The following is a 118,208-nucleotide window of genomic DNA, read 5'->3' on the forward strand; positions in this document are numbered from 1 at the left end:
ATGGCTCGGGACAGACGGATGGCTCAGACGGCACTGGGCAGACGGATGGCTCAGATGGCGCTGGGGAGACGGATGGCTCAGATGGCGCTGGGGAGACGGATGGCTCAGATGGCGCTGGGGAGACGGATGGCTCAGATGGCGCTGGGGAGACGGATGGCTCAGATGGCACTGGGGAGACGGATGGCTCAGATGGCACTGGGCAGACGGATGGCTCTGGCCGGATGAGGCGCACTGTAGGCCTGGTGCGTGGTGCCGGAACTGGAGGCACCGGGCTAAAGACACGCACCTTCAGGCTAGTGCGGGGAGCAGGGACAGGGCACACTGGACTCTCAAAACGCACTATGGACCTGGTGCGTGGTACCGGCACTGGTGGCACCGGGCTGAGGGCACGCACATCAGGACGAGTACGGGGAGAAGGAACAGTGTGTACAGGGCTCTGGAGACGCACAGGTGGCTTAGTGCGTGGTGCCGGAACTGGAGGCACTGGGCTGGAGACACGCACCCTAGGGAGATTGCGTGGAGGAGGAACAGGGCTCTGGAAACGCACTGGAAGCCTGGTGCGTGGTGCCAAAACTGGTGGTACTGGGCTGGGGCGGGGGGGTAGCGCCGGAAATACCGGACCGTGCAGGCGTACTGGCTCCCTTGAGCACCGAGCCTGCCCAACCTTACCTGGTTGAATGCTCCCCGTCGCCTGCCCAGTGCGGGGAGGTGGAATAACCCGCACCGGGCTATGAAGGCGAACCGGGGACACCATGCGTAAGGCTGGTGCCATGTAAGCCGGCCCAAGGAGACGTACTGGAGGCCATATATGAAGAGCCGGCTTCATGGCACTTGGCTCAATGCCCAATCTAGCCCTACCAGTGCGGGGAGGTGGAATAACCCGCACCGGGCTATGAACACGTACAGGAGACACCGTGCGCTCTACTGCGTAACACGGTGTCTGCCCGTACTCCCGCTCTCCACGGTTAGCCTGGGAAGTGGGCGCAGGTCTCCTACCTGCCCTCGGCCCACTACCTCTTAGCCCCCCCCCAAGAAATTGTTGGGGTTTCTTCACGGGCTTCCGTGCTAGCCGCGTACCTTCATATCTCCGCTCCTGGGCTGTGGCTGCCTCCTTCTCCTCCCCAGAGCGGCGATTCACTCCCACCTTAGCCCATGGTCCTTTTCCTTCTATGATTTCCTCCCAACTCCAGAAATCCTGCAATCCTTGTTTCGTGGACCACTGTTCGTGGTCCCGCTGCTTGGTCCGGGTTTGGTGGGTGGTTCTGTAACGGGCTTCCTCCTTCTCTTCATCCGAAGAGGAGTAGCAAGGATTCGACCAAAATGCAGCGTTGGAGTTATACATATTATTTATTACAAGGAACAGACGAAGACGGAAAAACTCTTGAACAACAATACAAAACAACAAACGAAGTAGACAGACCTGGACTACGAACTTACACGTAACGAAGAACGAACGAACCAGTACTGACTACAAACAAAACGAACGAACGATACAGTCCCGTATGGTGCAACAAACACAGATACAGGAAACAACCACCCACAACAATCAATGTGAAAACACCTACCTTAATATGGCTCTCAATCAGAGGAAATGAAAACCACCTGCCTCTAATTGAGAACCATATCAGGTCACCCTTTAACAAACATAGAAACACATAACATAGACTACCCACCCAAACTCACGCCCTGACCGTCAAACACATACAAAATAACAGAAAACCGGTCAGGAACGTGACAGTAGTGGCCATTAGGACTCAGTTCATTGTATATAAAACATGTAGTGGCCATTAGGACTCAGTTCATTGTATATAAAACATGTAGTGGCCATTAGGACTCGGTTCATTGTATATAAAGCATGTAGTGGCCATTGGGACACAGTTCATTGTATCTAAAACATGTAGTGGCCATTAGGACTCAGTTCATTGTATATAAAACATGTAGTGGCCATTAGGACTCAGTTCATTGTATAAAAAACATGTAGTGGCCAATAGGACTCAGTTCATTGTATATAAAACATGTAGTGGCCATTAGGACTCAGTTCATTGTATATAAAACATGTAGTGGCCATTAGGACTCGGATCATTGTATATAAAACATGTAGTGGCCATTAGGACTCAGTTCATTGTATATAAAACATGTAGTGGCCATTAGGACTCAGTTCATTGTATATAAAACATGTAGTGGCCATTAGGACTCAGTTCATGGTATATAAAACATGTAGCATTACAGTAAATGGGGACAGGAGGTAAAACAGTTAGTTCACCCCGATGTCCACAACAGAGGACATTTATTAACAAGCTGATGTCCACAACAGAGAACATTTATTAACAAGCTGATGTCCACAACAGAGGACATTTATTAACAAGCTGATGTCCACAACAGAGAACATTTATTAACAAGCTGATGTCCACAACAGAGGACATTTATTAACAAGCTGATGTCCACAACAGAGAACATTTATTAACAAGCTGATGTCCACAACAGAGGACATTTATTAACAAGCTGATGTCCACAACAGAGGACATTTATTAACAAGCTGATGTCCACAACAGAGGACATTTATTAACAAGCTGATGTCCACAACAGAGAACATTTATTAACAAGCTGATGTCCACAACAGAGGACATTTATTAACAAGCTGATGTCCACAACAGAGAACATTTATTAACAAGCTGATGTCCACAACAGAGGACATTTATTAACAAGCTGATGTCCACAACAGAGGACATTTATTAACAAGCTCTTATTTAGCTCTTATTTAATGTGAATATAGCATATTAGTGTAGGGGGACCTGTTGGAGTGATCTTGACCTGATAGACAAATCACCTGCAGAGATGGAGCACCTTATGTACTTGTCTATGGTTATAGCTGTTTATAACTAGATATGAGCGTGTGAAACATTTAAATTACCTTAGATATATGCATATGACAAAATTCATATTTTCTTCAAAATTATGAAAACTAAATGATATTATCATCAAATGATGGTAATTTAGATTGTTCTTTGGAAAAAATCTGAACTTTATATAAAGGAAAAATACATATTTTTGTTTGAAAGAAAATGCAAATTCACTGTAATTTTGCTAAAATAACAGTATATTTTGGTCATTTTTCATTTCAGATAACATTAGTTACAGAAATAAGTTCATATTTTGCTGTGATTGTTACTTTTTCCAAAAGTGACCCCAAATGGTAACGGCTGTGCACTACCGTTCAAAAGTTTGGGGACACTTAGAAATGTTCTTGTTTTTTAGAGAAAAGCTATTTTTTTTGTCCATTAAAATAACATAAAATTGATCAGAAATACAGTGTAGACATTGTTAATGTTGTAAATGATTAAAAAAAACATATATATATCTACATAGACGCCCTGAGGTCCAATATCAGCAACCATCACTCCTGTGTTCCAATGGCACGTTGTGTTAGCTAAAAAGGCCAGCATCCCGGAGACGCCTCTTCACTGTTGACGTTGAGACTGGTGTGACGTTGAGACTGGCCAGAAACAAATAACTTTCTTCTGAAACTCGTCAGTCTATTCTTGTTCTGAGAAATGATGGCTATTCCATGGCTATTCCAAGAAACTTAAGATCTCGTACAATGCTGTATACTACTCCCTTCACAGAACAGCCCGAAAACTGGCTCGAACCAGGATAGAATGAGGAGTGGGAGGCCCCGGTGCACAACTGAGCAAGAGGACATGTACATAAGAGTGTCTAGTTTGAGAATCAGACACCTCACAAGTCCTCAACTGGCAGCTTCATTAAATAGTACCTGCAAAACACCAGTCTCAACATCAACAGTGAAGAGGCGACTCCGGGATGCTGGCCTTCTATGCAGAGTTGCAAAGAAAAAGCCTTATCTCAGACCGGCCAATAAAAAGCAAAGATTAAGATGGGCAAAAGAACATAGACACTGGACAGAGGCACTCTGCCTGGTGTTTTGCGGGTACTATTTAATGAAGCTGCCAGTTGAAGACTTGTGAGGCGTCTGTTTCTCAAACTAGACACTCTTATGTACATGTCCTCTTGCTCAGTTGTGCACCGGGGCCTCCCACTCCTCTTTCTATTCTGATTAGAGCCTGTTTGCGCTGTTCTGTGAAGAGAGTAGTACACAGCGTTGTACGAGATCTTCAGTTTCTTGGCAATTTCTCACATGGAATAGCCTTTATTTCTCAGAACAAGAATAGACTGACGAGTTTCAGAAGAAAGTCTTTGTTTCTGGCCATTTTGAGCCTGTAATCAAACTCACAAATGCTGATGCTCCAGATACTCAACTAGTCTAAAGAAGACCAGTTTTATTGCTTCTTTAATCAGAACAACAGTGCAAACATAATTGCAAAAGGGTTTCTAATGATCAATTAGCCTTTTAAAATGATAAACTTGGATTAGCTAACACAACGTGCCATTGGAACACAGGAGTGATGGTTGCTGATAACGGGCCTCTGTACGCCTATGTAGATATTCCATAAAAAAATCTGCCGTTTCCAGCTACAATAGTTATTTACAACATTAACAATGTCTACATCATATTTCTGATCAATTTGATGTTATTTTAATGGACAAAAAAATGAGCTTTTCTTTGAAAAACAAGGACATTTCTAAGTGACCCCAAACTTTTGAACAGTAGTGTATGTAAAAATGTAAGTTGTGTATGAAACATGTTTATTTCCTTTATTACATGAAAGAAAATCCTAATTCTATAGCGACAATATTAACATTTAGATAAGTGCTGATTTAGTGGATATAGTTTGTTGTGTAAGTATATTTTTTTACATTTAACTAGGCAAGTCAGTTAAGAACAAATTCTTATTTCCAATGACAGCCTACCGGGGAACAGTGGGTTAACTGCCTTGTTCAGGGGCAGAACGACAGATTTTTACCTCGTCAGCTCGGGGATTCAATCCAGCAACCTTTCAGTTACTGACCCAACGCTCTAACCACTAGGCTACCCCAATTAAATCTGTAAATACAGAATTTACAACGAACGTTGAAATACAAAGAGCATTAACTAATTGGTATATAGTGAAGTACATTGTTATCCTGTAGAAGAGTTAGACAAGAATCAAAGAATAGAGTCATCTTTCTGTAGCACGTTTCCTCTATTTGCCGTGAAAATAAATATAGGATTCTCTTAATCCTATTCATCCTCCTTTCTTTTCTTCTCCTTATCAACACTTCTTCCATCCATCTCCGTCCGTGTCACTCTTTTCTTCCATCTCAGATTGACAGACTCTGATATCCCTCGCCCTCTCAGTTCATCTTGTAGCTAATTAAGAGAGGAAGACAACTAGAACAGTCACCTCATGATCTGATCTGGGCCCTAGTTGTAGCACGCACGCACAGGACTGTAGCTTTAGTGACTCTCACCTCCTTCAAGTGCAGCTCTCTGATGTCAGCTGTTTTGTTGAAGTGACTTTCACCCACACACACTTATCTGAATAGCACTGGATAGGTTATTTAACCACTGCAGCTGATTAGAACCGCCAGCAGTCCAAACTGTCAGGAATGATCATTTTAAATTGTGTAAATAATAATTTAAAAGGTGAACACACCTTTACCTGTAGCAGCTGTTTGTCACTGCAGTTGTCGTCTGTTCATTTCCCAGAATCCAACATGAACACTGTGGTATACCTCTGATGCCCTCCTGAGTTGTATGGCTCCCCTGAACGCCATAATCTGAGGGAGGAGGAGGAGGGGGGAAGGGGAGGAAGAGGAGGGGGCAGAGGAGTAGGAGGGGGGAGGAGGAAGAGGAGTCACTTTACATTATAGTGTCCTTGTTACAGTGTAGTTATTCCTGTTATACATGGTATAGGCCTCCCGGGTGGCGCAGTGGTCTAGGGCACTGCATCGCAGTGCTAGCTGCGCCACCAGAGTCTCTGGGTTCACGCCCAGGCTCTGTCGCAGCCGGCCGCAACCGGGAGGTCCGTGGGGCGACGCACAATTGGCATAGCGTCGTTAGGGAGGGTTTGGCTGGTAGGGATATCCTTGTCTCAGTATGTAAATGTAATAAAAATGTATGCACTCTACTGTAAGTCGCTCTGGATAAGAGCGTCTGCTAAATGACTAAAATGTAAATGTAAATGTATTTAGAGCAGCAACCCCCCTAACCACACGTGCTGGGTAAGTACAGTATAGCAAATGTAGCACTTGTTAAATGTACCTAAATAACTACACAGTAGCTACAGCACTGTAATGTAACGTGTTGGTGTTACCTGGAGGAGTCACTCTGATCTGACCACGCCCTGTTTCTGAACAGACCAATCCACACGCTGCTGTTGCTCCAGGCTAGGCTCTGTACCTCCATGGTTCTGAGCCTGGTTCCTCACACTGGCCATGTCTGTGTAGCACTCTGCAGTAGCTCTGAGCTTCAGACCAACTCGTCAGCTGTCTGATAAGAATGTCCGACTCCCTACTTTTCTTTCTGAGCGAACTTAAGGTGTGAATCCTAACTTCCACTTAAGTCACATTTTTCGCTTAGTCTCCCATTGACATCAACGTATGGCTAAGTGAAGAATTTACTTAGATGGAAGTTAGGATAAAAGTGGACAAACATTTATACCTGGATTTGCATTTTAACTATGATAATTCAATGTTATAGTTATGCACCGCTGTCCATGGGAAAACTAATATACACAAGTACAGAAGGGTACTCACCATCACAACACACAAAGAAGTTAATTCGGGAAAACAGTCAGTATCTTCCCATTTCCCTCCACTCAACAGTCCACAGTATTGACTTTCTCCAAAATTATCCAGCTGTCCGTCATCCCAGTTAGCAAACTCTGTCTCTCCTTCTCTGTAGAACCAAAGTTATCAACCCTGTGTTTGATGTATTCGATACCATTCCACTGATTCCGCTCCAGTCAGTCCTGCGAGGCGCAGCGATCTAATGCAATGCATCTCAGTGCTAGAGGCGTCACTACAGACCCTGGTTCGATTCCAGGCTGTATCACAACCGGAAGATCACCATGCGCAATGCCAAGTATCGGCTGGAGTGGTGTAAAGCTCGTCGCCATTGGACTCAGTGGAAACGCATTCTCTGGAGTGATGAATCACGTTTCACCATCTGGCAGTCCAACGGACAAATCTGGGTTTGGCGGATGCCAGGAGAACGCTACCTGCCCCTATGCATAGTACCAACTGTACAGTTTGATGGAAGAATACGTTTGGGGCTGTTTTTCATGGTTCGGGCTAGGCCCCTTAGTTCCAGTGAAGGGAAATCTTAACACTACAGCATACAATGACCTTCTAGACTATTCTGTGCTTTCAACTTTGTGGCAGGCCCTTTCCTGTTTCAGCATGACAATAACCCCTGTGCGCAAAGCGAGATCCATACAGAAATGGTTTGTCGAGATCAGTGTGAAAGAACTTGACTGTCCTGCAGAGCCCTGACCTCAACCCCATCGAACACCTTAGGGATGAATTGGAACGCCGATTGCGAGCCAGACCTAATTACCCCAATCTCTCTAATGCTCTTGTGGCTGAATGGAAGCAAGTCCCCTCAGGAATGGTCCAACATCTAGTAGAAATCCTTCCCAGAAGAGTAGAGGCTGTTACAGCAACAAAGGGGGAACCAAGTCCATATTAATGCCCATGATTTTGGAATGAGATGTTCGACTACCAGGTGTCCACATACTTTTGGTCATGTAGTGTACCTTCAGTTGCACCAAAAGTTATTTAACCCCCTCTGTGTCTGTGGAGCTCATTGTGGCCTAAAGACTTAAGGATGGGTATATTTTCCTTTAGTTTAGATTTGACTTTCTGGTCCCATTCTTAGTTTCCCCTCATACCACCTGTCAATTGTTGTTACTTAACTGGTTACTGGCAGAGATGATAGCCAGAAAACATTCTCCTTCCTCCGGTCATGTGTTTATTTGTTAGTACTTTCAGTTCATTATTTTATGAAGCACTTTGTTACTTGTATTCAAAGAGCTATATAAAAATTAAGTTATTCTCATACAAAATAACAGAAGACTAGATGCTAGACCAACTAGATGCTAGACCAACTAGACTACATGCTAGACCAACTCAGAAGTGAACACTGTAGCACAGAGAATGGTTAATCAATCTCAGTTATTAATAGGTAGCATTGACAGTGACACTTAAATGAATGAAAAAGACAAAATAACCACTATTTTTGAATTTTATTACAAAAAAAAAAAAAATCAGGATTTTTAATTAACAATTCAACAGTCTACCTATCCAGGATTAACAGAAAGATGGAGGAAAGCGGTGGGGAAATGAGAGACATTGTGAGGTTCTTGAGCGTCAGTCAGTCTGTACAAACCCCCATTAAAAAAACGGAATATTGATATCGGCTCTGCCCCCCCTCCCAACATATTAATCGCTCAACAAATAAACTATGTCCAAGAAGGATAGAACAGTAGAAAGGAGGAATGGAAGATTATTTGTTGTCACTAAATCTTATAAAAATGCTTAGAAGATACTGCATCATCACTGCTTACTATATTGGTTTAGAAACAATTTAACAGAAAAACAGTAGTTTGCAATTAAAACCCTTCCAACACACACACACACCTGGCCGTTGGAAACAGGGGAGTGAGTTGCCAAAGGAATGGAGGGAGGAATGAACCGTCTATCGTCAGGTACGATATGCCCATTTAATCACGACACTCACGGTCTAATACAAACGCACGGGGGTGCTACTACCTCTATATACAGATCGTATAGCGTGTGTGTGTGTTTGCGTATGAGAGAAAGACGAAGGGAAGTGACAGAGCAAAGATGAATTAGAGCGGGGGATTGAATCAACAATGTTTTTGGCAGTGTGTGCGTAGGTGAGACAGTCTGGTGGTGGGTGTCATTCAGTGACGCCGTTTCTTCTTGGCACTGGGAGGCGGGGCTGACGAGCGACCCTTCCTCTTAGCCGACGAGGTCTCCTCCGCGTCCTCATAGTGAGACTCTTTGTCGGCTAGGAGTGGAGGCACGAGACAGACACTCAATACCAAAACATTTGAAACTGATTTCACATTACACAAAGTGTCTCATTATCAAAACACACAGGGACAAAACTGTCATAGGTCAGTGAAGAAGTTCCAATTCACATTGGATAACAAAGTTGTATTATTTTCCAGTGTTTCTATACCATGGACCAGCAAGCGATGGTACCTCTTGCTTCAGGGATGGTAAGCTAGCCTTTTCCCTCCTTGGGGAGAATGTAGAGTAGACTCACCTTTCCTGGCCTCCTCTTCCAACTCATCCCAGTCTTTACCGCTCTCCTCTTCACTGCCCAGCGACGCACTGTAGTCTGAAATACACACGCACACACACTACTAAGTCTCTGTATATTTGTATGTGTGTGTGTGTGTGTCTCAACATGACTTGTTACCATTACCGGAGTCCTCGCTCTCTGAGTCATAATCTTCATCACTGTCTTCCTCCTCTACCTCACTCTCGTCTGCCGAGGGGTTAAATGTCCCGTCTTCCCCCGACTCAGAGTCATCCTCTGCTCCTTCCCCCTGAGACAGATGGAGAGAGAAAAATACATTTGTCCAACAACTTAGTATTAAAATGATGTTTTCTATCTTGCAATAATAGCACACACACGCAGCCCTCACCTCACTCTCCGGGTCTAAGAAAGACCAGCCCCCCTGTTCAAAGAAGCCCTCTGGATCATCCACTATAGTCTTCATGATCTTAGTCCAGTTCAGAGACTGGACCCCCTCTGTGTACTTGATATCACAGGAACTGGAGAGTGAGAGAGGTGGGGTGGAGAGCGAGTGAGGAGGACAGAGAGGAGAGCGAGACAGTTTTTTAAAGTATTTATTTCTTTTGAGGAGCAACACTTCGTAAAACTCTACTAAAACACAATTTAAAATCTAATTCCTTCCCCCCCCCCAAAAACAAATTCACAGTTAAAAAGGAGGAGACAAAATCCACAAAGTGATTGGTTGATGGCTATATGACATTTAGCAGACAGTTAATCCAGAGCGTTTTACAGATGTGCTTACATTTTCGTATATCGGTTGCACAATCTGAAATCAAACCCACGACTTCAGCGTTGAGAGTGCCACACTACCATCTGAGCCACACGGATCCAGTCGACTTGAGTCACTCCTTGATGGGGTCGAGTGAGTTGACTGACTGGCTAATAAGTTGATAGATTAATCCGTGTTTTCAGTAAAGCCAGGGGGTATGTCCCCTGAATTTTTGGGGGGCAGAACAAGGTCCATTTGTGGTGGCCTCTGGTACATTCTAATGCCTTGATTCCATCCGAAATGCACAGCTACATTATGAAATACTTTAACTTTACCTCCCAGATTGGTAATACGAGTTGTAGAAAGACTACAATTAAAATGAATGAAAATGTATGCATTCAGTGTGTTACTTGTTATGGATATCGTCTAGGCCAAGACCTACATGATCAGGACTATTTTCTAAGTAAGAGAACCTTTAACATTAAACCTGTTCTAATGAAATTAAAAGTAATTTAGTTTTACTGCAAAATATGAATTGCCACAATGCTTGTTCTTTAAATGATGTATATTATTGGATCTGCTGCTGTCGACACCTAGGATAAGGAAACCAATGTCATTTTGTAATTTGGGTGAACTAACACTTTAAGAGTTTGGCCTCCTCAATCACTGTGGGTGGAATTTTCAGAGGGGGCAGGATGTTTGTGAGTCAGAGTTGGTAGGGTTTCAGACCTGTCAATCACTGTGGGTGGGACTTTGAGGAAAGGCAGTAGATTAGTAATCTAGTCAGAAAAACCGGTCTAGGTTAATTTATGTACTTACTTGAGCCACTCCTTGATGGGGTCCAGTGAGTTGACGGGCACGGCGTTGATCATGGTGACCTTCTTGCTGTAGTCCTTGTAGACGATGACCACGTCAAAGTTCTTCAGGTGGAACTGAACACGCTCAAAATGCACCAGCTCCACCTCATCCAGAGTCACCACGAACGGAGGCTGGGGAAGGAGAGAGGAAGGAATGAAAACATAGTACACTGCTGAGAGCATGTCCCTTTTAACCTACTGAGGATTATATTATTAGATCTGTAGTAAAATATCTGCCTCAAGGCCTAGCTTGGTTTAAAACACATGGGAGTAAGCAAGCAGTGCTGCTGGCTATATCAGTGAAGGTGTAGTACTACTAGCAGTAACACTAGCAGTACTAGTAGTAGTAACACCAGTACTAGTAGTAGTAGTAACACCAGTAGTAGTAACACTAGTAGTAGTAGTAGTAGTAACGCCAGTAGTATTAGTAGTGACGCCAGTAGTAGTAGTAGTAGTAGTAGTAGTAGTAACGCCAGTAGTAGTAACGCCAGTAGTAGTACTAGTAACGCCAGTAGTAGTAGTAGCAGTAGTAGTAACACCAGTACTAGTACTAGTAGTAGTAGTAACACTAGTAGTAGTAACACTAGTAGTAGTAGTAACACTAGTAGTAACGCCAGTAGTAGTAGTAGTAGTAACACTAGAAGTAGTAGTAGTAGTAACGCCAGTAGTAGTAGTAGTAGTAACGCCAGTAGTAGTAGTAGTAGTAACGCCAGTAGTAGTAGTAGTAGTAACACTAGTAGTAGTAGTAGTAGTAACACTAGTAGTAGTAGTAGTAGTAACACTAGTAGTAGTAGTAGTAGTAACACTAGTAGTAGTAGTAGTAAACCTAGTAGTAGTAGTAGTAAACCTAGTAGTAGTAGTAGTAGTAAACCTAGTAGTAGTAGTAGTAGTAAACCTAGTAGTAGTAGTAACGCCAGTAGTAGTAGTAGTAGCAGTAGTAGTAACACCAGTACTAGTAGTAGTAGTAGTAGTAACGCCAGTAATAGTAGTAGTAACGCCAGTAGTAGTAGTAGTAGTAACACTAGAGGTAGTAGTAGTAGTAACGCCAGTAGTAGTAGTAGTAGTAACGCCAGTAGTAGTAGTAGTAGTAACGCCAGTAGTAGTAGTAGTAACGCCAGTAGTAGTAGTAGTAGTAACACTAGTAGTAGTAGTAGTAGTAACACTAGTAGTAGTAGTAGTAGTAGTAACACTAGTAGTAGTAGTAGTAAACCTAGTAGTAGTAGTAGTAGTAGTAAACCTAGTAGTAGTAGTAGTAGTAAACCTAGTAGTAGTAGTAACGCCAGTAGTAGTAGTAGTAGCAGTAGTAGTAACACCAGTACTAGTAGTAGTAACGCCAGTAATAGTAGTAGTAACGCCAGTAGTAGTAGTAGTAACACTAGTAGTAGTAGTAACACTAGTAGTAGTAACGCCAGTAGTAGTAGTAGTAGTAACACTAGTAGTAGTAGTACTAGTAGTAACGCCAGTAGTAGTAGTAGTAGTAACGCCAGTAGTAGTAACACTAGTAGTAGTAGTAACACTAGTAGTAGTAACGCCAGTAGTAGTAGTAGTAACGCCAGTAGTAGTAACGCCAGTAGTAGTAACGCCAGTAGTAGTAACACTAGTAGTAGTAACACTAGTAGTAGTAACACTAGTAGTAGTAACGCCAGTAGTAGTAACACTAGTAGTAGTAACACTAGTAGTAGTAACGCCAGTAGTAGTAACACTAGTAGTAGTAACACCAGTAGTAGTAGTAGTAGTAGTAGTAGTAACACCAGTACTAGTAGTAGTAGTAGTAGTAGTAGTAACACCAGTACTAGTAGTAGTAGTAGTACCAGTACTAGTAGTAGTAGTAACACCAGTACTAGTAGTAGTAGTAACACCAGTACTAGTAGTAGTAACACCAGTACTAGTAGTAGTAGTAGTAACACCAGTACTAGTAGTAACACCAGTACTACTAGTAACACCAGTAGTAGTAGTAACACCAGTAGTAGCAGTAACACCAGTACTACTAGTAGTAGTAGTAGTAGTAGTAGTAGTAACACCAGTACTACTAGTAACACCAGTACTACTAGTAACACCAGTACTACTAGTAACACTAGTACTACTAGTAACACTAGTACTACTAGTAACACCAGTACTACTAGTAGTAGTAGTAACACCAGTACTAGCAGTAACACCAGTACTAGCAGTAACACCAGTACTAGCAGTAGTAGTAACACCAGTACTAGCAGTAGCAACACCAGTACTAGCAGTAGCAACACCAGTAGTACTAGTAGTAACACCAGTACTAGTAGTAGTAACACCAGTACTAGTAGTAGTAACACCAGTACTAGTAGTAGTAACACCAGTACTAGTAGTAGTAACACCAGTACTAGTAGTAGTAACACCAGTAGTAGTAACACCAGTACTAGTAGTAGTAACACCAGTACTAGTAGTAGTACTAGTAGCAACACCAGTACTACTAGTAGTAGCAACACCAGTACTACTAGTAGTAGCAACACCAGTACTAGCAGTACTAGCAGTAGCAACACCAGTACTAGCAGTACTAGTAGTAACACCAGTACTAGTAGTAGTAACACCAGTACTAGTAGTAGTAACACCAGTACTAGTAGTAGTAACACCAGTAGTAGTAACACCAGTACTAGTAGTAGCAACACCAGTACTAGCAGTACTAGCAGTAGCAACACCAGTACTAGTAGTACTAGTAGTAGCAACACCAGTAGTACTAGTAGTAACACCAGTACTAGTAGTAGTAACACCAGTACTAGTAGTAGTAACACCAGTACTAGTAGTAGTAACACCAGTACTAGTAGTAGTAACACCAGTACTAGTAGTAGTAACACCAGTAGTAGTAACACCAGTACTAGTAGTAGTAACACCAGTACTAGTAGTAGTACTAGTAGCAACACCAGTACTACTAGTAGTAGCAACACCAGTACTACTAGTAGTAGCAACACCAGTACTAGCAGTACTAGCAGTAGCAACACCAGTACTAGCAGTACTAGTAGTAGCAACACCAGTACTAGTAGTAACACCAGTACTAGCAGTACTAGTAGTAACACCAGTACTAGTAGTAGTAACACCAGTAGTAGTAACACCAGTACTAGTAGTAGCAACACCAGTACTAGCAGTACTAGCAGTAGCAACACCAGTACTAGTAGTAGCAACACCAGTACTAGCAGTACTAGCAGTAGCAACACCAGTACTAGTAGTACTAGTAGTAGCAACACCAGTACTAGTAGTAACACCAGTACTAGCAGTACTAGTAGTAACACCAGTACTAGCAGTACTAGTAGTAACACCAGTACTAGCAGTACTAGTAGTAACACCAGTACTAGCAGTACTAGTAGTAACACCAGTACTAGCAGTACTAGTAGTAACACCAGTACTAGCAGTACTAGTAGTAACACCAGTACTAGCAGTACTAGTAGTAACACCAGTACTAGCAGTACTAGTAGTAACACCAGTACTAGCAGTACTAGTAGTAACACCAGTACTAGCAGTACTAGTAGTAACACCAGTACTAGCAGTACTAGTAGTAACACCAGTACTAGCAGTACTAGTAGTAACACCAGTACTAGCAGTACTAGTAGTAACACCAGTACTAGCAGTACTAGTAGTAACACCAGTACTAGCAGTACTAGTAGTAACACCAGTACTAGCAGTACTAGTAGTAACACCAGTACTAGCAGTACTAGTAGTAACACCAGTACTAGCAGTACTAGTAGTAACACCAGTACTAGCAGTACTAGTAGTAACACCAGTACTAGTAGTAACACCAGTACTAGCAGTACTAGCAGTAACACCAGTACTAGCAGTACTAGCAGTAACACCAGTACTAGCAGTACTAGCAGTACTAGCAGTAACACCAGTACTAGCAGTAACACCAGTACTAGCAGTAACACCAGTACTAGCAGTAACACCAGTACTAGCAGTAACACCAGTACTAGCAGTAACACCAGTACTAGCAGTAACACCAGTACTAGCAGTAACACCAGTACTAGCAGTAACACCAGTACTAGCAGTAACACCAGTACTAGCAGTAACACCAGTACTAGCAGTACTAGTAGTAACACCAGTACTAGCAGTACTAGTAGTAACACCAGTACTAGCAGTAACACCAGTACTAGCAGTACTAGTAGTAACACCAGTACTAGCAGTACTAGTAGTAACACCAGTACTAGCAGTAACACCAGTACTAGCAGTAGCAGTAGTAACACCAGTACTAGTAACACCAGTACTAGTAGTAACACCAATACTAGTAGTAACACCAGCACTACTACTAGTAGTAACACCAGCACTACTACTAGTAGTAGTAGTAACACCAGTACTACTAGTAGTAGTAGTAACACCAGTACTACTAGTAGTAGTAGTAACACCAGTACTACTACTAGTAGTAGTAGTAACACCAGTACTACTACTAGTAGTAGTAGTAACACCAGTACTACTACTAGTAGTAGTAGTAACACCAGTACTACTACTAGTAGTAGTAGTAACACCAGTACTACTAGTAGTAGTAGTAGTAACACCAGTACTACTAGTAGTAGTAGTAGTAACACCAGTACTACTAGTAGTAGTAGTAGTAACACCAGTACTACTAGTAGTAGTAGTAGTAACACCAGTACTACTAGTAGTAGTAGTAGTAACACCAGTACTACTAGTAGTAGTAGTAGTAACACCAGTACTACTAGTAGTAGTAACACCAGTACTACTAGTAGTAGTAGTAGTAGTAACACCAGTAGTAGTAGTAGTAGTAACACCAGTAGTAGTAGTAGTAGTAACACCAGTAGTAGTAGTAACGCCAGTAGTAGTAGTAGTAACACTAGTAGTAGTAACACCAGTGCCAGTAGTAGTAGTAATGCAAGTAGTAGTACTAGTAGTAGTAACGCCAGTACTAATAGTAGTAGTAACGCCAGTAGTAGTACTAGTAGTAGTAACGCCAGTAGTAGTAACACCAGTACTACTACTAGTAGTAGTAGTAGTAACACCAGTACTACTACTAGTAGTACTAGTAACACCAGTACTACTACTAGTAGTACTAGTAACACCAGTACTACTAGTAGTACTAGTAACACCAGTACTACTAGTAGTACTAGTAACACCAGTACTACTAGTAGTACTAGTAACACCAGTACTACTAGTAGTACTAGTAACACCAGTACTACTAGTAGTAGTAGTAGTAGTAACACCAGTACTAGTAACACCAGTACTACTACTAGTAGTAGTAGTTACTACTAGTAGTAGTAGTAGTAGTAACACCAGTACTACTAGTAGTAGTAGTAGTAGTAGTAGTAACACCAGTACTACTAGTAGTAGTAGTAGTAGTAGTAGTAACACCAGTACTACTAGTAGTAGTAGTAGTAGTAGTAACACCAGTACTACTAGTAGTAGTAGTAACACCAGTACTACTAGTAGTAGTAGTAACACCAGTACTACTAGTAGTAGTAGTAACACCAGTACTACTAGTAGTAGTAGTAACACCAGTACTACTAGTAGTAGTAACACCAGTACTAGTAGTAGTAACATCAGTACCAGTAGTATTAACACCAGTACTAGTAGTAGTAGTAGTAGTAGTAGTAGTAACACCAGTACTACTAGTAGTAGTAGTAGTAGTAGTAGTAACACCAGTACTACTAGTAGTAGTAGTAGTAGTAACACCAGTAGTAGTAGTAACGCCAGTAGTAGTAGTAGTAACACTAGTAGTAGTAACACCAGTACTAGTAGTAGTAACACCAGTAGTAGTAGTAGTAACACCAGTGCCAGTAGTAGTAGTAATGCAAGTAGTAGTACTAGTAGTAGTAACGCCAGTACTAATAGTAGTAGTAGTAGTAGTAGTAACGCCAGTAGTAGTACTAGTAGTAGTAACACCAGTAGTAGTAGTAGTAGTACTAGTAACACCAGTACTACTAGTAGTACTAGTAACACCAGTACTACTAGTAGTACTAGTAACACCAGTACTACTAGTAGTAGTAGTAGTAACACCAGTACTAGTAACACCAGTACTACTACTAGTAGTAGTAGTAACACCAGTACTACTACTAGTAGTAGTAGTAGTAGTAGTAGTAACACCAGTACTACTAGTAGTAGTAGTAGTAGTAGTAACACCAGTACTACTAGTAGTAGTAGTAGTAGTAGTAACACCAGTACTACTAGTAGTAGTAGTAGTAGTAGTAACACCAGTACTACTAGTAGTAGTAGTAGTAGTAGTAGTAACACCAGTACTACTAGTAGTAGTAGTAGTAGTAGTAACACCAGTACTACTAGTAGTAGTAGTAACACCAGTACTACTAGTAGTAGTAACACCAGTACTAGTAGTAGTAACATCAGTACCAGTAGTATTAACACCAGTACTAGTAGTAGTAGTAACACCAGTACTACTAGTAGTAGTAACACCAGTAGTAGTAACACCAGTACTACTAGTAGTAGTAACACCAGTACTAGTAGTAACACCAGTACTAGTAGTAGTAGTAACACCAGTACTAGTAGTAGTAGTAGTAACACCAGTACTAGTAGTAGTAGTAGTAACACCAGTACTAGTAGTAGCAGTAGTAGTAGTAGTAACACCAGTACTAGTAGTAGTAACACCAGTACTTACATATCCGTTCAATCTAACCCTGGAATGTAATGAAATTCCCGAAAATCAGCATTTATCCTACCACTTTTGAAAGGGGGAGATCCAACTCTTTTAAATAATTATAGGCCAATCTCAAAGCTGTCACCCCTGGTGAAAATACTTGAAACCCTTGTGAGTGAACAGCTAAAAGAGTTTATTTACTAACTCTATTTTATCAATGTACCAATCTGTCTTCAGGAAGAAGCATAGAACAATTACAGCAGCCATGAAGGTTTTAAATGATATCACTGAAGCCCTTGACAAAAAAACAGCACTGTGTCTCACTTTTTATTGATCTCTCTAAGGCTTTTGATACAGTTGATCATGCTATACTAAGGCAGAGATTGTCGAGTGTAGGTCTGTCAGGCATGCAGTTGCATGGTTTGCCAACTATCTGTCTGATTGCACTCAATTTGATGGGCTTATGTCTGTTAAATTGTCTGTCTTTAATGGTGTGCCCCAAGGCTCTGTACTTGGTCCTCTTATTCACTATTTATATAAATGATTTAGACAAAAATATCCAAAATGCGCAACTTCATTTTTATGCTGATGATACTGTTATTTACGGTTGTGCCTCGTCTTTTACAAAAGCTTTCCAGAACTTGCAAACTGCTTTTTATACTGTTCAACATACCTTGTGTCAATTGAAGCTTATCCTCAATACTGACAAAACTAAACTAATGGTGTTTTCTAAAGCAAGAAATAGACCTCTGAACCTTTCACCTATTACTACCTGTCAGGGCAAGGAGATTGAGGTTGTAACCTCAAATATCTTGTTATTTTAATTCATGATGGCCTCTAATTTATATTGCATATTCAACAACTTACAAAAAAATTGAAGCTGAAATTGGGATTTTATTTTAGGAATAAGGCCTGTTTTTCTTTTGAAGCCAGAAGGAGGCTAGTAATCAGCTACATTTATGCCTTTACTAGACTATGGGGATATTTTATATATGAATGCTTCCGCTCAGTGTTTGAGATCAATTGACACCCTTTACCATGGCACTTTGAGATTTATTTTAAACTGCAAAACCCTTACGCACCACTGCACTTTGTATACCAGGGTTGGCTGGCCTCTAGTCACTCGTAGGCTCAGTCACTGGTATACTTTTATTTATAAAGCCATTTGGGGTTTACTACCTTTTTATTTGGGCATTTTTATTGTTCAGAAATGTGGTGGGTACTCTCTTCGTTCGCTGGACTTTATCCTGCTAACTGTTCCAAATATCCGAACTGAATTCGGTAAAAGGGCTTTTATGTACTCTGCGCCATCGTCTTGGAACGCCTTACAAAATACTTTTAGACTGGAATAACTTGTCCCGATTGGTATTTTTAAATCACTGATGAATGATCTTGAGACTGATTCCCTGACCTGTCAATGTTTTTAATTTGCTGTTTTTGATTTTGTTATACTCTTGTGAATTCTATGGTTTTTACTAGATTACTTGTAGTTTTTCATGTTGTTTGTCTGTAATTTTTGTAATGACTTGGCGCTGCCTATCTTGGCCAGGACACTCTTGAAAAAGCGATTTTAAATCTCAATGAGCCCTTCCTGGTTAAATAAAATTAAAACTAGTAGTAGTAGTAGTAGTAACACTAGTATTAATGTGTAGCACTAATACTAGCAGCGGGAGCAGTAACAGCACTAGCGGCGGGAGCAGTAACAGCACTAGCGGCGGGAGCAGTAACAGCACTAGCGGCGGGAGCAGTAACAGCACTAGCGGCGGGAGCAGTAACAGCACTAGCGGCGGGAGCAGTAACAGCACTAGCGGCGGGAGCAGTAACAGCACTAGCGGCGGGAGCAGTAACAGCACTAGCAGCGGGAGCAGTAACAGCACTAGCAGCGGGAGCAGTAACAGCACTAGCAGCGGGAGCAGTAACAGCACTAGCAGCGGGAGCAGTAACAGAACTAGCAGCGGGAGCAGTAACAGCACTAGCAGCGGGAGCAGTAACAGCACTAGCAGCGGGAGCAGTAACAGCACTAGCAGCGGGAGCAGTAACAGCACTAGCAGTGGGAGCAGTAACAGTACTAGCAGCGGGAGCAGTAACAGCACTAGTAGGCACTCACCCATTCAGTGGTGTTACACAGGGAACTGGAGGTGGGCTGCAGCAGACAGGTACTCCTGTAGGGTGCGCCCTGGAACCTGAACACACAGTAATGTCCTCTAACATTAACTTCAACAGTTTCATACAGTTCATTATTGAACACCCAACTCCGTGCTTAAAAGGAAAGAGTCACCCATCATATGATGCAAAACTCGGCCATCGCTCAGATACACATTAAAACATGAAATGTCCACGGGAATCAATATAACAACGCTCAGAGGCACAAAAAGTATACAAAATGTTTCCTTTAAATACTCACACACTTTCTCAAAATGTCCTAACCCTTACCATGTCCATATCCCTCTCCATCACTCCTCCATCCATCCATCCACCCCTCCCTCCACCCCCCGCCTCTTCCTCCCATAATACACACGCCCAAAATGTCCTAACCCTTACCTTGTCCATATCCCTCTCCTCCTTCCCTCTGCATCACTCCATCCATCCATCCATCCCTCCACCCCCCGCCTCTTCCTCCCATAATACACACGCCCAAAATGCCCTAACCCTTACCCTGTCCATACCCCCCCCCCCCCCCCTCATACCCGAGGTCTCGGAAGGGCACTTCGAACTCCAGCGCCTCCTTGGTGAGGGTCTCCACCTTCTCGATGAAGTTCTTGAAGGCAGACTTGAGCTTGTGTCTCATCTCCCTCTCCATCTGCTCGGCGTACAGGTCGTCGCGGTCGTGCATGTGCTGGTGCTTGCCCAGGTCTGTGGTGATCTCGCCCACCTAAGAGGAGATAAGGTAGGATGAGACAATTTATTACGGTAAGATAAAACATAGGATAACAAATTCATTTAAATTCATATTTACCTCTGTGTAGAACTGCACGTCTGTGTGACGCTTCTTACCAAACATGATGGCGTTCTGATGGAGGACAAGAGGGGTGGGATAAGTCAAAATGGACGCACAAATACATCTAAACTAAATCAAGACCACGCCAAGTGCCACAGGGGAAAGCATAGACCCAAATACCCACAGCTTGATTACCAACGCATAGAAAGTCAGACATCTTGTACTTAGCCTAAGGTTACACACACCTTGAGGTGGAAGTGCAGTACGATGATCATTTCTCCGTCACAGGGCTGGAAGAGGGAGTGTTTAATGTTGTTGTAGAGAATGTCCACTTTGTCCCCACGGACGGACGTGAAACGGAAACCTGGACAGACAGACATGTTATTTACCAGGTTCTGTCCTGGATAGACATACATGTTTACCAGGTTCGTTGAGGCTGGAGGGACACTTTTTTTGTCCTACTACACCCCACTTTGCTTACTTTTTAGAGAAAAATTTGCTTACTACGACTGATATGCAGTTGTCTCACCTAGCCATCTTCAGATGAATGCACTAAGTCACTCTGGATAAAAGAGTCAGCTAATATGACAAATGTTGATTGAGAATACACAGCATTCTTATAGTCTTTACAGCAATCCTGTGATCTGGGATGAAACTCAACCATTTCTCTCTTTCCCCTCTGTTCGTTCCTCCACTCCTCTCTCAATTCCTTGTTAATGGAACCCTTTCCTCACCGTTGGTATGGGCCTCCAGCGACCCCTGCATCCTCTTCTGGGCGATGTTGGGTCTGATGTAGAGGTCTTTGAGTTTGGGGTTGGAGCGGTTCAGGTTGATGACCAGCGAGTCCTGCTTGACGATGCCCTCCTTCTCCTTCTCCTCAGCCTCCCGGGTCTTATAGCGCTTCTGCACTTCCTTGATGATGCGGAAGGCGTTCTGGAGGTTAGTGGACGGGACCGTTGGGTCGCCAGGCGCCTTGAGGTTCGACGCCCGGTACGTACTGAGGGTGGGGGGGTATGAGCAACGTCAGACACAGCAGCAGGTGGATAAAGATGGATACAGCACACACACGGACTATCAGTCCATCTGCTTGATATTTGACAACAGTGAAACATGCAGTACATGGGCACTCAGTCACAGACACATTTCCTCTCACATTTCTTTGACAAAGGTGGCATCAGGGTTGGGGAAGATGTTGCCCTCGTTGCGTCCCAGAGAGCTGCCGGGAACATAGAAGTTTATCCTCAGGTACGTCCAGTCTCCTTCCACCGACGAACTGATGTTCTAGACAGACAGAGGGACACAGCAATGTAACATTTTTTCCTAAGATAGGTATAGTCTTAAATTTGGTCAAATTGTGATTAGTGTCTGTGTGTGTGTGTGAGGTACCTTGATGGTAGCGATATGGAAAGGGGTGGCAATACCGAAGACAGGCATGACAACCGTCTCATATTTCTTGTCAATGAAAATCTTCATGTCTCGAACATCTTTCTCTCGAGGCATCTGAGAGCCGTTCTTGTAGGAGACATTGGACTTTCTTGACCTAGAAGAGAGAGAAGGAAATACTGCATTTAATTCATTGGTGACGTCAAACATTTTTGGAAAGACCATCTACATAAACATAGGGAGTGAGTGAAATCCGGAATTATTTAATCATGTAAATGTATCTGTTCTAGTTGTTTTCTACGAAACATCATTTAGACAAACATAATACTATAAATATCAACATAATTCTCTCTCGTTCTTCCACCTCTCCCCAATCATGTAGATTCTACCAACTCTCCTCCTCTGTTCCATTCCACTCCTTTAACTTCTCTAGGATAGGGGGCAGCATTTTCACATTTGGATGAAAAGCATACCCAAATTCAACTGCCAGCTACTCATCCCCAGAAGATAAGATATGCATATTATTAGTAGATTTGGATAGAAAACACTCTGAAGTTTCTAAAACGGTTTGAATCATGTCTGAGTATAACAACTTATTTAGCAGGCGAAACCCCGAGGACAAACCATTCAGATTTTTTTTTTTTTTTTGAGGTCACTCTTTTCAATGGATTTTCATTGGGAATCCAGATTTCTAATTGACCTTCTTGCAGTTCCTACCGCTTCCACTGGATGTCAACAGTCTTTGGAAATTGGTTGAGGTTTTTTCCTTTGTGTAATGAAGAAGTACGGCCATCCAGAACGAGGGTCACTTAACGTGTACTGTTTGTTAGAGGCGCATGACCAGAAAGCTAGCTACAGTTTGTTTTAATCCTATATTGAACACAGATCATCCCATCTTCAATTTTATCAATTATTTACGTTAGAAAATACCTAAAGTGGGCCTCCCGGGTGGCGCAGTGGTCTAGGGCACTGCATCGCAGTGCTAGCTGCGCCACCAGAGTCTCTGGGTTCGCGCCCAGGCTCTGTCGCAGCCGGCCGCGACCGGGGGGTCCGTGGGGCGACGCACAATTGGCCTAGCGTCGCCCGGGTTAGGGAGGGTTTGGCCGGTAGGGATATCCTTGTCTCATCGCGCTCCAGCGACTCCTGTGGCGGGCCGGGCGCAGTGCGCGCTAACCAAGGGGGCCAGGTGCACGGTGTTTCCTCCGACACATTGGTGCAGCTGGCTTCCGGGTTGGAGGCGCGCTGTGTTAAGAAGCAGTGCGGCTTGGTTGGGTTGTGCTTCGGAGGACGCACGGCTTTCGACCTTCGTCTCTCCCGAGCCCGTACGGGAGTTGTAGCGATGAGACAAGATTGTAATTACTAGCGATTGGATACCACGAAAATTGGGGAGAAAAAGGGAGAGAAAAAAAAATAAAAAATAAAAAAAATACCTAAAGTTGTTTTACAAAAGTAGTTTGAAATGTTTTGGCAAAGTTTACAGGTAACTTTTGAGATATTTTGTAGTCACGTTGCACAAGTTGAAACCGGTGTTTTTCTGGATCAAACGCGCCAAATAAATGGACATTTTGGATATATATCAACGGAATTAATCGAACAAAAGGACCATTTGTGATGTTTATGGGACATATTGGAGTGCCAACAACAGAAGCTCGTCAAATGTAAGGCATGATTTATATTTTTATTTCTGCATTTTGTGTCGCGCCTGCAGGGTTGAAATATGCTTCTCTCTCTTTGTTTACTCTGTTGCTATCCTCAGATAATAGCATCGTTTGCTTTCGCCGAGAAGCCTATTTGAATTCTGACATGTTGGCTGGATTCACAACCAGTGTAGCTTTAATTTGGTATCTTTCATGTGTGATTTAATGAAAGTTAGATTTTTATAGTAATTTATTTGAATTTGGCGCTCTGCATTTTCTCTGGCTTTTGGCCAAGTGAGACAGTAGCGTCCCGCCTAAACTAAGATTTTTGGATATAAATATGAACTTTACCGAACAAAACATACATGTATTGTGTAACATGAAGTCCTATGAGTGTCATCTGATGAAGATCATCAAAGGTTAGTGATTAATTTTATCTCTATTTCTGCTTTTTGTTACTCCTCTCTTTGACCGGAAAAATGGCTGTGTTCTTCTGTGACTTGGCTCTGACCTAACATAATCATTTCGTGTGCTTTCGTCGTAAAGCCTATTTGAATTCTGACATGTTGGCTGGATTCACAACAAGTGTAGCTTTAATTTGGTATCTTTCATTTATGATTTCATGAAAGTTAGATTTTTATAGTAATTTATTTGAATTTGGCGCTCTGCATTTTTACTGGCTTTTAGCCAAGTGGGACGTTAGCGTCCCACATATCCCAGAGAAGTTAACTATTACCAGCCTCCTCTCATTCTGGTCTCCCATCTCCCTCCAATTATTATACCATCATCCCATCTCCTCCTCTTCTTTCCCCCTCGTTCACTCACTTCTGGACCTGTTGCTCTCCTTTCTGTTCTGTCAGACGTCTCTTGGCCTCCTCGTTCACCTGATTGGCCAGCTCCTTCTGGTGAGCCCGCCTCTTCTCCTCCGCCGTCATCTCATTCTGACCAAACAAATAACAGTTTCTCACATTCTGACCAATCAAAAAGACAGCGTTTAATCTCATACACAGAAACTGAGATGGTGTAAGTATAGTGAATTTCTCTCAAGCACACACACGGACGACACACACACACCCTAGTCCTGTCCTGGAGTAAAGCTTGTCCACGCGCTCCCTTTCCCAGTAGTTCCTCTGCATCATCAGCATCTTCCTCATCATCCTCCTCCTCATCGTTCTGTCAAGAAGAAACAAATCGTATTTTTGGGGGGGAGGGGGCTAAACTGGATAGTTTTGGTCCTGGATGCTGATTGGCTGAAACAGCATTTCAGCTGTGTGTATATCAGACAATATATCACAGGCCTTGTTGCTTAAATATAAACAGTTACGAGGACATAGAGCCCTAAAACATTAAAATATTTTAAATAGATATGCATCTTTCAGGGTTTGTGAGGGACAGAGTGAATCAAGAAGCAGAGAGACGGCGGCCATCTTTCGTACCTTTAGGAAGATTCCGACGTTCTTTATCTTCTTCTTGACCGGAGTGAGAACTGTCGCTGGATCATCCTTCAAGATATACATTTTAAGTGTTTCTTTACTGCCATCACTGAGCTAATACAACAACCCAAATGTGATTGATAGAAAACTATGTTTGACAGTCACTTTGTTAAAAAAGTTTGAAATATATCCCCTGCCCTCCCTCATCCTTCCATCCCCTGCCCTTCCTATCTCCTACCTCGTTGATCTGTACGGAGTCTCCTATGAACAGGGCGTATTTCTTCTGCTCCTCCTTCTTCCCCTCCTTATTCACCAGGTCAGCGAAACCCAGGCTGATGCTCAGTACCATGCCTGTAAAACACACACACGCAACACACAGTTATGAAAGTGTCCGCTCTACACACCATTTAAAATGGCCTCTGTATGAGACACAAAATACCATGTCTACAAAGTATCCTACTTATATTCAGTAAAACACTATAGTGACTTGAGTGCTCACCTTTCTTCAGTTTGTACTGGTTCTTACTGTTCAGGACCAGGGAACCCTCTCTGAACTCTATTCCCATGGCAAACCTACAGCAGGGAGAGGGGACGCACAAAATCAACACATGATACATACTCTATTCTCAATAGGCTTGGGCAGTTTACCGTAATACTGTATTTACCAGCCAGATTGGCAGGTGGTCACACAGAACATTTGGGAGCAGTATTTTCTTTTTTTATTCCCTTAATACAAAACCCATGTTAAAAACTGTAATTTTTATTTTATTTTATGAGTGTCAGCTCTGGAAGAGAAAATATCAAACCTAGTGGTGAAAGCAGGTACTGTGTTCTGTGATTAATCTTCACTATAATTTCTTTCAGAATAAAATGTGGATGGTAAAATAAGGGCATTCACCAGCTACTGTGGCTGGTGGACCAAATGTACATTTCCCACCCTGTTTGAAAATAGCCACGGGATGGTATTTTCCAACACCGTTGAATTTATTTCTTTTAAGTTTAAAAAAAATAAGTTTGTATATCTTTAAGTAAATACCTGCAGTCAAATGTAAACAAATTGCTGCACAAAACTAGAGACAAATAAGATTTTTGTGCATATGGAACATTTCTAGGATCTTTTATTTCAGCTCATGAAAAACGAGACCAACACTTTACATCCTGCGTTTATATTTTTGTTTAGGTGTAGATATCTTATAACTATCTAAAATGTGCTAATTGCTCTACAGTTGTGCATTTGCTTTGACAATTTAGTAGCTAGTTAGCTATCTAGCTAAGTGGTTAGCTTCTTCCAAAATCAAGCTTGAGTTGGTATCAGCAGAGAATCACTTCCTGGATCAAGAGCCTTGCTGTCTAATATTTGTTGTGTGAGTGCAGCAAACTAAGTAGCATTTTTGAGTTACTTATACAAGCTCCCAGTAATTTATTGGGTAAACCACCAACGTGTCCGCATCACTGTGCCTTCTTTAAATTTGTATTATTGAACTAGGCAAGTCAGTTAAGAACAAATTCTTATTTACAATGACGGCCTATCCCAGACGATGCTGGGCCAATTGTACGCCGCCTTATGGGACTCCCAATCAGAGCCGGATTTGCTGCAGCCTGGATTCAAACCAGGTACTGCAGTGACGCCTCTTGCACTGAGATTCAGGGTGATCTTGAAGGCGGCACACCCTACAGCTGACCACATAGCCTACAGCTGACCACATAGCCTACAGCTGACCACATAGCCTACAGCTGACCACATAGCCTACAGCTGACCACATAGCCTACAGCTGACCACATAGCCTACAGCTGACCACATAGCCTACAGCTGACCACATAGCCTACAGCTGACCACATAGCCTACAGCTGACCACATAGCCTACAGCTGACCACATAGCCTACAGCTGACCACATAGCCTACAGCTGACCACATAGCCTACAGCTGACCACATAGCCTACAGCTGACCACATAGCCTACAGCTGACCACATAGCCTACAGCTGACCCGCCGTTAGTCAGCACATCTACCAACATTTTTGGGGTGTGCGCCAGCTCATGCTTTTTATTAGACTGCAAATACTCTAGGTCAGAGACTGTATAAAATGTACGCAATGCGCTCGTTAGCATTAAGTTATCATTCTCTATGGGATTTTACATGTACTTGTTAGCATAGCTAATCTTCGGATTGAAGAGGATCAGTGGGGTTTGAAAATAGTGTCCTTTGTGTTCATTGCCAGTATTACAGAATATCCCAGAATGGCACAAGGTCAGTACGAAGGTATGACAATCTGGATTACCGCCCAAGCCTAATAATCAATACGAGGCCATGTGTGTGAGAAGGTAAGTGTGTATGTCCTACCCTAGGTTCTTGGTGAATTTGGCCGCCAGGTCAGGCTTCTCCTTCTTGACGTAGTCCAACACAGCATTGTACACGTCGCAGATCTTTACACCTACAGAGAACAAGGTAAGAGAAAAAAATTGAAATAAAGTCAGGTTACATAAATCATGTGTACTCTACCCCGTAAACACAAACACCCTGCATCTCCCTTCCATCCCTCACCGTGTTTGAGCTCTTTGAGTAGTTCCTCTTCCACCTGCAGTAGGAAGCTGTAGTTGTCCTGCATCTCCTGTGGGGGGTCCACCATCAGGGTCCGGACCAGGTTGGAGCAGTACGATTTGTAGCGGATCCCCATGGCACACGTGATGGCCCCAAAGTGCATGTGGTTCTTATCGCTGAAGAGTTATAGCGGCGTTATAAAAAAGGTGTTATAACGTCTTATAAATGAGTCTGCTGTGACAGGTACTGTATGCGTGATACAGAAAGAAGTTGGTCTTTATCATCAAAATGGGTCACATTTTGGATTAACCTGTTAATTATTTTTATTGTTTTGCATGTAGGTTGAGCACTGAAACTAGGTTAAAAAAATATACATCAGTGGGGACGGTCGCTGAAGACGTAGCCATGGAAGTGTTAACTCAAAATGACAACGACTAGGTTCCAGTTGAACAACGTTTACTTCACCGTACTACCACAGTACATCGTCACCATCACACTCAGGACAGGTCCATCAACTGAGACTCCTGTGCAGGCGCACTAATAACAGAGTGATAGCACCATAATAACAGAAATATAGGGATACTTAAAACATGAACATAACAGGAAGCAGCTGTTTACCTGACGACACTGAACTTGAGGCTGTAGTTGCCCCCACTCTGAATAATGGGGGGGTAACACATCTCGACTGTGGAGGGGTCTGCTCCCCCCAGGTACTTCTTCTCCTCGATGGCCTTCTCCACAGACTCAGCAAGCTTACTGTGGCGCACCTTCTGTTAGGGAACAGAGGAGAGAACACATTCAGGAAACAATGCTTTGTCATCTTGGGGACAAAATTAGATGATTCAAAACTATTTGGACATACAGTCTAGATCTTAAATTGGTAGTGGGTCAGTCTGGCCCAATTTGACTGCACCTGTCTGAATGACAACAGTGGCTTTCCAAGATGGCTATATCATATGAATGTGATTGCTGGGATGTTGCACCTGTCTACAGGCATTGTAGGAGTGGATAATGAGCGTGACTACAAAGCCTACCTCGTCTGCGTCCACGATCTCCATGACCCGCTCCTTGAAGAACTTGGAGTAGACGTCGCTGGTGACGGCAGCAGCCTTCCTCATCAGAGCCAGTTCCCCATCCTCCTTCACGGCAATGGTGTAGGCTACCACCGCACTGATGTCCACCTGGGGGAAGGTAAGAGAGCAGGAGAGATGGAGACTGGGAGAGCCCATAAGGATTGTGACCTGTTGCAGACCAATAACTAGCTACATGCGGGTCTCTTTTTAATGCAAGACTGCCTCCCGCCACAGACAGACACCAGCTACCCACCATTCTGCAAATTGACACCACATGGAAACAATAATATTTTACTATCAACCCATCTCACCCCTCCCTCCTTCCTTCCTCCCCCAGTCCCTCTTTTCCCACATTCCTCCTGTCGCTCACCTTCTCCAGGCCCTCGGCAGTGATCATGTCGTTCCAGCTCTTCATGTACTCGCCGGGGAACTTGTCCTTGCTGAACACACCCACAGTCTTGCCCTCCCTACTGGCCCTGATCGCCTCCACCATCTTCTCAAAGTTAACCTTGTTGCTCTCGTTCTGAGGGGTGTTAAAGCATTATCCTTCAGCTCAAACACATTGACATGAGTGCATGCACTCACACACACTCTTTCAAACAACATTCACACCAACTTCTTGTGCCACACACATTAAAGTACTGTACTGAAATGTGAGAATACGCATTGAAAGTGAATCAGGGATAGAACATCCCGAGTCTACCAATCAACGCTTACCTTTTCCCTGACGAGCAGTGTGATTGGTGGAACCCCGTTGGCGTTCTCATTGCCCTTGGTTACAGCCACCTGTTTAAGGAACTCCACCTTCTTTTTGCTGGCCAGGAAGATGATCTTAGACTCACAGAACACCATGATGGTGTCTGTCAGCTCATAACCAAACAGCCATGTCTGGAGAGGAAGGATGAGAGGGTATATGAATTACTCCATGCAATATGCTTATGCTGGAGTGTAAACTACCGAGGTTTCTTCAGTACAGAAGCCATAACACATACAGTGCATTCTGACCACCTTCCCCCCTTTGTTACGTAACAACCTTATTCTAAAATGGATATTAAAAAATGTAACCCTCAATCAACACAAAGCAAAAACAGTAAAAAACTGAAATACCTTTTTACGTAAATATTCAGACCCTTTGCTATGACTCTAAATTGAACTTAGGTGCATCCTATTTCTATTGATCATCCTTGAGATGTTTCTACAACTTGATTGGATGTGATTTGGAAAGGCACACACCTGTCTATATAAAAAGGTCCCACAGTTGACAGTGCATGTCAGAGCAAAAAGAAAGCCATGAGGTCGAAGGAATTGTGTTGAAGCACAGATCTGGGGAAGGGTCCCAAAAATTGTCTGCAGCATTGAAGGTCCCCAAGAACATGCTGGCATCCGTTCTTAAATGGAAGAAGTTTGGAGCCACCAAGACTTCCTAGAGCTGGCCGCCCCAGCCAGACTGCGCAATCGGGGGAGAAGGGCCTTGGTGTGGGCGATGACCAAGAACCCGATGGTCACTCTGACAGAGCTCCAGAGTTCCTCTGTGGCGATGGGAGAACATTCCAGGAGGACAACCATTTCTGCAGCACTCCACCAATCAGGCCTTTATGGTGGTGGCCAGACGGAAGACACGCCTCAGTAAACGGCACGACAGCCCACTTGGAGTTTCCCAAAATGCACCTAAAGGACTCTCAGACCATGAGAAACAAGATTCACTGTTCTTATGAAATCAAGATTGAACTCTTTGGTCTGAATGCCAAGCATCATGTCTGGTGGAAACCTGGCACCATCCCTATGGTTAGGCATGGTGGTGGCAGCATCATGATGTGGGGATATTTTTCAGCGGCAGGGACGGGGAGACCAGTCAGGATCAAGGGAAAGATGAACGGAGAAAAGTACAGAGATATCCTTGATGAAGTCCTGAGCGCTCTGGAGCAGGTTCTCAGACTGGGGTGAAGGTTCACCTTCCAACAGGACAACAACTCTATGCACATAGCCAAGACAACACAGGAGAGGCTTCGGGACAAGTCTCTGAATGTCCTTAAGTGGCCCAGCCAGAGCTCGGACTTGAACCCGATCCAGAGAGACCGTAAAATAGCTGTGCAGCAATGCTCCCCATCCAACCTGATAGAGCTTGAAGATCTGCAAAGCAGAATGGGAGAAACTCCCCAAATACAGGTGTGCCAAGCCTGTAGCATCATACCCAAGAAGACTTGAGGCTGTAATCGCTGCCAAAGGTTCTCTAACAAAGTACTGAGAAAAGGGTCTGAATACTTATGTAAATGTGTTCAGTTTTTACATTTGCAAACATTCCTACACCTGTTTTGGCTTTGTCATTATGGGGTAGTGTGTAGATTGAGGGGAGAATTTAAAAAAAATCAATTTTAGAATAAGGGTAATGTAACAAAATGTGGAAAAAGTCAAGGAGTCTGAATACTTTCCAAATGCACTGTACTTGTAAATGTGCACACAGTTTTCCCTGATGAGCTCAGTCAGGATTAACTCCTGGATAGGGTTAAGTCCACTGGTTTTACCTGCAGGGCAGTGGATTTGGCATACACTATCTCTTCGTCCACCCCAACGGAGACCACCATGGCATCCACTTTGCCAAACTCATCTTCTCCTTTCTAATAGAGAAAAAAATAGATACTTGTTGATTAACATAGAAATGTTTCACATTGTTCAAGCTAGGTCAACCAGTGAGCAAAAAGGTACAGTTAGCCACAGTTGTGGTCGACACGTTGCTTGTTCTTTTTGAGTGCAGGTGATAAGTATGAATACATGGAAAGTTAGCTAACCAGTTAAGAACATGTTAGCTAAAGGTGATAACTATATATATATTGCTATATCTCAATGAAGATTGAGAGAAAGTTGCTAGTGAACTACTGGTTGGCATTCAAATGCAGATGATGAGATCAATCCTTGCGCCCTCAAAAGAAAAAAGTGCATGCAACAAATCACTGCCTGCTTGGCGCGATGTTAAGCTAGTTAGCTACAGTAGCATGCTAGCTTGAAAATGTCAAACTTTGATGTTAGTTATGTGGACAAGAGGCACATAGTTAGCAATTTCTGTCAAAACATTCCATGGTACTTTCTGACAACGTATTTTGGTGCCAATTCTAGATGTGCATCTTCAGAATGAATTAATATTTTGCTGGACTGGCAACGAGCTAAAGTGGTCGTTCCACAAAGTGCCAGATATGGCTGGTTAGCTAGTTAACTATATATTAGCATAGCTAACGTTAACAGCCTGCTTCGTGGATAATATACAATGCATAATAAGTGGCCATGTTGTAACTATCATTTTTAGGATGTGTAATGTCTCCTGAATGTATTCAATCTACAAGTGTTTCATAACTACATGTAAGTCTATATAATCAAATGTATCATTGCTGTTTGCGCTACTGTAGCAACAAAACCAACCACGGCACTCACTCATGCTGAAAACTAAGTCAAAAAACGCACTTTAAAAACGTGGCTCCCCGCCGTGCCAGCATCCAGAACATGCTTTTACTAGTTTGATATACAAATATTTATATCGTGCTAATTACCTTCCAATTGCCATATAATCGCTTGATTCGGCGGTAGTACGCTTCCTTGTCCAAGTTTACCGCCATAGCGAGTATTTTACAGCTTCAAACTCCAGCTCCTGGCTTCTCAGAGCAGCACAGGCCGGATGAGTGTGGTTGCTGTTTTCTCGCACTTTCCACGCCTTGAAACCTATATCAAAAGAGATGTTTCTTTACTTCTCGATATATACACGGTGGTTAGGTTCAGTTCTCCTCAAGATGTGCCTCTATGGTTGATATATTACCTTTTTTTTTGTATATATTTTTTAAATATATATATATATTAAAATACACCCGTTTTGTTAAAAATCGATACAAATATAAAATTCATAATTTTTCTTCTGATTAATAATTACGTAACATCTAGCTGTTTTGTTGCCCACACTGGTGCCAAGCATAAACGACTCGAAATAATGAATACCCTTCCCCCTTCTCAGTTTTCCCCCTCCCCCCCCCCCGTTCTTACAGTCTGTCGGGCATGTTGATGTTTGATAGGTCAATTACCACACTCGCCCCTATAATGGCAACCACATTATTTTGATAAAATAGCGCCACGTGTTTATAAAATGCTGGTGGACTAATTTATATGCCACACGTGGTTTGCTTATGTTTTTCTCTTGACCCGTGCCTTGATTTCTATCTTTATTGAACGTACATGTTTATTTTTATATCAGTGTATAAAATCGTTTGATGGGGGTTTCTATTTGGGGTATTTCATGCATATTGTTACCAAAGACAGTACTCTTGTGTTGTTACACATAGTGTATCATTTATTTGTTTAACATTGCTCGACAGCGCCTCCCAAGTTACATCTGAAAACCCGCCTCCGTCGGATCGTGGCTGTGACCATGCGTTTTTTTTCCCGCCACTGCATATTTTCCCGCCACCTCCAGAATTCGAAATTGCTGACACGTCACGCTGGAAACAAACGTATATTTAAAACAAGTTTTTGACATCACTGCAGAAACCTCTTCTCCTTCCCGCTGAAATGGGATGTGCAAGGATGGCTCTTTCAAAAAGTGATTTATCATGGTGATAAAATTATCTGGATTAATTAATTAAATTTTCTGCAACTTTTCCCCATTTTTTTCTTATTTTTACCTTTTAGGGATATAAACCAAAACACACACAAATCTTACCTAATGATACATAAAGCATTATTTTTTCCATAAAACATTTATGATCATTAGTTAAAATTATTTACAAAAAATAACCTTTTCATTAATTTCCTTTTTCTTTTATATATACATTAACATGTTAATGTCATTTTTGTTCCACATGCATAATGTAGTGATGACAACTAGTAAGTGATAATTCACAACCCATAATTTCCCTTTCACTAATGCAATGCCAAGTAAATATATGGTGCATGTGGTAAAACCATAATATAATTACTATTGAATTGAATTTATATTAAATGAGAATTCCCTTTATAGTTACACTAGTGAATGGGGATGTCCTTTCTCGTAATTACATTTCTATTGTTAAAATACTAATTTCTTTATTTGCCGTCTTCATAAAGCATCTGAGTAGAAGTGCTGATCTAGGATTAGTTTAGCCTTTTAGATCCACATTAACACAATCACATATGATGGGGGACCTGATCCTAAATCAGCATTCCTACTCAGAGACACTAAAACATTTAAAAAAATATATTTTCCCATTCCTCTCCAGAAACACACCATATATACACACAAAAGTATGTGGACACCACTTTACAATTATTGGGTTTGGCTATTTCAGCCATGCAATCTCCATAGACAAACATTGACAGTAGAATGGCCTTACTGAAGAGCTTAGTGACTTTCAACGTGGTACCGTCATAGGATGCCACCTTTCCAACAAGTCAGTTAGTCAAATTTCTGCCCTGCTAGAGCTGCCCCGGTCAACTGTAAGTGCTGTTATTGTGAAGTGGAAACATATAGGAGCAACAACGGCTCAGCCGCGAAGTGGTAGGCCACACAAGCTCACAGAACGGGACCGCAGAGTGCTGAAGCATGTAACGTGTAAAAATCAGATGTCCTCGGTTGCAACACTCACTACCAAGTCCCAAACAGCCGCTGGAAGCAACGTCAGCACAATTACTGTTTGTCGGGAGCTTCATGAAATGGGTTTCCAAGCCTAAGAACACCATGCGCAATGCCAAGCGTTGGCTGGAGTGGTGTAAAGCTTGCCACCATTGCACTTTGGAGCAGTTGAAACACTTTCTCTGGAATGATGAATCATGCTTCACCTTCTGGCAGTCCGATGGATGAATCTGGGTTTGGCGGATGCCAGGAGAACGCTACCTGCCCGAATGCAGTGCCAACTGTAAAGTTTGGTGGAGAAGGAATAATGGTCTGGGGCTGTTTTTCATGATTTGGGCTAGGCCCCTTAGTTCCAGTGAAGGGAAATCTTAACACTACAGCATACAATGACGTTCTAGAAGATTCTGTGCTTCTAACTTTGTGGCAACAGTTTGGGGAAGGCCCTTTCCGGTTTCAGAATGACAATGCACCTGTGCACAAAGCGAAGTACATACAGAAATGGTTTGTCGAGATCTGTGTGTAAGAACTTGACTGGCCTGCACAGAGCCCTGACCTCAACCCCGAATTTGAACGACAACTGCGAGCCAGGCCAACTCGCCGAACATCAGCGCCCGACCTCACTAATGCGCTTGTGGCTGAATGGAAGCAAGTCCCCGCAGCAATGTTCCAACATTAGCAGCAAAGGGGGGGACCACCTCCATATTAATGCACATGATTTTGGAATGAGATGTTCAAGCAGGTGTCCACATGCTTTTGGTTATGTAGTGTCAAAGTAAAAGCTGGCTTAGTGTCGTTTTGTGCATTACTTAAATGACTATGTATTTTCTTTTAAATATATTTTTCCTACAGTTTTATTTCACCAACATGATGGTTTTTCAAAAACAAACTGTAATCCTGAATGTTCTTAATATGCATACGTGAAACCTTCCCATTCAATGGCAATCATGTTCAATGTGGAACAACCGTTCTGATAGAAATACAACATGTAAACAGACATGCTTCTCTGTCATGTACTAGAGAAAGGAATCATGTCAGTTCTTTCTATACATGCCCTGTCTATCAGCAATGTTCAGAATTTTTCACACTCCTGTACGCAGCCCAGAGGTTTATATGTCACGGTGGGATCTGAAACCAGGTCTGCTTGGGAAACCAACGGTCTTAACGATTAGACTGAAGGGAATTTCCCACAAAGGGCTGAGAGTGAGACTGATTTTAAGTCGCAGGCAACATTGATAACATGGACAACATTGATACTGTGATCTCTGTTTCAACAGAAGTCAGGCGAGAGGACACACACGTGAAATAAACATGCCTTCTTCTCATTGGCTGATGGATAGGGACAGGAGTTTCTCCTGATCACGTGACCTAACCAAGAAGAATATGGTCATCGTGCCCGAGTTTTTCCTTGTGTCACGTGATCAGGAAAAAGAAACTCCTGATCTTAGCCACAGAATCGGAGCATTTGACACAAGGCCAATTTTAGATGGTGTGCCCTTTATCCAACTAACGTCCAAGACATCCCAATAGTACCCTGCAGCGTTATATTACATTTCACCAACATTTTAAAATGATTAAAAACATTTAATATAAAATACTCTCATTATTTAAACTTCATAATTTAACATCACAGGAGTATTGGTCTTCCACTTGATTCTTCTTAGAGGACAAAGTCTGCTGTGAATAAAAGCCAAATCTATTCTCCTTTCTCTCCTTCCATCTCCTCCCTCCACCATGTCCATTGTCCAGTCCCCACTCCTCTTCTCTCCTTCCTCCACCATGTCCATTGTCCAGTTCACACTCCTCTTCTCTCCTTCCTAGTCCTCCCTCTATCATGTCTATATCATGACAATCTTCTCTCACTCCTCTCTTCTGTCCATTCCTTACGTGACGGAGGTGGAGTTCTGCCCTCGGATCGCACACCAGGCCATGAAGACATCCCTATAGAGATAGTCAATAGATCAACACCAATTTTTTAAATCACAATTGGGAGCACACATTTTGTTTATCGACATTTTCCATTCTTTGGGAAAAACATGATCTATCTTGACTCCCAAGCGTTTCACGTGGTAATGTCAGTGTGTGTGTGTGTGTACGTATACATCTGTCCGTACCTGCAGTGTGTGGCCACACACTCGTTGCTGCAGTACTCCCTGTCCCAGTCCTTGTTCTCGACAGCTGGGTTGGTGCAGCCGGCTCTGACACACAGGTTAGGGCTGGAGGTCTGGGTCACAACTGGCCCTGAAGACACATTCAACTCTACCTGCATCTAAGATGGGGGGAGAGAAGGAGAGAGGGGGGGTTGAGTGGCAAATATCAGATTTATAGAATTAGCAGGCATATTACCAAGCATATATTATGACATCATCATATCTAGGAAGCATCTTACCCCTTCCTCTCCTTCAGCCCCGTCCTCAGCCTCTGTTGAACAGGCCATTACTATGGCAGAGGACTGTACCACCTCCCCCGAGTTCGGATTGAACCCACCCAACGCGGCTAACCCACCCGCAGCAGTCACGATAATTGGAGAGTCCAAATCTGAGGGATGGACCATCTTGATCTGCAGGGGTGGTGGTGCTGTGGCACCGCCGGCACCCCCGCCTCTTGGTTTGGCCTGCAGTGGCGGAGGGGCCTGGGCATGTACCATCTGCTGGAGACGTGGGGGAGGAGGGGTGTTCTGCATCTGTTGGAGTGGCGGTGGCTGACGGGACGACGATACCGTACTACTGGACACCACCGTCACCCCTGAGGGAGACTTCTGTTGCTTGATGATGATTTTGGTGACGGTGGGGGGGCTTGGGGCCGGGGCGGGTGGTTTGTGTGCCCCTGTACGGGAACGGGTGGTGACCTGAGGGAGATCTCCACCTGTTAGGATGATGTTGGAGGTGCAGATGTTGGTAATGGTGTTCTCCTCGGGGGCCAGGTGGGGGGCGGAGGAACGAGTGGAGCGTGGATGGGGGGCGACGGGGGTGGGGAGAGGGGCGGGGGAAGGAGGAGAGGGAGGAGAGGGAGGCGACAGAGCAGTGTCCAGAAGCTCTATGTTCAGCTGGGAGAGAGAGGAGGAGAAAGGAGTTTGAAGTTAGAGGGGTAGAGGTAAAAGTGGACATTTAGTTTACACATGACATTTTATTAATTTAACAGAAGCTTTTATCCAGAGCGACTTAAAGGAGCAATTAGGGTTAAGTGCCTTGCTCAATGGTACATCAACAGTTTTTTCCCCTAGATGGCTCGGGATTTGAACCAGCGTTTACTGGCCCAACGCTCTAAACCGCTAGGCTACCTGCACCCCGTTGACAAAGGCTGACCATTGTAATAAACCTAAGCACACACACAGTACAACTGAATAGCATTCTCTAGGAACACTAGTCTTGTCTCACCTCAGGAAGTTGATTATCTCTGTAGGCTGCCAGAGCCTTGAGATCCTCAGTCTTCCTCTTGTACACCTGAGAAGAATACATACAGGGATATCATGAGAGAACGTGTGAACCCGATGATATTACACTGCACAAAAATATAAACGCAACATGCAACAATTTTGAAGATTTTAATAGAGTTACAGTTCATATAAGTACATTGAAATACTATAAATACTAATAATATTTGTCACATGCCCTGAATACAACAGGTGTAGGTAGACCTTACAGTGAAATGCTTACAAGCCCTAACAATGCAGTTAAGAAAAATAAGTGTTAAGTAAAAATAGATGAGTAAATTTTCTTTAAAAATCATAATTAAAGAGCAGCAGTAAAATAACAATACCGAGGCTATATACAGGGGGTACCGGTACAGAGTCAATGTGCGGGGGCACAGGTTAGTCGAGGTAATATGTACATGTAGGTAGAGTTAAAGTGACTATGCATAGATAATAAACAGAGTAGCAGCAGGGAAAAAAGGGGGTGGGGGGACAATGCAAATAGACTGGATAGCCATTTGATTAGATGTTCGGGAGTCTTATGGCTTGGGGTAAGAAGCTGTTAAGAAGCCTTTTGGACCTAGACTTGGCGCTCAGGTACCGCTTGCCATGCGGTAGCAGAGAGAACAGTCTATGACTAGGGTGGCTGGAGTCTTTGACCATTTTTAAGGCCTTCCTCTGACACCGCCTGGAATAGAAGTCCTGGATGGCAGGAAGCTTGGCCCCAGCGATGTACTGGGCCGTACGCACTACCCTCTGTAGTGCCTTGCGGTCAGAGGCAGAGCAGTTGCTATACCAGGCAGTGATGCAACCAGTCAGGATGCTCTCGATGGTGCAGCTGTAGAACCTTTTGAGGATCTGAGGACCCATGCCAAATCTCTTCAGTCTCCTGAGGGGGAATAGGCTTTGTCGTGAGGACGACGAGCACGCAGATTAGCTTCCCTGAGTGGGTCTGCCAGTTTGTGCAGGTGAAGAAGCCGGACGTGGAGGATCTGGGCTGGCATGGTTACAAGTTGTGTGCGGTTGTGAGGCCGGTTGGACATACTGCCAAATTCTCTAAAATAACTTGAGTCGGCTTATAGTAGAGAAAATAACATTAAATCTCTTGCAACAGCTCTGGTGGACATTCCTGCAGTCAGCATACCAATTGCACGCTCCCTCAAAACTTCAGACATCATTGGCATTGTGTTGTGTGACAAAACTGCACATGTTAGACTGGCCTTTTATTGTCCACAGCACAGGGTGCACCTGTGTAATGATCATGCCGTTTAATCAGCTTCTTGATATGCCATACCTGTCAGGTGTATGGATTATCTAGGCATAGACATGCTCACTAACGGGCGTAAACAAATTTGTGCACAAAGCTTTTTGTCCGTATGGAACATTTCTGGGATCTTTTATTTCAGCTCATGAACCCAAAACTTTACATGTGTTTATATTTTTGTTCATTATACATTATTCATATCTACATATGTGCTTGTATAGTGAATGTGAACATGTGCGTGTAAATGTCTGCATGCGTGTGTTCGTTTGCACGTGAATGTGTGGGTGTACCTGTTTCTGCTCCTCCCCCAGACTTTCCCACATGGAGGCCACTATCTTGGACACCTCTCCGAAGGTGGCGTTTGTGTTCTGTCCCTTAATGGCTGCCTGTGTGTCCCTGAAGAACAGAGCGTAGGCCGACACTGGCTTCTGGGGCTCGTTGAGGTCTTTCCTCCTCTTCCCTTTCTTCCCTCCTCCGACCGCTCCCCCTCTCCGGACGAGATTAGGAGGGGTGCTGAAGGACGGAGCGGAGGAAGGTATGGGGGAATCGGAGAGAGAGGGATCGAGGGAGATGACGCCGAGAGAGACAGGGGACTCCACCAACACGCTCTGCTGAATTAGAATAGGCAAGAGAGAGGGGGAGAAGGAGACGAGAAATACAGAGAGAAAACAGAAAAACAGTTTCCCATACATTGATCAAAGCACTTGAATATAGAGTGCATTCAGAAAAGTATTCAGACCTCTCCCCCTTTTCCACATTTTGTTACGTTACAGCCTTATTCTAAAATGGATTAAATAAATAAAAATGTCCTCATCAATATATACACAATAACCCCTAATGACAAAGCGAAAATAGGTTTTTAGAAATGTTTGCAAATTTATTAGAAATAAAAAAACAGAAATATCTTATTTACATAAGTATTCAGATCCTTTTTCTATGAGACTTGGAATTGAGCTCAGGTGCATCCTGTTTCCATTGATCATCCTTGAGATGTTTCTACAACTTGATTGGAGTCCACCTGTCGTAAATTCAATTGATTGGACATGATTTAGAAAAGGCACACAACTGTCTATATAAAAAGATCTCACAGTTGACAGTGCATGTCAGAGCCAAAACCAAGCCATGAGGTCGAAGGAATTGTCTGTAGAGCTTCAAGACAGGATTGTGACGAGGCACATAACTTGGCATGGGTACCAAAACATTTCTGCAGCACTGAAAGTCGCCAAGAACACAGTGGCCTCCATCATTCTTAAATGGAAGAAGTTGGGAACCACCAAGACTCTTCTTAGAGCTGGCCGCCCGGCCAAACTGAGCAATCAAGGGAGAAGGGCCTTGGTCAGGGAGGTGACCAAGAACCTGATGGTCACTCTGACAGAGCTCCAGACTTCCTCTGTGGAGATGGGAGAACCCTTCCAGAAGAACAACCATCTCTGCAGCACTCAACCAATCAGGCCTTTACGGTAGAGTGGCCAGATGGAAACCACTCCTCAGTAAAAGGCACATGACAGCCCGCTTGGAGTTTGCCAAAAGGCACCTAAAGGACTCTGACCATGAGAAACAAGATTGTCTGGTCTGAAGAAACCAAGATTTAACTCTTTGGCCTGAATGCCAAGCATCACGTCTGGAGGAAACCCGGCACCATCTCTACAGCGAAGCATGGTGGTGGGGGCATCATGCTGTGGGGATGTTTTTCAGTGGCAGGGACTGGGAGACTAGTCAGGATCGATGGAAAGAGCAACGGAGCAAAGTACAGAAAGTTCCTTGATGAAAACCTGCTTAAGGACCTCAGACTGGGGCAAAGGTTCATCTTCCAACAGGACAACGACCCTAAGCACACAGCCAAGACAACGTAGGAGTGGCTTCGGGACAAGTCTCTGAATGTTCGAGTGGCCCAGCCAGAGCCCGGATATGAACCCGATCGAACATCTCAGGAAACCTGAAAATAGCTGTGCAGCGACGCTCCCCATCCAACCTGACAGAGCTTGAGAGGATCTGCAGAGAAGAATGGAAGAAACTGACCAAATACAGGTGTGCCAAGCTTGTAGAGTAATACCCAAGAAGACTTGAGGCTGTAATCGCTGCCAAAGGTGCTTCAACAAAGTACTGAGTAAAGGGTCTGAATACCCAGGTAAATGTAATATCTTTTTTATTTTTTGTACTTTTGCTAAATTTCTAAAAACCTGTTTTTGCTTTGTCATTATGGGATAATGTGTGTAAATTGATGAGGCTGTAACGTAACAATGTGGAAAAAGTCAAGGGGTCTGAATACTTTCTAAATGCACTGTAAACACAACATTGAGAATTACATTACAACAGAGAGACGGACAAACAAGACCGACAGACAGACTAATCCGCTAATAGACAGACATGACAGAAAGATTGACCAATAGGACTGACCCGTCTGAAGTCGTCCATGTCGTCATCCTGTAGCGAACCAACGGGTGAAGCAGCGGCCGATAGTGGTTGGTCAGGCGACTGCGAGCACGCCAGGATGGCCCCGCCCCCCAGGCTGAGCCCCAGCTGTGCGCTGAACTCTGATTGGTCCATGGTGGTCAGCTGATTGTGGCCCAACAGGCCATGGCCCATGTCACTCAGCGGGACGTCTATGGTCATTGGGGAGGAGCTGCTGAACTGGGAGCCAATGGGGTGTCCCAGATCCTGGAAAAGAGGTGGGGTTCATAGTCAGACAAGGGCATAGTATTACGAACGAAATAAAATATTGTAGTCCTCACATAGAATTAAATAGAACACTAGAATGGTGATTGGCATTCTGGCAACGTGACTACAGGACGGCCATATTGGTCAGATAATCTTAATTCATTGAAATGTATCTCTATGGTTCTCACCATCCCCAGAGCAGACCCCAGCATGGCCCCTCCTCCACCAGGTTGACTGATGACCCCCAGACTAAGATGGTGTTCCAGCCCCTGTGACCCCGAATGTGGGTTGACAAAGGTCAAGGCGAAGGACGGGTCGTCTCCCCCCACCACCGCATTCCCGGGGGTGGACAGGCCACCGCGCTCCCCGTCCGAGAGCTCTCCGAAGTGGGCCACTACATCAGACACAGTGAGGGCCTGGTCCGGATCCAGGGAGATGGGGGGGATCTCAAACTCCTCATCGCCCAGGCTGGGGGTGTGGAATGTCTGTTGGGGGGGGGGGGGATAGAATGGAGAGGAATGAGAAGGGGGAGAAGAGAGGGTAGGGGATGGGGGGAGATGGTAAGGAGAAAAGGGGTGGAGAGGAGACAGTAGAGAGGAAAGAGGGCGGGGAGAAGTATGTCATTGTAAGTATGAGACGTCATCACCTGCTATACTGGATGTTAGTGGTGTGTGAATAACTGCAGATTGTTTGAGGATTTGTAGATAAGAGAGACAGGATAGGGGAGAGGAAAAAGAGAGGGAATGAATGTTTAGAAAAGAGAGTGAAGTGTTGAGTAGCTACCTCAGAGGAGGAGAGGAACGGATGGCTTGCCCCGCTGATGGTCAGGTAGTTGTCACTGCCTCCAGGGAACTGAAACACAAAGCACACACACATGGGTCAAACCATCATCACCGCATAACAATGAGCAGCATCATCTTCATCCGTTTATAAAGTCAAAGACATCATGCATAGCATCAACAACACATCATCAAACCGTATAACAACCACACACACAGCTAGGCATACTTTTCACATAGTAAACATCCCAATGACCACAGCTCACCTCGCCACATCAGCCAATACATTACACGTGTGCTGTAGCTACCACATATTCAACCAAGCCCTAATATGCGGTTATAAGACTTCTTTCTGAGTGTTTGCGGGGGTCATAGTTGACTCCATAGAGCGCGCGCGCGCACACACACACACACACACACACACAGCTCTTGTTGTCGGTCACCTTATTATCAAATCCATTGAAAGACCCGGGGTCCAGGAATTCTGGATCTCCGTGTTGCCCAGTCCCATCCATTAAATCAGAGTAAAAATTCAGGTCCATTTTCTAAGGGCGCCTCGTATGACATTCAATCAATGAAATTGTATGAAGTGCGGAACAAATCTATAAACGAAAACTACTGTACCACTTACTGACTGTTTAAGTATCACGACATGTACAAACAATGAAGAATAAATCAAAAATGGCTACAGCCCAGACTTCAGATTTCTGTCATGAAATATGCAGGATTCATAGCGACTCCAATGTATAAAACGAAGCCGACGTTTGCTATGCATATGGCGAAATAATTCTCCCAGTGCACGCCAGAGCTCGATCACTCATACCAAAAATAACCCGTCTCGTTACTAGCTAGCGTGGCTATCCTACTATGCTGACGCAAGGCGGTGGTACCGAATCCTGTGCTAGCTGTATTTATACACCTACTACACCAGAACAAACTCAAGCTATCTTAACCTCACAAGCTAGCATAAGGCTAATATTATACGCTATATGGAATCCCGCAAATGACCCTAGTTTGACTTGTCTTGATCCATTTGAGTATTTAGCTCGTCCGGTTCTTTCTCACCGCTGCTCTGTGCTCGAGCAAGGCTGATCAATGGAACCAGAATTGTGGATTTGGAATTGAATCGCCATAATCTTGGGGGCGGGCTTCAGTGTGGGAATGGAGGGTGTCTGGGATATCGGAATTTTGCTTACAAAGCAGTTTATTTCAAAGCGATTTGTCATCATGTAACAATCGATGTACTTTTTTAAAAGCACATATGGCTCAATTATGACAAACAAACCAAATATATTATTGAATTAAATAAACTACTGATATCCAACATGGACTTTCACTCCCTCCCACTTTTCTCAAATGGTTTATCCCAATGGCCTAGTAAAGACCACGCCAAATTAAAGGCTTTAACCGTTAATTCTCTGGACAAAACCTAAAAGAAAATGTTACAACAACCACTAACTGCCTGTCACATCTTTGGAATATCCCACTGTCAATAATAACATAGAAAAACAGCCATTGCCACGCATTAATTTTAGAGACAACTCGAATAGACAGGCAGAGGAAATTATTTTCCTGTTGTCACCTTCTTGCTGTTTAATAGCAAGCTTTCTCACAAGGATCATATAAGGTAGTTAGTTAATCTCAATCTTCAGGGACTTTTAGAAAGCAGAGGTTAAAGCTCTCTACTCAAAGCTGACAAACTAGGAAAGAGTTGGCTAATAGCTAGTTAGCTTGCTAGGTCTGAATGATGTCAGGCTTTCTGAGCGTGTGTTCCTTGTGTGTTTGAAAACCAAATATTGTTGACACTTGTGCGATCCAACCTGTACAGGGTTGGATATGCCGACCACACAAGTGATTCCCCACTGAAAACTTTCTACTCTCGTTCTTACCTCCATTCTCACCCCGAAATGTGCTCTGTCCCACTTTTCTGAACTTCGCCCGTGATGATTTTTTAGTTTTTCGTCAAAAATCACAACATGGCACCGGCTTCCGGGATGACATGAGGAAGTGACATCATTTCCACAGAGCGACGTGAGCACGTTGACGTTGCGCGAGATAATGTTTCAAATATGCAAATGAGCCAAGTTTAGTGTGTATTTTTTGTTAACTACATTTGATCAATTATGATATTGAGAATTATATTTGTAATTTGAACATGTTCTACTATATCCATGTCAGAATAGACACAGAACATGACAAGTGATGATATCTTTATTTCAAAATTGGTTTTATTCCCATTTTCTCAAGCAACATTTTTTTATTGTTTTATATTCATGTAATTTAAAAAAAAAAAAACGTGGGATTTCTCTAAGTTTTTATGTACAAACAAAAACAAATGGTGGAGGAAAAACAATTGAACACAAAGAATCCATCCCTGTACAATAAAGTCAATACATTGAGAAGATCGAAGACAAGCATTGTGGAATAAAATACCGCCAGCTGGTGTCCCAAATGGCACCCTAATTCCCAACATAGTGCACTACGAAGGAAGTAGCCATTTGGGAAATAAACGGGCAGTTAGCACAGCAGAAGCTGACGGAACAGCACAGGCATGTACTAATAGGTAGGTAGCGAGGGGGAGGATAACTCGTAAGATATTTTATTTTTTTAAATCACCTTTTTCCTTATTTGGTGTAAGCATACAGCTCACCCACATACAGCATACATAATCATTCTCACACACACAAGCGCGCACGCAAACTTCCAATCCCTCCCTTTCACTGACAGTGCAATGTAAAAACAATGTTTAAAACAGCATGCAGGGTAATGGTCTCTTTACAACGGTGGTCCAGTGTGCAACAATAACCCCCCCCCACCACCTAATATGGCTACCTACAACACTGTTACTCATTCACAATACTTCAATCCATTCCTTACATACTTAAAACCTTCCACACCTCTCTCACTCAAGTGTTTCACCTACCAGGCAGGGCAGGCCTAAAATAATTTGGTTTCAATTGGTTTCAATTGACTACTGTTGTGTTTAAAGTGAATCACCCCCTTGATATTGACTTGGTAGGCCTTGATTTTGACTTGGTAGGCCTTGATTTGGGGACCCGCCTTGAGAAAACACATCTAGGGAATAGACATCATCATCATAATTTTCACCTAAACTAGGAGCCTTTGCTGTCAACACATGTACCTTTATGCAGTCCAAGTCCTGAACTACAAATGTCTTACTCACACCGCTCTCTACTCAAGGACAGCCTGGTCCCAGATCTGTCTATGCTTTAACTAACTCCTATGGCTGTATAGTTAGAGGAGTTGGCTATAGCAAATGGGTCATTTTCACAAAACTGTCCGCCAAAATGTTGTAATTTTTCACAAAATATCCTCTTGAAATCAATGAGATTAGGATATGTACTTATCTATTTCATAATTGTTTTTTGATCAGATATTATGCATTTTACCAACAGTTTCACAAAATTCTCATTACCGTAACAGTTTTAAAAGTAAAAAAAAAAGTCATAAACAAATCAATATTTAGATTATTATATATACATATATATATATATATATATATATTATTATTATTTTTTATTTTATTTTTTATTTATAAATGTCTTCCCTAATGAAAAGGCCCGAGTTAAACATAACACTGAAAATAGAATTATACAATTATTATAAAATACAAAATCTTACTTTTCCCCCCTATTTGAGCTCTTCAGCCATTTCAGTAATGAGAAGGCCAAGTGGGGTAAAGGGGGGGTTTGAGAATAAGAACCTTATTCTGAAGGCATACAAGCTAATAAATTAACTTGTGCTCATATAAGGACTACTCCTCTAGATTATGCATCATGGGTGAATAAAACTTTATTAAAAATGTTTTACAGGAACTTGAATAAGTAATGAAACGTCCACAGACACTGTTTGTACTTAATAAATATTATACTTTAATGTAAACTCCAACTAGTATACCATTTCTATGATTTATGGACAAACTACAGCAACATATTTGGTGTTTTATTCAAATAGGTTAAATTTTTGTAAAGATTATTTTTTTAATAGACCAGAGAATTTAATCCAGACGCATTTCGGTAATGAGAATTTGGGATGAAAATGTAACATTTATTTCAAATAAAACACTTTCCCCAAAACTAGACATCTTATTCTTCAGAATGATAGTTGATTTTTGAAGATGCATCATGGTTTTGTAACTCAATTTGGTACAGACATTTTAAAACTGGTTTAATGATAATGACCCAAATACAGATCAGAGACCAGCAGGCTATTATAACTTATCACAAAACCTGGGTACTATTTAAAATGTTTCTTCTTGAGCGTCTGTCTGCTTTAGTTTGCCTGGTTGGAGACACCAATACCAAACGTTGGGTTTGCATGTTTTGGCACTATTCTGTTGGTTCCATCAAGCATAGCTCAAGTATTTAAAATTATTTCAAATAGTATATGAACCCAAGTCCATCAAGTCCATTCTCTGTCTAGCTCTAGCCTACAAAATGTACATACATACAACGTACACATTTTCTCACACTCGTACCACACAATCCACTCATCATCAGGTCTGCGTTCCAATAATCCATACTACGTAGAATGCACGGCTTCACTCTAGCATGTTAGACAAGTGGATTTTGGAATTTTGGAAAACGAGCGCCTGTTGTCGTTTACTATAACTAACCCCTGAGTCACTCAGTGGAACACTCACTGTTTCAGGGTGTTCTAGATTCTATATGGTCTGTCTGTCTACTAGATTATGACTATCATCCATTGGTCCACACACGCTCATACTACACACTGTAAGTCCAAAATCGCACCCTATTCCCTATTTAGTGCAAAAGTAGTGCACTATGGGGAACATGGTGCCATTTGGGACATAAACACTGGTTCCTGATCCCACTGCTGTATATTATTGTGCATTATGTGGGGGGCCAGGAGTTTTTCCTGACCATGTGACCTGATCAGGAGGAAAACTCAGGGCCCTAGTTATCAGCTATAACCAGGAGTTTTCCTGGTCTGGTCACGTGGGCTGGTCCTTTTTGTATTATATGTTGAGATGAAAATCTCTCATACACTTAGACACACATTATGAGAACTCTCGCTCAATGTTCACTTGATGAATCGTGTTGGCTTTTTGTAGCTTGTCTTTAGTGGAATGGGGAAGCCTAGGAATAATGACTGACAGCGGAGAGATGGGAGGGGTTTATCCAAGCTGCAGCCAATGACAGTCCATCTTTGCGCTGTCTGACAGAGGGGCCACACCCCCAGGGCTCCTTAGCCCCACCTCCCTTAGCATTCTCTTCCACGTGATTGGCTGCTCTGACATAGCTGGTTTGTGTGAGCAAATCAGGAGTAGATGGTGATGACTTCACTTCCTCCACCCCTGACCAATAGGACGCGTTCCAATCCCTCAGTTAGAACTTCCAGAAATTCCATATCTGACCATCGGTTAAGGACTGGTCCACTGTTTGGAAATGTTTTCTCAATAACAATAAAAAGCATCATACTGTAACTACTACAACTACGTCTACTATAGCTATGACAGAACACACAGCTATTGGTTCATTTTCAATTCACTCAATTAAGGAGATGAAAAATAAATCGATTGAAATGGAATTGAGTCCAACCCTGGTACACAGGAAGAGAAGCACAGTAAACAGGAAGTAGGAAGTGAAGGATACAGTTTTCGTCTCCGGCTGGGTTCCGTGGCGGTCCCGGCATGTTGAGCAGGACCAGCCGAGCATCATGGGATTTGTTGACGATGACCTCGTTGAGCTTGACGGCCGTGTGCATCCGCCGCACGTTGGAGTGGTCCCTGGGAGAGAGACATCATTAATAACAACAATCATCAACATTCATCCGTTTGTGTGTGTCTCCATTCAAGTGTGTGTGTCCATGCGTGCGTGTGTGTCCGTGCGTGTGTGTGTCCGTGCGTGTGTGTTGTGTGTGTGTCCGTGCGTGTGTGTGTGCGCGTGTGTCCATGCATGTGTGTGTGCGTGTGTGTGACTTACGGCCTGATACTGAGCATATCTCTGAAGCCCTCTGGCGTACTACAGCCGGAGTGTGTAGCTCTGTACTGCAGGGCCTTCTCCTTAGTCCAGGTCATGTGGACTCGTCTGTTCTCCGAGGCTGACATCCCTCCATCCCTTTCCCTTCCTCCGGCTGCTCCTCCTCCCTTTTCGGCATTTCCTGTGGGGCCTCCACCCCCGTCGGTGTCTTCATCGTCGTCAGAACCAATGCTGGTTAGCCGAAGCATGGAGTTACGATCCTTTACCAACTGGGCCTGGGGGAGAGAATGTGTAACACACGTTTAGAAATCCTACCTCTCTCCCCCTCCCTCAGAGAAATACACCTACAAAAGACACTCAGTCACTGAGTACAGGGTAGGGCTGGGCAATATATCCAATTGATTTGAATTTTTTTTGGAACATGAATGGTCAGGCACCACATACCGCTAGCAGGATTTTAACCCCATACCGCTAGCAGGATTTTAACCCCATACCGCTAGCAGGATTTTAACCCCATACCGCTAGCAGGATTTTAACCCCATACCGCTAGCAGGATTTTAACCCCATACCGCTAGCAGGATTTTAACCCCATACCGCTAGCAGGATTTTAACCCCATACCGCTAGCAGGATTTTAACCCCATACCGCTAGCAGGATTTTAACCCCATACCGCTAGCAGGATTTTAACCACATACCGCTAGCAGGATTTTAACCCCATACCGCTAGCAGGATTTTAACCCCATACCGCTAGCAGGATTTTAACCCCATACCGCTAGCAGGATTTTAACCCCATACCGCTAGCAGGATTTTAACCCCATACCGCTAGCAGGATTTTAACCCCATACCGCTAGCAGGATTTTAACCCCATACCGCTAGCAGGATTTTAACCCCATACCGCTAGCAGGATTTTAACCCCATACCGCTAGCAGGATTTTAACCCCATACCGCTAGCAGGATTTTAACCCCATACCGCTAGCAGGATTTTAACCCCATACCGCTAGCAGGATTTTAACCCCATACCGCTAGCAGGATTTTAACCCCATACCGCTAGCAGGATTTTAACCCCATACCGCTAGCAGGATTTTAACCCCATACCGCTAGCAGGATTTTAACCCCATACCGCTAGCAGGATTTTAACCCCATACCGCTAGCAGGATTTTAACCCCATACCGCTAGCAGGATTTTAACCACATACCGCTAGCAGGATTTTAACCACATACCGCTAGCAGGATTTTAACCCCATACCGCTAGCAGGATTTTAACCCCATACCGCTAGCAGGATTTTAACCCCATACCGCTAGCAGGATTTTAACCCCATACCGCTAGCAGGATTTTAACCCCATACCGCTAGCAGGATTTTAACCCCATACCGCTAGCAGGATTTTAACCCCATACCGCTAGCAGGATTTTAACCCCATACCGCTAGCAGGATTTTAACCCCATACCGCTAGCAGGATTTTAACCCCATACCGCTAGCAGGATTTTAACCCCATACCGCTAGCAGGATTTTAACCCCATACCGCTAGCAGGATTTTAACCCCATACCGCTAGCAGGATTTTAACCCCATACCGCTAGCAGGATTTTAACCCCATACCGCTAGCAGGATTTTAACCACATACCGCTAGCAGGATTTTAACCCCATACCGCTAGCAGGATTTTAACCCCATACCGCTAGCAGGATTTTAACCACATACCGCTAGCTGTCTAGTCTGTGTTTTAGAAATGTCCACAGACTGTTATGTGCTAGCTGTCTAGTCTGTGTTTTAGAATTATGACCATAAAAAAAAAAAAAAATTATATAAGGAATTGGCAACTTGTCCTCATTCTGAAAAATAAGCATCTTATCCAGGTAGGCTACTTGACTGAAATATCTAAACAAAGTGACCAGGCCATGTTGTCCAAACAGTTAGACAGACTGGAGGGTGTATTCATAACAGTTAGAGACAGACTGGAGGGTGTATTCATAACAGTTAGAGACAGACAGGAGGGTGTATTCATAACAGTTAGACAGACTGGAGGGTGTATTCATAACAGTTAGAGACAGACTGGAGGGTGTATTCATAACAGTTAGAGACAGACTGGAGGGTGTATTCATAACAGTTAGAGACAGACTGGAGGGTGTATTCATAACAGTTAGAGACAGACTGGAGGGTGTATTCATAACAGTTAGACTGTTCTACCTTGTTAGCAAGCAAATAGATCCAAGTTGACTAGACTTTAAATATAAAGATCAGCTGGTTACTCACTAGCAATGGTTTTGTGCTTGAGAGATGAGACCGGTGTTCATTTTCTAGAATGCTTGATACCATTAGTGGAAGTGCATTGTGCATGGTTGAATTTGTAAGAAAATTGGCATTTTCATATACAGATTTAAAAGCCACATCAGTAATTATTGCAAAAAAGCAGGTTAAACTATTTTGATAAAATAATTAAATTATGAATGGGTCTTATGGTTGTGGAAGGCTTTTATTTAGCCTAGGTATAATTTTATAAACCCAAAATTCATTAGATTATTCCTGACTGTCTGAAATTCTGTGTATTGACCTTTAATTGTGAAACAAAGGCTATTTAGAGAAACCGAAAAAAATATTGAGATAAATATTGTGAATCAGCCATAAGTTTGAACAAATTTTAGATACGATTTTTTGGCCATATCGCCCAGCCCTATTATATGGTCATATTCATTAGGGCACACCGTAGCAAAACATTTTGGAACGGAAAACAAAAACGGGTGTTTCTTATTAGACAAGTTCAGGTCATCCCCTCCCTGTTTCAGTCCATTTTCTCCCGTTTGGTGCCTAATGAATACGACCCTGATACACACTCTCCAACACAGGACAGCTTACGTCTAGCGACATTAGCAATATGTAGGCTGCAGGATAGGGTAAGGCGTTACTTCTAAAGTGGACTACGTAGTCTACGAGACAGTTGGGAGTCAATTACTACTGAGCAGACAGCAAACTTACTTCATCTATACTCCAGCGAACTCGCTAAGGAAAACAACAATAGACAGATGAGGTGAAGATGAACACACGCACGCACACACTCTTTTTCTCTCTCATTCTCGCACGGAAACAGAACTATGAAACAAACACACTTGTTGCGGCCTCCGCACCTCTTTCTCTCGGTCAGACTTGGACAGCCTCATCTGTCTGAGCATCTGAGACCTCTGCTCCATCATAAGAGTCCTCTCATAGGTGTAGGCTGAGATGTCACTGTTATGCTAGGAGAGGAGATAGAGAGGAGGGAGGAGATAGGAGGAGATGGAGATAGCAGAGGGGGTAGAGAATAGGGGGGTACAGAGGAGAGGGGAGAGGACGACAGTTTCTCATGGGTCAAATGAACAAAGCCTAACAGATAGCTATTAGCTAGCGATCAATATTGGAATCAAAAAATATTTCTTGATCATCAGTACGCTACACCATTTTTACATTAACTTTTGAGTAAAGTGCGTGGGCCTCAAATTATTATTGGGTCTATGCAGAAACCCACCATCTCCACCACTTCAACATCAGCCTCTATGCGGAGGTGGTAGAGGAACGTAGCCAGGTCCTTCTTCATCTGAATAGAGTTATCCTCCATCTGAGCCACCGTGAAGATACGCATCGCACACTTACGCCACACCTGGGGACGGAAACACGACAACAACGGCAGTTACATACACGTGTACACAACCTTTCTCTCTACGAGAAGATGATATGACTAAATTATATGACAAAATATTTCTCTGACCTTGTGTTGCCTCAGCAGGAAGGGCAGTAGCATGAGCATGCCCCCGTCGTGGACGATCCACCACACGTCAATGTATCCCTCCGCGCACGGCTCGCTGTTGCCGGGGAACAGAGAGATGTTCTTGGGCACAAGTAGGGCCAGGTGGGCCGCTGTCGTCACACGCACCGTGTCTGGAGGAAACACGCACACAGAGAGAGGGGGCGCTGTTTATTCAAACCACAACATCTCAAAGTTAGATGGCAGGTAGTCAAATTCAAAGGGCCAGTTGCAATGTTTGACAAACAGATGGCAGTAATGGTACCATTCAATGAATCCCTCTTGCTTTCATCCCTCTCTCTTTCGCCTCGTGGCTTTTGCCTTGAAGCCTGATGAGAAAGCGCACATGCACACCTCACCTCTCCTGTACTCACTGATAAAGGTCTTCCAGGACTGTGGATCCTCACTCTGCCTCCAGGCCAGGGGCCAGCCCATAACCACAGTGTTGTGCCTCATCCCTCCTAACCCACTGGACTGGATCATGTGACTGATGCCCTCCCTGGCCTTGTTAGCCACAATACACTGACAGAACCCTTTCACCTTCTCCTTGTCCATCTGGTGCTTCAGAGTCTACAGGAGGGGGGGGGTGAATAAAGAGGGAGAGAGAGAGAGAGGGGAAATAGTGAGAGGGAATGGAGAGAGAGTTGTTATAACACAATACACCTACAGATCCATCAGGTGAGTCTGAAGGAGAAAGCCAAAATTAGAAGCCTGAAAGAGGGGAGAAGAGGGGCGGAAGTCAGAAGAGGTATATAAAAAAAAAAAACATTTCTAGAGAAATGCACCACGAGTGCTAGACAGAGAGAAAAGAGAGACCAACCTGTTCTGCAGCCAGTGCCTCTCCGTAGCTATGGAGGTAGTTTCCAGTGATGACGGTCCCTACGATGGTCAGACCTTTACCTGCCTTCAGCTGAGATGCAAAGGTTAGCAGGCGGGGAGACTTGACATATGCATCCTCATCTAACTTCAATAGAACTAAGAGCTGGGGTCTGGAGGGGAGAGAGAGAGAGAAAGAGAGAGAGATTGTAAAGGTGTGAGATTGGGTGTATATATATGGGTGGTTGTGCATGAGTCGCTGTTAACGGTATACTGCTATACTTTACCTCCAGTTCTTGGTGTGTGTATAGACGGCTGTGTGTGTGTGTGTGTGTGTGTGGTTGTGTCTACTATACCTCCAGTTCTTGGTGTGTGTATAGACGGCTGTGTGTGTGTGTGGTTGTGTCTACTATACCTCCAGTTCTTGGTGTGTGTATAGATGGCCGTGTGTGTGTGTGTGTGGTTGTGTCTACTATACCTCCAGTTCTTGGTGTGTGTATAGATGGCCGTGTGTGTGTGTGTGTGTGTGGTTGTGTCTACTATACCTCCAGTTCTTGGTGTGTGTATAGATGGCCGTGTGTGTGTGTGTGTGTGTGTGTGTGGTTGTGTCTACTATACCTCCAGTTCTTGGTGTGTGTATAGATGGCCGTGTGTGTGTGTGGTTGTGTCTACTATACCTCCAGTTCTTGGTGTGTGTATAGACGGCCGTGTGTGTGTGTGTGTGGTTGTGTCTACTATACCTCCAGTTCTTGGTGTGTGTATAGACGGCCGTGTGTGTGTGTGGTTGTGTCTACTATACCTCCAGTTCTTGGTGTGTGTATAGACGGCCGTGTGTGTGTGTGTGTGGTTGTGTCTACTATACCTCCAGTTCTTGGTGTGTGGTGGTCCCTCTTCCAACCTCAAGAGGGCGTAGCGAGCAGCGCTGAGGGACAGACCCCGGATACCATCGCCCCACTCCTTCTCTGCCCTGGAACACACACACGAAGACAACTCAGAGATTCCTACACACACACACACGAAGACATGTCAGAGATTCCTGCACATACGAAGACAACTCAGAGATTCCTACACACACACATGAAGACATGTCAGAGATTCCTGCACATACGAAGACAACTCAGAGATTCCTACACACACACATAAAGACAACTCAGAGATTCCTACACACACACATAAAGACAACTCAGAGATTCATACACACCCACACGTTATCTAAATATATTCATCTTCCTTTTGAATTGTGAATGTAACACCTCCACAAAATATATAATTGGATTTCTGTGACCTCCATTCACACAAGCCCACACACACACCACAAAATCTGAAACACACACAACTGGTTTGTTCCAGGAGGTCCCCATGGAAACCTACCCGTGGTACTCGATGTATTTGTAGATCATGCCAGCAATCACTATAGCAACAATAGCATAGTACCATGACGATATGAACATCAGCGCCAAGCAGATGATCATACCCAAAAATGACAAGGTCCTAGAGAGAGAGCGAGATAAAATAATCAATCATCACGCAGGGCTCAACATTAATGCTTGTCCTCTTGTCCGGGACAAGTAAAAATAACATTATGACAAGTTTATTTTTTATTGTCGGACAAGAAGAATGGACAAGTAAAAAAACAATAATATCATACAATAATCACAATATCAAAAATGACTCTGATCAGAATGGGATCAATTGTAATGTTGTAATATTTTATAGGCTACCAAGGCAGGAGTCTTAAAAGGCCAGGGTTGGATTTTGAGACAGGCTTGAATATGCAGAGAAGCCAATGGACAGAGTGTAGCCTACATTTCTGTCTGATTGTCTATGGCAAAAAGTAACACATTTTATTTTGTAAAGTGGTTCCTTGCATCAAACATTGATGTAAAAACGCTTGTTACAGACCATATAATTTGTGACTAAAAAAAGTGGCTAAAAAAGTTAATGTCAAGCCCTGATCGGACTTGAGAGAAATAGAAAATAATCAATCACACTTGAAAAGTCCTTCTCCATTAATAAAAAGCTGATATGTAAATAGAGTATATGGAATGTGTGTGGACGTGTTTAACTATACTTGTGGGAACCAGAAGTCTCCACAAGAAGAGTAAACAAACAAACATTTGACGAGGTCCCCACAAGGTGAAATGCTATTTCTAGGGTGTTTAGGGTTAAGGTTAGAATTAGTGTCAGGTTTAGGCTTAAGAGCTAGGGCTAGGTTAAGGAAAATAGGATTTTGAATGGGACTGAATTGTATGTCCACACAAGGTTAGCTGTGCAAGACTGTGTGTGTGTGTGTGTGTGTGTGTACCAGTGGTAGTAGGAGAAGCGTGGTCTCCAGTTGGGAGTTCTCAGCAGCGTCTGCAGAGCACAGGCCAGGTTCACAAACAGATAGCACATCAAGAAGAACCTACAGAGAGAGAGAGATGTGGGACTCAGGCTGCACTGGATCAGCATCCATACACTCAGACATACAATCACTCTCTCACACACACTGTCTCTCCAAGAAACACACACTCACATGGAGAGGATGGGTGCAACCAGGTCCAGAGAAGCAATGAGGATTCCCAGCTCAGCTATCAGAGCTGTCAGGAGCAGAGCCCAGGTAGGCTCTCCATTAGCCTTGCCATGACCAAACACCTGGACAGAGAGAACAGAACATCAGAGCGAGAGAGATACAGAGAGAGAGAGAAAGAAGAGCTATATATACTACAACACTTGTTTATCTATCTCACCCTGAGGAAAGGGATGATGTTGTCCTTGGCGATGGCCTGGAGGAGGCGGGGAGCGCCCGTCAGTGATTGGAGGCCAGCGCCGCACGTCGAAAAGAAGGAGCCAATCACAATGACCCAGGGGGAGGGCCAAGACAAGGTGCCCACTACCAGGTTTCCCTTTACAGAGTCTCCAAACCTTTAGAACAACAGACAGGTCAGTTAGTGTGACTTCACTGAGTCTCCAAACCTTCAGAACAATAGACAGGTCAGTTAGTGTGACTTCACTGAGTCTTCAAACAGAAAGACAGGTCAGTTAGTGTGACCACAGAATGTGTCCTAAGAAGGCCAAGACACACACCAATTTCAGTTTACTTCCAAATTGATTCAATTTAAATTAACTCCACCCTGAAACACACACACACAGAGAGACAACAATATACTAACTTGTCTCTGAGCACCACTCCTTCGATGCAGGCTCCAAACAGCACCACACTGCTCAGGTCTGGCCAGGCCACTCAGGTAAATAACCCACTAGTCACATCACACCTGAACCACAACACAACTCTGTCCCAATATCAACCCATTACCACACACTAAGCACCATGCAGGTGTATGTAACTAGAATGATTCTAATTCTATGACAGAGTTTACATGTGACATTTTCAATTAAAAATACAAAAGCTTTGTTGTCCTTGGGTGTCTGAAATTGCCCCCTAAACCTTACACACCGCACTACTTTTGACAAGAGCCCTAGTCAAATGTAGTGCACTATGTAGGGATTAGGGTGTCAATTCGGACGCACACAGAGTTAATATGGAAGATATTCTCAATTCAAAATCCGAAAGCTTTATTGTCCACAGTGAAGGATACAGACAAGGGAGGTAGTGAGGATGGCCATGATGGTTCCTATGGGGATGGAGCGTTGAGCGTCTTTCAGGTCCCCAGACCGGTTAGAACCAGCCATTATACCTGGAGGGGGGAGGAATAGTGAGGAGGGAGAGAGAGAAAGAAAGAGTGAGAGAGACAACAGAGTTGGTGTATGAATCTATGAAAAATAATTTTACAGCTGGATCAGCCTGTGCCAAATCAGTACCCCTCGCCTCTGTTTCCGCAGAGCTGTAAGCACTATGGTGGGAGCTCCACCACTGCACTGCTTCTACCCATTCAGATATACCAACATCAAGAGGTCCAAGGGGATCGGGAGGTACTGGGATCAGGAGAGACGAAAAGAGGAGGAAATATACCTGTGACTGAGGGGAAGAAGATTCCCACCAATAGCGTGAAGGAGGTGGTGATGTCAGCGAAGACATATGGCAGCCGATTGGTGGGTGGGTGGACGGGTCTGGGCGAGGGGAGTGACCCTTTCTCCAGGACGTCCCCTTTACTGAGGTAAACACTCCATATGTTCTCTATGGAGAGAATACTAATTATTAGAGAGAAAGAGAGCGAGAGAGAGAGTGTGAGAGACAGAGAATGTACCTGTGATAACTCCACTGGACAGGCCTGGTATGCCAGGTATCTCAGAGATGTTGCTGAGGTTAAAGTAGTAGTCACAGGAAGCGTTGAGGTCTGGGCCTTCACAGAACTGCAGCCACAGGGCCGTGGTCGCCTCAGAGGAGGGCAGGGAGGGATCAAAGGTTGAGGGCACCGTGCCGTTTCCTAGAAGAATTGGTTGATTAGCTGATATTGGGGACGATAATGAACAAGCGAGTACAGAGGTGGAGAATGAGAAAATCTAACAGTGGTCGAATGGCAAGCAGAACTAACACCTTCAAAGCCTTGATTGGCCAATTAGGTGTGATTGATTAAGGCTTCAGCAAATGACCCGCAAGTGGGATTGTCCCATAGTGAGATGTCAAACAGAATGGACCGAGAGAGAACATGAGGGTTAACATTAAAAATGTTTCTCATTATAATTGACTATGGCATTTTTCCAAATTGAAAGGTAATACTGACGGTTTTACCAGCGAGTGTGAGGTTGGCATCCACAGGTCTGGGTGGTTCTTTGGGCAGGGTGGTCTTGGCACAGGGACTATCATGGAGGATGTGTCCTGACAGGGTACGGTTACCCAGCATACACACCCTGAGGAGGAGGGAGGAGGAGAGGATTAGAGCACGGGATTGGTCAATCACAGAGACGACAGTGAAAAGATTGGTCGATTAGGGCATCAGTCAAGTTTAAGTGTTTGGCAGTAAGAGTGGTGTGAAAGTCTTGAGAATGGGTCAATACGGGTACGTCTCAATGAGAGTGGTTACAACGTTCTCAGGTTTCTCACTGGTGTTTACCAGCAGTGAAAGTGTAAATCAGGCATGCCAATGGAAACACATCAGAATAGTTTCTTGTTTCTTTGTGACTAAAATGCAACCCATAATCAACTCCGATTACACCATGAATCTGTCAATCAAACCGCTCTAAGATCACAACGGAGGAACTCACGGGAAAGTGGGCGGACTGAAGGCGGAGACCAGCGCTCCGGTGTAGATGGACAGGATGGAGATGATGACACAGGCCAGGAAGACGGACGCCAGCTTGTTGACATATTTGACGCCGACAAAGACCAGTAACGCCATGAGGAGGAGGAAGATTGAGCCGTAGACCCTCATGTTGTTCAACATGGCTGCTCCCTCACCGTCCGGACCGCTGGAGACAAAGATGGCCGCCCACGGGGCAATGTACATCTGGGGGTGGGAGGAGAGCGAGAGAGGGTAAGATAACAGACACGCAAAATCAAATGATATATTGGATTGGTGAGGGTGAGTAGATGCTGGAGTTTGTCATGTGAACACTTATACAGATGACATGAACATGACAATAACCATGATAATGAACGTCAGAGTAATTTGATGGCGGTTATAATGAGGATGACAGTGAGGAAGAGGAGCGGGCGACAAAGGCTCTCCCACCCACCAGCAGGATCTCGATGGCTCCCAGGATGTACATGGCCCCGGCGAAAGTGGTGCCCAGGTAGAAGCACAGCCCCACCGCCCCCCCAAACTCTGGCCCCAGAGAACGACTGATCATGAAGTAGGAACCACCCGCTGGAGAGGAGAGAAGAGGGGGAGAGAGAGGGTGGGGGAGGAGAGATTTGGAAGAGAGAGAGAGAGGAGAGGGATGGAGAAGGAGGGGGTGGGAGGGAGAAAGGATGGAGAAGGAGGGGGTGGGAGGGAGAAAGGGTGGAGAAGGAGGAGGTGGGAAGGAGAAGGAGGGGTGGGAGGGAGAAAGGATGGAGAAGGAGGAGGAGAAGGAGGGGGTGGGAGGGAGGGAGGGAAGGATGGAGAAGGTGGGAAGGAGAAGGAGGGGTGGGAGAGAAGTAAAGAGAAGAATGGATGTTAGTATCATTATGGGCATTATGAAAGTGAAAAAGAGGAGACAGAAAGTAGAATAGTACAGTATTATGATAATGAGAGACAACACACTAAGATTGTACCAATAAGCATAGGTCCCAAATGGCACCATATTCCCGATGTAGTGCACTAATTTTGACCAGGCCCATAGATGAGGGAGGATATCAATGGAGGAAATGTAACTTTGCAGATAGAAGCAGGGGTTTTGTCTTGACATAGAATCAGTAAGGGGCTCTAACTACAATGTTGTCAGATGGAATAGTTCAAATCAACTGAAATTGATTTGCTTCATATTCAAATATCACAAGAATATGTTAGAATTGTTCAACGACAACTTTGACATTTGGGATATTTCCGGCGTGAGTGTTGTTTCACTCAGAATTAGAATGATTTTATTATCATTATTATGTGTGTATAATTACTCATTCTATGTCTATGGTTTTACTAGTGGTGAATGGTATTGCTGGGTGAGGACACTATGTCTCAATGTGTACAGTCAGAGAGGGGAGAGGCAGATCAGACATTAGAACAAACAGACAAACCTGACCTGGGTTCAAATATCATTTGAAATCATTTCAAATACTTTATCTTTATCCTGCCTGGCGCAGTGGAAGTGATAGAATAGTTGGAAAACTGCCAAACTCCACCCACCTGGCAGTTCAGGCAGACTAAACCAAAAGCTACAAGTATTTTTAAATACCCAGTTCTGACACATACCGACTTCACTGAGACAGAGTTGCAAAATTCAGATCACCTTTCCAAAATTCCTGAAAACCTGGGAATTCTGGAGAAAGTAACCAGCATTTTTACACCATAACAAACATTAAACATACACTTGGATAACAACAAGACAGATGGATGGAGAGAGGGATGGAGGGATGGAGAGATGAGAGATGGAGAGAGGGATGGAAAAAGGTATGGAGAGAGGGAGAGATGAGAGAGGGAGAGATGGATGGAGGGAGGGATGAGGTATGGCGAGAGGGATGGAGAGAGGTATGGAGGGATGGAGAGAGGTTTGGCGAGAGGAATGGAGAGATAGATGGAGAGATGGAGAGAGGGAGAGATGGATGGAGGAAGGGATGAGGTATGGCGAGAGGGATGGATGGAGAGAGGTATGGCGAGAGGTATGGAGAGAGGGATGGAGGCATGGATGGAGAGAGGGATGGAGAGAGGGATAAATGGATGGAGGGAATACCTGGTACAACTCCATTGGTGGCGATGGCACTCATTGAGATAGCAGTCAGTAAAGTCTGCAGAATGAGAGAGGAGCAGTAGCTGTATCATGCATATATCTATACACATAAAGATACACTCACTAATCACCATCTACAGAACACTGCTCTTAACAGGCCTGTTTCAATTATCTCCTGTTCTCTTAAACACTTTCTGGATAAGTGTCTGCTAAATGACCAAAAAGTAAAAATGTGTGTATATGTGTGTGTATGTCTGCATCTGTCCGTGTGTGTTGCCTCTACTGTGTGTGTGTTGCGTGTGTGTGTGTGTGTTTTTGTTTGCCAGGAGTAGACATGTGTGCTGCAGCTCTGTACCAAAACATGGCAATCTACTAACATAACTTAAGCCCATCTGTTGTAACTGTCATCGTTAATACAGCAAAGGTCAGAGGAAGGTGCGTCTTGTATCCATAAGTGTCCATATATCCATGACCTAGGAAATGTTTGAATCCTTCTCGACTGTAATGTGATTTGTGGATTCAAATAAACAGTGTGTGTGTTTGTGTGTGTGTGTGTGTGTGTGCACACGTGTGTGTTATCCTCACGCAGCAGCAGCATATGAAGACGATGCAGAGAGCCTGCAACACACCGGCAGTTCCCACCACCCAGGTGAGACGCAGGAACAAGATCACCCCGAAGATGTTCTGCAGGCATGGCAGGTACACCCCCATGAACGTACCCATCTGGGGAGACTGGAATAGACACACAGGAGAATAGTGATCATTAGTGCACAACGTAACAAAAATATGTTCTGCAGACAGGGCAGGTACAACCCCATGAACGTACCCATCTGGGGAGACTGGAATAGACACACAGGAGAATAGTGATCATTAGTGCACAACGTAACAAAAATATGTTCTGCAGACAGGGCAGGTACAACCCCATGAACGTACCCATCTGAGACTGGGAGACACAAATGGCATTAGATATGAGGGTCCTGTTCATTAGTAAACACCGTAGCAAAGCATTTTCCAAATAATAAAAACGTCTGATCATATCCATGACGTGCTAGGTGTGATTATATTAGGTCAGACATTTTACATCCCTGGATCTATTCTCTGTATGGTGCTGTAAGTCAGTGCTGTAAGGGTGGAGTCGTCAGTAACAAGGGAGTCAAAAGTACAACCTAAAAGCATCATGGGAATCACAGCGCTTAGATATTACTGCCAGGGGTCAAAGTACTATGCCAGGGCATTCCGGGAGTTAAGGAGTCAGAGTGGCGTGTACCTTGTGGGCCTTTCTCTTCTCTCCTATGCTCTCTGCCTCCTCGTGCTCCCTGGCCCCCTGGGTCAGGTTGGTGTAGTTGGCCAGACGGTTGAGGAGGGAAGATACCTTCGGCCTAGTGTCCATCTCCTCCTGCAGGAGGGGGGGGGGGGGGGGCAAAGAGAGAAAATAGGAAGAGATGAAGTCATGATGAGACAGTCAGAAAACACAGTGCATCAAACACTATTTATTGATTGATGCTCTAACCTCAAAGAGAGCCAAGTTTCGGTCGTAGAAGTCATCATCGTCCACCCCATGACTGTTGTTGATGTAGACATTGGACATTTTGGCATTGCCATCTCCTACTGAGAGAGAGAGAGGGGAGACAGAAGGGAGAGAGAGAGGAAGAAGGAGAGAAAGAGGGAAGACAGAAGGGAGAGCGAGGAAGAAGGAGAGAAAAGTTATACCTCTGTCAGCAGGGCCCTGAATCAGCACTCTCAGTTCCCTCTCCTCTACCACCAGGGAGGACACACAAAAACACGTGACAGTCTCATAGACATGCATAGTTAAATACAGACATGTCTACAAACACACTGCGTCTTGAAAACACACACACACACACACAGGGACGATCCTTGTGACATCCTTGTCTCACGCATTGCTACACATACACACAAACATCTAAACTCAGCAAAAAAAGAAACGTCCCTTTTTCAGGACACAGTCTTTCAAAGATAAAAATCCAAATAACTTCACAGATCTTCATTGTAAAGGGTTCAAACACTGTTTCCAATGCTTGTTCAATGAACCATAAACAATTAATGAACATGCACCTGTGGAACGGTCGTTAAGACACTAACAACTTACAGACGGTAGGCAAATAAGGTCACAGCTATGAAAACTTAGGACACTAAAGATGCTTTTCTACTGACTCTGAAAAACACTAAAAGAAAGATGCTCAGGGTCCCTGCTCATCTACATGAACATGCCTTAGGCATGCTGCAAGGAGGCATGAGGACTGCAGATGTGGCCCAGCGCAATAAATTGCAATGTCCGTACTGTGAGACGCCTAAGAAAGCACCAAGGGAGACAGTACGGACAGCTGAATGTCCTCGCAGTGGCAGCCCACGTGTAACAACACCTGCACAGGATTGGTACATCCAAACATCACACCTGCGGGACAGGTACAGGATGGCAACAACAACTGCCCGAGTTACACCAAGAAAAAAAATCCTTCAATCAGTGTTCAGACTGTCCGCAATAGGCTGAGAGAGGCTGGAGTGAGGGCTTGTAGGCCTCTGGTAAGGTAGGTCCTCACCAGACATCAACGTCGCCTGCGGGCACAAACCCACCATTGCTGGACCAGACAGGACTGGCAAAAAGTACTCTTCACTGACGAGTCGCGGTTTTGTCTCACCAGGGGTGATGGTCGGAATCGCATTTATCGTCGAAGGAATGAGCGTTACACTGAGGCCTGTACTCTGGAGCGGGATCGATTTGGAGGTGGAGGGTCCGTCGCGGTGTGTCACAGCATCATCGGACTGAGCTTGTTGTCATTGCAGGCGATCTCAACGCTGTGCGTTACAGGGAAGACATCCTCCTCCCTCATGTGCTACCCTTCCTGCAGGCTCATCCTGACATGACCCTCCAGCATGACAATGCCACTAGCCATACTGCTCGTTCTGTGCGAGATTTCCTGTAAGACCGGAATGTCAGTGTTCTGCCATGGCCAGCGAAGTGCCCGGATCTCAATCCCATTGAGCACGTCTGGGACCTGTTGGATCAGAGGGTGAGGGCTAGGGCCATATTCCCCAGAAATGTCCAGGAACTTGCAGGTGCCTTAGTGGAAGAGTGGGGTAACATCTCACAGCAAGAACTGGCAAATCTGGTGCAGTCCATGAGGAGGAGATGCACTGCAGTACTTTATGCAGCTGGTGGCCACACCAGATACTGACTGTTACTTTTGACCCCCCTTTTGTTCAGGGACACATTATTCCATTTCTGTTAGTCACATGTCTGTGGAACTTGTTCAGTTTATGTCTCAGTTGTTGAATCTTATGTTCATACAAATATTTACACATGTTAAGTTTGCTGAAAATAAATGCACTTGACGTTTCTTTTTTTGCTGAATTTACAAATACATTTTGGTCAGTTAGCACACGCTCTTATCCAGAGTGTACAAGACATTAGGAAAACTTTCCTAATATTGAGTTGTACCCCCTTTTGCCCTCAGAACATGGGCTCCACAAGGTGTTGAAAACATTCCACAGGAATGCTGTCCCATGTTGACTCCAATGTTTCCCACAGTTGTGTCAAGTTGGCTGGATATCCTTTGGGTGGTGGACCATTCTTGATAAACACGGGAAACTATTGAGCATGAAAAACCCAGCAGCGTTGCAGTTCTTGACACAAACCGGTGCGCCTGGCACCTACTACCATACCCTGTTCAAAGGCACTTAAATATTTTGGCTTGCCCATTCACCTTGAATGGCACACATACACAATCCATGTGTCAAAAGTCAAGGATTAGAAATCCTTCTTAACCTGTCTCCTCCCCCTTCATCTACAGTGAATGAGGTGGATTTAACAAGTGACATCAATAAGGGATCATGGCTTTCACCAGGTCAGTCCGTCATGGAAAGAGCAGGTCTTCCTAATGTTTTGTACAGCCTACGCAGCAAACACAACCGTCACAGGAAACACAACCGCCACAGGAAACACAACCGCCACAGGAAACACAACCTCCCCAGCAATACACAAAGGTAGCCTTATGCGTGTGACCCTGGGAAGGGTCTCTCTCCCTCCCCTCTCCCTCCAGATAGTCCTCACCTGAGGTGTGGGGGTCTCTCTCCCTCCCTCCAGATAGTGCTCACCTGAGGTGTGTACGTGCGTGTGCGCGTGTCTGATGGAGCAGAATCTGATATGAGTTAATGTGTGATGTGAATGAATCCACTCTGTCAAATTCTATTACTGCTTTGTGGGCAAGACCGACTAAAAATAACCATCTCTGCACGCGCTTGACCTTCCTTGAAATAACACAGCTGCCTCACTCTCTCCACTGCTTTTGTCTGTTAGGGCTGCTCAGCCAGTACACTGCATCGTCTCAGCAGTGTGTGTGTGTGTGTGCGCGTCGGTAGATCAGCGTGCGCAAGTCAATTCCTAAATCGATTTGTTGAGTTTCGTTTCTCTTTTCTTTATATAAATAACCAAAGCGTCACCCTCGGTCTATAAAGTGTTCATGAAATGCTTTCTCGCCTGCACACTACCATGGCTCGTAGATACAGGCATTCTCTATCCCAAACAACAGGCATTCTCGCTCCCAAACAGGCATATACACTATATATGCACAAAAGTATGTGGACACCCCTTCAAATTAGTGGATTTGGCTACTTTAGCCACACCCATTACTGACAGGTGTATAAAAAATACAATTCAAGCACACAACTCCATATTAATGTCCATGATCTTGGAAATGAGACAAATGAGACATTTGACGAGCATTTGTCCACATACTTTTGGTCATGTAGTGTATATAGGCAGACAGGGCATGAATGAGCATTTGGAATTGATGGCTTCAAGCATGAATCCACAAGGTTTTACACTGTGTTTCTGGACTTTAGAGATGCATTGAGGAAATACCACTGGCTTATGTGGACATTATATCTGATAAGTACAAAGTCTCTTTTCTCCAAGTTACCTGTGGGAAGCAGCTAAAACGAACCTATCCCACTCAGGGTTAGCATAGAACCAACTACTGTCAACTTCATCCTAGCCATCAACCAGTGGCTGAAATGGCTATGCCAGTGTACCCCAGCCCATGTGTGGTCACTGAACGCAGTACAGGGGAATGGTGATGATGTTCAGATCTCCTCCAGAGAGGAGCATGTTATCAAAAACATGCTCTCTCGCACAGATGACTTTTAGAAATGGTCTGGAAGTGAAAGACACTAAATGCGCAGGCTTGATATGAGTGACATTTCCCATCTGACTGTGGTCATGAAGCTAGCGGCTGTAAAAGAGGTGGCCTTTGCAAAGATTAAACATCGGTTTGCCAATGTACAGGTGAAGTCAGAAGTTTACATACACCTTTGCCAAATACATTTAAACCCAGTTTCACAATTCCTGGCATTTAATCCTAGTAAAAACTGTCTTAGGTCAGTTAGGGTCACCACTTTATTTTAAGAATGTGAAATGTCAGAATAATAGTAGAGAGAATGATTTATTTCAGCTTGTATTTCTTTCATCACATTCCCAGTGGGTCACAAGTTCACATACACTCAATTAGTATTTGGTAGCATTGCCTTTAAACTGTTTAACTTCGGTCAAACATTTCGGGTAGCCTTCCACAAGCTTCCCACAATAATTTGGGTGAATTTTGGCCCATTCCTTCTGACAGAGCTGGTGTAACTGAGTCAGGTTTGTAGGCCTCCTTGCTCACACATGCTTTTTCAGTTCTGCCAACAGATTTTCTATAGGATTGAGGTCAGGGCTTTGTGATGGCCACTCCAATACCTTGACTTTGATGTCCTTAAGCCATTTTGCCACAACTTTGGAAGTATGCTTGGGGTCATTGTCCATTTGGAAGACCCATTTGCGACCAAGCTGTAACTTCCTGACTGATGTCTTGAGATGTTGCTTCAATATATCCACATAATTTTCCTCCCTCATGATGCCATCTATTTTGTGAAGCGCACTAGTCCCTTCTGCAGCAAAGCACCCCCACAACATCATGCTGCCACCCCCGTGCTTCACGGTTGGGATGGTGTTCTTTGGCTTGCAAGCCTCCCCCTTTTTCCTCCTAACATAACGATGGTCATTATGGCCAAACAGTTCTATTTTATCAGACCAGAGGACATTTCTCCAAAAAGTATGATCTTTGTCTCCATGTGCAGTTGCAAACCATAGTCTGGCTTTTTTATGGCGGTTTTGGAGCAGTGGCTTCTTCCTTGTTGAGCGGCCTTTCAGGTTATGTTGATACAGGACTTGTTTTACTGTGGATATAGATACTCTTGTACCTGTTTCCTCCAGCATCTTCACAAGGTCCTTTGCGGTTGTTCTGTTCTTGCACCAAAGTACGTTCATCTCTAGGAGACAGAACGCGTCTCCTTCCTGAGCGGTATGACAGCTGCGTGGTCCCATGGTGTTTATACTTGCGTACTGTTGTTTGTACAGATGAACGTGGTACCTTCAGGCGTTTGGAAATTGCTCCCAAGGATGAACCAGACTTGTGGAGGCCTACACATTTTTTTCTGAGGTCTTGGCTGATTTCTTTTGATTTTCCCATGATGTCAAGCAAAGAGGCACTGAGTTTGAAGGTAGGCCTTGAAGTACATCCACAGGTACACCTCCAATTGACTCAAATTATGTCAATTAGCCTAGGAGAAGCTTCTAAAGCCATGACATCATTTTCTGGAATTTTCCAAGCTGTTTAAAGGCACAGTCAACTTAGTGTATGTAAACTTCTGACCCACTGGAATTGTGATACAGTGAATTATAAAGTGAAATAATCTGTCTGAAAACAATCGTTAATGACTTGTGTCATGCACAAAGTAGATGTCCTAACCGACTTACCAAAACTAAAGTTTGTTAACAAGAAATGTGTGGAGTGGTTGAAAAACGAGTTTTAATGACTCCAACCTAAGAATGTACCTCTCCCACAGAACATTCTGAGGGAAATGAATAACAAAACTTGTCAAGTGTTGAGAAAATGGCTATGCTTAAACACACACACCACATGTGACATTATCTTCCTGAGCTAAACGGTCTGGGTGTTCCGAATGTCCAGTGGATTTACACTGCTACCAGACTGACTCACCTGTCGAACATGCTCAACAGTGACAACCCGACAGTTAGCCAGAGCCTCCCTCCTCCTGGACTAGGAAGGTCCCACTGGCCAATGACACTAAGGGACAACTTCCTGGGCTTCATTAGGAAGGCCAATGGAAAACTGGACTCTCGTGCTGCAGGCTTTGGAGTCTGGTCAGACCTCAAGGAGCTGTACAACCGGACTGGTGCTCAGATGGACACAAACTGACACACAGACCACAGGAGGTTGGTGGCACCTTAATTGAGGAGGACGGGCTCAATTAATGCTTTCAATGTGTTTGATGCCATTCCATTTGCACTGTTCCAGCCACTATTATGAGCCATCCTCCCCTCAGAAGCCTCCACTGACGCGGACTGAGACAGTGACTGCTTGTGATGCAGTTGTGTTGTCGTGGAGGCTTCTGTCACCCATGACAACACTCCTCTGTATTAGACAGATGCAGCTACTGCACCTCTGGACTGGCCTGAGGCTGCTGGGGAAACTTGCTGCTCTGGACTGTGCTGACGTCTTCCATTCCATGTACCAGAATACTGCCAGTGACGAGGACATTCTCACATTTACTTTAAGTTCTACCCACAAAACACAACCTAACACTCTGGTACCCTGCAAACCATGATCCCTTCTGTGTTTTACACCCAGAGTTAAATGTAATGGAGTCTGTTGCACATGTTGTTAATGGTTGCCGTTCATACAGAGACATGTACATTGCAAGACATGACCGCCTTGTCGACCTGGTACCTACTGAGGTGAGAAAGGTGTTCACCACCAGCATTTCAAATGTGTGCGTGCATGTCTGCTTCTTTAGTTCAGCCTGTGCCAGTTCATTTCCTGTTTGATTTGTTGTGTTTCTTTTCTCCTTTCTTGATATAAATAACCAAAGCATCACCAATGAGATAACCTAGCTGAGACTATTTCTGGAGCTAGTAATTGCTTATTAACAGTGAGACTATTATTGTAACATAGAAGCTGATTCTGTCCAGAAGAATGATTGAGAGTACCCTGCCACTAGAGGATGACACCACAAACAGTTGAGCAATTAGGCTAACAGTCCAAAACAGGGTCATGTTCATTAGGACATGCAATGGGACACTTCTTGCAATGGAAAACAAAAATGAGGGCTGCTTATTAGACAAGCCCAGACAGTCCATCGCTGTTTCAGTCTGTTTTTTTAATGTTTGGTGCCTAATGAACACAACCCATTATTAACCGAAAGTTGTCAACTTGCTGCACACACACACACGCGCACACACACACGAAGTGACATGTCACCTTGCTCTGTGCTGGTCCTGTCAGGCGTCTCGTTTTCACCAGTTGTGGTGAGCCCTCCCGACCCCTCGCTTAGCGGTTCACTGCGGTTCACACTCTCCCGCGAGCCAAAACGTACGTGGCCGCGGCCGCTGGACCGGGAACTGATGTCCGGCGAGGTGTCCGACAGTCCCGGAAGGTCCTCGGCCTTGGTGGGCGTCACCGTGAACCGTACCGACGCCATTATTGGGTCTTGGAGGAATGGGGGTCAAGGGTTAGAGGTCAAGGGTCACCAACTACGCTAGCTCGACTAACCAATACTGGGCTAACCCACGCTAGGCTAAATTAGCTAGGCTAACCTATGCTAAGCTAACTTCCAAGTGAGACACCTACTAGACTTGAATCTGCACTTCCCCATTGAATTGGACTGGTTTCAATGGCACATGTGGGATGAATGTCATGAGATGTGTGCCTTTTTTCCATTTGATGAATGTGTAATGGTTTAACATAGAGCCTACACTTTAAAATGGTAAACAAATGAATTAGGTTAAGGAGTAAACTGTGTCTCTAAGAATTTTTATTTTTTTTAACTTCCCCTTCAGCTTTCAATTTAGGTTTTATAAAAAAATAAATTTAGCGTTCCCTTTCCACTTCGATTAATATTATTGCATCTCTTTGCTTGTTCAGAAACTGGATTAGTGCGGTGTGTTCGTACGTGCCCAAATGACCTGACACTGAACTTAATAATACTGGCTATCAATATGTAGGCCTAGTGTCAAATCTGCCTCTGCTCTCGTATTCCCTCCCAAGTAAACATAGGTTTGTTTTTTTCTCTGTGGTTATATGCACCTCAGTGATAGCTTAGATTTCCTCTATGGATGAAAATGAGTGACTAATGATGGATTGATGGGGGGGGAACAGGGAAGGGGTAAGAACCAAGACAAAAGGAGAGAAAAAAGAAGAGCAAAGGAGGATAGCTGCTATTAGAGTTCAATTATGTATGGTAGGTGACAGTATACAAAAGGCATTTGTTTTGATTAATGAGTGATGACATGTCTGTCACTCAGTAACCTAATCTGACAAAGAGCAGAACAGAATCATGTGCTTTCACAAACACCGCTCAGGGGAGCAAACTGCAAAGTTAACCAGGTGAGAACACTGACTGAAAAACAGTCTCCTTGCTCTGACTCAATTATGTGAGGTACAAGTACCTGCCAAAATAAAGGAAACACCAACATAAAGTGTCTTCATAGATATACACATGACCCTAAGCATGATGCGGTGTTAATTCCTTAATTAACTCAGGAACCACACCTGCTTTGTATCCCTCATTTAACTCAACTGTTTCCTTTATTCTGGCAGTTACTTGTAGTTCAGTTGAGTAGTAGCTTTGGTGCGGTTTATAATTTAATTATTATACAAGAGCAGTTCCAACCGGTTGGACCAGCAGCAGCTTGAGCCGAGCCACATGCGGAGGCACCCATGTCTTTGTGCAGTACTATAGCTGTATTGATGGGATGGTTGCTTGTTATCAGTTTCGCAACATTTCGAGTTGTACTACTCGTCTTATACTAGGCATTTTTAGCTAGACGAGGGTGTGGCAAATTGTTTGGGCAATCTTGTCAGTTCGTGGGGTACACATGAACTGAAGCTAGTTAACAGTGCATTAAATAATTTTAGTATCGTAGCTAGTTGCAACCTAGATTGCAATCCCATGAATCTATACAAACGGTGGAGACAAGGACCAGCATCTGTAAAGCCAGTATGCGACTGTTGAATTGAACTGCATCCGTTTAAATTATAATGAACGCTTAGCAACTAGTTGGAGCGTATGTAAAGCGAAATAAGATTGTGTTCGCGGAGCAAGACTCATCAAATGTCCAGATGGAACATACTGATAACGTTACACCTACGTGCACTTGCTTGAAATACCGTATGACGAGCCAGCTAGTATCGGTTATGCTAACATTAGCTGGCTGGCTAACTAGTAACTACCCTTAACCGTTAAGCCAATTATAATTTCTAGCTAGTTCGAACCAGTCAGGGAAAATTGTCATATCAATATATTCCAAACCCGCGATTGAAATACATTTAGAAAAAAAGTATCTGTATTTAAACTACAACTAGCATGGGTAGCTAGCTGTAGCGTTTTTGTTGGCAAAACGATGCGGCATGTCAACAATGTATTAGCATGTCAATCAATGTATGCAGGCAGATGTTCCGTGGGAGTAAACAATCTTTTCTTTCTGGAATTACACAACATAATATGCACGATCATTTGTGTCAACTTTCAAGTCATGGTATCGAAATAAACTAGACTAACACCCTACTACGTTTGTCTTGCTTATCATGACATTTCCCCTCAACTCGTTCAGTACATTAGCTACTTGTCGGTATCAGTCGAATGTCGTCCGTTGAATTTACAGTGGTACAGTAGCTAACGTTAGCTGTTAGCCACGCTGCTAAAGTGTGACAGAACTCCACGTACCTTGCTCAACGGCTAGAAATTGACAGAATTCTGCGGCAACTTCACGGAAATATTTCAAACAATATACATTGCGCGTATATAGTACTCTCGTGTCCCTTGTATCCAGCTGTTGGGCTTGCTAGTGGTTCTCAAAATGAATTGAAACCATAGTAGCTCCATGCATGTACTCGCCTCATCCTTTATTGTCGGCACTTTGTCCAACAGTCAGAAACGCGTGCCAGCCCCCGCCTTTCAGTACCTCTTTCGCTTGCCGTAATTTCGAGCTCACGCATGCGGGGTAGGGTGGAACAATAAATCCCTAGAAGAAAAAAAAGGTTTGTCCCAGATGTTCCAAAAGAGTTGGGAAAGCAAGTGAAACAAACAGTAGCTAGTAGAACTCAATGTACTTTCCACATTTCATTTATTCTCCATCTCCAAAACATCTTTAGAACATATTGACAATATTACAGATTACAAGAGAATCACAATGCAGAATTTGATGTCCAAAATTAGAAGTGTTCCGTAAACAAGACAGAAATAAAACAAACTAAATTTAAAAATACATTCTAGCAGATCAAACAGCAGATATCTCAGGCTAGCTCCAAGGCATACATCCTAAACAGATGTCAACAAACAATAGCCATCTGCACCCCTTTGGCCCATGTCTGTCAAACAATGGGAGGAGCGAGCCTCTTTCAAATCAATTGATTGTAAATCAAAGCCTGATTCACACATACAGGACAAAGCTGAGCTGTACTGGTTACATATCACAGCAAGCTGGAAAGGACAATGTGATTTGTTTTTATCCAAGCCAACGCAGTGGGCCTACGGTTTGGGTCAGCCATAAGTTATTGGGAAAGTGTTCCATGCTCCAATCACAGGATGGGTCTGGGCTGTTGGGTCAGGAGGAGGCCGAAGCGTTTCTTCAGGGTCACCCGATGCCTGGAGAACTTGTCATCAGGCGAGAAGCGGGCAGGATGGGCAGAGCTGGTGGGCTGGCCCAATAGATCCACCTTCTGTTGAGCCACGCCATGGGAGAACGTGAGGAAAGAGGGGAGAGAAGAAAACAGATAGAATGAACAAGTAGCTTGTATAACTTGTCACATAGCTAGGATGTTATAGTGTTGGACAGGCCCATTTTCTACATACAAGTTGTAGGGTCAGAAAAATAAATTGTTTGGATACCTGGACCAATCCTTTGAGAAGCTTATGAATTGCATAATTAGTTGACGTGCCATCTAAGTAGGACATAAACACTAACGTTAGCTAACTAGCTAGTTAAATCAGGACCTAGCTACAATAACACCATGTAAAGTCCTAACTTACACACAATGTAATAACACATTCCGTGAAAAATGCATTAAAATACTGAAAATATGTAGCTAATGTGTATAGAGCAGACACGATTCTATTCCACATTGAATACTGCTAAACGTTACAGTACAGTAGTTAAATAAAATAAATAAAAAGTAACTTTAGCTTGCTAACATACCTTCAGTGTGTAAACTCTCTCCCCATTCTCGTTCAAATAGAATTGCAGGAACATCGTGGTAAATAACTTGTGCTTTTTAAGTTATAAACAAATTTACTGCACCGACCAAAGTGGACTTTTTCACTTTTATTTTACAGAAAATGTATCTATAACGTTCCTGCGCTCCACGTGCAACTTTTTTCTCCTTGGTAGAAACTAAAAAGCGGATATCCGTAAGCAAAAGGATAGCTCTTCCGCAAAGCAAATCGGGAAAATGAGTTTTATTTGCAGTCCTCATACTTGAAAGAGTTTTCGTATTATAATATTTTATAAACACAGTCTGTACAACATTATTATCATGTTCTGTTTATATATTCGTTTGTTTGTCCCCAGAACGTTTGATCATCGTAACTATCTGAGTTAGAATCAGAACTCGAAATGTTTATTTTCGAAACAGAATGAACGAAAAATGCAAAATTATAATTTGCGTGTGCGCACAGATTGCAAAACATCGTCCAAAACAAATGCCATAACAGGTGAGTTTTTTTAATATATATAAATTATTTGACAACATGACCGAATAGCCACGGTATCATTAGGCTTCTCAAGTTTTTCTGATATTTAATCAAATTACACAGTGGGATATCAATGTATTTTCCCTATTATGCTGGCTTTAAATACATCAGATTCGCCAGTCTCAATCATAAGAGGCAGCCTGTCTGTGATAGTTTATGACACTTACAAAGTTAGCTTTATTACATAGTTTACATAGTTGTTTTCGATGCAGCTAGATCAGTGATGTCCGGGGTGGGGGGGATACGACTCGGGGTGTCGTCCAACCGTGGGGACTGGGACGACGACGACTCAGTCGGGGTCTCAATTTAATGTTGCTAGTTAGAATAATAGAATACACAAGGTGCAATTTAGAAATTTGGTTGCCCATTAGCAGTCACTCAATTAGCCCATTTCAGCATTTTTTAGATTGGTAAATTATTCAAGCTACCAATCAGCTATCTACACTTGTAACCTAGTAAGCATGGTCGAATTACCGACCAAGGGGCCCATTGATCATCAGTTATCATATTAAAAACTGCAATCATTTGCCTCCACTCTATGGCAAAATGTGTAGAATTGCAGGAAATTAGCTGTAAAACTGCAAATGGCAAAATGAGTAGAATTGCAGGAAATTAATTTATAAAATAGCAATACTTCTCTCCGCCCCATGGCATAAACTAGTAATTGTTTTGCTCATGGATGTGGGTTCACAGACCCACTAGCTGCTGCAACCAATCATAAAGAGTTCTGTATTTTTGTGGCCCCAATCCCATCAAAGTTACCATCCCTGAGCTAGACTAGTTGTAATAGTCCTATTTCAGGGAGAGATTGAGACGCTCACTGACTCTCACTAAACAGAAACTCCCAAAGCTACAGTAAGTTTAGCATGAAATCAAATACTGTATGTTTTGTCAGGTGAAGAAATTCAAATTCTAGACCGATCCACTTTTGAAACAACCCCACAACCCACTTCTTTACCCCAGGAGGAAGGAGAAGGAACATCATCTCCCATGGACCTTGGCGATACAGAGACAGCATCCATACCAACTCCTCTTCCTCATACAGACACGGATGAATCAAAGTCTGTAACGGCACAGCGAGCAAACCCAGACTGTAGGGTGGACTCGGAAAGGCCCATGTCTGAGTCAGAGCCACCACCTCAGATACTATGGGAATCACACCCTGCACAGACGGTGTCTATTTCTCCACTTCCTGACATAGACCCTGAAGAATCAGAGTCAGTTCTGAAGCTGGAGACAGCCCCAGACACTGAGGTGGACCCTGAAAACACAAACTCTGACTCAGTTCCATGTCAGACACAAGAGAAATTCGACTCAGCACAGAAACCATCAGAGCAGCGAGATCCAGTCCCAGGTTTGATCCTGCTGACTGATCTCCCCTTTCCAACTGTGTCAGAGACAGCACTGTGTCTAGTACCACAACTAGACCCATGTGACATGAGGGGCTCTGAGGATCCCATATCTGCTTCAGAACCACCTCAGATAGACGAGGGACCAGACCCTCGCAGGAATGAGCTGGCGTCTATGCCCAGGCCTACTCCTCATCCTCACATAGATTCCAGAGAGCTAGAGGCTACGCTGAAGTTGGGGCCAGACCCAAGCCCTGACACAGACTCAGAAAACCCAAGATCTACAACAGAGACACCGCCTGAGCTACAAGGAGAGCCCGACCCAGCCGAGATACCATCAGAGCAGCCGGCCACAGCATTGACCTCTATGTCTGAATCGGAGGTTGACCTGGCCTCTCCAGCTGTATCATGTTCAGTGTCATGTGTTGGACAACCAGACTTGTGCAATGGGATGCGATCTGAAAATCCCATGCCTGCCTCGGAGCCACTTCAGTTAGAGATAGAAAAATGTCCTGATCTGGTCCAGATACAGGCTAATGATCCTCTCCCTCACCTAGACTCCCAGGAATTTGAGCCGGTGCCATCTCATAAATCCGACCCAGCACAGACAGGCCTACAGCCAAAACAGCCAGCCCCAGTCTCACTGACTGTCAAGACTGAGCCCGGTCTCTCTTCTCTGGCTATATTGTATCCAGCAGCATACATCCGACAAGAACCAGGTGTAGAGACTCTGCAGTCTGACTCACAGGGGAGGGACAGAATCATTGAAGGCTCCCACCTGCGATGTCTCCAACCACAGTCTCAGTCTCTCCCATACTTTCCACCCATACAATCACCAACATATTCACCCATACGGCCTCAGCAGTCTCCATCCATATCGAATGGCCCATGTCCGATGATCTGTCACTCAATCCTTATCCCTAGCTGCCCTCCTCTGGATCTCCCACCAGACTTTCCTTCATATCACCCCCAGATTAACCATAACTGCCCTCAACCAGGCCCTAATCGCCCCTCACTGACCCACCAACCGAGGACTAATTTCCTCTCACTAGCCCCCCAGCTACGCCCTAACCACCTCCAACCACCACCGCACTTCCAGCTCAGCCCATGCTTACCCGGTCCTCTCCCTGGGATGGCTGGTTCCATCATCCCTGGTTCTATCCCCAGCCAGCCCCCACCTCCCCAGGACTGGTGTCGCAGCGAGGGCTTCTCCTCCCGGGGGATGTTTGAGAACTACAGGTGGTGGCAGAACCTCCGGGACATGGCCAGCAAAATCTACCCCGACAGTGGACCTGACGCAGAGGCCCTGGCCTGCTTCTTCATGTGAGTTTTGGGGTAGCGTCTGAAATGGCACCCTTTTCCCTATGTAGTGCACTATTTTTCATAGAGCCCTGGACAAAAGGAGTGCACTCTATAGGGCACTTTCCATCCCCCTTTCCCTTAACTATTCTTGTTTAGCTAGTTTTTATGTAAACTCTTGCTCAGTGACTTGGTGCTGTGTATTGTTTTGGTAATACAGTCTTTATTACCATGTAATAACTGAATATAAATAGAAACCTTGTATCTTATTGACCTTTTATTTAAATATTTGCACTGTCACTATGCAGACTCACAGGGCCCTACACACTCACACACACAGTGTCACTCCAACACACACACAAACACTCACACCATCATCTGCTCACTCACACATAATATGCATTTATACTGACTCTACACACACGCACACCTACTCACATACATGCTGCTGTTACTCTGTTAATCTTATATCCTGTTGCCTAGTCACCTTACCCCAATACATATCTACCTCCATCACTCCAGTATTCCTGCACATTATCAATAAATATGGTATTGGAACTGACCCTGTATATAGTATGCTTACTAACTTCTTGTGTTCTTCATATTTTTATATCTTGTGTTTTTGTTCTACCTTGTTATTAATAGTATTACACTGTTATTGATTACTGCATTGTAGGGTTTTGAGTTAGCAGGAAAGACATTTCACTGTACTTGTGCATGTGACATTAAAACTTGAAAACGAAAAGTCTCTGAGTAGAGGACCTGTGAGTGAGAGTTGTAGAGGGTTTTGTTACAGTTTTGGCTACATAGTTATTGACCGTGATACCCCTAACCTTGTGTGTGTGTGTCTCTTCAGTCCAGTGATTCGTTCCCTCTGTCTCCAGTACCCCTCGCTCCTCTTCACCCAGGGCATCAGTGTAGCAGTGGCAGAATGGAGGAAGCTCTCCAACTACGACCGTATGGAGTACTACCACTTGGCCCAGAAGTGAGTCCACAGTGTGTGTGTGTGGTGCGTGTGTGCATGTCAACTTTTGAAAGAAACTTTTGAAAGAAATGTTAACACTGACATGCCATCCAATTATTACCCTCACAATTTGTACAGTTTTGTAACTCCCATAGCTCTGCACCTAAAGAGCAATCTGGGATTGGTTCATCCATTTTTATACTTATATTGCCATTGATTCCATCCCCCAGATTGCTCCTTTAAATGTGCTTTTCGTGTTAACGTCAACAGAATGTTCTCCTCATAAAAGATGGAATGTTTGATTAGATGATCAAATAAGTGGGTAACTGCATCATTGTGGAATTACATTTAAGGCTACTAACAAAGATACCCTACTGAAGATATAAAGATATGAATCATGTGGAAAGAGTTTATCAATTTAGATTCAATTTACATTAGTAGTTTCAAGTCTTAATGTCACATGCACAAGTGCAGTGAAATGCCTTTCTTGCAAGTTCTAAACCCACAATGCAGTAATCAATATCAATGTAGTACTAAAAATAACACAAGGTAGAACAAAAACACATGAGAAAAAAAATAAGAACACAAGAAGTATTTAAGCTATACTGAACAAAAATCTAAACACAACATGCAACAATTTCAAAGATTTTACTGAGTTACAGTTCATATGAGGAAACCAGTCAATTGAAATAAATGCATCAGGCCCTAATCTATGGATTTCACATGACTGGGCAGGGGCGCAGCCATGGGTGGGCCTGGGAGGGCATAGGCCTAACCACTTGGGAGCAAGGCCCAACCACTGGGGAGCCAGGCCTAGCCAATCAAAACGAGTTTTTTCCCCACAAAAGGGCTTTATTACAGACAGAAATACTCCTCAGTTTCATCAGCTGTCCGGGTGGCTGGTGTCAGACGTGTAATGATCATGATCAGCTTCTTGATATGCCACACCTGTCAGGTGGATGGATTATCTTGGGAAAGGAGAAATGCTCACTAACAGGGATATAAAATTGTTTGCACAGAATCTGATCTGTGCGTATAGAACATTCCTGGGTTATTTTATTTCAGCTCATGAAACATGGGGCCAACACTTTACATTTATTTTATTTTATTTAACCTTTATTTAACTAGGAATGTCAGTTAAGAACAAATTCTTATTTACAATGACGGCCTACACCGGCCAAACCCGGACGACGCTGGACCAATTGTGCACCGCCCTATGGGACTCCCAATCACGGCCTGATGTGATACAGCCTACATGCTGCATTTATATATTTTTTCATTATGTATATATATATATATACTGGGTCTGTTCCAGTACCATATTTACAATGTGCAGGGATACTGGAGTGACAGAGGGAGAAATGTATAGGGGTAAGGTGACTAGGCATCAGGATATATGATAAACAGTAACAGCAGCGTATATGATGATTGTATGTGAGTGTGTGTGTGTGTGTGTGTGTAGAGTCAGTAAAAATGTGTGTGAATGTTGTGTGTGTGAGCAAATTGCATGTGTGCGTGTGTGTGTGTGTGTGTGTAGAGTCCTGTGAGTGTGCAAAGAAAAATGTAAATACAAGGGTCAACTCAGATAGTCCATGTAGTCATTTTGTTAGATATTTAGCAGTCTTATGGCTTGGGGATAGAAGCTGTTCAGGAGCCTGTTGGTGTCAGACTTGATGTACTGCTTGCCGTGCAGAAGCAGAGAGAACAGTCTATGACTTGAGTGGCTGGAGTCTTTCTTGGCCTCCCTTTCACACCGCCTGATATAGAGGTCTTGGATGGCAGGGAGCTCAGCACCCAGTGATGTACTGGACTGTTCGCACCAGCCTCTATAGCGCCATGCAATCGAGGGCGGTGCTGTTTTCATACCAAGCAGTGATGCAGCCAGTCAAGATACTATCAGTGGTGCAGCTGTAAAACTTTGAGGATTTGAGGGCCCATGCCAAACCTTTTCAACCTCCTGAGGGGGTAGAGGCGCTGTCACGCCTTCTTCACAACTGTGCGCGTGTGGAACATGTTAAGTCCTTTGTGATTTGGACACGAGGAACTTGAAGCTCTCAACCCGCTCCACTGCAGCCCAGTCGATGTGAAAGAGGGCGTGTTCTACCCCCCCTGTTTCCTGTCGTCTGCGATCAGCTCCTCGATCAGCTCCTCCCTCGATCAGCTCCTCTCTCTCTAGTATCTCTGAATGTAATTAGATTACAGACACTTTTCACATAGCTTGTCAAAACATGCTGTTAGTGGCCCTAAATGCCATGTCTGCATCCTAAATGGCACCCTATATCCTATAAAGTGGTAGTATATACTATACACTTCTTTTGACCAGAGCCCTATTGGCCCAGTCAAAATTAGGACACTATGCATGCGAAACGTGAGAATTGGGCGACCTGGTCATTGATGCTCAGTTTCTGGTTGTTTCTCATAATATTTTACCAATATAGTAGTGCACATACGTTTTGATCACGTTAAAGTATGTTGGGGAATAGGGTGTCATTTGAGGTGTCTTGTGTGTGTGCTTGTGTGTGTGTGTGTGTGCGCGTGCATGTGTGTGTGTGCTTGATCAACTCTAGATTCGTGGAGCTTGAGGTGGAGGAGGTGACAGCTAAGGAAAGGTCAAAGGTCATACAAAGGTCACCGTCAGGGACAGGTCAGAGTGGAGCCCAGGCTGAGTTGAAAGGTCAGGATTCCTGCATGCTAACTACCACTGAGAGGTCACAATAGGTCACCAGCAATTTCACAACATTTTCCGGATTGACTAACCTTCATGTCTTAAAGTAATGATGGACTGTCATTTCTCTTTGCTTATTTGAGCTTTTTTTGCCATAATATGGACTTGGTTTTTTACCAAATTATCTTCTGATGGGCTGAAACGCATTAAGAAGGAAAGAAATTCCACAAATGAACTTTTAAGAAGGCACACCTGTTTATTGAAATGCATTCACCTGGCTACCCCTACCCCGGTCAACAGCACTGCCCTCCCCTCTGCTACTCGCCCACGCCTTCCCCATTTCTCTTTGTCCCAAATACAGTCAGCTGATGTTCTGAAAGAGCTGCAAAATCTGGACCCTTACAAATCAGCCGGGCTAGATAATCTGGACCCTTTCTTTCTAAAACTATCTGCTGAAATTGTTGCCACCCCTATTACTAGCCTTTTCAACCTCTCTTTCGTGTCGTCTGAGATTCCCAAAGATTGGAAAGCAGCTGCGGTTATCCCCCTCTTCAAAGGGGGGGACACTCTTGACCCAAACAGCTACAGACCTATATCTATCCTACCCTGCCTTTCTAAGGTCTTCGAAAGCCAAGTCAACAAACAGATTACCGACCATTTCGAATCCCACCATACCTTCTCCGCTATGCAATCTGGTTTCAGAGCTGGTCATGGGTGCACCTCAGCCACGCTCAAGGTCATAAACGATATCTTAACCGCCATCGATAGGAAACAATACTGTGCAGCCGTATTCATTGACCTGGCCAAGGCTTTTGACTCTGTCAATCACCACATCCTCATCGGCAGACTCGACAGCCTTGGTTTCTCTAATGATTGCCTCGCCTGGTTCACCAACTACTTCTCTGATCGAGTTCAGTGTGTCAAATCGGAGGGTCTGTTGTCCGGACCTCTGGCAGTCTCTATGGGGGTGCCACAGGGTTCAATTCTTGGACCGACTCTCTTCTCTGTATACATCAATGATGTCGCTCTTGCTGCTGGTGAGTCTCTGATCCACCTCTACGCAGACGACACTATTCTGTATACTTCTGGCCCTTCTTTTGACACTGTGTTAACAACCCTCCAGGCGGGCTTCAATGCCATACAACTCTCCTTCCGTGGCCTCCAATTGCTCTTAAATACAAGTAAAACTAAATGCATGCTCTTCAACCGATCGCTGCCTGCACCTGCCCGCCTGTCCAACATCACTACTCTGGACGGTTCTGACTTAGAATATGTGGACAACTACAAATACCTAGGTGTCTGGTTAGACTGTAAACTCTCCTTCCAGACTCACATCAAACATCTCCAATCCAAAGTTAAATCTAGAATTGGCTTCCTATTCCGCAACAAAGCATCCTTCACTCATGCTGCCAAACATACCCTTGTAAAACTGACCATCCTACCAATCCTCGACTTCGGTGATGTCATTTACAAAATAGCCTCCAAAACCCTACTCAATAAATTGGATGCAGTCTATCACAGTGCCATCCGTTTTGTCACCAAAGCCCCATATACTACCCACCACTGCGACCTGTACACTCTCGTTGGCTGGCCCTCGCTTCATACTCGTCGCCAAACCCACTGGCTCCAGGTCATCTACAAAACCCTGCTAGGTTAAGTCCCCCCTTATCTCAGCTCGCTGGTCACCATAGCAGCACCTACCTGTAGCACGCGTTCCAGCGGGTATATCTCTCTGGTCACCCCCAAAACCAATTCTTCCTTTGGTCGCCTCTCCTTCCAGTTCTCTGCTGCCAATGACTGGAACGAACTACAAAAATCTCTGAAACTGGAAACACTTATCTCCCTCACTAGCTTTAAGCACCAGCTGTCAGCGCAGCTCATAGATTACTGTACCTGTACATAGCCCATCTATAATTCAGCCCAAACAACTACCTCTTTACCTACTGTATTTATTTATTTATTTTGCTCCTTTGCACCCCATTATTTCTATCTCTACTTTGCACTTTCTTCCACTGCAAACCAACCATTCCAGTGTTTTTTACTTGCTATATTGTATTTACTTCGCCACCATGGCCTTTTTTTGCCTTTACCTCCCTTATCTCACCTCACTTGCTCACATTGTATATAGACTTATTTTTCACTGTATTATTGACTGTATGTTTGTTTTACTCCATGTGTAACTATGTGTTGTTGTATGTGTCGAACTGCTTTGCTTTATCTTGGCCAGGTCGCAATTGTAAATGAGAACGTGTTCTCAATTTGCCTACCTGGTTAAATAAAGGTGAAATAAAAATAAAATAAAAAAATTCCAGGTGACTACCTCATGCAGCTGGTTGAGAGAATGCCAAGAGTGTGCAAAGCTGTCATCAAGGCAAAGGGTGGCTATTTGAAAAATCTCAAATATAAAATATATTTAGATTTGTTTAACTCTTTTTTGGTCACTACATGATCCCATATGTATTATTTCATACTTTTGATGTCTTTACTATTATTATACAATGTAGAACATTAAAGAAATTAAGAAAAACCCTTGAATGAGTAGGTGTTCTAAAATGTTTGACCGGTAGTGTATAGTTAATTATATAGTTAAAGTGATTAACCAAAAAGTGAATTAATAATTTGTATCAATGAATAAAGCCACATGGTGTGGAAACTTTATGATGATCTCTCTCTCTCTCTCCCTATTTCTCTCTCTCTCTCTCCCCCCTCAGCAGGTTACACAGGGAAGAGCAGTGCCACCACGTCAACCAAAGAGACAGAAACCAAATGCAACACCAGAGTTAACCAAGCCAAAGACAAAACTCAGAGGGCCACTAAGAGTGGCAGTGGTCCTAGAGTGTCCCGTGGTCGCCAACTAGGGAAAGTGGACATCAAGGTATTGACAAAGTTACTGGAAGCTAAACTTGTAGGATATAGACACTGTCCCAAAATGACCCAGTCACTCTTGTCAGATGCTTTAGTTGCAGTTAAACTTTGAGTTGGCATGGCCGTGTAGAAAGTTAAACAAAGGCAAACAATTTGGTTTCTTTCCTTAAGGTCCTGGAGGAACGTGCCCTCGGGGAGTACACGGCAGCCATGGAGGCCCTCCTTATTGACCCCACTGGGGTCAGGGAGAGGTTAGAGGTCAGAAATCAAGAGGAAGAGGGGGATGAGAAAAATAATGATGAGGGAGGAGGAGATGGGGAAGGCTCGTTCACAGAGTACCTAAATGAGCTGTGCAGTCAGAAGGAGTTTGTCACTAAGGTAATGAACAGACAAAGGAATTGATGTGATGTATATTTTTCTTACAATCATAAGCATTTCCTGGTGGATTCTGTCTTTTCAGTCTTATAAATCGTATAGTTTGATGATGGATTTTGAAGGTAACGAACAACAGTTGAGAAAAAATAAGAAACCTGCACACTGCTCTTGCTGGTATCCCTGCTCTCTATTAAGCTTTACATATTGGCCTCAAGGCCTTCGTCAGAGCTTTTGTGAGTGTTTGTAATTTGCAACCTTATGTAGACATTGCTCCACCCACATCCGTTCAATGCACCGAATTGGGTTGGAGTCAAGGGAAAATAAGCAATTGTTACCAAATATAACAATGTGCATTTCATAAGTATTCTAATAAAGTGTGTACATAAAACGTATTAAAAAAGTCTTATCTAAGGGCGTCTCTTTTGCACCTACATGTACAGACAAACCATTTGATACGAAAGTTGATCTGTTTAAATTCTTTCGCAAAATTAAACTTAAACATGTGTTTTCCCAAAACACTATTTCTGGCCTAGAAACCCAACGAAGAACTGGTACCCATTTTATGCCCAAAAGCAAATTCTGTCCTATGGTTAACAACTCCTCGATTAATACCTATTGTAGGTTAGTGGAACAAGAAGCCATGTCAGTATATACGAGACAAACAAACCACATTCAGAAGAACCTGACCAGGACAGAAGAACATGTTTGGTTATCAAACCTGGAGACAAGGGCGGTGCTGTGGTTGTTTTAGACTATGAAAGATATTCAGAGACAACTCAGCAATGAACGTTTCTATAGAAAACTGAGTGTTGATCCCACACAGGTGTTCCAAAGGGACATTAGCTCTATTCTGGAGCCCGATTAAACCACCTTATCTCATAACCTGAATATGAATAGCTTTGCTACAAATGTGCCATACTTCCATGCCTGTACATTTTGACTAAATTAGGGATTTATCCAGGCAGACCAGTGGTTGCAGGAATAAGCCCAATGTTAGAGTCATTGCTGAACTTTGTTGACTCTTTTAATTAAATCTCATGTGCAAGCATTGCCATCATATGTGAAAGACTCTACAGACTTCATAAATAAGATTTCACCAATAACGGGATTAACAGAAGACAGTATTTTGGTCACATTAGATGTCAAGAGTCTATATACTAGCATTCCCCACACGGGGGGGCTGGCAGCACTAGCTCACTATTTGAGAGACAGAGATACTAACGAATATCCACCAACAAACTTTATTCTAGAGCTGGTTGAATATGTTTTGACGTATAACTATTTTAGGTTCATGATGAATACTACCTCCAAACGAATGGAACATCGATGGGCTCCACATTCGCTCTGAGTTATGCTAACCTTTATGTGGGTCAGTTTGAAGAACGTTTTGTTAACAATGAAAATGAAAATCAATTTTTGAATAATGTCCTGAAGTGGTATCGATATATTGACGACATGTTTTGCATATGGGAAGGAGCGGGAGAAGAGCTGTCAGACTTTATGGCATTACTCAATGACATTGACCCCAATCTCAAATTCACAATTGAATGTGACACTAACGTGGTCATTACCTTGATATGTGGATTGAGAAATCAAATGGAACCCTGTTTACCACTCAGTACAGAAACGAAACGTACATAAATAGTATATTACAGAGAGACAGATTCCACCCTGAGCCAGTTTTTCAGACTTTGCCTTATATTCCACTCCACCGAGGACTGTCTAGAAAAAGCATCGGAGAAAAGTTGTGCAAAAAGTTTCTAAGAAGAAGCTACACTCCACAATGTGTGGATGAACCTCTTAATTTGGCGTTAGGGAAAACACGAGATTAACTACTACAAAAAATACCCACTAGACACTAGAGCTAAAGAACACTCCGTAATGTTCACCACCACATATACTTTGAACTCGCGCAAAGTGGGAGATGCGGTCAAGAAACACTGGCATGTTTTATCATCGGACCCAGATTTTCCAGCTGAATTTAAGAACCCACCATTTATTGTATATAGGAGAGGTAGCAATTTACGCGACAAATTGTTCCATGCCAACAGCCAACCACTTTTATGCCCTCTTCTGAATGGTAGCTATAAATGCAGAGGATGCGCACAGTGCAACAATATGATGAAGTGTGAATATTTCAGCCACCTACATACAGGAAAACGGTTCCAAATAAATGACATTATGTGTTCCACCACCCATGTTATCTACACGATTAAATGTTCATGTGGGCTGTGTTGTGTAGGTAAAACCTCTCGTTCTCTCAAACAGAGAATTAGTGAACATAAAAGTTCAATTAGGAGAAACGACAGGAATTATCCAGTCGCAGTACATTTTAATGACCTAAAACATTACATTTCCACCTTTAGATTTTGTGGCATAGAGAAAGTTAAGATATCACACAGGGGAGGTTATATAAATAATACTCTGAGTAAAAGAGAATGTTTTAGGATTTCCACCCTCCAGACATTAATTCCTAAAGGTCTTAATGATGAAATGCCTGTATGACATGTTATAAATGTGAACATGAATTAATGCCTCCACTTCAGATGACTCTGACGTTGTTCTAGCGCTGTACCCACTGATTTATGAAAACTTACTTGATGGGTAATGTCCTCATTGTGGTTTTACAGACGTGTTTAATACGTTTTATGTACACACTTTATTAGAATACTTATGAAACACACATTGTTGGTAACAGTTGCTCATTTTCCCTCGACTCCAACCCCATTCGATGCAGTGAACGGATGTGGGTAGAGCAATGTCTACATAAGGGTGCAAATTATAAACACTCACAAAAGCTCTGACGAAGGCCTTGAGGCCGATACTGGGGTTGGATTAAATGCGGAAGACACATTTCAGTTCAATGCATTCAGTTGAACAACAGACTAAATATCCCCCTTTCCCCTTTCCAATACGTAAAGCTTAATAAATAACTGATACTAGCAAGAGCAGTGTGCGGGTTTCTTATTTTGTCTCATCTTATTCAACTGTTACCATGCACCTGCATCAAAGATCGCTCAAATGTGCAAGTGCCTTTTGAATTTTGAACAAACAACAGTTAAAATAATTGATGTCACTTTTTTTCTTTTCTTACACAGATCAGTAGTGGATTTTGTCTCCTAATAGTCTTTGAAATAGTATAATGTGCTGGTTTTATTTTATTTGACAATTTAAAAAACATGTTACACCTGGCAACAGCTACATTTACCAAAAACTGTTGAGGGTATAAACCAGAGGAGGCTGGTGGGATGAGCTATAGGAGGACTGTCTCATTGTAATGGCTGGAATTGAATTAATGGAACTCAAGCATGTGATTTCCATGTGTGGTACCATTCCATTCCTGCCATACAATGAGCCCGTCCTCCTATAGCTCCTCCCACTAGCCTCTGATGTAAACACAATAAAGTCAATAGACTTGTTTTCCATTGTGGTCCTCCATCCATTGTGGATGATGTTATTGTTTCTTTTTCACACATGATAAGCTAGTATTCAAACAACAGTTTAATTCTGTCTTTCCTGTAGGTTGCAGCAGTTGATACTTGGGGTTTTGATACCAGCACCCCTCTGTGTTTCCCTCACAGGTCGGAGCAGTGCTGGATCTGGAGTACCTGTCCTCTCTCCTCACCTCAGACCCCGATACCATCGACCTCCTAGCACAGGAGGAGGCACAGGTGTTACAACGTGCTCTATCTCTCAATAAAAGTCAAACAAAGAAATGCTTTGATGTAGCCTATTTCATTGGTATGTCTCCTGTCCCTCTATCCTCACAGGTGGATCAGGAGATGCCAGACGTACCTGCCAGTGTTACTTGCAGTTACCCAGAGGACTACACTACCCACACTGCATCTGAAGGCTGTACTGCACAACAACAGGCCCCATCACTCACAGAACACAGAGAAGCTCTGAGCCCACCTATGACATCATATGAATTACAGTTCGAGAGGCACTGCATGTCTATGTCCACCAGTATTCATCGTAAGAGCCGTTCAACTCCAAACTACGATAACCACAATGCACCTGACCATGGGCCTCCATTGTTCATACAGACCCAGGACGGCTGTACTGTTAGTTACCTCATCTCTCCCACTTCTACCCCTTCACCGTCTGAAACTTTCAGACTAGCAACCTCACAGGACGGCTTGTTTCAGCTTCAAGGACCCTGCCCTCCTCCTCAACCTGGGAACAACTGCTCCCGCAATGCACCATTCCCAATGCCCGCTCCACACCTCCGAGCCTTCCCTCTCCCACTTCCACCTGTTAGTCACAAAAATTACAACTACCACAACACACCACCACCGCAAGGGTTTTTTGTCCTACCGGAAAACTATTCCCCACTCCCTATGGCAGGCCAGGATGCATTTCAGATGTGTTCTCCACAGCATTCCAGGCACTTTGTGTTCAGTGAGGACAGCCCTGAGGGTGGACCCTTTGTGTTTATTCCAATGGCAGATCATGTCCCCCACAATGCACCACTTCCGATGATGATGATGAACTCCCCCTCCCCATTTCCTTTCTCAGAACGTCAAATCCTGAGTTATACTCCTAGTAACCAGACTTCCCAACAGACACAGTACCATTATCCAAACAATACTATTGCTGTGACTGATGTCTACTATCCCCCAGGAGCTTTGCCTGTAGAAAATGAAAACAATCAGAATCTTTATATAACGACTGAGCCTAATACAGCCTATGAAGCTATATTGTCACATGGTCATAGCTCGTCAATAGAACTACCCGCCGCCATCTTGCCTGATGTTGTGGGCAGCAGTGGTCAATATAGAACAGGACATTCAGCCTCAAACTTTGTGGTTCAGGAATCAAAAGACCCACTCTCAATCACTTCAGTCAATGACCTCCAGGGCGGTCCTCTGCAAGGCGATCTTCTAGCCTCCGAGCCCGCCACATCCTCAACCACGTCCGGGGTACTCAACAACCTGCACCGGATTAAGTCTGATCAACAGAACTACAACCAGTCAGGTCAACAAAACTACAACCCCCGGAACGAGGCAAACTTGTCTGTCCCCTTAAATATGAGTAAAGATGGGTTAACCTTCACGATCCTGCCTCTGGAAAGAGAGGAAGATGGAGGGATGGAGGGAATGAGTGAAGAAGAAGAGGACTCGTGCGACTCCACCGCGGGGCAAGTGGGAGACGTGCCGAAACAGGATGATCTGGAGGAAAAGAAAGAAGAGGAGGGAGGGAGAGACAAAGAAGAGCAGGGAGGGAGAGAAGAAGAAGAGCAGGGAGGGAGAGAAGAAGAAGAGGGAGGGAGAGAAGAAGAAGAGCAGGGAGGGAGAGACAAAGAAGAGCAGGGAGGGAGAGACAAAGAAGAGCAGGGAGGGAGAGACAAAGAAGAGCAGGGAGGGAGAGACGAAGAAGACCAGGGAGGGAGAGACGAAGAAGACCAGGGAGGGAGAGAAGAAGGAGTAGTACTATCACCCATCCAGACATATCCTTTCCCCTCCCCTCCTCCTGTCTCTAGTCTAGGCCCGCCTACTCCGATTGCATCCCCTGGCCCTTTCCCTCTGGCGGCCTATCACGGGGGCAGGAGGATGTTGACGGAAAACCCGCCGTTCCGCCCCCCTAACCTGAGACTCCTAGCCATGGCTGCCCTCATCCACTCTGTCTCTTCAACACCCACGGAGTGCCAAGGAGACGACAACAAGGATGAGGGTCAACTGAACTGGAAGCCCCAGGACCCTCGCCCCTTTCAGCTGTCTCACCCTGCCCGGGACAGGGACAGGGTCACCCCCCCTTCAGGCCATGGGGATGGGGATACCCCCTGCACCGTACCCATCCAGTCCTTCATCATGGCTGTCTCCTGCTCCACCCCCAGAGGCGACCCCTTCCTGGATGCTCACCTGACAGGCTGGGTTAGGGACACCCCGAACCCGGCAGGCGAGGGATATCCAGAGCCTCTACCTCTATGGGCCCCTGCCTCTCTCTCAGACCCCACAGAGGAGCCTCACATTGGGGAAGGGAGTCTGGAACACAGGCCTCAGCTGAAGGAAGGTCCTAGACTGGATGGGACTGGAAGAGTAATGGAGGTGGAGGCAGCTGACAAGGGAGGTGAGGAGGATTGGAGGGTGATAGACACTTCGTCATTCGACGGGCCCAACACTGAAACATCTGATAGTTTCAATGCTAAAACGTTAGACTGTGTGAATAGTTCAGCTTCAGATGGCAACAATGCTGAAGCTTCAGACATGTGTATCAGTTCTCAAGCTTCAGACATGTGTATCAGTTCTCAAGCTTCAGACATGTGTATCAGTCCTCAAGCTTCAGACATGTGTATCAGTCCTCAAGCTTCAGACATGTGTATCAGTTCTCAAGCTTCAGACATGTGTATCAGTCCTCAAGCTTCAGACATGCGTGTCAGTCCTCAAGCTTCAGACATGCGTGTCAGTCCTCAAGCTTCAGACATGCGTGTCAGTCCTCAAGCTTCAGACATGCGTGTCAGTCCTCAAGCTTCAGACATGTGTATCAGTCCTCAAGCTTCTGACATGTGTATCAGTCCTCAAGCTTCAGACATGTGTATCAGTTCTCAAGCTTCAGACATGTGTATCAGTCCTCAAGCTTCAGACATGCGTGTCAGTCCTCAAGCTTCAGACATGCGTGTCAGTCCTCAAGCTTCAGACATGCGTGTCAGTCCTCAAGCTTCAGACATGCGTGTCAGTCCTCAAGCTTCAGACATGCGTATCAGTCCTCAAGCTTCAGACATGTGTATCAGTTCTCAAGCTTCAGACATGTGTATCAGTTCTCAAGCTTCTGACATGCGTATCAGTTCTCAAGCTTCAGACATGCGTATCAGTCCTCAAGCTTCAGACATGTGTATCAGTTCTCAGGCTTCAGACATGTGTATCAGTTCTCAAGCTTCAGACATGCGTATCAGTCCTCAAGCTTCAGACATGTGTATCAGTCCTCAAGCTTCAGGACTGGACCGTGCCAACGTTAAAGCATCAAATAGAATTGATCTTAAGGTGACAAATGTGTCTGAGACAAGTCCTCCAGACAATGTCAACACTCAGGCAACTGACAGTGCAATTGTTCAAGCAACAGACACAACCATCACTGAAGCACCTTGCGTTACTAACTCTGGAAGTTCAGCCACTGTCAACGAAAAGCTAACAGACGTGATCACTGCCACCGAAGCCTCTGGTATCACTGAGTCATGTGGTTCAGCTGGTGGCAACAAACCGTCGCCAGACTCTCTTGCTATTGACTGTGTGAAAGAGTTCGCTGACCTCAGTACAGTTCCTATTATCACTCAGGTGGACTCAGACACAGAGAGCTCACCGCCATCCATAAGCAGCACAGATCCTGGATCAACCCTACTGTCAAACTGTGTGAGTGAGACAGTGGAAGAAGCCTATCCTAGAATGGAGGAAACATGGAACCAGCCTATAGAAGGGGTGAACTTGGATGAGTCTATGTCCGATAGTCAGGCTCCCATACCTGGGCTGCTCCACCCTCACTCTGCCTGGGATGAGTCCACTCCACTCCCCCTGTGTCTGGATGCTACAGGGGTCAACAACGACCAGCTCCAGTCACACATACCCAGGGACAGCACAAGGGAGACGGCCAACATCTCTACCGCACACACCCTCCTCACCCTGGGGCAGGTTGAGGTGGAACACTCCCTCACCCCAGCGTCTCGTGGAAATGCAGAGACCGAGACAGAGGGAGAGACAGTTTTGGGTGGCACCGAGGGACAGATGGAGAGTGATGTAAAGAGAGAAAACAGGGTGGAGACAGGAGAGGCTGAGATGGAGAGAAAAGAGATAAAGCAGCAGAAGAGAGAGACTGAGTCGGAGGTAGAGACCACCCAAACTGGTCAACGGGCAGATGCAGATAGAGAGAATACAGAGATGAGAGAAAGAGAAGAAGAAGAAGAGAGAATGAAGGAGAGGAACGAGATCGTTGGGAGACTTGAGACGTCAAAGGCGAATCCAAGCAGAAACAGCAAGAGGTCAACTAGACATCAGAAACAGAGAGAGAGTAGACGCAGGAAAGACACCATGAAAACAGAAGAGGGGAAGAAAGAAATAGAAAATGAAAAGGAGGTAGTAAAGAAAACGGAGAAAATGGAAACGAGGGAAGTAGCAGTTAGAGAAGAAGAAGAGGGGGAAGTGATAGCAACCGAAAACAAGATGGAAGAGAAAACAGAGAGAAAGAAACAGAGCCAGTCAAGGAAAGGACGAGAGAGACAAGCTGTGAATAGAGAACAGGCCGAAGAGAAAGAACAGAGGAGTGACAAAGAGGTGCAGACGGAGTTCAAGGCTGCTACTGCTCCTAATATTAACACTGATAAAGTGAAGCTGACACTGAAAGAGCCTCAACAACGTCAAGGCCAGAAAACGGAGGCAGACAGAGACACGTTGAAACAACGGGACGGGGCAAAGGATAAGACACAAAAGCCAAGTACCATGACAGGACCTATGATAAGAGCAAGGAGGAGTAGCAAAGCTGCAGAGAAGGGGGAAGAGGAGTCGTCGAAAACGGCGAAGAAAGAGACAGAGGAAGAGGATGAGGCAAAAAGGACAGAAAAGCCCCGTGTTATCCCAAGTCCTATGATAACCACAAGAAGGAAGAGCAAAGCAACAGAGAAGGAGAAGCCGAAAACAGGAAACACAATGAATAAAGTGACATCTGTAGAGACGGATGAAGAAGAGGACGAGGGAAAAGAGCAAAGATCTGAAAGGCCCAGTCCTTTAACTCCTGTGACAAGAAAGAAAAGAAAAGATACAGAAGGGAAAAAAGAAGGGAAGCCAAACACAAAGAAAGAGACAGGTGGTGAGACAGAGAAACAAAGCGATGAGGTAGAGGAGAGGACTGAAAACCCCTGTCGCATGACTAGTACTGCGACAAGCCGTATGATAACTAGAGGGAACTGGAGAGCTGAAGAGTGTAAGAAAGAACAGATTCCAAGCATGGCTAAAAAAGAGGTCATGGCTACTACCCCTAATATCTACACTGATAAAGAGAGGGAAGAGGGAGGGAGAGAAGAGAGGGAGGACGTACCAACCTCAGGGAAGGTGACGTTGAAAGAGCTCAGTCCTATGACAAGAACAAAATGGGGAAAGAACGACGTCGAGAGGAAAGACGAGAAGGAGCTGAGCACAGCAAATATGGAGATAGATGGAGAGATGGAGAAAAAAGGGAGAGAGAAGATTGCGAAGCCTAGTCTTAGAAGTCCTGTGACTAGAGCAAGAAGGAAGGATGAACCAAAACCAGCAGAGAAAGAGACAGGAAAACAAGGGAACGAGACAAAGGAGGAGAGGACTGAAAAGTCATTTCCTATTCCAAGTCCCATGACAAGAACGAGGCATGCTAAAGCCGTAATGGGCAGGAAGGAGCAGAAGGAAGAGTCCGCAAACACTGCAGAGAAGGAGACGGGGAAACAAAAGGACAAGGTAGAAGAGCAAGTGACAGATAATCTGAAAAGTAAAACTAGCGAGGGGGAAGGGACTATCGAGAATGATGCATTCGTAACCAACAGGGGTCTAAACCGTAAAGGAATGAAAAGGAAAGCGGGAGAGAGTGGTGATACGGCAGGGAAGGAGGAACGACAAGTAGTGGTTCAATCTAAAGAAGGGAGCCATTTAGGATTAAAAAAGCTTAAAAGTAAAAACAGGAGAGGACTAACGGAAGAATCCACCTCCTCCACCAAAGCAAAAATAGAGAAGGTAGAAACCGATGCTAAGATAACGGGAAACAGAGGGACAACAGAAAAAGGAGAGGTAAAGACCATTCCAGCATCCAGAACCAAACACAGTGAAGGGAAAAGGGAGATAGAAACACTTCTGTTCCCCGTAACTGAATGGAGGACAGGAAAAACAGAGGGAGGAAAAAGTAAGGGAGAGACCATTCATCCTCCCATCCCAGCCAAGCTCAGTAAAGTGGAGGAGGATGAACCAACACAGGCAGAGGGTCACACATCTGACGAGAAGAGAGAGAAAGTGGAGCCCAAGAGAAAGCAAGAGATGGACAGAGCGAGAGAGAGATGGAGCCAGAGAGTGGGTAAAAGACAGAGACTGAGTGAGAAGAGAGAGCGGAAGGATGGGAGAAACAAACTTCAAAGGAAAAAGGCGTCTTTAAAATAAGGCTAAAATGAAACAAAAGGAGTCCGATGTATATGTAATATTCAGTTTAATAGATTAAATGTAAAATACAATATAAAATCCTGAGAATAGTAATTTACATAATCATTTGTTTTGTATATTTTGTTCTTTAAAACAATACAAATTCACATACCACATCCCATTTCAAGCAGTACAAAATAAGACAGACACTCTTAATTTTATTAAAATCTTATCACATTTATAAATAACAACTATCGTGATACCATTTTCCCAGCATCTTGACAGGCAGATCCAGAGAATTGTGTAACAATCATAGCTAGCTATGTAGCTATGTACATTGTAAACAAGTCTTAAAAGACCATATATAACCCATCTGAAAGACATAGGCACAAGTGTACTATGAGTCGTTCCCTTCGATCTCTTAGAGAACAGCGTGTTATATTGGCATTACTGTCGATACTGTTAAGCTGCCTTGGGTTTTTCTTCAATTTCACTAAATGGCGTAAGCACCATTAGAAATAGAATTCCTATAATGGGATCCCCATTCAAGTCGATGTATAAATCGGCAGCCATTTTGAAAGTAAGCCCACCCATATAGATTCATCTGTAATAACGGCCCAGTCCGTTCTAGGAATTCTATCAGTATGCTTCAGAGTTCCTTCACTCAGTCGTTCTTCTTACTGGGCAGAGGAGAGCCGTTGTCAGCCGTTTTGTAAGGCAAGGCCGTTCTGTTGTTGCTAGGCAATCCTGCATTGTTGTTCCCCGCCTTCCCTTTGGTCAGAGGAGAGGATGGTGGTGTGGACTTCACCCCCTCAGGTGTGAAGTACTCGCTGATCAGTTTCTGATAGGTGGGGTGGGTGGTCAGCACTCTGAACAGCTCTTCTGTAGAGACACAACCACACAGCATTGCAGTTCCAAGGGACAGTGGGACGAACAACAGGACTTGGCTTTCTCAATTCATCTTTCCTCGATTCCTTGCCTCTGCTCTCCTTGCCTCCTTCTCATTGGAGAAAAAGGTCCTTGGAACTTCTCCAATGCTGTTGAGAAGGAGGCGAGGAGATGGGTTGCGAGGGATCGCAGAAAGACGAATTGAGAAACAGCCATAACTAGGGTCAAATCACAGACTTGGTTTGTGCCCAACAAACAGGCGGAGAAGTTTCTAATACACCCCTAATAATCTAGATAAGTTTCAAGTTATTCATGTATTTGAATGTCAACATTGTTAGTGGATGGGTGCCTGGGCTTACGTTCGGTGGGCGCTCCTCTCAAGGACAGTTCAGTGTACAGTTCCTCTGTGTGGTACTGAGGACTCCCCACTAGCGCCCCCATCAGGTCAGACACGTCCACTGCAGTCAGACTGCCACTACACTCTCTGTCATACAGCTGCAGACAGTTTACACTGGGTTCAAATATATGCATTTATGTAAATATATACCATCTATGTAAAATATATTAATGCAGTTTATATAAAATAAATTCATGTAGTTTATAGGTTAAAGCGCCCTCTTTATACCGTAGTAACCGGACATACCGCCTGGGTGCCAGTCTATTTCTACTCCCTTGCCAACTCCTTATTGAATTGTCATTCCAAACATGTTGGAGTTGACAAGAGCACTAACCGATCTGGGATCCAGGCTACGTATAGTACATACAGTTAGTTATAGGTTCAAACGTATAACTTCATATCGTACATACCAAGTTTAACATGTATACTCTACACAAACACTGGGGTTCTAAATCTACTCTACACAAACACTGGGGTTCTAAATCTACTCTACACAAACACTGGGGTTCTAAATCTACTCTACACAAACACTGGGGTTCTAAATCTACTCTACACAAACACTGGGGTTCTAAATCTACTCTACACAAACACTGGGGTTCTTAATCTACTCTACACAAACACTGTGGTTCTAAATCTACACACACACACTGGGGTTCTAAATCCACTCTACACACACTGGGGTTCTAAATCCACTCTACACACACTGGGGTTCTAAATCTACTCTACACACACACTGGGGTTCTAAATCTACTCTACACACACACACACACACTGGGGTTCTAAATCTACTCTACACACACACACACACACACACACACACACTGGGGTTCTAAATCTACTCTACACACACACACACACACACACACTGGGGTCCTAAATCTACTCTACACACACACACACACACTGGGGTTCTAAATCTACTCTACACACACACACACTGGGGTTCTAAATCTACTCTACACACACACACACACACTGGGGTTCTAAATCTACTCTACACACACACACACACTGGGGTTCTAAATCTACTCTACACACACACACACTGGGGTTCTAAATCTACTCTACACACACTTGGAGCAGAACTTACAGTGAATGCAGTGTGAAGGAGGGACTTAAATCCCAGAAGCCCAGAGACTGATGTCACACTTAAATAGATCTGTCTAAGGTCCACGATGTCATCCTGGAACACACACACGTACTGTTAACACACACACACACACAGAGTATGCAAAGTACACAACACCAAGGAATAGTTAAGGAAATCTACTACTTCAGTACTCGACACAGAAGCACACACACACACACACACACCACACTTGACGCCGGTTGGTGGTGGCCAGTTTAACCTTGGAGTAGTTTACCTTGGAGTAGAGTCCACAGATCTTAGCAGCAGTCTGTCTGTCTGTCAGTCCCAGGAGTGGGGCCAGCTCATCCACACCAGCCCTCCAACCCTGTTCTGACTGACACCTGTCAATCATCTTACTCAGTGCTGCCTCCACCTCGGACTCTCTGAGACTGAGGATGGAGAGAGAGAGAGAGAAAGATGAGAGGGGCGAGAGAGAGAGAGCAATGAGAGGGGCGAGAGAGCAATGAGAGGGGCGAGAGAGCAAGAGGGGCGAGAGAGCAAGAGGGGCGAGAGAGCAAGAGGGGCGAGAGAGCAAGAGGGGCGAGAGAGCAAGAGGGGCGAGAGAGCAAGAGGGGCGAGAGAGCAAGAGGGGCGAGAGAGCAAGAGGGGCGAGAGAGCAAGAGGGGCGAGAGAGCAAGAGGGGCGAGAGAGCAAGAGGGGCGAGAGAGCAAGAGGGGCGAGAGAGCAAGAGGGGCGAGAGAGCAAGAGGGGCGAGAGAGCAAGAGGGGCGAGAGAGCAAGAGGGGCGAGAGAGCAAGAGGGGCGAGAGAGCAAGAGGGGCGAGAGAGCAATAGGGCGAGAGAGCGAGAGGGTGAGAGAGCAAGAGAGCAAGAGAGCGATGAGAGGGGCGAGAGAGCAAGAGAGGGGCGAGAGAGCAAGAGAGCGATGAGAGGGGCGAGAGAGCAAGAGAGGGGCGAGAGAGCAAGAGAGGGGCGAGAGAGCAAGAGAGGGGCGAGAGAGCAAGAGAGGGGCGAGAGAGCAAGAGAGGGGCGAGAGAGCAAGAGAGCGATGAGAGGGGCGCGAGAGCAAGAGAGCGATGAGAGGGGCGCGAGAGCAAGAGAGCGATGAGAGGGGCGCGAGAGCAAGAGAGCGATGAGAGGGGCGAGAGAGCAAGAGAGCAAGAGAGCGATGAGAGAGCAAGAGAGGGGCGAGAGAGCAAGAGAGGGGCGAGAGAGCAAGAGAGGGGCGAGAGAGCAAGAGAGGGGCGAGAGAGCAAGAGAGGGGCGAGAGAGCAAGAGAGCAAGAGAGCGATGAGAGGGGCGAGAGAGCAAGAGAGCGATGAGAGGGGCGAGAGAGCAAGAGAGCGATGAGAGGGGCGAGAGAGCAAGAGAGCGATGAGAGGGGCGAGAGAGCAAGAGAGCGATGAGAGGGGCGAGAGAGCAAGAGAGCGATGAGAGGGGCGAGAGAGCAAGAGAGCGATGAGAGGGGCGAGAGAGCAAGAGAGCGATGAGAGGGGCGAGAGAGCAAGAGAGCGATGAGAGGGGCGAGAGAGCAAGAGAGCGATGAGAGGGGCGAGAGAGCAAGAGAGCGATGAGAGGGGCGAGAGAGCAAGAGAGCGATGAGAGGGGCGAGAGAGCAAGAGAGCGATGAGAGGGGCGAGAGAGCAAGAGAGCGATGAGAGGGGCGAGAGAGCAAGAGAGCGATGAGAGGGGCGAGAGAGCAAGAGAGCGATGAGAGGGGCGAGAGAGCAAGAGAGCGATGAGAGGGGCGAGAGAGCAAGAGAGCGATGAGAGGGGCGAGAGAGCAAGAGAGCGATGAGAGGGGCGAGAGAGCAAGAGAGCGATGAGAGGGGCGAGAGAGCAAGAGAGCGATGAGAGGGGCGAGAGAGCAAGAGAGCGATGAGAGGGGCGAGAGAGCAAGAGAGCGATGAGAGGGGCGAGAGAGCAAGAGAGCGATGAGAGGGGCGAGAGAGAAAGAGAGCGATGAGAGGGGCGAGAGAGCGATGAGAGCGATGAGATGGGAGAGAGAGCAAGAGCGATGAGATGGGAGAGAGAGCAAGAGCGATGAGAGGGGCGAGAGAGCAAGAGCGATGAGAGGGGCGAGAGAGCAAGAGCGATGAGAGGGGCGAGAGAGCAAGAGCGATGAGAGGGGCGAGAGAGCAAGAGCGATGAGAGGGGCGAGAGAGCAAGAGCGATGAGAGGGGCGAGAGAGCAAGAGCGATGAGAGGGGCGAGAGAGCAAGAGCGATGAGAGGGGCGAGAGAGCAAGAGCGATGAGAGGGGCGAGAGAGCAAGAGCGATGAGAGGGGCGAGAGAGCAAGAGCGATGAGAGGGGCGAGAGAGCAAGAGCGATGAGAGGGGCGAGAGAGCAAGAGAGATGAGAGAGCAAGAGAGATGAGAGAGGAGCGAGAGAGCAAGAGAGATGAGAGAGGAGCGAGAGAGCAAAAGAGATGAGAGAGGAGCGAGAGAGCAAGAGATGAGAGGAGCGAGAGAGCAAGAGAGAGGAGCGAGAAGGAGCGATAGATGAGAGAGGAGCGAGAAGGAGCGATAGATGAGAGAGGAGCGAGAAGGAGCGATAGATGAGAGAGGAGCGAGAAGGAGCGATAGATGAGAGAGGAGCGAGAAGGAGCGAGATGAGAGGAGCGAGAAGGAGCGAGATGAGAGAGGAGCGAGAAGGAGCGATAGATGAGAGAGGAGCGAGAAGGAGCGATAGATGAGAGAGGAGCGAGAAAGAGCGAGATGAGAGAGGAGCGAGAAAGAGAGATAGATGAGAGAGGAGCGATAGATGAGAGAGGAGCGAGAGAGAGAGGTTAGCAGGATGTTTATAGACAATCATTTAAGTCTTGCACACAAGAAGGAAAGCATTTGCTTAGTCACCATCAAACACACAGCCATAGATCAAGAGTCTACCTACACATAAACTACATGGCCAAAAGTAAACACCTTCAAATGAGTGCATTTGTGCCTTTCAGCCACACCCGTTGCTGACAGGTGTATAAAATCGAGCAATTATGGACAATCATGCAATCTCCATAGACAAACATTGGTAGTAGAATGGCCTTACTGAAAAACTCAGTGACTTTCAACGTGGTACCGTCATAGGATGCCACCTTTCCAACAAGTCAGTTTGTCAAATTTCTGCCCTGCTAGAGCTGCCCCGGTCAACTGTAAGTGCTGTTATTGTGAAGTGGAAACGTCTAGGAGCAACAACGGCTCAGCCCCGAAGTGGTAGGCCACACAAGCTCACAGAACGGGACCGCAGAGTGCTGAAGCGTGTAAAAATTGCCTGTCCTCGGTTGCAACAATCACTACCAAGTTCCAAACTGCGTCTGGAAGCAACATCAGCACAATAACTGTTTGTCTGGCGTTTTATGAAATGGGTTTCCATGGCCGAGCAGCTGCACACAAGCCTAAGATCACCATGCACAATGCCAAGCGCCGGCTGGAGTGGTGTAAAGCTCGCCACCATTGGACTCTGGAGCAGTGGAAACGTGTTCTCTGGAGTGATGACTCACGCTTCACCATCTGGCAGTCCGACGGACAAATCTGGGTTTGGCAGATGCCAGGAGAGCGCTACCTGCCCCAATGCATAGTGCCAACTGTAAAGTTTGGTGGAGGAGGAATAATGGTCTGGGGCTGTTTTTCATGGTTTGGGCTAGGCCCCTTAGTTCCAGTGAAGGGAAATCTCAACGATACAGCATACACTGCATTCTATACGATTCTGCGCTTCCAACTTTGTGGCATCATTTTTGGGAAGGCCCTTTCCTGTTTCAGCATGACAATGCCCCCATGCACAAAGTGGGGTCCATACAGAAATGGTTTGTCGAGATCGGTGTGGAAGAACTTGACTGGCCTGCACAGAGCCCTGACCTCAACCCCATCGAATGCCAAATGCGAGCCAGGCCTAATCGCCCAACATCAGTGTCTGACCTCACTAATGCTCTTGTGGCTGAATGGAAGAAAATCCCTGCAGAAATGTTCCAACATCTAGTGGAAAGCCTTCCCAGAAGAGTTAGGTATAACAGAAGGCTGTTATAGCAGCAAAGGGGGGACCAGCTCCATATTAATGCCCATGATATTGGAATGAGATGTTTGACGAGCAGGTGTCCACATATTTTTGGTCATGTAGTGTACACACACACACACACACACACACACACACACACACACACACACACACACACACACACACACACACACACACACACACACACACACACACACACACACACACACACACACACACACACACACACACACACACACACACACACACACACACACCTCTTACCCGTCTTGGTGCAGCAGAGAGAGAGTTTCTCTGGCAGGGGGTTCTAGGGGGAGGGAGAGCCCTCCCAGTTTTCTGGTAGGAACACGCCCCTCCATCACATAGTCTGTCGCCGGGATGCCCAGGGTCCTGATAGACACAAGAGGTTACAGATGTTGGAATCATCTACACACCTTCATAAAATACATGCATCCAAAGCAAACAGATAGCCAAGTATACATTATGCAAATACAGAGGCAAAATTGACCACAACATGCCAAACAGTGGAAACGTCCACAAACTACACCCACGCTGTGTAGACTCACTTGGCCATGAGTTTTTGGACATTGTCTGCATACAGATTAGGGTCATCCTTCTCCTCCTGGGAGGGGGTGTATACTGGCAGGTACTGTAGCCAATAAGAGAACATACATTTTGTACTGACAGGTATTACAGCCAATGAGAAAACAGGACATTTTTCTTCTGTGAGTGGTCATTCTAATTATGGACAATATGGCCTTACCTCAACAGTAACGTTAGTGTAGAGCTGAGAGCAGGTGTGCCACAATGCCTCAACCCTGGAGGGAAAAACACCCAAACCAATCAGTGAAATATCATATATTGACAACTTGTTTCCAATAGTATGTATGTTAAATTGAGATTTGATAATGAAGTTGATAATGAGCTCTGACGCACGTCAGATGTGGCAGGGCTCGAAAACTATTACGGACTACAAAGGGAAACCCAGACGCGAGCTGCCCAGTGACGCGAGCCTACCAGACGAGCTAAATGCCTTTTATGCTCGCTTCGAGGCAAGCAACACTGAAGCATGCACGAGAGCACCAGCTGTTCTGGATGACTGTGTGATAACGCTCTCGGTAACCGATGTGAGCAAGACCCTTAAACAGGTCAACATTCACACAGCCGCGGGGCCAGATGATGGATTACCAGGACATGTACTCAAAGCATGCACGGACCAACTGGCAAGTGTCTTCACTGACATTTTCAACATCTCCCTGACCGAGTCTGTACTACCCACATGTTTCAAGCAGACCACCATAGTCCCTGTGCCCAAGAATGCGAAGGTAACCTGCCTAAATGATTACCGCCCCGTAGCACTCACTTCTGCAGCCATTAAGTGCTTTGAAAGGCTGGTCATGGCTCACAACAGCATCCTCCCGGATACCCTAGACCCACTCCAATTCGCATACCGCCCCAACAGATCCACAGATGATGCAATCTCTATTGCAATCCACACTGTCCTATCCCACCTGGACAAAAGGAACACCTATGTGAGAATGCTGTTCATTGACTACAGCTCAGTGTTCAACACCATAGTGCCCACGAAGCTCATCACTAAGGACCCTGGGACTAAACACCTCCCTCTGCAACTGGATCCTGGACTTCCTGACGGGCCGCCCCCAGGTGGTAAGGGTAGGCAACAACACGTCTGCCACGCTGATCCTCAACACTGGGGCCCCTCAGGGGTGTGTACTTAGTCCCCTCCTGTACTCCATGTTCACCCATGACTGGGTGGCCAAACACGACTCCAACACCATCAGTAAGTTTGCTGACAACACAACAGTGGTAGGCCTGATCACCGACAACGGTGAGACAGCCTATAGGGAGGACTGGCAGTGTGGCGCCAGGACAACAACTTCTTCCTCAATGTGAGCAAGACAAAGGAGCTGGTCGTGGACTACAGGAAAAGGCGGGCCGAACAGTCCCCCATTAACATAGACAGGGCTGTAGTGGAGCGGGTCGAGAGTTTCAAGTTCCTTGGTGTCCACATCACCAACAAACTAACATGGTCCAAACACACCAAAACGGTCATTAAGAGGGCACAACAACACCTATTCCCCCTCAGGAGACTGAAAAGATTTGGAATGGGTCCCCAGATAGTCAAAAAGTTATACAGCTGCACAAGAGAGCATCCTGACCGGTTGCGTCACCGCCTGGTATGGCAACTGCTCTGCATCTGACCGTAAAGCGCTACAGAGGGTAGTGCGAATGGCCCAGTACATCACTGGGGCCAAGCTTCCTGCCATCCAGGACCTATATAATAGACGTTGTCAGAGGAAAGCCCATAAAATTGTCAGAGACTCCAGTCACCCAAGTTATAGACTGTTTCCTCTGCTACCGCAAGCGGTACCGGAGCGCCAGGTCTAGGTCCAAAAGTCTCCTTAAAAGCTTTTACCCCCAAGCCATAAGACTGCTGAACAATTCATCAAATGGCCACCACCCCTCCCCCCATTTGTTTTGTACACTGCTGCTACTCGCTGTTTATTATCTATGCATAGTCACTTCAAATTACCTCAACTAATCTGTACACTGACTCGGTACCTGTACCTCCTCTATATGGCCTCGTTATTATTTTATTGTGTTACTTTTTTATTATGTTTTACTTTAGTTCTTGAACTGCACTGTTGGTTAAGGGCTTGTAAGTAAGCATTTTTACAGTAAGGTCAACACTTGTTGTATTTGGCACATGTGACAAATAAAGATTGATTTGAATGATTATTATAGGTTTTTATTTCAAATAGATGGTGTCTTACCAGGTAGTTCCCCTGTGGGTCCAGCGCACAGTATCCTAGAAAGTAAGCATGTTTTTAAAAAGGCATAGAAATAATACTTCTAGAAGGTAAACTGCCATGTGCAGACAGTACATCTCCTGATTCTGTTGAGAACATTGCATGGGCCTACGTCTGACTGTACAGGCATGCTGTGGTGCCATGAGAGTTCCAACATCCACAAACATTAACTCTGATTAGAAACCAAACCACATGCTCTTTTTGTTATACCACAAGGTAGGGTGCTCTCAGGCACAATTCCAATGCGCTCCGGGTTAATATCCCACAAGCCCAACCTTAGCCATTAGTGGGGGAAATGCAAAACTGACCGAAGATAAGCATCTAGTGCCAACTTCAAGTTTCAATGTCACATGCACAGTAGAGTGAAATGCCTTTCCTGCTAGCTCTAACCCCAACAATGTAATACTAGAAATAACAACGTAGAACAGAACACAAGATATAAACACAAGTAGTAAGTAAGCATACTATATACAGGGTCAGTTCCAATAGCATAATTACAATGTGCAGGGATACTGGAGTGATGGAGGTAGATATGTATAGGGGCAAGGGTACTAGGCATCAGGATAAACAGAGTAGCAGCAGCGCACATGATGATTATATGTGAGCGGATGTGTGTAGAGTCAGTACAAATGTATGTGCAACTTCACCCTACACCTTCCGCTGCGTCGGTATGTAAACTACTAGTGACAGTGCTGCTTCCCCCGACAACATGCACCCCTGGGGGCAGCGGTTCCATCCCTCCGTTCTGCCACTCAATTTCTCTGCTGTATCCCAATACTGACGCAGACCAGTCTACTCACCAGTTTGTTGGGGTAGTGCAGCAGAACAGGTTGGACTGGGACTCCAGCCAGGAAGGCACCTAGGAGGGAGACAGAACAGCAAACCAGTCAGCTCACCCCCCTATGTAACACAACATACCATGCATTACTTTAGGTGTAGAAGAAGTGACATTCTTTATGATGTTCTCACCAACCCAGGGTTCAAATACTATTTCAAATTATCTCAACTACTTTATCTGGGCTTGATTGAGCTTGACTGGCACAATGGAACCAGTAGAATAGTCACAAAAGTGCAACCCCCACCCATCTGGCACCCTAGGCAGGCTAAAGCAAAGGCAAAAAGCATTTGAAAGATTTCAAATATTATCTGAACCCAGGTCTAAATCTCACCAGGTTTGAACTTTATGAGAGTGGTGCCGTTCGTAGTGGTGCCTTCTGGGAACATCAGCATCTGGCCATGAGAGAGAGGGAGACTGTTTGATGAATAGAGTCAATGAGAGCGATGGGAATTTAGAAAGCAAGGGAGTTAGTAGAACCAGTTCTATGTTGTCCCATCAGGAAGGTTCATTCGGAGGAGGGAAAGCAAAGCAGTGACTGATGAATAGAGGTGTGTTAAACCAGTTCTATGAAAGCTGTCCCTTCATCAGTAAAGTTCATTGTTGGCCGCTAGCAACATTATTCGAACGTGACATACCGGTATTGCGAGTTAACAAAGTTGTGGTGCTATATGACGCAAGACTGATGCAGTGAGGTTACATGTGTAACTGGTGGGATGTGAACCAGCATCTCCTGTCTTAACCATTAGACCAAGAGGAAATCCTTGTAGTCTGCTAGCAACAATTGGGTTTGCATGTCTCAGGCAGGGCTACTACGTTACACCAGTTCCCCCATTGGCCTAATTTCACCTTTGACCCCTGCCCTCTGATCCCTGCTTACCTGTGGCCAGTAGCCGTTGGAGGTGAGCCTCTCTTTGATCTGAACGACAGCCCGTTTCCTGGATTCTGGATTCTTCCTGTTTACCAACACTGACTGGTTAAACTCCAGGAGAGCTGAGAGAGAGAAAAGACAAACCATACACAAGGCTGTTATAATGTGACATAGCCATATTGACATGATAATTATATTCATTAGGACACAAATGCCACTGAAGTGCTACTGAAGAGAGGAGAGGGAGAGACTTAAACTCTATAGGGAGAGAGAACAGAGGGAAATGAGAGAGAGAGCGAGACTAGAGAGAACAGACAGGGAATTGTGAGAGGGAGACTAGAGAGAACAGACAGGGAATTGTGAGAGAGAGACTAGAGAGAACAGACAGGGAATTGTGAGAGAGAGACTAGAGAGAACAGACAGGGAATTGTGAGACAGAGACTAGAGAGAACAGACAGGGAATTGTGAGACAGAGACTAGAGAGAACAGACAGGGAATTGTGAGAGAGAGAGGGAGAGAGAGACTAGAGAGAACAGACAGGGAATTGTGAGAGAGACTAGAGAGAACAGACAGGGAATTGTGAGAGAGAGACTAGAGAGAACAGACAGGGAATTGTGAGAGAGAGGGAGAGAGACTAGAGAGAACAGACAGGGAAATGTGAGAGAGAGGGAGAGAGTCTAGAGAGAACAGACAGGGAATTGTGAGAGGGAGAGAGAGACTAGAGAGAACAGACAGGGAATTGTGAGAGAGAGAGGGAGAGAGAGACTAGAGAGAACAGACAGGGAATTGTGAGAGAGAGACTAGAGAGAACAGACAGGGAATTGTGAGAGAGAGACTAGAGAGAACAGACAGGGAATTGTGAGAGAGAGAGGGAGAGAGACTAGAGAGAACAGACAGGGAATTGTGAGAGAGAGAGGGAGAGAGAGACTAGAGAGAACAGACAGGGAATTGTGAGAAAGAGACTAGAGAGAACAGACAGGGAATTGTGAGAGAGAGACTAGAGAGAACAGACAGGGAATTGTGAGAGAGAGAGGGAGAGAGAGACTAGAGAGAACAGACAGGGAATTGTGAGAGAGAGACTAGAGAGAACAGACAGGGAATTGTGAGAGAGAGAGGGAGAGAGAGACTAGAGAGAACAGACAGGGAATTGTGAGAGAGAGAGGGAGAGAGAGACTAGAGAGAACAGACAGGGAATTGTGAGAGACTAGAGAGAACAGACAGGGAAATGTGAGAGGTGGCGAGGAAGAGGGAGGAGAGGAGGGGATGGAAAAGGTGAAAGAGAAAGATGGAAGGTGGGAAAAGAGAGTGCAGGACAAAGAGACAAGAGAATAAGAGGGGGAAGGTGTGAAAGAAAAAGAGGGAAAAATACAACTTAAGCACACATACAGAAGAGAATCATGAGAGTTGTGTTCAAATATTCATTACTTCCTTGTGCTTTTGGACTACTAAATGCAAAGTAGACTGTATCGGTATATGTACTTATCTAGTGCAGTTGGGACAGTGGTCGTTTGTGAGTGAATGTATTAATGTGTTAATGATGGACTGACTGGTTTAAATGTGTATGATGTGAAAATGTATGTGATGCTTTTAATGAAGGTGATGCCAAAGAAAATGTCCATCCTGTCTCTTTAAAAGGGCAACTTTGACCCAGAGCCTCTCCCAGTCTCCCACAGAACACTCACCCCCTATAGAGGGAATGCTTTGGTTCTCCGATCTAGACACCACCGTAGGCAGCTGGGTTTCCGTCAGCACAAACATATCCAGGAAGCTACTGTGAGGTGCCACTGCCAGCACAGGAGCCTCCTTATGCCCCGCCCTACAACCTTTGACCCGGAACCAGAAGAACCCCAGGAAGAAAAACACTGCCCGGCTAAGGAACCAGATGATGGGGTGTAGTAACCATCTCCTCCACCCAGTCGTTACTGGCCGGGACCGTTCCACCTCTGAGAGGCCAGCCAATCGGAGCCGGGCAATAGGCCACATGATCAGGAAGCAGAGGACAGCCAGAAAGACTCGTATGGGGACGAGGATGGAGCCCAACACCATGCCCTGTGGATGGGAGGGACAGGGATATGATCATATATGGAGGATATTATGTTGCATAGGGTAGGTTGAAGTCGGAAGTTGACATACACCTTAGCCAAATACATTTAAACTCAGTTTTTCACAATTCCTGACATTTAATCCCAGTAAATATTCCCTGTTTTAGGATCACCACTTTATTTTAAGAATATGAAATGTCAGAATAATAGTAGAGAGAATTATTTATTTCAGCTTTTATTTATTTTTCAGTTCCGCCAACAAATTTTCTATGGGATTGAGGTCAGGACTTTGTGATGGCCACTCCAATAGTTTGACTTTGTTGTCCTTAAGCCATTTTTTGTCCATTTGGAAGACCCATTTGCGACCAAGCTGTAACTTCCTGACTGATGTCTTGAGATGTTGCTTCAATATATCGACAGATTTTTCCTTCCTCATGAAGCCATCTATTTTGTGAAGTGAACCAGTCCGTCCTGCAGCAAAGCACCCCCACAACATGATGCTGCCACCCCCGTGCTTCATGGTTGGGATGGTGTTCTTCGGCTTGCAAGCCTCCCCCTTTTTCCTCCAAACATAATGATGGTCATTATGGCCAAACAGTTCTATTTTTGTTTCATCAGACCAGAGGACATTTCTCCAAACAGTACCATCTTTGTCTCCATGTGGAGTTGCAAACCGTAGTCTGGCTTTTTTATGGTGGTTTTGGAGCAGTGGCTTCTTCCTTTCTGAGCCGCCTTTCAGGTTATGTCGATATAGGACTCGTTTTACTGTGGAGATAAATACTTTTGTACCTGTTTCTTCCAGCATCTTCACAAGGTCTTTTGCTGTTGTTCTGAGATTGATTTGCACTTTTCGCACCAAAGTACGTTCATCTCTAGGAGTCAAAACGCGTCTCCTTCCTGAGCGATATGACGGCTGCGTGGTGTTTATACTTGCGTACTTGCGTACTATTGTTTGTACAGATGAACGTGGTACCTTCAGGCGTTTGGAAATTGCTCCAAAGTATGAACCAGACTTGTGGAGGTTTACATTTTCTTTTCTGAGGTCTTGGCTGATTTCTTTTGACTTTCCCATGATGTCAAGCAAAGAGGCACTGAGTTTGAAGGTAGGTTTTGAAATACATCCACAGGTACACCTCCAATTGACTCAAATGATGTCAATTAGCCTATCAGAAGCTTCTAAAGCCATGACATAATTTTCCGTAATTTCTCAAGCTGTTTTGAAGGCACAGTCAACTTAGTGTATGTAAACTTCTGACCCACTGGAATTGTGATACAGTGAATTATAAGTGAAATAATCTGTCTGTAAACAATTGTTGGAAAAATTACTTGTGTTTATGCACAAAGTAGATGTCCTAACCGACTTGCCAAAACTATAGTTTGTTAACAAGAAATTTGTGGAGTGGTTGAAAAACGAGTTTTAATGACTCCAACCTAAGTGTATGTAAACTTCTGACTTCAACTGTATCATACATGCATTGCACACAGAGACATACACCCCTTTCGTATTTATTTGGACAGTGAAGCTAAAACGTTTAATTTGGCTCTATACTCCAGCATTTTGAATTTGAGATCAAATATTTCATGAGTCAACAGTACAGAATGTCACCTTTTATTTGTGGGTATTTTCATACATATCTGTTTCATTTGAAGGTGTCGTAAGTATTTGGACAAATTCCCTTATAGTGTATTAAAGTAGACAAAAGTTTCGTTTTCGGTCCCATATTCCTAGCACGCAATGACTACATCAAACTTGTTGACTCTACCAACTTGTTGGAGGCATTTGCATTTTTTTTGGTTGTGTTTTCAGATCATGTTGTGCTCAATAGAAACTGAATGGTGAATAATGTAGTGTCACTTTTATTATAAATAAGAATATAATATATTTCTGAACACTTAATTTAATGAACTACATTAAATGTGGACGCTACCATGATTACGGATAATCATTAATCAATCGTGAATAATAATCAGTGTGAAAGTGGCATAAATATAATGTAGCCTGCCGGGCAGCCACTAGTGGGCGCTATGTTTGGATAGTGGAGATCCATAAAGCCCACTGGTGGCTGACCAGGTATGATCGTTGTGCATCTCTTACCACATTTCCTCAAGCATAATAAGACAACTCACCCGTATTAACTGCGCCCTGGTCAGTTTCAACGTGTGCACAAATGGGTGTTGGGAAGAATAAGTTGCTTGGTGACTGTTCTGCCTCTCCATGGCGACTAGGCAAGCCTTGACAGTTCAAACCAGATTTCAAAGTAACCCTTTCAGCTTTGTTGTGTGAGGTATTCACTGAATGGCAATACATATGCCGTAGTGTCGAAAGTTAATTCCGCTGCAACTGTTTTGCTTTGCATAAAACCTGATATCTCAAAAGTGTCTCTCTCAAAATGTGTCTAGATACAGAGAGCGAAGGACAGGAGACCGAGTGCGATAAAGCTGGTTGGATAAAAAATAAATAAGGACAAGTCCAAAATGAAAACTAGCCAAGTGAAGACGTGAACCCGTACAAAACAAAACAAAATCCCAAACGTTGATTTATTGTACTACAACACAATGAACTTGATAAGAAATGTGCGCTAGCGTCCTTGCACATAAAGTAAAAGAATAACAACAACTTGGGTAGTTAGTCCATCCTTTTAACATACCACACCTGTCACGCCCCTTCAGAAAGACATGACAAGTGAAAGACGCCGTCAATGGGAGGATTCGATTATGCTGAGCCGCGAGACACCGGTCTATGGACCGTGACGTGAACGGGGAAAAGCGGTAAGGGAGGAGTGCCCTCTCAAATCGAACAGTAATATGTGCTGCTTGGTCATTTTGTTAACAAGGCAGCATGGTGCATCGTCCAGAAACATACATATCATTTCCATAAAGTATATTTTTGAATTTTCAAACTACTTTTCATTGGTAAGGCAGATATGGCAATCAATTTAGCATATGCTACTCATTACCCCACATGCTTAATTACATCACTTTTGTTTTGAGCCGACTTCGCCGTGGGCTTTGAACGGGCACCTGGCTCACGCCTAGGAGGAAGCCCGGTTCCAAAACGAATGCGATCAAATTTCAGCCGGAGCAAAACACGCTTCACCAGGCGCCCGACACAGATTAATCGAATCCCCTCACTGACATCCAAGCAACCACGGTTGTGGCATCAAGTCAAACCGGTTAAAAAGTCCGTCACTGGTACAACATGTTTAGCCTATTGGCCTACACACCCAGTCGAACGACAGTCATCTAATTAGGGTGTTAAAGTTCATTTATCGTGCCAAAAAAACTATTGATTATTTGTTTTACATTTAGCCCATTTAATACGCTTGCCAGTAAACATGTTTTGAGAAAATAGTCATCCTTGGCTGCATTGCTAAATGACGCATTGTCTATTCTCATACACCTAATACTGGAGAAATGTGTTCGATTAGAATGTCGGGTATAGAATGGACCATGGACATCTGTCGCAATCTGTGTAACATTATGTTCCATCATCCAATCTCAGTCAACAACATTTAGGCCTACATAGCAACAAGAGATAGGCCATAGAACATAGAAACAAACAACAAGTAGGTAAATTGTATGGAGGACCTAATCTGCCACAATTAGAAATAAATGAATGAATAAATAAAATGCACACACACATAAATAGATGAATACATTAATAAATAAATAAATGCACGTATAAATAGATAGATGCATCCAAATAATTTAGATCAATAAATAAATTGATGAATTACATGAATGCTACAAGATTCTGGAGCAACCCCCTGCTCCCCACACCACTGGCAGAACTTGCGCCACCTTGTGTCATAGATTGATGTGGTGGACGGGGCCCTGACACTCTGTAAGATGTTAACAACAGAGGGCTCAAGATCTAAACCAGACCATTTTCGCTGTTCAGCGGCCAGGCCCACAGCTGCAGGCGGGAGGGATTCAGATGCCTCAACGTGCCCCCGTCCTGTGACAATAGGTCTGGCCTTCGAGGTAGTTCCCATGCTGTCCCTGCTAGGAGTGACAGTATTGTGCTGAACCAGTGGTGTCTCCCCCATCTCAGGGAAATCAGAAGGACCTGGTGGCCCGCTTCCCTGATTCTGACAAGAGTCACTGGAATCAGCGGGAGCAGGGAAAGGTGTATAGCCAGGGCATCTAGACCAAGTGGCCTGGGGGGGATATCAAGAACCAGACGGGGCCCTTTGTGTTTCTCTCTGAGGCAAACAGATCCAGCTCTGCTTCCCCTCACTATTCGGGGATGCGGTCGCCACTCCCCTTCCCGAGGGCCTTCCCTGGACAGCATGTCCGCTGCAGTGTCTCTTCGGTGATGTGGGCCCTCATTAGAGACGAGTCGATCCGCATGCCCACGAACAATACAGTTTGTGTGCGGGCCAGGTGGCTTTTTGCATGTTCAACCTGAGGCCTAGCTCTGAGATGTGCTTCAGGAGAGATGTCGTGTCGGCTTCTGCCTGTTCTCGTGAATAAGCACAGGTTAGCCAATCGTCTAGGTAATTTAGTACTAAATCAAATCTAATCAAATTTCATTTGTCACATACGCCGAATACAACAGGTGTAGACCATACAGTGAAATGCTTACTTACAAGCCCTTAGCCAACAAGCAGTTTTAAGAAAAATAAGTGATAAGAAAGTATTTACAAACAAAAGAAATACAAAAAAATAAAACAGAAGTAAAAAAGTAAAAAAATTGAAAAATAACAAATACTTAAAGAGCAACAATAAAATAACAGTAGGGAGGCTATATACAGGGGGTACCGGTACAGAGTCAATGTGCGGGGGCACAGGTTAGTCGAGGTAATTGAGGTAATATGTACAGTACCAGTCAACATTTTGGACACACCTACTCATTCAAGGGTTTTTCTTTATATTTTACTATTTTCTACATTGTAGAATAAAAGTGAAGACATCAAAACTATGAAATAACACATATGGAATCATGTAATAATCAACAAAGTGTTAATCAAATCAAAATAAATTATATTTTGGAGATTCTTCGAAGTAGCTACCCTTTCCCTTGATGACAGCTTTGCACACCTGGAGCCGGTGTAGTATGATGCAATCGTAGTCCTGTATTGACACTTTGCCTGTTTGATGGTTCGTCGAAGAGCATATCTGGATTTCTTATAAGCTTCCGGGTTAGAGTCCCGCTCCTTGAAAGTGGCAGCTCTACCCTTTGAGTCAGTGCGAATGTTGCCTGTAATCCATGGCTTCTGGTTGGGGTATATATGTACGTACAGTCACGGTGGGGACGACGTCATCGATGCACTTGCTGATGAAGCCAGTGACTGATGTGGTGTACTCAAGAGGATAGAGTTATGGTCAGATTTGCCAAATGGAGGGCGAGAGAGAGCTTTGTACGTGTCTCTGTGTGTGGAGGAAAGGTGGCCTAGAGTTTTTTTCCCTCAAGTTGCACATTTAACATGCTGGTGGAAATTTGGTAAAACAGATTTAAGTTTCCATGCATTAAAGTCCCCGGCCACTAGGAGCGCTGCCTCTGGATGAGCGTTTTCCTGTTTGCTTATGGCGGTATACAGCTCATTGAGTGCGGTCTTAGTGCCAGCATCGGTCTGTGGTGGTATGTAGACAGCTACGAAAAATACAGATGAAAACTCTAGGTAGGTAGTGTGGTCTACAGCTTATCATGAGATACTCTACCTCAGACGAGCAAAACCTTGAGACTTCCTTAGATATCGTGCACCAGCTGTTGTTTACAAATATACATAGACCGCCACCCCTTGTCTTACCAGAGGCTGCTGTTCTATCCTGCCGATACAGTGTAAAACCCGCCACCCCTTGTCTTACCAGAGGCTGCTGTTCTATCCTGCTGATACAGTGTAAAACCTGCCACCCCTTGTCTTACCAGAGGTTGCTGTTCTATCCTGCCGATACAGTGTAAAACCCGCCACCCCTTGTCTTACCAGAGGCTGCTGTTCTATCCTGCCGATACAGTGTAAAACCCGCCACCCCTTGTCTTACCAGAGGCTGCTGTTCTATCCTGCCGATACAGTGTAAAACCTACCAGCCGTATGTTGTTCATGTTGTCGTTCAGCCACGACTCGGTGAAACATAAGATATTACAGTTTTGAATGTCCCGTTGGTAGTTTAATCTTGCTCGTAGGTCATCTATTTTATTTTCCAATGATTGCATGTCTGCCAATAGAACTGATGGCAGTGGGGGTTTACTCGCTCGCCAACGAATTCTCATAAAGGCAGCCCGACCTCCGCCCTCTTTTTCTCTGTCTTCTCTTCACGCAAATGACGGGGATTACGGCCTGTTCCCGGGAAAGCAGTATATCCTTCACGTTGGACTCGTCGGACTCGTTAAAAGAAAAAGCTTCTACCAGTTCATGGTGAGTAATCACTGTTCTGATGTAACTGTGCATGTAACTTATTAAATGTAATTCAGTATTTTCAATGTAAGTACGTAACCAAATAGTGTACATTACAGTGTATTTCAATGAGCCAGCTTATTAAAAAGGCAAGATAAATAAAACCGCATGTTAAAGAGGAGGTGGTTAGTGTTTGGTCCAGGCACTCTGACTGTTGTGAAGGTGCAGTGTGACCAGTATCTTCAGGGAGAATCCCACAAGCATCCATCCACTCTGGGAGAGTCCTAAGAAAGAAGGCAGGAGAGAGGGGGATGAGGAGGGGGGAAAGGAGACTGAACCACCCACAGGTGGCTGGTGGCACCTTCATTGGGGAGAATGGGCTCATAGTAATGGCTGGAACGGAGACTACTTAATCGTATAAAGCACATCAAATCAAATCAAATCAAAGTTTATTTGTCACGTGCACCGAATACAACAGGTGTAGACCTTACAGTGAAATGCTTACTTACAGGCTCTAACCAATGGTGCGGGGGAAAAAAGTATGTGTGTGTGTGTGTGTGTGTGTGTGTGTGTGTAGGTAAGTAAAGAAATAAAACAACAGTAAAAAGACATTTGAAAAAAGAGTAGCAAGGCTATATACAGACACCTGTTAGTCAGGCTTATTGAGGTAGTATGTACATGTAGGTATCGTTAAAGTGACTATGCATATATGATGAACAGAGAGTAGCAGAAGCGTAAAAAGAGGGGTTGGCAGTTGATGGGACACAATGCAGATAGCCCGGTTAGCCAGTGTGCGGGAGTACTGGTTGGTCCGGCCAATTAGGTAGTTTAACACATAGTTTGACACCAATCCATTCCAGTCATTATTATGAGCTGTCCTCCCCTCACCAGCCTCCTGTGGAACCACTTTACAATATATTAGGCCAACCATCAAATTTAACAACAAAGCTACACTGCAAAGTGTGTAGTATTTTATGAAATCACTTTTTTTGATAGGTGTTTCCCACTTGATAGGCCTCACTCGGTAGTCTTCGCCCTCTCGGTAGTCTTCGCCCTCTCGGTAGTCTTCGCCCTCTCGGTAGTCTTCGCCCTCTCGGTGGGCCTTTTGGTCTTTTTAGTCCTTTCACTTTCGGTAGGCGTTTCTCTCTGGGTAGGCGTTTCTCCTTCAGTAGACTTCTTAGTCTCTGCAGGCCTTTCTCTCTGGGTAGGCTTTTCTCTTTCACTGGTAGGCCTTTTCAATTCTGTAAATAAACTGCCATTCGCTGTCTGTGAGTTTTTCAATCTTTGTAGGCCTTTCACTATCTGTAGGCATTTCCTCTTCACACTTGATAGATGTTTGAATCTCTGTAGACCTTACGGTCTCTGTAGGTGTTTTGTCTTCGCTTTCCGTAGCCATTTCGTTTTCGCTCTTGATAGGCTCTTTTGTCTCTAGAGAAATGTACTCTCTTGCTAGGCGTTCGGTTCTTGCTAGGCGTTTTCAGTTTGCTCTTGATAGACGTTTTCAGTATGGAATTCTCTTGGTAGGGGTTTTCAGTATAAAATGCTCTTGGTAGGGGTTTTCAGTATTCTCTTGGCAGGGTTTTCAGTATGCTCTTGGTTGGAGTTCTGCTCCTGCCAGGGGTCAATTTCTTGCTAGCTGTTGTGTTCTTGGTAGGTGTTTGCTTTCTGCTTGGCGTCATTCTCTTGCTAGACGTTTTACTCCTGGTTGGCATCTCGATAGGCATTATGTTCTTGGTAGATGCTATGCTCTTGTTCTTGATGTTCTGGGTTTCCTGCCAGACAAGCCTCGACACCCAGTGAAATGTGGAAGACACATTTCAGTTGAACGCATTCAGTTGTACAACTGACTAGGTATTCCCCTTTTGACTTTCCATTGGAAACTTGGACATCAGTAGCTGCCTGGTTTATTAACTCCTCAAATCCCAATATTATCCAATCTGGGAGAATCCTGGTATAGATTAGATCGATAGATAGAGATAATAGAAAAAGATGAGGGAACAATGCCAGCACGAGATGAGAGAGAGATGATAGAGAAATAAGAGAGAGCGATAAGAGAGAAAGATGAGAGAGAAATAAGAGAGAGAGATAAGGAAGAGAGAGGGTGAAAGATTATTAGAATCTGTGTGTGTAGATGGACAGGTAGGATGACTGACACTAGTGAAGGTGAACAGGTGGTCACGGGTCAGGTGACAGAGGAATGGAGGAGACTGAGGCAGGAATTCCTTTAAACACAAAGTGGTATATTTACTGGGTAGTTTGTCTGTGCTGCATAACAAACAAAACAGAATAACATGTATCCAATCAAATTCAAATCAGAAAGTCAAATCATAACAATCATTCTCATCATTAACATAATGAGGTAATTCAGCAATTCAGTTCAATAGGAATTCAATATGAAGCATGATTGAGTCATTTAGGATCTCAATCTATAATCTCAATTAGTTTGATATCAGGATTTTTCAATAATTATGTTTCATATTTAATCCTTCCAGGTTTGTCTTCATATGTACATTTTAACCATTTATCAATGGCGTAATTATCCCGTGATGATCTGTTGGTCCGTGATCATTTACTATTTACATAACACAATAGGTTTGAAGCGTGCGCTCCGCGGTAATAACTATAAACACTAACTGATGCTCTCCCAATCGCAACAGATAGTTCAGATGAAAGATAACAGATGAAAGATAACAGATTCTGTGAATTTACGTTGATTCGTGGACACACAGAATGTCTGGATTAGACGGAGTTGGGGAAGAGAAAGCAGCGGTGGATATTTCTTCCTTTAATGAGTTGAGATGTGTCAGACATTTCCACCTGACCTAATTAAAGCGCTCTGGACCAGCTGAGCAAGGGCCCATGAATTAAAAGGCGATTCCACCAACTCCATGGGCCTTTTCTATAGAGAGAGATGAGAGAGCAATGAGAGATGAGAGAGATAGTGCGATAGATGAGAGAGAGAGAGAGCGATAGATAAGGAAGAGAGAGAGAGATAGACAAGGAAGAGAGAGAGAGATAGACAAGGAAGAGAGAGAAAGATGAGTAAGAGCGATAGATAAGAAAGAGAGAGTTAAGAGAGAGATAGATAAGATAAGAAAGATATATAAGAGAGAGCGAGGGGATAAATATTGGTCAATGCATAGAGAATACTGCTGTATATCAACATGATGTCATTAACTTTTTCAGGAAATGCTATTGGTCACCTGAAGTCCCTCCTGATCCAATCATTTGAAAACAGCATATAAAATATTGCCATGTCCTCCTTATTACACTTATACACAGTAGCTATATATGTGCATTTGGAAAGTATTCAGACTTTTCCTCATTTTGTTACGTTACAGCCTTATTCTAAAATTAATTAAATACAACATGTTCCTCATCAATCTACACACAATACCCCATAATGACATCACAATACCCCATAATGACATCACAATACCCCATAATGACATCACAATACCCCATAATGACAAAGCGAAAAAAGGTTTAGACATTTTTTCAAATGTATGAAAAATGAAAAACAGAAATACCTTATTTACATAAGTATTCAGACCCTTTGCTATGAAACTCGAAATTGAGCTCAGGTGCATCCTGTTTCCATTGATCATTCTTGAGATGTTTTTAGAACTTGGTTGGAGTCCACCTGTGGTAAATTCAATATGATTGGACATGATTTGGAAAGAGACACACCTGTCTATATAAGGTCCCACAGTTGACAGTGCACGTCAGAGCAAAAACCAAGCCATGAGGTCGAAGGAATTATCCGTAGAGTTCCGAGACAGGATTGTGTCGAGACACAGATCTGAGGAAGCGTACCAAAACATTTCTGCAGCATTGAAGGTGCCCAAGAACACAGTGGCCTCCATCATTCTTAAATGGAATAAGTTTGGAACCACAAAGACTCTTCCTAGAGCTGGACACCCGGCCAAACTGAGCAATCGGGTGGAGAAGGGCCTTGTTCAGGGAGGTGACAAAGAACCTTATGATCACTCTGACAGAGCTCCAGAGTACCTCTGTGGGGATGGGATAACCTTCCAAAAGGACAACCATCTCTGCAGCACTCCACCAATCAGCCTTTTATGGTAGAGTGGCCAGATAGAAGCCACTCCTCAGTAAAAGGCAGATGACAGCCCACTTGGAGTTTGCCAAAAGGCATCTAAAGGACTCTCAGACCATGAGAAACAAGATTCTCTGGTCTGATGAAACCAAGATTTAACTTTTTAGCCTGAATGCCAAGCGTCACGTCTGGAGGAAACCTGGCACCATCCCTACGGTGAAGCATGGTGGTGGCAACATCATGCTGTAGGGATGTTTTTCAGCAGCAGGGACTGGGAGACTAGTCAGGATCGAGGGAAAGATGAACGGAGACAAGTAGAGAGATCATTGATGATAACCTGCACCAGAGTGCTCAGGACCTGAGACTGGGGTAAAGGTTCTCCTTCCAACAGGACAATGACCCTAAGCACACAGCCAAGACAACGCAAGAGTGGCTCCGGGACAAGTCTCTGAATGTCCTTGAGTGGCCCAGCCAGAGCTCTGACTTGAACCCGATCAAACATCTCTGGAGATACCTGAAAATAGCTGTGCAGCGAAGCTCCCCATCCAACCTGACAGAGCTTGAGAGGATCTGCAGAGAAGAATGAGAGAAACTCCCCAAATACAGGTGTGCCAAACTTGTAGCGGCATACCCCAAAAGACTTGAGGCTGTAATCACTGCCAAAGGTGCTTCAACAAAGTACTGAATAAATGGTCTGAATACCTATGTAAATGTTACATTTCCGTTGTTAGTTTTTTAAAATAATAAATTAGCAAAATGTCTAAACCTGTTTTCACTTTGTCATTATGGGGGTTGTTTGTAGATTGATGAGGGGGGGGGGAATTATTGAATCAATTTTAGAATAAGGCTGCAACATAACAAAATGGGGAAAAAGTCAAGGGGTCTGAATACTTTCCAAATGCACTGTACCGTACCACCTTGACATCTGTGATCTGCTTGCCTCAATAAATGAATGTTAGAACATTGGTCGCTAGGATTAGCTATTTGCATCTAGTCTCTTAATAATTGCATAACGGTGAAAGTTAGACACGTGTCCATTATAGTCATACTGAGAGGTGATGCAAGGCTCGTTGCCTTGACTAGACTCCTCCAGAGACGTACACAGCCTGTTGCATTTATTCACATAATATTGGAGTCAGATTGATGAACGCAGTTTATTATTATATTAAACATAATGGTTGGATAATTACCGTTAACTAAAAATGGTGACTCCTCAGTTAATGATGGGGATTTCCATACACACTTACAGTGGTGGTGTGTCACTTTGTTATTGTTTGAATAGCAGATTGTCCCTTTAAGTAAAAATAGTTTTAAGTACTACTTAAGTAATTTTCCAGGGTTTCTGTACTTTATTTATATTTTTGACAACTTTTACTCCACTACATTTCTAAAGAACATATGCACTTTTTACTCCCATACATTTTCTTTACTGGTGGCGCCACCTTGAGATAGGTCAGTAGTGGTAGTAGCATTTCGCCTCTTCCTCCAGTACTGGCATCTCACCACAGCTAGAACCCTAGGAGGGGGGTTAGTGACAGCATTATATTCTGTACAAAACCACTGCACCTTAATCAGTATCAATCAGATTCAACAATATCAATGGCTAAGTCTCAAATGACACACTATGTCCTATATTTTTTTTCATTTGACCTTTATTTAACCAGGTAGGCCAGTTGAGAACAAGTTCTCATTTACAACTGCGACCTGGCCAAGATAAAGCAAAGCAGTTATATAGTACACTAATGTAATACTTATATATAGTACACTACGATAGGTAGCATAGTGGTTAGAGCGTTGGGCCAGTAACCGAAAGGTTGCTGGATTGAATCCCTGAGCTGACAAGGTAAACATCTGTCGTTCTGCCCCTAAGCAAGGCAGTTAACCCACTGTTCCCCGGGCACCGAAGACGTGGAAGTCGATTATGGCAGCCCCCCGCACCTCTCTGATTCAGAGGGGTTTGGTTAAATGCAGAAGATGCATTGTTGTACAACTGACTAGGTACCCCCCTTTCCCTTATTTCAAGGAGTTGGCCACTATGTAAACGCATAGAGATAAATGAAGAAAGAAGCCGTTATGGCAAAGATAGGAGACGTTCTCTCTATGGTGTCATTTAATCTGTTCGTTATCGTTACAAGCCTAATAGCCTTACCTGGTCCTGCCAGGGACTGGTGGCGCCATCTAGAGTTAGGTCAGAAGTGGGTTCACTAGTTACTTCTTCCAGTACAGGCATATCATCAAAGGTAGAAGAATCCGAGAACAGGTTTAGTGAGTAACATAATTATATGTACAAACTTTCCCAAAATTCTTCTGGTTTTCCAGGAATTCTGGTTGGAAGATTCCCGGAATCAAGAAGGAATAAGCAAGAAACCTGGTTCTGTGGATTCTGTCTATTGTGCTCATCTGATGGCTTCTACACACACCATGCTGATTGGAGACCGAGAGAAATAAAGGGAGAAATAAAGAGAGAGTGTGGTGGGGACTCCTAAGATTCAGTATTTTTGGAATGGAGTAAATTATTTACCGGAGTCTACTTTGAGAACAAACTCTCACATCTTTCACAGCAAAGAAAGAGCGAGCTAGCGAGGGAGAGAGA

The 118,208-nt window shown here is 44.3% G+C and overlaps 5 protein-coding genes across 8 annotated transcripts; all 5 read right to left on the reverse strand.

Annotated features, from left to right (window-relative positions):
• Positions 1 to 8,125: 8,125 nt before the first annotated feature.
• On the reverse strand, positions 8,126 to 32,317 carry LOC120030180 (FACT complex subunit SPT16-like). Of its 2 annotated transcripts, none has more exons than XM_038975526.1 (26): positions 32,153 to 32,317; positions 31,890 to 32,058; positions 30,873 to 30,965; positions 29,068 to 29,238; positions 28,721 to 28,873; positions 28,312 to 28,458; positions 27,896 to 28,047; positions 27,281 to 27,453; positions 27,080 to 27,170; positions 25,239 to 25,312; positions 24,978 to 25,090; positions 24,743 to 24,808; positions 24,381 to 24,479; positions 24,132 to 24,247; positions 21,673 to 21,826; positions 21,440 to 21,567; positions 21,021 to 21,283; positions 20,532 to 20,650; positions 20,305 to 20,358; positions 20,036 to 20,220; positions 19,456 to 19,531; positions 10,758 to 10,927; positions 9,579 to 9,708; positions 9,356 to 9,479; positions 9,194 to 9,268; positions 8,126 to 8,932 (listed from the first exon to the last, which is right to left on the reverse strand). In XM_038975526.1, the coding sequence occupies exons 2-26, from the start codon at positions 31,953 to 31,955 to the stop codon at positions 8,826 to 8,828; spliced, it is 3,099 nt and encodes a 1,032-aa protein (XP_038831454.1). In that variant the 5' UTR covers positions 31,956 to 32,058; positions 32,153 to 32,317; the 3' UTR covers positions 8,126 to 8,825. The 2 variants fall into 2 exon arrangements, with proteins under 2 accessions (XP_038831454.1, XP_038831453.1); XM_038975525.1 differs by having other exon boundaries at positions 9,350 to 9,479; positions 32,153 to 32,316.
• Positions 32,318 to 34,769: 2,452 nt separating this feature from the next.
• LOC120030446 (TOX high mobility group box family member 4-B-like) lies at positions 34,770 to 44,038 on the reverse strand. 3 transcript variants are annotated; one of them, XM_038975853.1, is made up of 9 exons: positions 43,934 to 44,038; positions 42,049 to 42,117; positions 41,454 to 41,750; positions 41,005 to 41,265; positions 38,898 to 39,218; positions 37,309 to 37,374; positions 36,321 to 36,977; positions 36,046 to 36,200; positions 34,770 to 35,872 (listed from the first exon to the last, which is right to left on the reverse strand). In XM_038975853.1, the coding sequence occupies exons 1-9, from the start codon at positions 43,937 to 43,939 to the stop codon at positions 35,815 to 35,817; spliced, it is 1,890 nt and encodes a 629-aa protein (XP_038831781.1). In that variant the 5' UTR covers positions 43,940 to 44,038; the 3' UTR covers positions 34,770 to 35,814. The 3 variants fall into 3 exon arrangements, with proteins under 3 accessions (XP_038831781.1, XP_038831779.1, XP_038831780.1); XM_038975851.1 differs by lacking the exon at positions 43,934 to 44,038 and adding an exon at positions 42,488 to 43,082; XM_038975852.1 differs by lacking the exon at positions 43,934 to 44,038 and adding an exon at positions 42,488 to 43,078 and having other exon boundaries at positions 38,898 to 39,215.
• A 230-nt stretch (positions 44,039 to 44,268) lies between these two features.
• LOC120030388 (solute carrier family 12 member 6-like) lies at positions 44,269 to 70,821 on the reverse strand. The gene is made up of 27 exons (XM_038975777.1): positions 70,640 to 70,821; positions 69,001 to 69,043; positions 68,176 to 68,403; positions 61,347 to 61,441; positions 61,104 to 61,232; positions 60,422 to 60,568; positions 59,840 to 59,894; positions 58,208 to 58,338; positions 57,737 to 57,978; positions 57,264 to 57,382; positions 56,779 to 56,958; positions 56,544 to 56,708; positions 56,170 to 56,268; positions 55,744 to 55,801; positions 55,321 to 55,495; positions 55,107 to 55,225; positions 54,897 to 54,995; positions 53,963 to 54,082; positions 53,454 to 53,558; positions 52,596 to 52,764; positions 52,135 to 52,345; positions 51,740 to 51,909; positions 51,500 to 51,631; positions 51,123 to 51,230; positions 48,011 to 48,282; positions 47,681 to 47,814; positions 44,269 to 47,437 (listed from the first exon to the last, which is right to left on the reverse strand). Exons 3-27 carry the CDS (start codon positions 68,393 to 68,395, stop codon positions 47,346 to 47,348), a joined length of 3,546 nt encoding a protein of 1,181 aa, XP_038831705.1. The 5' UTR covers positions 68,396 to 68,403; positions 69,001 to 69,043; positions 70,640 to 70,821; the 3' UTR covers positions 44,269 to 47,345.
• A 199-nt stretch (positions 70,822 to 71,020) lies between these two features.
• LOC120030374 (H/ACA ribonucleoprotein complex subunit 3-like) lies at positions 71,021 to 72,317 on the reverse strand. Its single transcript, XM_038975762.1, has 2 exons — positions 72,111 to 72,317; positions 71,021 to 71,634 (listed from the first exon to the last, which is right to left on the reverse strand). The coding sequence occupies exons 1-2, from the start codon at positions 72,162 to 72,164 to the stop codon at positions 71,494 to 71,496; spliced, it is 195 nt and encodes a 64-aa protein (XP_038831690.1). The 5' UTR covers positions 72,165 to 72,317; the 3' UTR covers positions 71,021 to 71,493.
• A 20,610-nt stretch (positions 72,318 to 92,927) lies between these two features.
• LOC120030316 (lysophospholipid acyltransferase LPCAT4-like) lies at positions 92,928 to 107,437 on the reverse strand. Its single transcript, XM_038975674.1, has 13 exons — positions 107,348 to 107,437; positions 104,861 to 105,227; positions 103,188 to 103,300; positions 102,642 to 102,702; positions 102,273 to 102,331; positions 101,437 to 101,471; positions 99,405 to 99,459; positions 99,208 to 99,290; positions 98,906 to 99,031; positions 94,913 to 95,066; positions 94,639 to 94,731; positions 93,511 to 93,646; positions 92,928 to 93,145 (listed from the first exon to the last, which is right to left on the reverse strand). Exons 1-13 carry the CDS (start codon positions 107,435 to 107,437, stop codon positions 92,928 to 92,930), a joined length of 1,590 nt encoding a protein of 529 aa, XP_038831602.1.
• Between the last annotated feature and the right edge of the window lie 10,771 nt (positions 107,438 to 118,208).

The sequence above is a fragment of the Salvelinus namaycush genome, chromosome 36 (assembly GCF_016432855.1).
Source record: "Salvelinus namaycush isolate Seneca chromosome 36, SaNama_1.0, whole genome shotgun sequence".
NCBI lineage: Eukaryota > Metazoa > Chordata > Actinopteri > Salmoniformes > Salmonidae > Salvelinus > Salvelinus namaycush.

Bases quoted from the DNA above. Each gene is read 5' to 3' on its own strand.
- LOC120030180 (XM_038975525.1), bottom strand. From the start codon at position 31,955: ATGGCGGTAAACTTGGACAAGGAAGCGTACTACCGCCGAATCAAGCGA. The intron at 28,459-28,720 runs GTGAGCGACAGG...ACCTTCCCCCAG, and splicing joins CTGCCGAGGGCCTGGAGAAG to GTGGACATCAGTGCGGTGGT. The intron at 27,171-27,280 runs GTGAGGGATGGA...TGTTCTCTGTAG, and splicing joins ACTCAAAGAGCTCAAACACG to GTGTAAAGATCTGCGACGTG.
- LOC120030446 (XM_038975851.1), bottom strand. From the start codon at position 42,586: ATGGACCTGAATTTTTACTCTGATTTAATGGATGGGACTGGGCAACAC. The intron at 37,375-38,897 runs GTACACCCACAC...TATTCTTCTCAG, and splicing joins TGGGGGAGGAGCAGAAACAG to GTGTACAAGAGGAAGACTGA. The intron at 35,873-36,045 runs GTACGGACAGAT...CTATCTCTATAG, and splicing joins TGTGTGGCCACACACTGCAG to GGATGTCTTCATGGCCTGGT.
- LOC120030388 (XM_038975777.1), bottom strand. From the start codon at position 68,395: ATGGCGTCGGTACGGTTCACGGTGACGCCCACCAAGGCCGAGGACCTT. The intron at 55,496-55,743 runs GTTAGTATATTG...GTTGTTCTAAAG, and splicing joins GGAGTGGTGCTCAGAGACAA to GTTTGGAGACTCTGTAAAGG. The intron at 51,632-51,739 runs GTCAGAGAAATA...TTCCGTCCCCAG, and splicing joins TCCTGCTGAGGCAACACAAG to GTGTGGCGTAAGTGTGCGAT.
- LOC120030374 (XM_038975762.1), bottom strand. From the start codon at position 72,164: ATGTTCCTGCAATTCTATTTGAACGAGAATGGGGAGAGAGTTTACACA. The intron at 71,635-72,110 runs GTATGTTAGCAA...GTGGCTCAACAG, and splicing joins AGAGAGTTTACACACTGAAG to AAGGTGGATCTATTGGGCCA.
- LOC120030316 (XM_038975674.1), bottom strand. From the start codon at position 107,437: ATGGAGAGGCAGAACAGTCACCAAGCAACTTATTCTTCCCAACACCCA. The intron at 102,703-103,187 runs GTAAGCAGGGAT...TCTCATGGCCAG, and splicing joins CCAACGGCTACTGGCCACAG to ATGCTGATGTTCCCAGAAGG. The intron at 99,460-101,436 runs GTAAGACACCAT...TTTTCCCTCCAG, and splicing joins ACCCACAGGGGAACTACCTG to GGTTGAGGCATTGTGGCACA.